Here is a 144179-nt window from a genome sequence, read left to right on the forward strand (position 1 = left end):
CCAAATATCAAATAATGTTTTGTCAAATGTTTTGTAATTGCAACAAGTATAGCTAATTGCCTTTGCTCTTGTTCTTGCCCCAGACTTCCTGCATTAGTAGAATATATTTATAGCAGCCATGTAATAAGTGCACTCCACCGATTGAAATGTTGGATGTGTTTCAGTTATTGTTTATACTTTACTATTTCTTCTTTATTTATAAATTAGAGACTCTGGAAAATGTTGGGGGTTCAGCTTGATGCAGTTATGATGACTTCCTAATGTTCATTTCTCTTGTTATTATATTTGCTGTTCAGGTTAAAAGACCTAGTAGCAGTGATAGGCCCTTTCCAAAACGATGGAGCCAAACACTTTCAAACTATGGAGAAATTTGGTCCAGAATCAAACCTCACATCTTGGACTTACCTCCTGATACAACTGAACCAACACCCAAGACACGAACAGCCTTGAACTCAGGTCCCAGATAAGGACATCGTGTGCAAATTCTTCCCTTAAAGCTCAGACTCATGATCTTTTCAGAAAGGGGTTTTCCTAATTTTAGATGTTACTGCCTGTCTCCTTTTTGCGAGTGCCTTTAGGTGGGAGGTTACCATGTCCTCAGCTGAGCCAAGCGAACAGACTTGGTGAGCTGATCAGCCTCAGTGCAAAGTCAGCAAAGTCACTTTGAGCTGCTGCAGAAGGTGAGTTGAGCCAAGCTGGTGGCTTTGCCTGAATGTGATTTCCATTTGCATGATCGGACCCTGCTGTGGAAACGGTAACCCCCAGTGCAGGGGCAGTGGATAATGGCTTGTTTCTTTAACTGCTTCAGCTAGACCTGCAAGAACGCCTCTGCCTCCATCCTTTCATGGTACTCAAAATTATACCATCGACTTACAGCAAAGCAGAATTTTGTCCCGTCTGTAACTGGCAGGGGACCGATTGACAAAGCCTAGTCTATTTGTATCCCGAAGTATATTAGCATGATTCCTTTGTGGATACTTTTTACATGAGTCAGCTTCTGCGAAAGGAAAAACACTGGTTTCACCAAGAAAATACAAAGGTTTGTTTTCAATACCATAAAATGTCTCTCCACGTAGTTATTTCTGAAGAGCTCAGACTTATGAATAAAGGGCCTAATAAGGAGCTGCCGGCACTGGTGTGTCCCTGGGACCACTCTTTATTTGCAATAAAGCCAGTAGGATCGGGATTCGACCTGATGGCATGATTGCTAGCATTGCTGTAAATTCCACTTGCAATTCCTCTTTCACATGTAACTTTGCTTTTCCCAAAGAAGCCTGTCTGGTGTTTTATTTTTGTGTTTGGGCAGACTGGCATGTTGTCTCTGGCTTTGCAAGGAATGCCGAGGTGGAACAGACAGAACATCAGCTCTAGGGGAAAAAGAAACGGCCATTGCTTTGGCATAAGCCTCCTGCCTTTCGTCAGCTAATGTCCTACCTCCGGTAGAGAGGCATTTTTTCCCACCCACTTTGGCCTTGATGGAAATGAAAGGAAAACAAAATAGATTGGTATATACCTGGTCTGTAGATCATTGTGTCCTTCCCCTGCTTAGTAAATGTTTCTTTAATTGGCTTAGTTAGCCCCCCTCACCTTTCAGCACTTCAGGAATGACTCTTTGAAGAGAGCCATGTACAGAGATTTAGTTGACATTTAGTGACACTAGGCTCTGCAGTCTCCAAAATATGACTGATGTCACTTGTTATGTTCCCTTGGGTCTCTGGGGACAAAGTCACTCTTACCCTGAAGCATGCATTGACAATCTCAAGATAACACTTCTTTGACAGAGTCAGGGGCCCTGTTCCAGTGTCTAATGTAATCTCTAGAAAGTTTCCAATCTGGGCATTGTTTGTTATTTATATTTCATATCTGGGGTTTGTGTTTGCCTTGCTGTGATTTTAGTATGAAAGCTGCTACGAAGAACAAAAATTCATACCTTTTTCTGCTGGACAGATGTGCTGGCAAGTCTACGCTCAGATGGAAGAACCTTGTTCAAGGTGAACAAATTCAAATGAACGTAGGGAAATAATCATGACCTGTATTCTTATTCTGCAAACAAAGCCACTGGCACTGAGAAGACTGGGGCTGAGGTGTGAATGAAACTGAATTTTACTCTGTTTTATTCTACTGAATTAATCTACTAAGCCCACCTTATCATGTAGATAGCCTTCACAGCACTGGGAGAGGAGTTCGTAAGCAGAACAAGATAGTCTTTGGCTTATTCCTTAGCCCCACAGAGACGGCTGTCTTTATTAATGCTTTATTTTGCCTTTATCCATGACTTAATTTTATTTTCTTGGCTCAGACAGAAAGCAATGGAGACAGGGGCGAGATGCTGACACCCCGCTCAGAGGGAAGCGGGCTTTGGTGCCAACCTCCTCACGTCGGAAGACCGCTCCGGTGCCTCCTTGCCCCGGGCCCTCCTCTTCGGGGGGCTCCCCGCCCACCCGAGGCGCGGAGGCGGCGGGGGCGCGGCGGGGCGCCCACCCGTGGCGAGGTGCGGCGGGGGGCGACCGGCACACGAGGGCGCTCGCCGCAGGGCTCAGCCCTGGCTCCGCCGGCATCGCCAGGCACCGCTCCTGCCCTGCCTTCTCCTCCCGACCCGCCGCTCATTTGGTTTTTTTCCTACCGGAGTATTACTTTTAAAGAGGAGCGAAATAATAGTTTGTCTCTCGCAGACCAAAGGCTAAAGCAACTGATAAAACTCAGCTGCTATCTGGAATAAATGCAGCTGAAACTGCCAAAACAAGCCTGACCTCCCTTCCTGCCTGTGCGCACCAGAGGGTTTCACCGGGAGCTCGGCAGCCGGCGAAGCAGGGCTGGCACGGCGGGGACAGGAGGGGACGTGCAGGGAGGAAACGGGACGCCGACAACCACCCCATCTTTGCTGCTTTAGTGCACTCTTTTAACTATTCGTTTAATCATTGAGGTTAATAACTTATTGGTGGCAGCGAGAACTTGAAGAGGGAACGCTAGAGCAGTTTTTCGTTCTTTTTCTCTCTTCTACCTTTGATGAACCTGCAGGTTTGTAACAGCCTCCCCTGTCGCTCTCTCCCCTGGGCAGTGTCACGGCCTGGGTGCTCCCCTGTGGAAGTAAGGCGTTGGGCTCTGGTTCAGAAGGATCAGTTAGTACCCTGTAACCACCCACCTCTCACCAAAACACGAGAGACCAGTTGGAGGTCACTCAGAGTCCTGAAATCAGGGCAGAAACCTGAAATCCCCTCACTCTGGATGAACTTTTTCAGACAAAGAAACTAATGGAGCAGCCTGGGATGGAGGGAGGAATGGAAAAGCAAGACATTGAACCAAGTGTCTCCCTGACTCTACCAGAAGACACAGTTAGGTTAAAATTGGTTCTGTGTTGTAAGATTCGAAATTACCCTGGTTTCTGTCTTTTGCACAGAAGCCCTGGGTCTGCCTAAGTCAGGTTCTCCACGTAATCTGAAGCAGCGCTGACAGCTGAGGGCAAAGGCGGTGTTAAAAATGGTTCTTGTGGATGCTGCCTGAGGTGTTCAGCTGGGCCACTGTAGGGCCAGGTGTTTAGGTCATTGCTGTGAAGGGACCACAGCATCGTCTTATCAGACATCCCTCCAGGTGAGTATCAGCCATACCTGGGCATGGTAATAAAGGCTTCCTATGTGAACGTGGACTGTTCACGCACACCTGCTCGTCACTCAGCCCCCAGGAGATTTTGGGAAAGACAGGAGCAGCTTGTTCCTGCCACCTTTCTTTCCTTGGGTACTCCTCAGATCCAGGCAGCAGCTTGGGCTGCAGGCAAGAAGGAGATGCCTGTGCCCTACCATGGGCGCAGGGTAAGGTGAATGTTTCCACAATATGTTGGGTCTACAGCATGTGGGCAGGCTATTATACTGTTCATGGGATGGAGGTCCAGGCAGGTAACCATGGAGGATCTCAACTCTCCCCTGCCACAGGAGATGGAAAAGTCTATCACCGTTGATTTAAAGTTGTCACATCATGTGTGAAAAGTAAGGTCTGTGCATTGGATGACATGAAAACAAATGGGAATTGGTGCAGACTCATGGGCACTAGTGTCTCTCCTGTTTACCCTTGAGTCATGAACCAGTGCCCAGTGTCCCTGTGTAATAAAAGGGGGCACACACGCATGCAATAAAGAGTTTCAGAACAGACTTGACTGTGGACCTAAACAAAGAGTGAAATGAAGCAAGAAGCAGGACTTGAGTGTATGATGTGGTTTATGTGGTCAGAGATGGCCACCTCCCCCATCTTGAATTCCCAAGGCAGAAAGCCTCCTGCAGACTAAGCCTGGTCAGCTGCTTGCATCGGACATCCCTGTTTTCCACAAACCAGAACTGGAGCAGGGAGAATGGCTAGTGTGAATGGATGCACTGGCTGAGAATACAGAAATCACCAGCAATTTCCTAGAGGTTTTTGTAGGGTGGCTTTTGCATGAAGGTGGTTTTGTGTCACTTGAAATGGACCAAGACAAGGGACATAAGGGACATGAAGGCGTCTAAGGGATCCGGACATCCACAAGGTTTGGCAGCACCTGGGATGCAACAGGGAGTCTGTCGAGGCACCAAGGTATTGCCCATAGGTACTGAAGAGGCAGGTAGGTGTCTCAATACCTTTGTAGCTCTAGGCCTTAACTTCCCAAGTAAGGACTCCAATAATAATTCTGACACAGAAGCAGCTCATATCCACTTATGACAAGTCTGTGTGCCTAGTATGACTTGCTTTTTGTGATTGTTCTGGCTGTCCATTCCCTGTCAGTTCAGAAGCATTAGGTTTGCATCTCCTTTCCTTCCAAAGCACCCAGGCTCGGCATCTGGAGCTGATACTGCACATGCATATAACTGGCCATGGGTAGGTGAAAGTTTCTCTATTCTCTGTGTATGTTAGACCTTCGGGTGCATAAGATGAGCGGAAAATCCAGGCAAAGAAAATTTAATAGTAGTTTGGAGAAAAAGGATTTCCCACTGCAAAAATAGACTTTTTTCACAAGAAATGTGGGGTTGCCTCTCCCAGAGATGAATACATAAGCTGTGAACATTCTTTCAGTTGCCTACTGCCACCTCAAAGAGGCAACGGGAATGAATTCCCAGTCTAGTTCAAGTTCAATTAAAGTACATTCCAGTAAGGTGTCTCTGTGTGTATTTTTTATTTTTAAGTCACAGTGTTCCCACTGTTACTGGAAAGACACTTCACTTGTAAATAAACAGATTCCCAGCCTTGCTCCATTGCTTTCTATGGACACAACTGCTAGGGGCTGCATTTCTGTCAGAAACACTCCTCTTATTACACTCTGTGGTTGTTTCCTAAGAAATTTATTACTCATAGGATGTTGATCTTAGAAGGATTCTTCGCATTTTCTGGTAAACACAGCACATCATTCCTGTATAATCCTGAAATTAATGTTTGTAAATTGTTTAGGAGATAAACCAAGCTGTCATTTTTAGGTGCTGTCACGATAACAATCCAAAATGCCAAAACACCATCAATCTCTCATCATGTACAAAGGGAAACTATGTATCGATGTAACGCTGTTTGCTGAGCAGGCCACCACCTACCTTGATAGTTCCTAAAGGGATGCTTGAAAAATGCTTTTTAATATTGTTTTTTAATGATGTGGCATGTGCCAGGAGGATTTATACCTACGGCTGAACCAACAGAGTGATCAGTTGTCCTCAGTTCCACATCTAGAACAAGACAGCAGGCTGCACTGCTTAATCTGGAAGCCATATATTTATTCAGGATATTAAGGCTTAGTGAGGTCATGATCAGTCACCACCAGTCATGCTGAAGGGAAGAAATGGGATGCTGAAGGGTCAGAATTCAGGAACAGAGAGCTGTTGGTTGCTGCTGAGGAGAAGCAGGACTCACTTCATACATGGGAGGTTCAGCTGAGACTCAAGCAGTCAGCACATCTGGGCTTAACAATTACTCTGAAGTTGAGCCTCTCCTGTTGGCCTAGTCTGAGATACTCAAGATCTGGTCCTACTGCAGGGAATGCCATCAGGAGTGGCATTACCCCTTACTCTAAAAAAAATGTTCTCCTTTCATGGTGCTTACCTCACGCATCTTTATATAAATGTCTCCCCTCTCAGACTTTCTCCTACTGGGCCAAGTAAGCTCTTTAAGTCTTCCATCAGAAGAATCATAGAATCATAGAATCATTAAGGTTGGAAAAGACCCTTAAGATCATCGAGTCCAACCATTAACCTATCACTGCCAAGTCCACGACTAAACCATGTCCTCAAGCACCACATCTACCCTTCTTTTAAATACCTCCAGGGATGAAGACTCAACCACTTCCCTGGCCAGCCTGTTCCAATGCCTGACTACCCTTTTGGTGAAGAAATTTTTCCTAATATCCAACCTAAACTTCCCCTGGTGCAGCTTGAGGCCGTTTCATCTCGTCCTATCGCTTGTTACTGGGGAGAAGAGACCAACACCCACCTCGCTACAGCCTCCTTTCAGGTAGTTGTAGAGAGCAATAAGGGCTCCCCTCAGCCTCCTCTTCTCCAAACTAAACAACCCCAGCTCCCTCAGCTGCTCCTCATAAGACTTGTGCTCTAGACCCTTCACCAACTTTGTTGCCCTTCTTTGGACATGCTCCAGCACCTCGATGTCCTTCTTGTAGTGAGGGGCCCAAAACTGAACACAGTACTCAAGGTGCAGCCTCACCAGTGCCGAGTACAGGGGCACTATCACCTGAGGTCCTGCTGGCCTCACTATTCCTGATACAAGCCAGGATGCCATTGGCCCTCTTGGCCACGTGAGCACACTGCTGGCTCATGTTCAGGCGGCTGTAAACCAACACCCCCAGGTCCTTTTCTGCCAGGCAGCTCTCCAGCCACTCCTCCCCCAGCCTGTAGCATTGCATGGGGTTGTTGTGACCCAAGTGCAGGACCCGGCACTAAGCCTTGTTGAACGTTATACAGTTGGCCTTGGCCCATCCATCCAGCCTGTCCAGGTCCCTCTGCAGGGCCTTCCTGCCCTCCAGCAGATCAACACTTCCACCCAACTTGGTGTCATCTGCAAACTTACTGAGGGTGCACTCAATCCCCTCATCCAGATCATCAGTGAAGATATTGAACAGGACCGGCTCCAACACTGAGCCCTGGGGAACACCACTCGTGACCGTCCGCCAACTGGATTTGACTCCGTTTACCACCACTCTCTGGGCTCGGCCGTCCAGCCAGTTTTTAACCCAGCGGAGAGTATGCTTATCCAAGCATGAGCAGCTAGCTTCTCCAGGAGAATGCTGTGGGAGACAGTGTCAAAGGCCTTACTAAAGTCCAGGTAGGCAACATCCACAGCCTTCCCCTCATCCACTAAGCGGGTCACCTTGTCATAGAAGACCACGTTAGTGAAGCAGGACCTCCCTTTCATGAACCCATGCTGGCTGAGCTTGATCCCCCGGTTGTCCCACACGTGCCACGTAATGGCACTCAAGATGATCTGCTCCATGAAGAAATGTCCTCTATTCCCCGATTGCCCTCCTTGCCTTTCTTTGCCTTCCTTATCTTGAGTTCATCTTTCTGGCCCAGGAGAGGCAAAACACGTAGAAAGGATTTTTCATTGAAGTCCTACAAATGCCTTGTTCAGTAGCATTAATACTTTACTATCTTGACTTGAAACATGTCCCCAGCTGCAATCTAGAGGGACAGTTGGTATTTTCACACCTCCATCACAATCTCAATGCACAGTCAGCCCAGAAAATCTACCAGTATGGGCACTACAGCTGCTCACATAACCTTTGTCTTGATGCATGGACTTTATGCAGACTTTTCAGAAATTCAGTTCAATCCTGGATGCAGCTTGGCATGATTCAAAAGTTAGTAGATGATAGGTGAATTTGGATCATTTTCCACCTTAAGTTGAAAATAAATAGAGCCATGATGCCTGCCAAGGATTCTGATACAAATTCTAGAGTCCTCTGAAAAGCCATCTTTGCCAGTAACTCTGTGGGTAGCATTTCTTCCCCTCACAGAAGTACCTGGGCAAGCCACCAGATCCTTCAAGCAGCAAATTGTAACATCCAGGATCAAAGCATTGGTGCATCACCCTGGAAAAGCTGGTGAGGTGGATTCCATGCCAGGACGCACCCATTCCCTGTGAGGTCTTTAGGGGCAAATGGTGGAGATACCATGTACAGACTGACTGAAAACTACTCATGGCTTCAGCACCCACCAGTACTGAAAGGTGAGGAGATGTGAAAGAGCATCTTAAACTGATTTAGGTTCTGTTAAGCAAAGCCTGCTTGGAACTGTTGACTACCTAGTGAAAAATTGCTTACGCAAGTTGTTAGCAGCTGAAACCACACTGAGGGTCCATAATCTGATGTCCAGAAGATTCTGTGGGACTAGAAGCATCATGCTACTGAACTTTTGAATATGTATAGAAGGATCTTTCATAGACTGGAGAACCAGAGATGATGCAGTGAGACTGGTGGAAGATAAAAACTGGTCATTTCTGACCTCTACAAGAGTAAGCCGCAGGAGCTGATTTCTGGGGCATATGCATACTTTGCTTTCTCACATCCATTCATTTTTAAACCATCATTTTCAGTCTTGAAAACTCTGAAGTAAAATTGCCTCATGAGACATCACTAAAACAGTCCCTTAGATGCTGCATTTGAAAGGCAGCACTTATATGAACCTTGAGGAAAATCATCAGTTCAGTGGACATCTGGTGCTGAAGATGTAGAAGTCCTGCTTCCCTTTCTGTCCTCTCGGAGGAGGAGAGGAGGAGCATGAGAGCATTGGAGGAGGGAAGAGAGGTGAGCAGAAGACCAGGAAGGCTTTAGAAAACTTCTGAAACTCCCATCTTACTGCAGGAAAATCACTGTTCATGGGGACAATGAAAATAGCAAAAATGTTGATATCTCACCTGTCTGCTTTGTTCTCCACATTGTGGAATTATGTATGAAGTTGCAGCCATGGATCCAGATAGCCAGTGCATGGCAAGAGGAAAAGGTGGTGAGTACTTCTGGGTACTGTCCCCTGCAGCAAGCAAATCCTTTCAGGTGTTAATTCTATATGGAATGGAGGACTGACCTGGATTTGTCCCACAGTCACTTTCTAAATATACAGTGTTGACAAGATTTTATTTTCAGTGTCTTATCTATGAGTAATTCATTTTCTGTGTCTTGGAAAAAGCATATTATTAATAGGCAACAATAGTGTGGGAGTGAATCATAGGGCACCAGACTAGAGCCAAGTTTGGTCTATCAGCAGTCTAGTCTCTGCTCTTAGTTTCTGTTCTACCCCAACATAGTCATGTAGGCAGGGGTATCACCGAAAGAGCAATGCTGACAGCTAGCTAAGGGACACTGAAAGGTGTCAGCTGTAGAAGTGGTGAGGGTAGACTTCAGCAGGAGCCAGAGCTTTGTGATATCCACTTGCTTTTCATTCTTGTTGGTGTCCGTAGCCTGGGTCCAGTCCATGTCACTGCATTTTGCTGGGCTTAGCAGCAGCTGAGGTCAGGCCATGGGCTGGAGGACTAGGCTGTCAAGCCTGGTGGAGCTAGGCTGTTTGAGAAAGGGGGAAGTCCAGCCCTAACACATCAAGCAGACTTGGGCTCTCTCTTTTTCAGACTTTGGAAGTTGGTGGTTTCTTAGCATAATCTTGAAGACTCCAAATGCTAAGGGTGGTTGAATCTGATGTCGAGGATGAGCTTAGAAATACACTGAGCTAACAAGATGGACATGTTCTCGCAGTTTATTTTGCCAGGGACCAAAATTATAGCTGGTGTGAATCCATAAAACTCTATCCTCCAGATAGGGAGGAGTTTCAAAATGATACAAGGATATTTAGTTCTCCTAATGCGTTTTTAATCGTTGGACATTAAAGCCTTGGCAAATGGAATTCTGTTTGCCTGACAAACTACCAGGTCTGTGACATCAGCAGGACCAAAGATATTGAATGAACTGGTCTATCAAAACACATTTATGGAGATATGAATAACATGCTATATATTACTTGGCAGACTGAGAAGTACTGAGTACAAAACCATGGGGGAGTGTCAGGTCTTGAGGAAAAGACACCAATGAGCAGGAGCCAGTAGAGACCTCCATATGTGAGATAAGATAAATTCAGTCTCGGGAGCAGAAGAAGCAGAGCCAATTGGGAACCCAAGCAAGAGTTTAGGACTCAGTGGGGAATGACTCCATTAGGAGCTCTGCATAAGAAATTTTAGATCCAGAAAACTTTGGAAGACCCCCAGCAAAGCAAGGGGGAGTCATCACATTTCAGATTCAAGATGGGAGCCTGAATCATGATATAGTTTTAAGCTTGAAGGGGAAGCAGCTGAACCAAGGAGGAATTTCAGATTTCCTGTTAACCAAGTGGTTAACAAAATGCTAAGCTCCAGGAGTCCTGAGAATTTTTCAGAATCTCTGATTTCTTTGGTTTGGGGTTTGTTTGTTTTTTTAAGGTCCTGGAAGCATAACTTCAGTTTATTCTAAGGCTCCAAAACCAAAAGACTTAAATGAAAAGTTCATGATATTCTTCAAGCAAGCGTCATGACTACCAAGTGGGACAGAGCTGGGAGAGTATGCCTCATGATATTTTTTGTCCTTTAGTGCTGGCAGTCCTGACATTGAGACAGGAGTTGCAGGTGAATGAAAATTATCAAAGCTTTTCAAATGCATGCTAAAAAAAGACTGGGTGCATTTGAGTCATCAGGGAACTAAACTTTTAGTTCAGAAAAAAGAAGAGCTTGAGCCATCTGGGAATTTCAGATTTGGGGTCAAAGCTGCATGAACCGTGGTGTGTTGTTGGGAATTTCTAGCTCAGCAAACTGGCTGGAGCCTGGAGGGAGTATCAGGGCCAGCAGCAGAGAGGGCGTGAGGAGAGCGTGAGTCATCTGGGAGTGCAGACAGGAGAGGGCAGCTGCCAAGTGAGTGGGTGCCCTTGGGGAGGTTTGCATTTTGCAGGTCTCCCACAGCTGAAGTCAGCGGTGCTTGGTACAAGCAAGAGCACTTTCCTGTGCCTGGATGTTAATATTTCCCAGACACACAATGGGAACTGCACAGAAAAGCTCCCCACCTTGCCAGCTATTAGGGCCTCATCCTGCAAATATTTATATGGAAGACACTATTTACTGAGGCCACGGGGATTAATAAAGCTACTCCCTTGTCCATAGGAGGTGAGGTCTCCCAGCAAACCACATTCATTCCTGGTGGACTCCACTGGCTTCATGGCTGTTTAAATCAGAGATAAACATTCCCCCGCTCTTCTGTGCTCAAAGATGCTTGTGATCATCCGGAACAACTGCATCCATTAAAGATGGCATAAGAAGCCTCAGCTTTGGCCCTTGTTTTCTATTTTAATACTTGATTATCTTTGCCTGGCCATCAGCATGATAACAGTACACCAGTTTATTCAATAAATATCTTTTAATCTTCCCGAAGAGCACTCATTATTTATGACTAGCAAGAAAACCTTTGCCTCCAATGGCAGAAGGAGAATGTCTCTTTGTTTAATTACCATGTATAGTTAGCTGCATGGTGATTGGGATAAAATAATCCACTTTCTATTCCCAGAAGAGTCTTTCTAAGTGCCTTGGGAGGAGAGGGGGAGGCTGGCAGATGAGTGTAATCTCAAGAAGCACACTGTAGTGGAATCCAGCACTAGGAGCCAGATGGCAAGTTTGCACTGAATAGCACATTTTTTTTAATAGCTGTGAAAGTTCTCTGTCTGCACATGGCTTTGCTGAATGACAGCAGAGAGCACTTTTAATTTATCTGGTGTTACACTTAGGTTATTCCTTCAGAAGGTTTCCCTTGTTTTTCACATAAGATCAGGGCCCAGTTTCAATACCAAAGCCAATGTTTAAATATCTGTGAGAGTTCAGAAAGCAAAGAGGGCAAAGGTGTGGGAGGAGAAATACTAAAAAAATGAAAAGAGAAAAATTAATTTAGGAGAGTGCTAACAGCAAGCAGCACCCTGGCCTTGCTCCGTACAACCCTCTGAAAAGTGGTCCCACTGTGTAGCTCTCGTGCAACGTCCATTGAATGTGTTGGGGTTTGCATACACATTTCCAAGGATGGGGATGAGAACCTGAGGTCGTTAATCATTTCCCATCTTGCTTTAACATATAGTCGTAGTCATAAGTGCTGTGTAAAGAATGCTGCCATAGCAGTATATACACACGGGCTTTATGTTAGCTTGGTTCTGAGAGCTTTTTTATAGTGTTAGCCTCCACTTGAGATCTAAAATGTATTTTCCATCCACGGAATGATGATTGGACCCCAGATTTTTGAGTTCTTCGGACTCCATTCAGACATACAAAGTCTCAAAAACCTCATGAATGAACATGGTCTGTGCAAGTCCAGTTCATCCACAAATGCCCCTTTGAGCATGTAGAATCACCTGAGGCAATAAATGGAAGACGAGACAAACCCTGCCCCTGTCTTCAGGCACCCACCTAACTGCTAATGTTCTTCTGGGCAAAGGTGATGGTAGAATTTGCAGAGGTCATGGAGAAAAGACACAATTTGAGAAGCGTGGGGCAGTCCTGTGGGCTTTCATAATGTGCTATAAAGCAGTGAAGAAGGCCTAGCCTGAGACTGTCTAAGAATCAACAGATAGATACATTAAATCTCCCCAGGAGTGGACATACATGCCACACACCCCTGGAAATTTGGCCTGCCGTGATAGTTGTGTATTGCTCTGAAGGCTTCTGGTGCATATGGTGAGTACCTCTGCCTGAAGTCAGACAGCCCATGCAGCGCCCGTGCTTTTGGCCACAAAAGCCTGGGCCGCTTCTTTCAGTGGGGCAGAGCCCTGGGTTCTGTCTTGCTCATGTAACCTGGTTGCACATGGCAAATGAAGAAATGAGTCCGCCTTTGACAGCTGATGTGCTTGGAGACCTGGTAACAGAGGTGTGACTCTAAATCACATAATTTACCGTGTGCCAAGCACATCTGTCAGCATGAACTACTACGTCTGGGAGAATTCAGAAACTTCTGAAACACAGTTTTGGAGTTACAGCAGCTAAAACAAAATCGCCTATTGTCTAACTCTGTGGCTTTTTATTCTGCCATTGAATACTGACTGCCCTGCTCTTACAGAAAAGGACACAAAAGACAAATGTCATTCTTCCATACTGTCCACATATTTAAAACATTCCCACTTTATAAACATAAGGGCCATTACAAACCTGCAAGCAAAGCTTTGCTTCATTGGTATGATTTGGACTATACCTAGCACAATGAGCCCCAAATCAAACCCGTGATAAGCACCCAAAAATAGGAAAGAGCGTCTTCAGCCGTAGCATTGCTGCTAAGATGGCACTATAATGTCTGTCTCATCTTAGAAAGGGCTGCCTGCATCTATTTAAACAGTGAAATTCATCCTTTGCAAAAGGCTGCCTTCAAAATAGGACTTACTGTGTCTTATCTGAGCCACAGACGTTGCTTTGGCTTTCTGCATGGGGGTCAATCCTACAAAGTCATCGCTAGAAGAGGCTGAAATGTTTTTGTATTGTTTTTGCAGAATAGTGCCTGGGGAGAATGGGAAGTAAAATATTTGTTTCTTCCAACATTTTAGGGTATTTTTCAATGACACACATCACTTCTGTTTTCTCTTTTCAGTTTTTTCAGTTTCTGTATTTTGTGCACATTTTTGCTTCTCATCTTTTGCACATTTCCCATGGGAATGTGGAGGAAGGAGTTAAATAAAAGGCAGAATTTACTTTCTCTGATGTTTCCAGCAGTCCTTTTCCTTATCTGAGTCAACATTTTCTTTTCCAGGATGATACTTAATTCTTCTAAGATGGGAGTCATTTTCCTTAAAAAAAAACTTTAACAACAGAAGAGATAACTGGATCAGCTCAGTGCAGCTACACGCAGTGATAGCCAGACTGATGATGATGTAAAATCATCTTTTTCCTCTTCTAACTGTTTGAAGACTGCCTATTCAAGTCATACTTCATTGACAATCAATAAACAAGTTTTTTACTGCTGTCAGCACTACGGAGCCGATGCAGCGCTGAGAGAGGGAGTTGATAGCTGTACTGACTCAGCCACTCTTCAGGCAACACTCAATTCATTTCTAAGCCCAGAATTGTTCTGACTGTTACACTGAAACATGAAATAGGGAACCCCACTATCCTGCTTTAACAGATTTTCATCACGTTTTCAGGTTCCTTGTCAGCCATTCCCACACTTCTGATGTACAAATAATCACAAGCTGAGCTCAGTAACTTCTCTCATCTGAGACACAACCTTCCTGAAATACGTCCAAGCCTTGATCTGATGACATCAAACTTCGGAGCATTCACCATTTCCCAGCGTAAAATGTTCCGGCGGCTAATCACCCATGCTCTTCATAATTTGTTTCACTTACTCAGGATGATTTTAAAGCACTTTTTTTTTTCTGATTCCCCAGCCTAGCACAAAACCAAGCCAGATCATACAAGAGCCCCGCTCTATCTGAAGGTGCATTTCTGAGGATCCTGACTTGAAAGGATCTTCTCTTGGACATCTGAAATTTTGCATTTGAGGCAGAATTTATCATTTATAAATTGTCAGCTGCTTAGCTAGCTGATTACACCTACAGTTCAGGTCTAATTCTTGCTCAGTGGCACAAAAAATTGCATCGGGATAAGTACCGTAGGAAATGTTTAAATGATCCTAATGCGTATGGTCAGATCTGCCCCACTGGCAGAGACGATCTAGCTGTCATGGACTAATGAACTGTAACCTGGAATTCTGGTTGATCCTGTCACCCTTGACCAAAATAATCCAAGGAGGGACGTGACGCATGTTGAAATCTTGTTTAGAGAACTGGACATTCGGATATCTTCCAGGACTGCTCTCAAGGTTGTATTGTACTCGTAATAAAATTGTTTGGGAGAATTTAGAAAAACTTAATGATGGAGGACTATTGCCTGGGCTCCACTGTGAACAAAAAAGACATCTTAACTGCAGAGGCATTTCATACCCCTTGCGAAGAATCCAGTTAGAGCTGAGCTTCACTGCTACACTGTGAGATACCCTGTTGTTTTACAGCTTACAGCCCTTCTACAGGGCTACTTTTTTGCTTAAAGTTAAGCGTATGCTTTTATTTCATTGCCTTTGCCATTGTCTTTGTAATTGAATGTGGCAGATTTTAGTGTTTGTTTGCCTGAAAGGACTGTTTGGTTTTTTAAAGCAACATTTTCCATTTATTTTAGTATTTCTTCCCCCGGGAAGCAACATTTGGAACCATCCAGGAAATAATATTTTAACAAGCATTAAGTTGCCATCTCTGAGAGCACAGAGAGAAGCTGATGCAGGAGGAAGAAAAAGTGGCTGCGATGCACCGTCCTCGAGTGCAGTTTGTACCAACACCTATCCTGTCCCATTGCTCCTCCCCTGAAAGATTAATTCTCATGTTTCTCTAAATGAAAACCCAGGGAACGATGAGTTCAAATCAAACAAACAGCCATTAAAAGCACTAGAAGTCACTGAAAATGAGTGAAAACTGAGTTTAAGTCTAAATTCCCACCTGTCAGTTCTGGCACATCACCCAGGGAGGCAGTGATGTGCCGCTCTTCCATCAGACATCACTTTTTTTCCAGCTTGCCTTATGCGCGAGGGAGTTTGTGACTTCAGAGCTATGCTGTGAAGCGGCGAGACGAACTCTCAGTTTGGTAGGAAATGGCCCCAGAGCCAATTTTCCTGCCTCCCAGAGCTGTAGGTTTGTTCTGCTGCCCAGACTACCTGCCATGTCAGGGAAGTTCAATAAGAGGAGACATCACCTCTGAGTGCGGCTGGCATATGACATTTACCTGCATTCCATGATAGAGTGAAAACACTTTAGCTAGTTAAAATGCTAAAACAGCTTTAGATGTGAGGGAAATCATTTTACAGGGAAAAAAAAAGGAGTTTGACGAGCTTGGGAGAGGAAGGGTGACCACTGAGCGGTGCTCCACATGCTGGCATCTGCAGCCAGCAGCACCTTGGAGAGAAATCTGGATAGGAGTAGTTTCAGTGAGTAATTTACCATCTCTGGCAGGGCAGTTAAATCAGAAGTCACACCTCCCCAAGCAGGGCTGTCTTTCAGATTGGAGCGGCTCTGGGTGCAGCGCTGCCTGGGGCTGTCGCAGGCATGTGCATCGCCCGCACACGAGGGACTCTGCCAGCAGCTGTTTTTCTAGGTGCTTGAGAGCTGCCTGCCCAAAAAAAGTGCCAACTGTCACCGTATCATGGGGAAATCTGGGATGTCGAACAACCGTTGCACCACTGATTGGGTCTTGCCAGACGTTTCAAAGTGGAATACCCAGGCCCAGGCCCAAAGGACTGACTTCAGACACCACTGTCACCAATCCCAAATAATGATTTCCCTGCCAGTTGATGCTAATGAAAATAGAAGTAGCCTGTTTGCCACCTCCAAAGTGCACAGGAATTTTGCCACCACCAACAATGACAACACCACCTTTTATTTCCATTCTGAGCCTGATGAGTCCAACACCAGAGCCGAGAGTCATTTAGGGGCAAGATGAAGCGTAAATGGTAGGAAGAAAACTGTAGTTAGCAATTCACCAAAAAGTCAAACTGAAGTTAATGTCTGAGCATGCTTCTTGGCATCTTTTGAAAGTAGGAGCAAGTAAGCAGGTCCGCCTTTGAGGAAAACACCCCCACGCGCCAGATATGCTCTCTGCAGAGAGCTCCTCAGCATGGACTACGTGGCTGTCATATCAAGGGATCCGCTTGCACCAGAGAGCTTTCCCACTTACAGCTGAGCACTCAGACTGGCTGCGTATATGCAGGTAAACACAAAGAAAGTCTCTCATCCGGATCTGCAAAGCGCACATTGGTATTACAGATGCTGCACTGTTTCCTCCTGCTTAAAACAGAACATACTTTATCTCAGATGCTGCTCTGAGATGTTGGTAGGCAGATAGGGAAAAGTGCAATTTTTCTCTTCCTGTTGTTTGCGTTTTTTTAACTTACAAATGAGATATGTCGCACCATATTCCTAAGGTTTGCATTTGATACCTGCTGAGTAAACACAATGCAATGATGCTATTTCAGCAATATGAAAGGCCATTATCACAAGTGCTGATTGCAGCTCATGATGTTATATATTGTACAGACTGGCAATGAGGTTTCTTCTGGCCTTAAATTCTATACATAGTTTGAACTGTTGTGTCCCCTTCCCTGTTAGGAAGGAATTGCATCTTGGAGTCTTCAAAGCGCACATTTCCTAACCACTTTTGGCTGCACCTCAGCAGTCCTTGAGTCAGGCCTTCAGTCCTTTTGTTCTTAGTGGCGTCCGTACCTCACATGGCACCCATCAGTCTGCGGTGCTGCCACAGCACCATGCAAGGAGAGCTCAGTCCTACCTTGGGCTCCTTCTGCCAGCTCTGCAGCTGCAAGATACGCAGCGCTGGGGACTCTGGCCCGGAGGCCCCCCACATCTGGATGCCAGGCGGTGCAGATGCAAGGGAACACAAAGGCTTGGACATCCTTAGGGAGCATGATGTTAGAGCACCCAGGGCCATGGGAAAGGCAGAGGTTTTCTGTCCATAAATGAATGCCCTCACTGATCTTGCCATGCCAAGCAAGCTGATAAACAGCGTAGGATTTGGCTTTCTACTACAGCACACATGCGTGTAAGATTGCCCCCACCTGAAACAACACAAAGGAAGAAGAGGGAGGTGGGATCACAGCTGGCAACGGTGGGGATGCTCAGCAATTCACCTTACCAAAGCTTAGTGAAGCCAGTGGGACTGCTTACATGGGTAAAACTGGGCTTTTTGTTGGGTCAGTAGGGAACACTCACAACAATGTGAAGAGCAGTTCAAAACCTATAGGTATACTGAATAACTTGGTGCCAGGAAGAAACATCCTGAAACTGAACAGTTTATATATCTGTAATCAGGAAATGTTAAAATAAAATATACATGCAACAAACCTCAAGATAACTGGTGATTTTGCAATTACCAAAGGTTTTCAAAGAATACAAAGGGAAACCGCTACTACAGTCCCTCTGCAGTTGACCTTGGTGTGAAGGAACGTGTCACTGGAAGGCAACTATCTAAATGAGAGTTTGTAGTTTTTCATATATCCATAGAAAAAATTATCATATTTCATATTTGACATATATTCATATAATATTTTTTAAAATGGATTTAAAATGTTCCGGTTTAGTTTTTGAATGTTCCATAATTATTGTGTTCCTTAAGCTATGTGCTGGTAGCTAGCCTTGGGAAAAGCCGCCTCAGTTCTTTACTATTTGCTTTGTGGCCAGCACAATAAGTCTGCCCACTAGACTTCCCTCTGCCTAAAGAGTTTGTACTGGTGACCCTTTCGGGAGAAACAGCCAGTGGTTACTAATTTAGGGACAGGAGCGGTAGATGCTCTGCATGATCAGCCCTGTTCAAGTCACAATTTAGAGCAGGCATGTTAGTGTTATATTGGAATTCACATTAATGTACAAAATGAAGGGGGGGAGGAGCACTCATTTTTGTGAACTCTTTTTCTTCCAAATCTCTGGAGCTGAAAATCCAAGTAATCCGTGACTGTTCACTTTAAAAATACTGCTTGAGGGTGAGGAGAACTAGATCCAAGCAAAGAATTCATTGCAAAGAACTTATCTAGAGTGCCTGTCTTATTCTGTTTGTGAGCTGTCAGCAAACAAGTTCTGAGATTTTTAAGAGCCTTTATTCAAAATTATTTTCTGTATGATTTTAAGAAACTTTGGTCTGAACAAAAGTTCACAAACTGTTGCTTATATGTGATGCTACTGCAGAGCCGAGATTAGATCTCATTAGTTCTGGCTAGAGATTTACAGCTCATTTCACTGAGCCCAGGTTAGGAAAAACTAAATATTATTGCCTTATTTTTATGTGATTGTCAGCATACGTGAATTAAAAATTGTCTTTCCATCATACAGTCTTAAAAAAATTACTGTTTCAGTATAGACTTCTACTAATTAACTATCTCTTAAGCTATTAACATGGAATGCAGAAGCCACAATAAAAGGTGAACACAGGTAACACACACACACCCCTTTTATTTACTCAAGATAATTTTTAGGTACTCAGGCAGCTCCGGTGATAAAAATGAGGGCACATTGTTTCTGTACGATGTCATTTGTGGATGCCCGGCACTGAAAAACTGACACCTCATCGTTGCTGTGAGAGCGAGCGATCAGCCTGTGGGATCCCTCAGTGGGCTGAACGCTCTGTGGCCAACAGTGGGATGTGCAATAGCCAGGTTAGTAAAGGCACTCTGCATGCCCGAGCAGGGAAGGAAACCACCTGGTCTTATAAACCAGATGTTTTAAAATCATACAACCTAGTAACTTCAGCATTATCTACATAATTAATATATTAGCGATGCTGGAATTACTACATTTATCCTTTGGGAAAATCTTACACCAAAGGAATCACAAGTTTGGCCGCATGAAGACAGATCCTCCAAACTTGGAAATGGGCATTTCCTCCTCTGCAGTTAGAGCACTACATTTTGAGGTCTCCTTTTTTACTTCTTTGGATAAAAAGAATAATAATAATAATAATTCAACAAATACCTTTGGATTCATAATTTCACTTTTTCTGCCTAGTTGATGAATTTTTTTCTTCATCTTTTTTTCTGTGAGGATTGAAAGGCTCCATTTTTTCACCTCTAGCTGAGAAATGTGGATTCCTAACTCCTTCACTATTTGGTCATGATTTGGGCTCCAGGCCTATCAGTCCCTTGACTGCAATCACATGGCATATAAATGTATTCAAAGAATGAGAGCTAGATTCTCAGACACTGGAAAAATGATAACTCCGTTTGACCTCTGACTTTTGACGCCTATTAAGCAAAATGCTGTCCTTAGTTACCCAGCTGCCTCTCTAAAACAGAGGGCTTGAAGGCCATGAAATAACTCCCAATACATAGATAGAATAGAAAGCAAAACTCCTTTGCAGTAGCAGCCTGCTATCTCTCAGCCACGGATTTTCCACTTCACACAACCATAAATGTGTGGAGACCTGTTAAAAAGCCCTCCAGACTTGCTCTTCATACAAATTACTTTAGTTTGCCTGGGAAAAGACAGCATCCTAGATGAACAAAGCTCCATGATTGAGCTCTTGGTGATTCATCACTGTAAGAGCTAAGAGCGAGTGGGAGGAAGGAGCCAAATGCTCTGACACAGCCCTACCGGGCTACTGAGCCGATGAACTGGGGGAACTGGCCGGTGAGCGAGGGGGTTTCTGCCCACACCCTCATCCTGGAGATTTATGGAAAGGAGGTTTGAGGTACAAAAAGAAAACGCTGAAGGACAAAAAGGAAAGATTACCCAATGCGGCCTGATTAATGGGTTTGCACTGCAGCACACGCCATGCATGCTCTTGGAAGGGGATCAGCCTCGCGGAGGGGAAGAGGCCGACGTTTGGTGTTTGCCAGCTTTGTGTTAGCAACTGAACCGGCACATCTCAGCACAGTGGCCCTGTGGCAGGGCTGCCTGCTCACGCCAGGGGTGACGGCTGGGAGCAAAAGGGTCTGCACCAGCATCCGCACGCTCAGCCTCCGTGAATGGCCTTAATTACATGGGCTCCAGTTTTTTGTGTGACTCGGTACAGAGACACCACTGGAAAGAGAAAAAAGCAAATGTTACTGAAAGCAAAAAGAGAGAGCCTGGGATCTGGGTGGGTCCCTGGACCAAAACTGCTTTTGGCATGTAAGGCTTATCAAAATTGGCTGAAGTCTCGCCGCAAAGGTTTGCGAGGACTCCTGCACGCCGTGTGGAGATTGCTGCCTTCTCCTGGTGAGCTGTACAAAGCACGAGCTGGAGATAGCACAAGAGCCTTGTTTTGAAAGGCCTGCCTCTCTCTCCCTTGCCCTTAACATTATCCCATTTTTATGTTTTTTTTTTGTAAAAAAATGACTATATCTCCAAACCTGTAATGCTAAAATCAATTGCAGGGACCTCACTGGTTTTATTGTTGCTACACAGAGAATACCCCCCCCCAATTTTCCTCCTCCCCCTTTAAAACGGCTAAGGAGAGGGAAGCAAGTAATACCTACCAAGGCATCAAGGCAAGCAAAATGAAGAGGGCTTTGGAAGAAGAAGGGTGCGGACATCTGTTGGTTACTAAAGTGCTGTCTTGCTGCCAGGGCAAACAGACAGAAGGGGGAAGTGGATGAGGGAAGTTTCTCTGCCGGAGCTCCCTCCGTGCCACGACTGCTCCCGGAGATAAGGAGTGGATCAAGGGAGATAGCACGCTTGGCTCAGCTCTGCTGGGCTCTGCGGGGCTCTGCTCTGCGGAGCCCGGCCAAGCAGAGCGCGTGCACAGCTCCCTGCGTGGAGTAACCCCACTGGCAGCCAGACACCCCAGAGACCAGAGAATTTAGGAAAAAAAAAAATTTGTAGCGTTTTTTCCCACATGTACTCTGGCGATGAGATTTTTCACAAACAAACAGTCTTGCCTCACTTGGACCCTCTGGGCTCTTCTGGAGAGCTCTGCTGAAGGCCAGGGCCTCTCGGCTGGCCTGGCAGGAGTGCGGGATGGTGCCCCGGGGCAGCGCTGCCGCCTCGCACCGCTGGCTCATCGCATCGTGCCTGCGGCAAGGCCACCGGACCTGCCCTCACGCCGCAGCCCACAGGCGTGCCCAGCCGCCCTCGGGGAGACCCTCACCCTCTCCTGTCTCCGGTGGTATTCTTCTGCCGAGACCATTTTTTGCTTTGCAAGAGATCAAAGGCAGCGAGAATAAACATCTCCATCTTCCCTCTGAACATATCCAGCCTAATATGCGTGGTATTTTTATTGTGGAAGGGAGCGATTTGTAAGAAGAAATGAAAATCTCCAGCGTGTCAGCTCATAGGAGCTAATGATGTTTACACAGACATACCACACTGATGGAATAGTCCCAACATCCCCTTCTCTGGGAGGGGGGGGGGGGCGAGGAAAAAAAAAGGGGGGGGGGGGGAAGGAAAAAAGAGAAAGGGAGAGACAGGGGAGAGAGGAGTGACCCAGGCTCCCCTCCCCCGGCTCTTTCCTGCGCAGCAACCTGTACTTGACCCTCCCGAGCCTGGCTCTGCTCAGCCTCCATCCCGCCCCGCCGGAGCCGCAGCGCTGATACCAGGCAGCTGATGCGCTGCCTCATCCAAAACACACACTTGGGGGAGGCGGGCGCCCACGCCGCGGCTCGGGGGGGCTCCGGGGGCCGGCACCCACCTTCCCCCCGCCCGGGACGGGATGTGCCGAGCCGCCGCTGCCGCCGCTGTTTGCCAAGCACTACAAGTGGCGGGAGAAACTGGTCCACTTCAGGGTGGAAATATTTCAAATGCTTCACGGGATGAGACGGGGGGGAGGGAGGGGAGGCTCCTCGGCCAAAATTTGCGGGAGGAAAGAGCGCCCGCCCCCGCCCGCCCCCCGCAGCCCCTCCCGGCCTGTCCCGTCCCGTCGTGTCCGTCCACCCCCCCCCGCACCCTTTTGAAGGCCAAATTCACGCGTATTTGGGTGGGGGACGTGGCTGCGGCACCCTGGGGACTGGGAGCCCTCAGTGCCGCTGGCCCCTTTGCTTTCCCATCCCTTCACCCCTCCGTGCACCCTATGGGCACAGTAGCCCACCCCGTGGGCTGCCGGCTTCCCGGGGGCAAGGAGCACTGGAAGGGGTCCCTAGAAGACCATACAAAAGGAAACAGAAGGTGAAAGGTCTCAGAGCTTAAAAAAAAGTCCTTTATGAGTCAAATTTTCACGTTGTCAGAGTCTTTCGGCCTTGCTAGTTCCAAGCTGTTGCGGTGTTGTCTAATCCCCGCTGCCCATGTTTCTGCTGCTGCTCAGGTCTGTCAGTAGCTGAAGTGGCCGAGTCCAGCGGCAGCCACTCTCTACCTGCCCCGGCACCGTGTTTTCCTCTGTCTGTGCTGGGGAAGAACTATGAAAATGCATTTCTATGAGTCACAAATTCCACTGTTAAATATTTCTTTTAAAATGCCTGCGATGTACACAGTTTCCTTGAGTTTTGCTATAGATTTCACAGAAAAGCCTAGAGCAAAGCCTTTTTTTTCCTCTTTCTTTCTTTTTTTTTTTTTTTTTTCTTTTCCTTTTTCCAGTCTGGTTGTTTCCTGAAGTACAGGCTTGCTTTTAGCAACAGACCAGGTTGCTCTGGACTGACCTATTTCCTACGGAGCGGATTCAAAGCCCCTGGCTGGGTCAGGGCACCAATGGAAATTTCAGACTGTGCACAAAACAGAAAGGCTGTGGAGAAGCCAAAGTGACAATTGGTTTATTTTTGAAATAACACTATGGGTAAAACTGCATGTAGTAGTCCCTCTACTGTAGAACTGATTAACGTTTATGCAACTAAGGTAGCATTGCCGCTCCAAGCAGCTCCATTTGGAAGCCTCCATTGCTGTTCACAGGCCCACCTTTTGAATGGCACTGCTGGCACAGAAATTGATCCCAGAGCAGTCGGGGATCAGAAGGAACATGTTTATACACAAACCTGTGATGATTTCATCCAGAAAGCCCCTTTTATCTGAGCCTGGTCGGAGGATGCATTGTAAGAGCATTGACTGCGTGGGTGGGAGATAGCTGCTTTTCCACACTGAGAGCTGAGATGGTTGCCAGTCTCCTGAGCTTTGGAGCTGGGCCTTATTTTATTTTTTTTTTCTCTCTTGGTTTCCATAGAAAAAACAGTTTTTCAACCCACTCTCTGTCTTGAGTTACTATTGTCTCAGTGCATCCCTAGAGACAGTACAAGTGAAATGCAATGCAACAAATGGCTGCAGAGACTCTTGCCGTGGTGTAACCAGTCAGTCGTCATGCGTGGCCACATGCACGTGGCTGTGAAAATAGCTATGGAGGGAAATAGGTATTGCCCAATTCACCTGGTTTTCAGGGTGAAGTGGAATGATATAATTTTCTCCCAAATCAAGAAGTTGTCTTCAGAATTCAAGCACGACTTACGTGTTTAAAACAGCATTGCTGAAGGCCAGTACCACGTAGGGTCACTCAGTTCTGAAACGCTGCCGAGTCACGGTATGCTGCATTTCAACCGCGTAGGGGATGCGACCGTGGTAGCTTTACCCAGTAGGTTGTCTGCTACTTTCCCTAATTTACCTGAGCCAGTGTCCCCACACTCATTTGCTATGGAAAAGCCTTTGGAGCATAGCTCAGGACAGAAGAGCAAACTCATCTGGCACTGCAAAAGAATGGTGCTGTTATTTTTCTGCTCAGGAAATGTAAGCAAATGTGTGCCAAATGCCTAATTGTAACCATTATGGTCATGAACGCTCTTGCAGAACTAATGCGGTTACTGGTGTCCAGACCTCTGTCTGTGATTTAGTGTCCCACAGCTGGGCTTTGCACCCCTCTACTGTTCCCCTTCCAATATTTCAGATTTCTAAACAAATACACTCCAGAGTAAAAATATGTAAAGTAGCCCTATTTTGAAGGCAGCCCCTCAGTAAAACCCACTCAACATCAGATAAATTGAAGTGCTCTGATTTAAATCAGTTCCCAAGGCTCCTGATTCTCCCATCCTTAGGCACACTGTAGGGCATCTACTCATGTGTGGTGTCCCAGTGTCGTTCAGCTCACTGGTGAATAGTCTTGATTTTCTGCTCCACCTGGAAGCAGGTAAAATCACTACACCTTTTCTCATGTAAGATGACATCATCCTGAACAAGGTATAAGGAAAAAGACAGACAAAAAGCTCCTTATTAGAGAAAAATACCCACATATCTAGTTTCTCTCCCGTAAGACCTTGTTTTCAGTGTGTAACCTGATGCTGGATGCTGCGTGGATTATTGTAAAGGCTGCACACACAGGTTGAAGAGGACCTTGTTTCTGGCCACCCTCTTCCCCAATTTTCCCCCATTTTTACCTTTGTCTTCTATTCCTTTTGCTGCAAGTTCAGAAGCTCAGTTGTAAGTTACGTTGTTGACATTACATGTTTGCCAAGTTTTGGTATTTCAGCCTTCGTGCAGCTCCAGTTTCATTCAGTTTCCCCTATGTGCTTTATCCCTTTTATCTTTGGCCTTATTAATGCGATTGCCCTGTGACAACAGTTGCTGGAAGACGTACAGGAGGGCTGGGGCAACCCGTGTTTCCCAGAGGCCGCTGAACGCTGCCTTCGCCGCAATGCCGTGCCGCAGCAGAAGAGCAGGAGAGCCCACGCTGCTGTCCTGCACTCCCCCCACAGTTACCCAGCTCAGCTCTGCTCCTGTCAGGGAGATGGGGGTCTTCCCTGGGGAGCTCAGCTAGCCCTGCTAAGAACACCCCAAAGCAGCCCAGAGAAGCAGACTTTTGCAGTTCATTAAATACCAAACGGGCAGGTTTGTCTTCTATTTATTTCTCCTTTTATCCTGCTAGCAAGGGATCATCAATATGCAGACAGTATCTAACACTCCCAGATAAACTGCATCTGTACAGACTCATTCAGACACAGGCTATAAATACCCGCCGCCTGTGCACAGACTGCCGCCACGCTCCCTGGGTGCCTCTTCCAGGGCAGACTTTCCAAAAGGCTTTTGCAAAGATCCCCCCTGGATCCTTGTGCGGTGCCCAGACTGTGCTGGGACGAGACCTGAGAGCTGCGATTAGCAGTGTGTGAATGCTGCTACAGCAGAGACACCATACACTTACCTTCCCCATTTTATACTTACACGGTTTCAGTGCCGTGATTTAAGTAGGTTCCCCATCAACCAGGACATAAATTACAGCCAGCACTCTGGCGTGGGACTCTGGGAGCCATTCAGGGCATTTCCCTTTCCAGAGATTTGTTTCCTCCAGAGCAACTTGCTAAAGTAATGCCTTCCTCCTTCCCACTGCCCTCGACTTCATGTTAAAGACACTGTTAACCTGGGGCTGCCCTTCTCTTAATCCTGACATAGAAAAACAGAGCACGATGAGAAGGAAGAGTTAAATAATTAATTTAGAGGTATCTAATTTTCAGAATCTTGCCTAATCCAGCTTTCCAGTTTAGCATTCATTTTCCCCACCCTTTGTATATACCAGTTTTAGTCCTTTATCTCTTCCACTTCTAAATATTTTACTGGGGTTTTGTTTTATACAGCTGAGAGGAATGCTGTTCTGATAAAACAGGGCTATAATCTCCTCAGGCTGCATTTCCTTAGTTCCCACTCTTCATCTGTAGCTTTTAAACAAAAAATCTTTACTACATGAAAATAAAGACGGTGAATTTCAGTGGTACATTTAATAATTCATAAATCAAATGAAGTTCAAACAGGTTCAAAGTTTAAAAGTTTAAAAGTTTTGCTGAAGCTTTAAAGTTTAAACTGTCAGAGACTTTGACAAAAAACTTTTCCTGTCTGGAATATTTAAGATTGTTAAACTATATTACATGCACGGCTATTGCTACATCTTTTCAACCAAAAAGTTGTCTTCTAAAAGAATATTGATTTTATGTTTTCTTTAAACAACTATTACATATGCAGTATAAAGAAGCATATTATTAGGGTAAAGAAGATTGCAGCTACATAACCTGCATATTATACAAAGTTTTTTTAGGCCAACTTACTTTGGCCAGCAAGAAATCACTTGATTTATTAATGCTGCTACATGCTAGAGGGGTAGAAAAGGTCTCCTTTTAATGGCTTGGCCATTATAAAAGAAGAATTCAGATGAGTGTATGCAACTACAAAGCCTGAAAAGCATTAAGTTTTATGCATTATATCCTTCCAAACTTTGGAAAACACCGAGGACCTGATTCTGTTCTTGTTCATACCAGTATCAATATCAAAGTCAGAAATAATGCCACCAAAACCAGTGAATTTCTATGTGATCTTGTTTATGCCAACTTAATTTCATTAATGGATTCAAGGATCCCTGTATTGTCATATTTTTATCATTCCCAAAGCATTTAAAGTATTTTCAGAAATATATTAATTTTGTTCATTGCATTTCTGAATGCAATTATAGCTCTACATGAGATTTTGTGAAATAAATGTTATAAATAGCACATTAGGCAGATGCTGGTACCTAAAAAGAGGGACAAATTTCCCTTGGGGAAAAACTGGCATGGCATCAGGGGAACCTCACCAGCATCCAGTGGCTGTGGCCCAGGCACGGCTCAGATGTAAGCACCACCAGTAAGCCTAGAATTAGATATCGTTCCTTCAGTAAAAATAACACACGCTGTATCTGTCACTATTAGCCTCTAAAATTAATTTCATTTTCATGAATGAGCTCACGAAGTAAGCTTTTGTTATGGTAAAAGCAGAAGCATTAATGGCTTTAAATGGGTTCAACTGATAATAGTCTGATAGATGGGGTAAATGGAAATAGGCATTATACGTGCCTTAGTTTCTCAGGGAAATCAGGATTGGAGAGAACAAAGTGAGGGAGAAAGGCAATCTGTGGTTCCTGATGTAGCATAAGGTGGCAGTAAGAAATATAAGTCTCACACCACTTCTGAAACAAAGTTATTTTTGACTCTCAAACACAGGCCGGTTGCAATGCTGAGAGTTCAGCAGAGAGCAGAGTCATGTTCTTCCATCAGTCAGGAATCCCTTACTCCTTCTAATAAGCGCAGATTTTTTCCAGTGAGCAGCAGGGAATGTTATGCACATGTCACAAGACTTTTCTCCAGCCTCTTGGACTGCCTCACCCTCGCTGAAGTTAACAGTGAATAAAGGACAGTTTCCCAGCATCCTGCTCTAGTGGATTTTTTTTTCCCCCTAGGGCCCATTGGAATAGCGTGTGAATTGTGGTGTGAATAATCTGCAATATATGCTTACAATGTGTCGTTTTGCCTGCCAGGGGATCATTTGTAAAAAGTCAATAAAGGAGAGGTACAAAACTGGCCAAATAAAGTTATTTAAAAACATGTATTGGTGGGATAGTGTTCACTCAATGCAATCAATAAACCTTAGGATACATCCAGCAAAGGACTAGGCGCCCACAAGTTAGGTACGTGTAAAGGGTAGTAGTGGCAGGACCCAGAATGGAGCATTAAGAGTGAAGGCTGATCCTCTCACGAAGGAAGAGGGCTAGGTACTTCCAAGGGACAGTCCAAAAATATCTCCATACTGAGCTGGAAAATATCTCTATACTGAGCAGAAAGCACTCGCACGAGGTAGATCTAAACCCTAATTCACCACCTCCCCCCCTACCCAGGGAGTTTAGATACCTGAATTAAGGTCAGTAATATTGTGCCGCTACCCCACAGGGACCTGTAGAAGTTGGGTGCCTGCAGATTTTCAGTTATGGGTCTCTAGGATTAGGCAGTTGAATCTGTGTTTTCCATCTCACAATTTTGGGCTTATAAGATTGAGGTCCCTCTGTGTTCATTTTGGAGCTGTCACTTAAGCATAATAACACGACTTGGCAGTGTCTTGCCCATAACATAGTTTTATCTCATTTCTGTGATAGTTTAGCATCTTCAGCTTAGAACTGACTGACTTTGCTATCCTAAATGCCAATGAATTGCTGAATGACTCCTTTATAACTTCCCGCCTGGGAAGAGGCAGTGGTCATCTTATGACAAAAGTATAAATAAATCACAATTAATGATTTCTGACAGCTAAAGCAGTCAAGGTAAATAGGTCCTATGGAGGTTTTTATTTCAGGGACTGCTAACTGGTATGGCCACTGCCCCAGTTGCCTCTTGCTGGTTGTGCTAAATGAAAAGCCTCCACAAGCCCTGCGGCAAAGGCCAATCCAGCAGCCATACAAAACAAACAATGCTACAAGAGATCTTCTGCCTAATTTCCAGGCCACAGCTCTTCAGGGACGGCTCTGCATTCTTCTGGTGGCTTGCCTCTTCGGTACCCTCCCTGCTCCACTCAACTGGGGAGAAAAAGGGCTCGTTCCTATACAAAAAAATGGGGAGGGCCACACCAGCAGGGGCCTTGTCACCAAGGGGGTCTATAGACATCTTTCCTTGGTGGAAGAGGGAGCCCTTAAATTCCTTTCCCATCTTACAGCTCATTTTATTCCTGGGTTTGAAAGTTGTAGGCAAATTGTGTTCCAGGCTGAACCAGGAAAGGGGCCAGATGGTCCTGTGACAGGTCCAGCGCCAGAAAGCATGAAATAGCTCTAACCACAGAGAAGTTCTGGTGACATCATCTGCAATGTCTAGGCCTTTCTTGTGTGCTTGTTACCAGCCCCGACGGGGATCTCAGACAGGTCAGGACACAGATCCAGCAAGGTCTGGGTTAACAGTTTAGGGATGCCAAGAACTGTTGCACAAATGACTTTCTTTCATCATGTTGGATGAGAAGACTAATCTCGTCGAGCTTGGAAGAACAAATAAGAAAAATAGCTTCTCATGTGCTAGCCAGCACCCTGGTACAAGGCTGCAGAAAAGAGAAAGCAAAAACCTGTCTGCTAGCCCTCAGAAGCACTTAGTTTCCTCTGGGAGGTGTTCTTCAGGAAGCCTGAAAGCTCCTTAATCACATACTCCCTGCTTTTAATGCTGGTAGCGTCCATCTAATGGAGCATGATGCTGCAGGGCACGCAGGAGGATAGGACCTAACAGTCCTTCTGGGCTACTGTTCCCCGCCTATCCCCAAGGTGACCTCCAAACCCGACAGCTTCCAGCAGAAACCTTGCCTACATGCGGCAATGGTTTCGCAATGCTCCTCAATCGCTGCAGTAGCAGGAGGGCAGGAGCAGCAGGAGACCGAGGAGCCGAAGTGGCCCTTGAGCGGGTGTTTTTGAGGAATTCTCCTCAGTGCTGCTCTACTCGCAGTCACTGCCGCTGGAGTGAGTCTGGGAATGTTCCCCGTGCCCAGGCAAGGAGCAGGAGGAGCTCGTCTTCATGCTTGCTGCCGGAAGACTTCACAACACCCAACTTTTAGCTGACTCCTGGCATTTAAAAGAGTTTAGGGATGGGACTGTTCAAAAGTAATGAGGCTACTTTGAATGTCCCATGAATGGGTCCCATTACTCTAATGCACTAGCAAAGGTTTGCAAGCTCACATTAACTAACTGGTTTAGGTGATGTTGCCTTTGGAGAGTTATTGTCTTTTTTGCACCGCATGTTGAGATAGAGCTGTGCCCTCTGACTAATTTTAATGAAGCAAATGTCTCAGGTCCGCGTCTGTTTTGCAAATGCTTAGCCTATTTTAATATATCATGGTAGTTGGAGCCTCGGGGTTTTGAAAACAAAAAGATAGGTTTCCTGGGAAGAATTTAGATTTTACTGGCCTTCTCAAAGGAAATAATTTCTGCATTTTGTAACAATCATCACCACTATACTTAGGTGAAAAAAACCAAATAAAAACAAAACCTGAAAATATTCAGAAAAATTCATCAAATCTGAGACAAAGAAGAATGCAGTGACAGAGATTTTTCTGGACCTGGCCTTCAATCAGAATAAGTCACAGAATGCCATATTATACCAGCTTACACCGTTGTATTTTAGCAAGGAAATTGTACTGTAATGGCATTAGGTGAGGGGTTTTTTTATACTGCATGACTTCTGCAGTGAAACCCTACACTTACCCAAAGACCCCTATGTCATAAGACATAGGATGAAGTTGAATTAAGGAAGAGAAAACTGCAGAAAAGGGAGTCATTCTTCTGATATAGTGAATTTCTGTGCATGCTTTGCTGGCCTGAGCCATCAGAGTGAAAAAGGAGAAGGTGCTGATGAGCAAGGTCGTGCCTGAGCTGTCCCACCCAGCAGTCCCCCAGCCTGTCACTAAAGGGACTGGGAGGTGGTACTCAGGGAAGAGTGGATCTTGTATGAAACTCTCCTTTCCCAGCACAACTTACCAGGTTTCAGAAGTCAGCTGGTGGATGCGTGCTCCCTGAATTTCTTTAACCTCTCCCCAGACCTGTGTAGCCTTCATCCCTTCATTACGTGCTGGGGGGAACAAGTGCCACCATTTCATTCTGCATTTCTGCAGGAGAAAAGGATCTCCTTTTGTTTGTTTGACCCTGGACTTTACACCAGGTTTGTTTGACAAGGGGTTTGCACTGCTGGCTGCCCGGGATTTTCACTGCCTGCCATGGAAGGGTGGGCAGGTCCCACCAGAGTCAAGGGGGGAGTCACCAGGGCTGCAGCACCCTGCCCTTCTGCCTGGTCCCAGCCTCAGCCACACATAAGCTCAGGAGGTGCTCATACAGCTCCACGCTCACTGTTCACTTGATTTGATTTCCAACCTAGTGGGAAAAGTCAGGGTGGCCAAGGCCTGGCTTAGATCAGTTTAGGCTGCTGTGGAAACGTAACTTCCATTCTAGAAATGTGATAGTCATTCCCTATTCATTTTTTTCACACCAGTCATTTTTCTGTAGATTAATATCATCTCTCTCACACTTGTCTGTATTCCCACTGAATGCAAATAGATTTCCAAGCAAAATTCTTCTGAAGGGACGTTGCTGGTTTAACCTCAGTGCAGTGCTGCCAATTTTAATGACCTTTAGTCCCACACGCTGAAAATAGCCTCCTGAAATCAACGGGATTCCCTTCAGAGCCGCGCTTTCTCCAGTGTTAATCAGGATCTTGCAAGCAAGTGCCACAAGCAACCCCAGACATCCAGCTGCGTGACCTCGCTGAAGCCAGTGACGCAAAACCAGGGGCAAGCCCTGGAGCTTGCTGCAGCCTTTTCTTCCATCGTTGGTGCTGTGCTGCAAGGCTGCATCGCTACTGCTCCAGGGCAAATTTGAAGACCACGGGGTGGCATGCATGTGCGTAAGAAGCCTGTGGGCAGCAGACTGCCCATTTCCAGGTGTAGGAGGCAGAAAGAGCCCAGACGGTTCTCAGTCTCATTTTGAGCCTGCAGCAACTTTCCTGTCCTCCCCTCCATCTTTTAAATTATGAAAGAAGAAAATCTGCTGTGGAGGTAACCCCTTTTCAAAATCACAGGGTGATCTCCCAGATCTCCCAATCTTTCTCTGCCGTAACTTTGTGCCCCAGCCCTCAGGGCAGCTGGATGGAGAAGAACTTCATGCACTTCAGGTATCAGAGACCCCCCCGAAGCCTGTGCATCCCCATAGTCTATCCCCTGTTTTTTCAGGAGAGATTTGCCAGATCTTGTGGGCCATGGCCTGTGGTTTTGGAAGAGGAAACAGTATTTGTCTCATAATAAAGACATCAAATACAAACAAGGGAGCTGCAGTTCCTGGCATGAAAGCTTTTTATAGCAATTTACTATCCAACATCCTCATAATTAATGAGGCTATAACCACTATTTTTAGTACAGCTAAAATGAGCTGCAAGTTATTAGAGAAAGACATGTTGTGTAATATGTGACTAATGTATCATTTTACCAAGAATTTGTATTAGATTTCTGAAAATTGCAGGGAAATGATTTCCAGAGTATTCCAACTGCTCTGAATGCTCTCTGATACATAAAGTAGAAAATAATCTACAGCTTAGCTGGCCTGGCTGGTTAATTATGTCAAAGCCTTCAGAAAACGAAATTACTATAATATAAATCCCATCTACATATTGCAAGAAACATGCGGCCAAATATATTTCAGGTGTGACAAGATTGAAGTCATTGAAATTAACTGGGGCAAGAGGTGGAAAATGGAAACGGGAGAAGATTGCTGATGGCAGAAGAGATGAAATAAGATGTTTCCTTCAATGGGGGGGATTAGTCTAGCTGTTAAATCATGTCTAGGGCATGGAGGGGCTGGGGGGCCAGCCGGAGGGGAGGCATCTGAACCCTGGGTAGGTACCGAGAGAAAGGCACTGTCTCAGCGTACATTTGATTTGTTCTGTGTAGGGTTTCATCCCTCTGCTGCTGCTGAAATGGCCGAGTATCTTGCAGGATTTGCCTCTTAATCTGCCTTTGCTCAACTGCATTGTCACACATTATTCAGAATCAAGTGCCCATCTTGGAAAACGGAGAGCCAGAATCCAGGTCTCCGGGTGTCTCTGACCCATTGTTTCGGCACCAGCAGCCCAGATACGTGCCAAAAAAACACCACCAAATAACACCGTTCTTTTAAAAGAAGTAGTGTACAACTTTTTTGCTCTTCTCTTGAGATGGGGCACATTCTTCCCTACATAATGATGTTGTTTTCTTGTCTGGCACTGTTATATACACTGTCACAGCTATTTGCTATGCAATTCAATTCATAAAAGTCAGCAACCTGTTGAAGTGATTAGCCATATTTGCTTAAGAGACGCCCAGTACTGGAATTGCTGGGTGAGTGCATTACAGGTCAGAGTTACAATATTGACCAGGATCTGGGGGGAAGCTTGTACAATCACAATAGCCATTTCTATTTATGAGTCCTAACCTAGTTAACCTAAATACAGCTACTCTTAAGAGATACCCGTGGGAAGTAATTCTGTATAAACTGTATACCGTATAAAGTTTATGTGCAGCCAAGTTGAAGATGGAAAGATGGGGGAGTGGATCCTTGAGACGCAGATTACTTCATCTGCTAGGCAAAAGTGCTGGCACTGCCTGGAGCATCAAGTGTCCCAGCCCAGACATCGACATGTTCTTGAGGGAGTGCTCCATCACGAGCGCTGGCTCGGTGCCTCACTGCCCAGAGGATTTCCGTCTGTGCCTGGAGAATTTTCATCTGTATCTTCCGGGTGCTTCCCAGCCAGGTGGCACAATGTGAGGCCAGAGCACGTTTGGCACAGGCGTAAGAGGCAAAACATACTGGAGCGAAGCAGGGAATCAGTGTGACTCTTTACCTTCACCAGAAAGAAAGGCAAAGGTAAAAAGAGCAGGTATTCATTATGAGAGAAAAAAAAAACAGGCTCTGTGATGGAGCACAGCCCTCAGAACACAAACTGGACAATGGAAACGGCAGTGGGATTTTTCAAAGCATGAAAGTAGCTTAGCAACACGTATTTATTTCCTGTTTTAGAAAAGGTGCTATGAAGGCATGAATTCCTAGGAGGTGAATCATATATAAAAGACATGCATTGTTTAGCTTTGAAATTGCACGCAGAATACCAGTGAGATAATTCAGCATATGCTGTCCTCCATTTATAAAGACCCAGCATATTGATCACCTAGCACGCGTGCATCCAAACGCAGTATGAAGTTGGAAAGTCCTTGTGAAAGAGCATTTAATGTCTTTCCCCTCACTTTTCTGTTAGCAGCACAATAAATAGCATGTATAGATGCATCTTACAGAAAAGTAAATCCTGTCTGAGAGGTTATATTGGTACATGAGAAAACTGAAGTTAGACATTTCCTCTGTGTTCCTAGTTTAGTAAATAACCATGTAATAACTCACTTCCAGGAGTCCAAAATCTAAAGAAGATGGTTGTTACAATGTTGTTTCTGTTCAGGAAAGTGTAAAACTCAATGATTCAGGAATTATGTTTCAGTGAAATCAAAAGAAAAGCAAACTTTACTATGACAATTGCCAGTTTTTTCTTTACACAAAAACCTTTCTGCTTTCATGGTCACCTTCAACTTTCAAAACTGGCAATGCTGTTTTTGAAAAAATCAAGTCCGAGTGGGCATAGTTTTAAAGGTTGCATTGATGACATTTATTGTTTGGCAATAAGCATGAGATCTTTAATGGTCTTGAGCAAGCTAAACTCTACAGCTCTGTCCATAACCATACAAATATTGTTCCACCTGTGTTGAAAGATATTTATTGATGCTTAGCAATTTATATGAGGTCATTGACCTTTCAAACAGGTCTCTTGCTTGAAAATTTTATTACCATGTTACATTGCTTGACTAAAAATAATTAACTTTCTACAACATTATTTAATGACACCGCCAAACTACCAATAATAAGGTGAGACAGAAATGTGAGACCCTAGAAAACTCTACCTCCTTCTCACTGAACTGTTTTTGAAAAAGAAAAGCGATTTAAAAAAAAAATCCATTAAGGTATAAAAATGTCCTAGTTCTATTCCTCAGGGATTTGTACAGTCCAGTAACTGCAGTATCCACACCGCCTCCTAGTCTTTCATATATTTGTCCTCACAACACCTTTGTGAGAGAGTGAAAGGACTTTTATTCTTTCAATAGATGGATATCTGAGAGATGGAATAAATAAAAATGGATATGGCATGGGCATGGACTGAGTCTTGAGATGCTGCAGGCACCATTAGTATAGATAAACAGGAAAATGTTCTAGAAAACAGTTCTTGCAGCAAAACACCCAGGTATGTAACTAGTTTTTCTCCCTATAAGCAATACTCAAAGGAACTCTTGGTAATTACTCATTGCTTAGTGGTTTGCTTTCCCTGTCATGCTGATTATTTAAAAAATGCATCTATCTATCTCTGCAGCTGTCTATACCTGGGTGTATCTGGGCACGCCTTTAGTCCTCTCACAATTTGCTGTCTGTGGCATCACGATGGGTAACTTCCCGGTGGCAAGCACTTGCTGGAGCTTTGCTGGAAGATCCAAATGCTGCTTATGGATAAATTATGAAGGAAGCAGACACAGACAGCAATAAGACTACACTCGGGAATTTTAGCAATTGATAAAGAATGATAATGGTACCTTACAGCTGAGTGAGGGTGTGGAGTAATGCTCTTTTCAAGATCTCCGAGATGGCTCAGCCTCATTAGCTGTCTTGAAACACAGGAGAAAATTAGATCTTTTCATGTTCTCCCATTCCTCATAGTTTTCTTTAATAAACCTCTGCTTAAAATGAAAATAGTGATTTAGCCTGTCTTTTATATTTACCTTCTCACTTGCAGAATTAATAGTCAACCCCCCCCAACACCTTCAGTTTCCCTGTGCCCGGTGGAAGGTGGGAGATGGTTCAGCCAGGGGCAAAGCCGCAAGCGAGGGCCTGGGAAAGAGGACTGACTGTTTTTCTTGTGTCTTTCCTTGCCCCAGGGCCCACGCCAGCTGTGTGTGAGTGTCGCTGGCTCTGTATCCAGTACAAGAGCTCAGCAGCCATTTAGAAAAATCAATTCCCAGGGTTTCTGGCTTGCTCAGTTCTCTGCAAGTTAATGTGCACACAATTTCACAGCCGATTTCAACCCAAGCCACTAATGATGGTAATAAATGTCTTCCAATTGTATTAAGTCAGATGTAATTGCGTATTTTGAAGAAACAAGATGAATGGGACAGATTAGATCTATGAAAATATGAGATTAAATTCTGCTTTCCCTTTTAGCAGCCCTATTTGAGTATCAGAATTAGTGTCCGTGTACTACTGATTTACATATATTGGTATTTACCTTTACCAATAAATCAAATATCTGTGCATGTGTATGGTAGACCTTATTTTTAAAAGCAGAGTTGGCCGTGTTCCTGAAGGAAGTGGGAGATCATCGCTCTGTTTGCATGCGTCCCAGAGGCAGCAGCAAGCACTTACCTGGGAGGTGTTCCTCACTCTGCCTGTGCCCATCACCTGGAGAGCACTTGCAAAGTGAAAGATGCTCTTTTTGCCTGAGTTTGAGGGGAAGGAAATCCAACTTCAGGCTTCGTACATGTTCACAGGAGGTGGACAGCATTGCTCTGCTTGTAAAGCATGCTCTGAATGAAGGAGAAGGCAGCATGTATGTGTTGGGGTGGGTATTAAAACCGACTTTTGGGTATTCTGGAGACACTCTGTGCCTCCTTAACCTGCCTGCCTATGCCAGGAGCCCCTTCCCAGTGACTAGGCTCTGTCTACTGAATAAGAACTGCAGACACCCCAAAGCCTGTATGTCTCCCAAGGAATAAAGCATTACTGACATGAGAAATGGAAACAAGAACGAATGCGTGTTAACTTCAGGGCTGGTGGGATTTTGCCTGAACGTTACAGAGAGAAGTCACTGATGTAAAAGCATGAAACCTTTATAATATGTTAATAGCAGTATTTCTCCACACGAGCCAAGTCAGGTGATGGGATTGCATTTTGAAGGGGATTGCTAATTTGACAGACTTCAAAACTATTGACAGCTGTGCAAATGGAGACAAGGACATACTCTGTAATCCCACTCAGGTGTCAGGAGAGCCCTGCATAGTGCCTAATTGTAAGAGAGTCACATCTTAGACTCACAGAGCCATCCAGGCTGGAAGGGAGCCTTGGAGGCTGCCTGGCCCAGCCTCCTGCCCAAAGCAGGGCCAGTGAAGCATGGGGCTGTAGGTAGCAATGAAGATTTGACAGACCAATAGCTTATTCCACTGAGGGTCCTAGAATTGATATAAATGGCAACTCCAGCATGATAATAAATTATATTATTTATTAGAATCATTTAAGTTATTCTAAATCAATGAAAGTTGGGAATTACTCAGCTTTATTAGGCTGAAAAATAAATGCTAGACTAGCTGCTGCTTGAACAGGGATGCTGTACAGCAAGGTTGCAGATATCTTACGCTCCTCCCCACCAGCATCCTGCCCAGGTCTGAGTCTCCACTGCCTCTGAAAAAAAACCCATGAAAGATGAAAATGCCCAAGCAAATGCCCAGTGTAACTGCTGCAGAAGTCTGCATGACAGCGAGTCGGAGCAATTGCTTCTTTAATGTTCAAGACTGTGAATTATTTGAAAGAGTGTCACAGAAGAAAGTGAAGCTCCTGCATTGGAGTCTGGACCATCCCCTGTCAAATCTGTTTTAGCATCCCAAGTGAGAAGGAGTTACCATCACCTATGTTTTCCTTCAAAAAAGACACAGGTAGAGGACTCCAGGTAGAGCCTGGCAAAAAATCTGCATGCTTCTAAAGGAAACTTGTCCGAGGGAATCTGGTAGCCAATCAATATCATATTCTGAATATCTGCCCTGCCCCTTTTAAGTTTTTATTAAGTCAAATGCATCGAACTTATAGGAAGAAAAGCTAGAAATCGTACAACTATCTTTTCTTTTCCCACCTTGCTTCATTTTGACAACTGATTTGATATGGCATATGCACAGATTTGTATTACTGAAGTCCGAGAGCGCATCGATTTGTTTCTGCCCAGGATACGAATCCTGCAAGGCCCTATGCTGAATGCAGACTAAGTAAAATTTTTGCAGTGCAAGAAAAAAAACAACTGTAAGGCTGATTGCTTAAAAGACTGAATGTTTTGTTCCTCTTCCTTCAGCCCGAGCAGCTCTAGCCAAGAATATTAACCGGAGCAACAAAAGGGATGGCTGAAGGGGAAGTGCAAGATGAGGCTTAACATCCTCCAGGCCTGAACCTAAAGTACTTTCTGCAGCTGAAGCTGCTATTGTTGCTAAAGAGCCTGTTGTCAGTTCAGGGACACAGGAACAAGCCTGCTTATATTGCTTGAAATTCAAGGAGAGTAAATTACTGGAGTTACAGTGTGAAAAGAGCATCTTGTCATCTGGGAAGACCCAGAAGATGGTCTCATATGCATCCTTATGAAGGTCCATATTTTCCTAGATGTTAAGGATCCACTCATAAAAGTAAGTGTCCTTTGAAAGCCCTGAAAATATCCAAAGCTCACCCAGTCAGGCCATTAGACAGCTGTGCTGTCCAGAGGAGTGGGAAGGAGAGGAGCAGCCAGCCTGGGAGACTGCAGAGCAGAGAAAGTGTCTCAGCTTGCACACACCTCCATCCCCATGGGACGAGTGCATCTTTCCATTTTCCATGGGTAAACTCAAAGCCTTTGCTCAGGCCCAGTTACAGCTTCATCAGTGTCAGACGAAGTACCAAGGCAGCAACTGTCCGAAGACCTGCCTGGTGTAATTGCCCTGGCTGTGATGCTGAGCACTTCTGGGGCTGCTCACGGACCTGCTGAAATAGGAAAAGTAATGATTCATGCAAGTCATAGCTGGCCCTCTGGTCAGAAAAGCACAGTGTTTACCAGGCACAAATAGGCAACCTAATGCATGCACTTTTTTTTTCTACCCCCATGCACCAGAGAAGCAATTTAAGGCTGAGAGCATTTCCCATGAAGGCAGAGGGCGGTGGGTTAGTGGCTTCCTTCCTTGCCAGGCTGCAGGGCTCCCTCGGCCGTGCCGTGGCAGGGGGTGATGAAGGAAGGAAGCGGATAACGCACGGCCCTCCTGCACACACCAGGGGGGCACGGAGGAAGAGTCAGTGGTTGTGAGCTGTGAATATCCGGGTTGGAGAATAAAAGCCAGGTGATACCGATCTCCAGATGGGGCCTGAGCTCCCCTCCAGCACCGCTGCCAGGTCTGTGAGAACCGCTCAGGAGCCGAGACCCTCCTGCTGTCCTGCCGTCCTGCCATCCTGCTGTCCTGCCTCTGACCCCAGTCACGGGGCCAGGCCATTTGGGCCAGGGAAAATCGCATGGCACGTCCAGCCCAGGCTTCGGCAGACCCCTGGAGGCAGCAGGGTGGTTGCTTCATTCAGTGTTTGTGATGGGAAAAACCCAAGCAGGAGACAGAGGGAGAAACGTCAAAATTAAGTTAATTAGATCCTCCCCCCCTCAAAAACCCCCTCAAGACAATAGTTGTATCCACACTGTTTTTCACTCTATCTATGGTTATATACCTATTATCTATCTTAAAAACAACTAATGTTGCCAGGTCAGTATATCATTTATTACCTTCTATACATAACCTTGCTTCTGTGTTCAGCCTTACTATTAAATGAGTAGGGAAGCAACGGTCACTGGTTTTGGCGGGAAGTGTATATATTCCCAATATTACAGTTCGTCTTATATTTTAAATAATACAGAGAATAGGAAAAACACAGTGCCCACACAAATTGCAGTGAAAATTACAACCTAAGTATTATTCCAGTATCTAATTACACTGAAATCTGAAAGAAATGAGATAACGTCTAGGTCAGGTGAATTAATCAATAAAACTCTCATTCACTCTTGTGGCATGTCTTTCCCAAAAAATATACCAGATTAACTAAAAGATTAAAAGCAAGGACAAGGAAGAAAAGAAAATGGGTAAAAGTGGCAGTAAGTGAACAAAAAAAGGAAAGATAGTAAGGTCTTGTGCTTAAACAGAGCCTTCCATTAGGCCACAGCTTGGTGTGAGAGAGACTGAGAATACTTTTTTTTTTATTATTCATGTGGCTCATGGTTCAAAGATGAAACACTGGAAACATCTGTGCTCTGCTCTGCCCTATTTAAATCACTTCAGGACAAATCCATCCCTTTTGTAAGTGGGTGTAACTCCGTTCAAGCCAGTGGAGTTGCACCTGCTTACATTAAGGCAAAATTTGGCTCAGTTTGGATCCAAATTAACTCAACATTTGGAAATAAAAATGAGAAGCTTGGCATATTCCAGCATTTCATCTGGAATCTCATAACGCCTGAGATTAGTTTATCTAATAGCTTTACAGCTTGAAAAATATTTTATTCTGCTATCAACTCAGTCCAAACATCTCCCTCTCCCTGATCCCTTCATCCTTCTTCCCTCCTCTCCCTAGGCAGGAGGATTGGTCCTGCCTTGGCCTATGTCGGCCTGCTGCAGCTTGTGGGGAGCACAGCTAATAACAGCACATCCTTTTTGATCTCCAAAGTGCTCCACAGGAGATGGATAGATTGTTCCTGCTGGTAAGGCCCTGCTGCACTCATCTGCCAGCTTCTCCTCGTACCATAAGGATGTGAGTGTCTGAGGATGAGGGACGCTTCCTGCACCGGCATTTGCCAAGGACCGGGCCAGCAACGTCTGGCATCACTGGGAAGGAGGAAGTCTGGTTTCCTCCCTTAATTACAAAAAAACTGGTACAGAGGCTTGTGTGGGGAGGAGACTAATTTCTCAATTTTTTTTTTTCTAATTACTTTTGCAGTTTTGTACATCTACCACGTTTCTTTAGCAGACATAAGGGACAAGTAGTTAAGTCTGGAAACTGGTAAGCATTTAAATGGGTATCTCTCAAAGAAATGAAAGCACAAGGAAATGTCAAAGATCCTCCACACCAAACCCACCCGCTCAGAAAAAGCCTGAGTAAATAGATAGCCTGTGCAGTGTGTTGGGAAAGTCAACAAACTCGGGCTCTCTCACACGAAGGGGGAAGTGAATTCCTGAATCAAGGATTCTCTCCTGAGGAGACCCTGCCCACAACCCTGGGAAGTACAGAGTTACAGGCTGTTAATGCAATTTCTTGCTTAGCCCTCCAGAAAGAGTAGTCCAAGAAAGCACCCTGGAGCCTAAGAGAATCTGGCTTAACAGAGCAGAGTCACTTGCGTTGCGCTTGGAAATGAGCTGCAAGACTGATTAGGTTTTGCATTACACATTTGTTATGTTTGAACATTTTTATATGTGCATAGATATGCGTATGATACCCCAGCCATTCAGGGACAACCAAGTGAGCACTCTGTCACGATCCAGGAAGGGCTGTAAAACCACCAATAACGTCTGCAAAATTGGTAGGTGGTAGGAAATGCTGCTTGGAGAAGAGGAAAAACACATATGGCTCAGCTGGGAAGGTAGTGGTCTCTTGGATTAAGTACTTGCAGAATCACAGAGTGGCTGAAGTTGGAAGGGACCTCTGCATGCCACCTGGTCCAACCCCCCTGCTCAAGCAGGGCCACCTCTAGAGCAGGCTGCCCAGGACCATGCCCAGACAGCTTTTGATATCTCCAAGGTGGGAGACTCCACAACCTCTTTGGACAACCTGTGCTAATGCTTAGTCAATACTGCCCTGGTAGAACCTCACAGCCCAGCATCCCTCCATCTTTCGATCACAGGATTGCCATTTCAGCCCCTTCTCAGCCTGGCAAGGGAACTGAGCTGCTGCCCTGCCTATGTGGGATAGGAGGTGGGTCACCTGAAGGGTCAGCAAGGTGCTGATGCCACTATAGGGCACGTTGTCCCATTGCTTTCCTTTTCAGCTTCATATTCACATGAATATGCAGCTTATATCCATCTGGAACACAGCACAAACCACACAATTGAAAAATTAATAATCCAGATTTTCTCCAAGTGGAAAGAAAGAAGCAACTCAAATGGAGCTTTATCTGGCATTCATTAATAGACATGCTGCTGTCTCCTCAGGCTTCAGAGCAGCGTCTCCTGGTAGATGTTTGAGAATCGGCATTCCCACCACACCTTCATTTCTTACGGGAGAGAAAGCAAGTGCATGCTACAGCAACACTCCTCATCTACCCCAGATCTCCAGCCAAATACGAGTTGGTCAAACGATCTACCTTGTCTTAGGTCGTATGCTGCTTTTGTCACTATATGTTTTTTACAAAGTCTGTTTTAGTAAGCCTTTTTTATCGAGCTGAAGACAGAAGCTTGTTGATATTATTGTCGATGTCATGATAAGACTGAACACATTATTTGTAAAATAATGAGGCTTGGCTTTTCTGAAGGAAACTGTCAACAGTTGCCATGAAAGCTGTTTGAAAGAAATTGCTATTTGCCTATAACGATTTCATCGGCAATAAAGAACCTACCTTCAAACAACAAATAGCAATCAGCTCACCTTCCAGTTCCTTCTTGAGTTTTCCTATTTAAAGCGCACTGGGTTATTTCCTAGCAGCATGCAAATAACAGAGCTTGGATCAACAACGAGCTAAAGAAGAGCACAAGGAAACAGGACTACACCACCCAGACAAGGGCAGCAAGAACCAAGAAATCTTTTATTAAAGCAGATGTAAATTCCTGTTTGGTGAAAATCAGTGGGAATTTTGCCATTCACTTTAAACAGCTACGGTCTGATCCATAAGAGTTTGAATCTAAACACAAAAAATATAGCACTGACACTTTGGACACTGAGGAGAACAAGATAAATTAGTCGGTCAGCAGAAATGAGATATTACATCTTTTTTGGCTCTGTTTGGGATCTTTTGGAGGTGAGAACTTTTATAAGTATACTTGCTGTTATATTTTACTTTATGCAGGAAACAAGCTAGTTTTTCATTTCTCCTTCAAATGTTCAGAAGTGATTTTTACACTCAGTAAGTCTGCATTAAGAAGGGATGAAAAGTCAAGTCCGTTGTGTGCCTTGGATGGAAGATTAGCAAGGATCAGCAAAAAAATTTTAAAGAACATTATCAAATTGTTAATTCTATGATAATTCATAACTGGGAGCTAACTCCTGCCATCAAGAAATCAAGAAGTACCTCTTATTATCAACAATTGTAGTATCTCTGATTTTTCTCCCTATCACATGGACTGGTGGCAACATCCAGCCAGCGTAACTCGTAACAGTGGCGACTTGTGTCACACTTCTTTACTGATATGTAAAATCTAGAAAAGAATTTGTTCATCTTGGCTTTTGATGACACTTGTGTCGGTCATGTCGTCTCACTTGAGTTTAGGGTTTTTTTAATATTTCACTAAGATGTGAAATAGAGCCACCGAGTTTCTCCTCTCATTGGAGTCCAGGTTCCATTGAAACCACGTATTTCCAAGTCTGGAATTTACCCAGAAAGCAGGAGTATTTCTGTCTTTCCTGCAGATGTCTGTGGGACAAGCTTATCAATCTGTACAGTTGCTTGTCATTCCACACGCTTGTAAAAATGAGCAGTTCTCATAGTTGCCTGTGGTAGTTAGTTGCTTTGTTTTGACTTGCTCTATTACTTCTTTTCTTTGGTCTCTCAGTCAGAGAAAAATAAAATTGCTGATAAACAATATTACTGTGTGGTATAAAGTATTCAGAATTGTGAATGAAAGAAGCTGGCAGGGAGGGGGAAATAATAGAGGGTAATTTTATCATATCTCTTTGACCTGAAGCAATAATAAATGTGAAGGCTGTATGATCATGGGTGATGTTTTTATATACGTATCATATTTTAGATTGGTTTGGGAGAAAAACACATAAAATTGATTGACTGGTGATATGGCAGTAATTATGCAAATAGAGCAACTTGACCATAAAACCCTTTAAAGGGGAGAAGGTAGCTCAGTAAAAACTAAGCATAAAAACTGTAGTTATTGTATGTGTCCTAATGCCCTGACATCTCTCCTGCCAAAACATGAAAGGAATGGATGTTGTGTAACAAAATTAAAACTTTATAAAATGTCAGATGAAGGTCATAAATAACTTATCCTTATAAAAAGCATGTCTTTAATTGTCGACTGTGTCATTCTTACAATTTTGTTCAGTCTTGGGCAAAGTTCAGTTTTATGAGACCAACCTTGTGCAGCAAACACACCTTTGCTCTGCTGCTTTACTGCAGCGTTAATGGTTCGTTTGCCTTTGGGGGTAGGGGAAGGTAAGCGCTGCTGTTCTAGCCTTTACCTTATGCTGCTCAAATGAGAACCATGAGGTAATATTAGTTCATTGAATCATTCCACAAATTATTCTCAGTTGCTGTGATAGCAAGTAACAGCAGAGTGTCCCCCCACTGCCCACTGCACAGTCCTTGTATTTTTGCAGCTGCATGAATCATAAGTGATGCAAAATGGTGGAGGCTTGAGAAGGGGAAAAGAAAATGAATGATGCACATTTTCATCTTGATCCCAAATGAAGCCTGAATAAAAGTACTGTCTGTTCATTTTTTTTCTTTCTTGCCACTTGCTTTCTTGTGTCCAAGATGTTTTGACCCTATGCCAGGCCATATGTGTCTCTATACGTCATCATGACCCCAAACAAACTCAAGCCTGCCCTGCAGTGCATGCACCAAATACCCGCGGCCCTTCCAGCCTTCCTCAGCATCAGCCATTTGCTAGTGGCATTCCCCTTCAGGAGGAAGGTTTAGCCAGCAGCCACCTCTCCAGCAAGTCCCTGGCTGATCCATACTGATACCTGCAGTCAAACCGTTACTGCATTTCTATGGGCTTACTATATTTGTATTTGCGTCAGTCCTACAGGTCAGGCAGCTGGTCAGAGCCTGAGGCAGCTCTACGCTTTAACAAAGAGCCTGGACCATCTTTGAGTGGAAACCAGGGGGCAGGTGTAGAAGAACGCTCCTCTGAGCACAGATTTGGTCTTGATTTGGTCTTAATTTGGCCTAGGTTTGGGATGTGGGTGAAGAACTCTCCAATATCTGGGAAATCAGAGATATTTGTCCAGAGGCAGCCATGGCATTAATTTTAGCAAAGCAGAAGTTGCCTGTGAGGACAGACTGGTGAGCAGTAAACCAAGGAGACCTACAAGCATGCCACACAAGGGAAGGTGGAGAGCATCTCCCAACACACACTTCTACCTAACCAGAACTACCAGGAGATAGCTAGGGATCCTGGAGAGATCCTCTTTTTTCAGCTGGCACTTTGTCCAGGCAGAGTTTGAACTTCTCCAGCAGCGAGTCCAGTGCCTTTGGGCAGGTTCAGCACGCAAGACAGTCTTGTTGTGCCTGTGCTCTTGGCCTGATGCTTTTGGATCTCCCTGAGAGACCTGCTGTGCACAAACAGGCCAGTTCTGCAACACAGGCTTCCTTCTGGACAAAACCACTTCTCTCCGTTTTCTGTCGACTAACTCTCCTGAGCTGAATGTGGCCTTTGTGTGTGCCCCTCTGGAGGATGACATAACACCGCATAAAGGCAACCATACTCCGCTCAAATATCAATAAGCAGAGTCAACATGATGTGGACAGCATGCTGTTGGGGGATCCAGGTTTTGAGATATTAGAGACAGTCATTTATCAGAAGCGGCTTGGCAGAGATCAGCTATCCACAGTATCTTCAAAAGCTGATCTCGGGACCATCAAATGAAGCTCATAGGAACTGGGTTCATGACAAGCCAAAGTGGGTGGTTCTTCTTGCAGCAGGTGCTAGATCTGTGCAGTTTCTTGTCAAAGGACCCTGTGGATGCAGATGGTTTACATGGGCTCGGGGGGGAACAGGACAAGCCCTGGACAAGAGATCCACTGCAAGCTACTACGTAAATAAACTGCAGTGGCTAGGAAAGTCCAAAATGTTCTGAGCTGGAAATGGTCAGAGTGTGCAAGGGAATTAAAGGAAAACATTACACATACTTGCCCGGTTCTCACACTCCCCAAGCGTGTAGCCAGTTTTTTTGTAACCAGTTTTAGAGACAAAGTATTGGGCTAGAAGGATCCTTGGTCTGAACCAGTACATTTGCATGGATGTTTTCGCTACAACTATACTGCTAAATGCTTTTTTGCCATCTAGGTAGCACATAATAATAAAAAAAAAAAAAAAAGAGGGATTAAATCTTGAAACTTTTACTCTGTTGAGCAGAAAGTCACTCCCACCCCCATTATTTCACAGATAGTTATGGAGACTAGCTGAAACCAAGACTGAAAAGGTGAAGGTGAGGAATCTGAGCTGCTCTCAGCAGTGTTATAAGGCAAGACCATAATCATGCTAGAAATTGTCACGATCATATAGTCCAATATTCAACATGAAATCAACAGATGTTGATTTCTACCATGTGTAGAAACAGTGATTTTCATACTGTATGACAGGATCAATAGGTCATCAAGCAGCAAACACCATGTCATGACGTGTGAAGGTCTGTCCACTCTGGGAAACCGGGAGCTCCTGCCCTGTACAGCTTGGTGACTGTGCACATACATATTTTTCTTTCTTATTTGGTTATTGTGCAGGTTTCTGGAGCCCTTGTCAGGCATGAAGTCTCACAGCCAGATAGACAGCCACAATGGTAACAACTTCCTTGGCTCCAGTAAAGGCAGTAGCTTAGTGTTACCAGGTGAGATGAACAGGACTTGGTAAGGCCATGCTTTTTAGCCCTAGTGTTGTCATCTGCATTTAGTCCAGTTTCCAGCTGGGCTAACATGGAATTAGCTAAAGATAGGAAAGATGTATTTATTCTCTAACACCAACAGCCGATATACCCGGGAGACGGTCCTTCAATACAGGACACATCAGACACCAAAGAAAAGGCAACATTTCAGCCCATGTCCTACAGCTAGTCCAAACACAGAAGCATAATTTCTGCTGGGGTCATTTAGCACTTAAAGGTAGCTGGCAGGCAAGTGAGAAAAAAAATGTCCATCTCTGATTTAAAAGCAATGCTTGAACGTGGCACAGCAGCAACAATAGGCTGTTTCCCAAGTGGAGATCAGGTATGTTTATTTTACTGAAATATATGGGTTTGTGACAATCAAAAGCAGATGTTCATTAACAGGCAGAGACATAGGTAGGTTTCCAAGGCATAAAGCATGAGGAGGGCAAAGAGGCAAAACATTCAATCTCCTGCCTTGCACCTGAATCTGCCCGGCCCCTTAAATCAGTTTTCAACAATGCTTTTTGATTTTTATGTTTTTAAGTAACAGCTATGGAGATTCTGCTCCTGCTAGCCTTGCAGAACAAGTACTTTGGAGACGATTTTGATAGCCTTGCAGAACAAGTACTTTGGAGATGATTTTGATTCCTATTTCAGGATATTTCCCCTTTGTTTGCCTTTAACTTGACCTGGTATCCAGAGCTAGATTTGAAATTTGATGTCTGAAGATGTGCAGAGCTGAGAGACTTCTTTTATAAACCCACTGCAACCTTCAGTCTGGAGCTGAGTTCCTTCAGAGCCTGTGTGTGCTCAGATTCCATGTTCGGTACCAAGGGATCCCTGTGGACATGTTACTCCTTATATAGCTCTTACATGTCTCCTAACAGTTTGAAACTCCCTTGCTGGAGGTAAGTGATGTTGCACCAGACCAGGGCAACCTTATTTCAAGCAGGAACTGTCAGCAGAATCAGTGCAAGGTCAGCCGCCTTCGTTGTTCCTTTCAGGAAACTACTCCTCCTACAGACACCCTTACACTAAACAAACCCCCTTAAATACATGTGCTGCAGCATTCCTCCATTCGCTGGCGTCACGAAGACTGGCAAAAAATGCCATGGCAGCAAATGTTAGCAGACTGCCAGACCAAATCAAGCCCCATTTTCCCTTGTACAAGGACAACTCCAAGATAACTTAGCAGTTGGCTGAGTTTCTCTTTCCAAACAGTGCGTCAGAATATCAGCAAAAGAAAGTCTTGGGAGTGTTTCTGCCAGGGAAACTGAGCACTGGGACCTGTAACTGGATTCAACACACCGGCAAAAGAATTGTTTTTATCAGCCGACCCTGAGCACGCCTATAAGATCATGGTTTTAAATTTTTGTCTACAAGTGCGTCTGAACCGCAGTTCCAAACCAAACTGAGGTCTACACGTTGCAGATCAGTCACTCGAGTGCTTTAAAAATGAAAACCAGACAAAAGAAACAGGGTTGGATTTTGACTTGTGAAAATTCCCCAAATGGCACTCTGCATTCATTTTCCTTCATCAAAAAGCCTGAGACACCTCTGTCCACCCACCCACGTGGTTCACGCTCCCAGAACATGTGCTCTCAGACCAAGACAGTTGGTTGCCCACTAGACTATGTGGCCTACAAGTTATCCTCAGGGGAAATGCTCATGAGCCCACCTTGCAAAACAGCTCTGAAGGGAAGGGGACTCAGCTCCTCAGCTGCTGCATTTCAGAGATAATGGTCACAGTAGCAGAATCCTAGTCCTACCTCCTGCAAAAACCTTCCAGCTATGCAATTGTACAACATATGATACCTCTGACATAAAAGGTAATAATATTGGCTATCTATCTGAACTTGTAATGACTAATTAGAGGTCCAAGGCTGAGTTCTGGTTCTCATCAGCAGAGGCTTCTGATTCCCTGCTACCCTGAGAAGGAGGTGGCAGAAAGGAGCTTGAGGGCAGCTTAGAGAGGGACTCCAGGGACTCTGATGAGCCAAGGAGCTCCTTGATGTCCCCCTACACATGGTGCAGAGAAGCGTTTTGGCAAGGTCAGGGAGCAATGGGCATGTAGGTTGTTTGTCCACACCTGGCACAGACCTCAAGGCCATATGAGTGGTAAGTAGGTCTATCGTCCACATCCACAAGGGATGCAGGAGCTGGAGTCTGAGCCACAGAAAGGTCTCTGCATCCCTGGCTCTGCTCTGCTTCCATTACCTAATCCCTGCACTGCAGACCATGGAACAGGGATAACAAAGTTAAAATAGGTATTTGACACCACAAACCTTATTTCACCGTGTTAGGAAAAGTCACACAGGGCAGTCTTTATTTCCCAGGCTCAGCATTCAGAGCAAACACGCTGCTGTAATCTTTAGCAAATACATTTTTGCTTGCACAATAAATCTGTTCAGAAATCACACATTTCCATTCAAACTAGCCACTAAAGAGTCACGTGTTGGGGCCTATCTCTGCTTTGTGCTGACACTGCATAGGCAGAGAATCACGTGCCTTCATGAAAAAATATCCCCGGTCTTAAGGCAGGACTTGGCTCAGGGTCACCTAAGACTCATCTACATTTCATATCGTGTTTCCTCTTCTTTCTTCACCAACCAGTCTTGAAATATGTCACTTCCATGCAAGCAGACCAACACACACCACAAATACACACCAAGTGGCTGTAACTATATTGGGAAATAAAATGGGCCAGGGAACAGTCAAAGGAGTAGTACTGCAAAGCACGGCCTATGTCCCTCCAGCTAAGCTCTCTTACCCTCCAAAAAAGGGGAGCAGCAGTCCATAACAGGAGCAGTCCCTGGTCCAGCTGCTGTTCCCTAACCATGGGCAGCAGCTGGGAAAGTGCTAGGTGGTCCCAACCAAAACCATGCCAAGAAGCCACCAATATGAGCTGTCACACACCATTGCCCATGTCCTGGCGCTGGTGAGATACTGCCAGAGTCCACCAGCTGGGACATCGCCTGGGACCTGGAAGACACTCAGGAAATGTCTTCTCTAGGAGTGACTCCTGTGAGATTTTGGGAAAACTACAGAGGCTTTCTCATCTCTGTTGATCCATAAAATGGGGATAATAAGCCCCACCATATAGCTCAGCGGTGGAGGGAGGACAGAGCATTTTCCAGCTTGAATAGTAATGGGAAAGCATGTGAGTACCCTGGCTGTACAACTGGGTTTATCCCATTGTGTTTGGTAATTCATTTGAACAGAGAGGATATAATGATTTAAGTGGGTCTAATTCATAATCAGAACAGAATTTTGGCCACTGCTGTAAATTGCAAAAGAAACTGGTCGTCTGCATTGGAAACAGGCATATTTGAGATAAACAGGAATACATACCTTTAAACTATATAGTTAAAAATATTTTGCCATATTCTAAAATGAAGTGTTTTGCATTTTATTTCCCATTGGTATATATCATTTTTTCTTCTTTCATTTGTGTGAGTGAAAGACGATTATCCATTCTATTCTTATGACCTACTTATTGCTATTATCTGGAATGATACCACTACCTGAACTTCAGTAAAGAGAGGCTACCACTTCCTTATATTGAGGAACCTAATAAATGGAGTGGAAAAAAAATCAGGAAGTGGTTTTATTCAGTGCTCTGGATTTACAGATTTTTCCAGTACCTCGATTGTCCAGAAATATATGGGAGACAGCCCTGTAGCTGGGAAGAAGCAAAACAAAATGCACAGGATGAAACAGAGGGAGAGAGGGAGAAAAAGAGAAAGAGAAAAAGGGGGAAAAAGAGGAAGAAGGAAGGAGGGAGAGCAAGCAAGAAGAAGGACCCACCCAGGCTGACGTTCCCTTGCTCGCTCATGCACCCACATGCCACTACGGCATTTACAAGCCTGCAGCTCTGCTGGATGCAAAGCACTCCTGATTTTCAGACTTCAGTGCTGAAGATCCTCCGAATTTTGTAGCCCATATGTAGAGCTACATAGAGACAGCATGCTTGAAATGCATAGTTTAGCTACAGTTCTTCCAACCTACCTGCCCTTCCCCTTATACCTACAGTAAAGCCCCATTTAAAACCTGAAAGGTATGTACCATCTATGTTGCCTAGCCAGGGGCTATATTTCCACCTTCACGGAAGGTATAAGTGCAAGGGAAGCATGGTGGAAAGGTGTTATTTTCTGAGGAGTTCACCATCCCCAGCAGAGCTTTACCTCTGGGTAATATAGGTTACACAGGTGCAGGGTCTCCTTTGAAACTCATGCAAGAGACTGTTCTGTGAAAAAGCTTCTGCACAGCAGTGAGGCTTTTTGCAAAGGCTGGTGTATGAAAGACTTTCAAATGCATATACTTCATGGTTGTGGGAAGCCCTAAATGCAAGACTACATCCTCCGGTGCCGTGGGTTCACAAAACTGCAATGATGCCAGGAGATGGAGAACGCTCAACACCAGGTGAGGGTCAGCTGCAAAATATCTGTTTTTCCACATGGAAGAGTTAACTGGAAAGACGGTTAAAGAACAATATTCCATGACGTCAGTGGTGTTTATGACATGCCCTTTAATTACCCTTACCAGTAAATCAGCGTGTGCACTTTAGTACTGCAGAGTAGGGCATACTTCAAAGAAAATAATAGCTTTGTTGATTAGCTAATGAATATGCTATCAGAGAACTCAAGGAGCCTTTTCACTATTACTCACTTTAAGTCATAATGCTAATTAAAAACATACTGCATGCCTCAGGTCCACTGCTCAGCTTTTGAAACAATGAAACTCTCATTTATTCTTTTCATTATCTGCTCTGTATTTATTAATAGAAGGATGCTGTCCTATCCCCTGGCCACATATTTAATTCATAGAAGCACAATAGTACACACAAAACAGAGGAGTGAATCTAATCATATATGTGGTTGGAAAATAAACCCCCCTTCTCCGCAGAGCTGGGGAAGCCCTCTCCGCACGCCCTCTGTCCCAGCCTGCTGGCTGAGACACAGCCTTGGTGTTCACGTATCGGGTGCCATCCTGCAGCTGAGGGTGACACCCCAGAAACACAGTGCCAGTGGCTTCCTCTTTGCCCCGTTCACCTGCTGATGAGGTTGAAGCCAGCATGGCTGATGAGGCTGAAGCCAGTGTGGCTAACGAGGTCAGGTGATTAAGAGAGCTCAGATAATCACTGCTGTCTCTCCCTGATGCTTTTACCTTGTCTGCTTCCGTAGCAAAGTCACCTCTCTGCTCAGAGTGATTTTACCTAAAAGACCCGTTTAATCTGGGCTCTTTTTCCTCTGCACATCTCTAAACTCATATAGACTTTATGGGCCAGGTTCTGCCTTTCTGGGAGACTCTCTCTTGCGGGCAGCTGTCTTCAGGACAGCATGCAGCCTCAGTGTTTGTGGGTGCTTATAAGTATTCTCTGAAACAAGCAGGGCAAGCACAGACCATGCCAAAATTACTGCAAAAAGCAGTTTGGCAAATTATAAATTTCCCTTAACTCCACTAAGAGGTTTGCCATCAGAAAATGTACAATGCAAGATATAACCAAAAATTCTAGAGCATTTTCTCAACCAAAGAGGTTCTGCAAAACGTTTGTATTCTGTCAAAGGAGCCTGGTTGTGATGAAAATTAAATTTTTTTGAAAACCAGATACTGTCAACCCATTAAATGAGAACAACAAATGGAATCTCTTCAAAAACCTTTGCTGAAAAGACTTGATCTTCTGATCACACTACAGCTTCTGGTTCATCCTGCTTTTCTGCTGAGCTGCAGCTGTCCTTAATCTTAAGTCTTCTCCCTAAAAAGGTATATTCCCACTGCCTTCTGCTGCGATGCCTTTTATTAGCAGAGCTCCATCTGACCGTTGCTACCTTGCTTCCCTCCCACCCTTGCTGAGTAGGTAGCACACACTCATTTTTTTAACCACAGGGAGTATTTGTTCTCCTTTAAACAAGCCATTTTTGCTCAAGACAGAATTTCTGGGCCCAAAGCGCAAGCTCCTTCAGCAGCATCCCAGGTGGGCACTGGTCTCGTGCACCACCACTTAGGTGGTGGAGGTGGGAGCTGATGCCTGGTGCCCCAACGGCAGGAGGTTGACGTACCCTCCCCCAGGTACAGGGGGTAGCCTGGGCTTTTGATGGCCAAGATTGCCTGATAGCTCCGGCACCTGGCAAGCCCCTGAACCACAGACTGCCCCGCTCAAACTGTCTGGGAAAGCTAGCTGAAGCCTGTCCTGAATTCCTGTCTTTTATGAGGCTCCTCCTAATGGCGGGGGCTTGGTCTAGGTGGCTGCCTTAGGTAGTCTCTTTAACTACAAAGGTGTCAAACAGATACTCCTTGCCTTTGTAATGAACATAACTTTTACATCGAACCAGACAGCTTGCTGCTTCCCGTGTGCTTGCCTGCTTTAGCCAGCCATAATTTAGGGCTGGGCTCATTTCTTTAAAAGGTCCTTATAAATCAGAGTTCACCTCTGCCACTGAGCTGCGAGGAGTTTCACTCCTGACTGCAAGAGGAACAAGAGCAGGCCTGGGGCTGGGAGAGATATGGAAGATCTCAGTATAAATCTGTGTGAACAGAGAGGCAAGGTTAAAATTTCTCAGAACCATGTATGGCTGAAACCTCAGAGTTAACATTTCACTCACATAGGTTTCCCCATCAGTGGAGTACATTAAATCACAACTGAAGCATCCTGGCCACCTTTTAGGTTTCCTGGAACAGGGAGAGCAGAGTGTACATCAATATCGTAGTGCCTCAGTACGTAACAGGTGTGAAATATGAGTTTCTTTCAGCTTTTCCCTGAGTTTTTGATATGTGGCTCATTTCAGAAGTGCTAATCCTTTGCTTTAGATAAGAAAGGGTTTCACAGTGTGACAGGTTTGACCCTGGCGCACAATCCTGAAGAAAGCGGTCCAGCTCACACCCCTAGCTACTTGCGCAAGGGAAAACCGCACACACCATTAAAGGCAGAGGGATCAGGACTGGTTTACACTGAAGAAGGGGTATGGCACACAGCTGTCAGTGCCTATCCATGTCTTCCCTGATGAACTCAACCACAGAGAAATGGTAAGATATCGGTGACTTGTTTACAAAGCCCAAGTTTGCTGGGATCTGTGCTTGAAGCTTCTTAATTTTGCTGAAAACTGATCATGGAAACTAAGAAAGACAAGCTGTTTTTCCTGAATTTCCTGCTTATACAAAGCTTTCATTTAGTCCCAGGAATTTTATCACTACTCTGTGCAAAGCATAAGACTGGGTAATAAAGTGGGAGCTCTAACTTTAAAGACACCACTGGTCTCCTTCTACCTAGTGCACAGTTAATCCTAACAATACTTTGGGAGAAGCTGCGTTTTTTAATTTTCTGAGTGTCACTAAATTGTACAGAACATAATTTCTCCATGCCTATTCTGAGTGTATATGCTTTTAAAAACCTTGAAGGAATCACTTGGTGGTTGCAATGAAGAATACACATTCTGTCGGTCAAACTTTTAAGCAATTCTTTTTTCCCGGTAGATAAAATAGTAATGTTATTTTCCAGTCTCCAGGTTCTCACCTTGATCTGAAAAAAAAAGGCAAGTCAAAGTTACTGGAAACTACAGGAGATCATCTTGTTATAAGGAAGGGAGTATTGCTGTCTTTGGGAGCCTGTTCCAGGCTGAAATGTTACTAATAGTTTAAAATGAAATAAAATTAAATGAACCTTGTGACAGACTTCATTGATTCCATGAAGAACAGAGGGTATGGCTCATTTCTTGTCCAAACTATGGAAACCCCAAGAGGTGTCCCTGCCCTGGTGCACCCAGTGCTGGGGCAGGTGGGTCTGCCCAGACCTCAGGGGCACTGCTCCTCACCTCTGCCACTGATCCGCAGAGGGCCCGTCATCCCAGCGCTTCTTTTTTTAATAAACTTCAATTCAGGCAAAACGGAACAACTACAGACCACTGTGGGTTATGGTAGAAGAAGGAGACAGGAGTAAAAGATCTAATTTTTAAAACTGAAGGCACGTGCACACACACATGGGGGGGGGGGGGGGGAGCCTGCCAGAGGTCCTGGCAGGCTCAATGAAGGCCAGTTTCAGCTCCTTGATCCTCAGGCACCTCGAGTCACAGCGAGCAGAGGCTGCCCACAAGCAGCTCGGCGTGATGCTGCTGTGGCCCCCTCGCTGAAGTTGAGGCACGGCAGGTCTGCCCTCCGCCAAGCCTCCTTCCCTCTCCCCTCCCCAGGCCACTCCTGCCTCTGGTGCAGGAGGCAGGGGAGCAATGTCTGCCAACCTTATGCAAAATCCCTTCAGAGTGTGAACGCTCACCAGGATCTACCTGGCTGGTTGGGGGCTCCGCTGTACTGCAAAGGGGTCAGACAAATGACCAGCCAAATACACAAGGCACATCTTCCCCTCTAGTGCCACAAGACTGGGTCCTCTGTAAGTAAGACACAAAAAGCAGCATTTTTTTTTAATGTTTTTTATTCCCATGAGAAGAAAAAAAGTAGGATTTGGATTGCAGTTAGGGTTTGGTGCACTATAGAAACCCACCATTGCCCTCTTTTTTTTTTTAAATCACCACATTTGCAAGATGCTCCACATGCCTCTGTTCATTTTTGGGCTTCACAGCATCAAAAGGTCATGGAGCAAAGGGCTGCAGACCACCGTCTTCAGAGAAGGTTTCCTTCCTCCTTCTCCAAGAAGCTGCTTAGCAGGCCCTGCCTGTGTGCCATGCCGTAAGAGGTGACAGATTTTCCAGTTTTGTTCGTTCAACTTTGAAACACGGCCTTTTCTTCTGTAGGACTCAGGATGTATTTAGCAGGAAACAATAAAGATGCAGGACAGTTTTGGAGAGGAAGTAGGACATTTTAGGTAGGCAAAAAATAATTACTTATGCTGAAACTGGGTCAAAACACCACAGTGTTTACCACGGTTCTCAGGAAGAGTGCCATGGGGTTTTTAATAACGACAAAAATTCAAGACCTCAGCATTGGGTCTCATCCCAAAAAGTAATATGGTTTCAGACCAAATGGAAACTAATCTGGCCCATAAATCACGATGCAGCAGATGTAACCCGCTCAGTCCTGAACCCAGTCACTTTTGGTCGGCTGAAGCTGATCCTCAAGCCAGCTTTGTTACAAAGGCATCAAGAGATTCAGCACTCATCTTCATCACTTGCTGTCACTCCCGTCACTAATTATGTTCATTGTTTCAGCTGAAGCTAATTTGTCTTTTGAATTAATCCAGCTTCACCTTCTGGCTGCTAGATCTTGTTATGTCTTTTTCTGCAAGGTCAAAGGCCAGTTAGCACCTACTGTTTTCTCCCCATGAAGGGACTTACTACACCAGTCACCTTTTAGTCTTCCTTTGGATATTCTAAGCAGACTGTGGTCTTTAAATTTGTCAAGGCCAAATGTTTTCCCCAGTCCTTAAATCATTTCTGCAGTTCTTTTCCCTACCCTCGCCAATTTTTCAACATCCTTTTCAAATGTGGATGCCAGGTCTGGATGCAGCATCCCAAAGTAAAATTACCTCCTTACTCCTACTCAGTATTTTCCTGATTATTTGTTCAAGAAGTACATTAGCACTTCTGGTTACTATGTTGCTCTGACAACTCTTGTTTGACTGCATGTCCACCTGGTCACCTAAATCTTACTCCCCTCTCCTGTATATTATACTAACTTTCATCAGATATCTTCAAGTGATTCCAAAACACATTGCAAACACATAACAAAGACCTCAAGCCTTTTGCAACATGTGAAGCAGAGACCACTTGAAACTGCTCCTCAAGCCCTCAGTTTCCTTCTCGCTGGCCCACTGCAATAACCCTTGCCCTATATTTTAATACTGAATTCAGTGTGTTTGACACAACTCTGGAATGTCCAGTGTATACAGATTTAGGAACTGGAGGATCTGTGAGGAATGAAGTTCAGGACAGCTGGATAAGTAAGATCTGGAGCTGTGAGCACAGAGGAAGAGTTGAAGTCCATTTGGGGTTTCTGCAGCCTGTGCTCAGCTAAGGCACGTGGTAACCAGGGCAGGGTGTAACTCCTAAATCCCTTCTTCTCTTGGAAAGGAGCAGAAGTGATATTATTTTTATGCAGGAACAGACAGTAAATTACCCAAGTTCTATACAGCAAATGTTACAGGGCTGGCGCATGGCTCTGTCTAGCTTTGCGGCACGAAAACCAAAACCAATCAGCTACTTTGGCTCCTCACTTCACGCCCGGGTCCTTGCCTTCTGATCATCCACATGTAACAAAGCCCACTTGTGGTTCTGGAAACAGCCAGGCACCTCTAACTCCCTTTGGGCAACCTGTCCAAGGCTGGTTCTCTCCGCTTTACCCAGGTCACCAACCCAAGGCTGTTGCACCTTCACATACCTCCACAGCACCCGTACCGCATCAGTATACACCCTCAATGCCATGCTGAAAAATACCACTCTGGACCACCGTAGGCATCTCAACTTATTTCAAGCACTTTGAACAGAAAAAATATGATTATAGATGAGCGTGACGGGAACACTACTAAGACAAAACCTGGGACCTAAGACTGGAGCCCAGGGTAGCACGTGTGGCCAGGAGCAGTCTGCTCTTAAGGGGCCACCCAAGCAAATGTGAGCCTTCTAGTACTGCTTGGTGGGGGAGCCTGAAGCAGATGCCTCGAGTCATTGGCTATTTAACTTCGTTGTTTCCAGAAAAAAAGGTGCTAAGGTGACATGTAACCGTATGGGGTTTTTTTCCCCCAAATGTCAACTCTGAAGCTTTATTCTGGTACTAGAGCACTGCTCGGGGGTCGGTCTGGCTTGTTCAACCTCACTAGTAACCGAGACCCATGGTCAAACTCTTTCTTTGTTCTTTCTCAGCCCATCCCAGGAGCTGTCACTGAAGAGAAACAGGGATAAGTGAGGAAAGCATCTGGCCAGGCCGTCCATCAGTATCAGTGCTATTGATGATGTACGAGCCAGAGCAAAGTCCAGCTCACACACCCAGAGCCGTGCTGGCTCAGCAGAACTAAAAGGCAAAATTAAAAAAAAAAAAAAAAAAAAAAAAAAGAGAAGCCTTTAATTTGTCAAGTAGTAGCCCCTCCAGCAATTGGTACACTTGGAGAACAGTTTTGATAAGTAGGGAGGTACTGTTCTTACAGTCTTTTTCTATGTAAAATCATAACACAGAACCTGGCTTTGAGCTCCTCAGAATCTATAGAGTAAAGCAACATGGTACTGCACCCCCCCACCTCTTGCAAAGGGATGAAAACCTGATTTAGCTCTGCTTCTGGTCCATGGTGGCAAAGTATTTCATTCTTGATGTTTTTGCTGATAAGAAATAATAGGAAACATCTTCCCTAGGAAAGACTGTTTCTTCTATTTTTTTTTTCCTGATATCTCCTAAAAAAAGCATTTTCAGCCTCAGATCCAAGAGGAGTCTTCTCACATAGGGCACCTTTTTATGCCCCCTGCAAGACTTGTTATCTGCAGGAACCACCCTAAGCCAGAGCCTGGGTTAAGGTGGTGCTGAGAAGGGAGCAGGGCCTCCCGGGAGCACTCTTACATTGTGCAGCAGGGTTTCAAAGCTGGGTGGCCTTTCACAGGCTGCCAGCAAGAGCGTCAGCAGCCAGCTGACTTTTTCTGCTGGGTCAGCAGCCCAAAACTGGGACACGCTGGTCTAAACCTCCTGTTTTGTGATAGCTTCGAGCAACACAGCTCTGACATACCTGGCAGGGAGTTTTGCACAAAGCTTTTCAGAAGCGGCACACCAAACTTCACACCTGGCAAGAAAAAAGGAAAAAAAGGATGCTGACCCCAGCTAAGGCTGAACACTCTTCACCAGTTAGCAACAGCTTTTTATCCATTTCAGGGTGAACACTGGAAAATCACAGAAAAGGACATTTTAGCCAACAAATGCTTCAAAAGGGAAGATATTCACCCACTTCTCCACAGCTTTTGCTTTTTAAACTCAATGTTTCTCTGTATGGCTCACTTTGCACTTAGATGATAGGGATTTATTTTTGTAAATCACGAGATCCAAGCCCACATGGCCCCAAGGCTAGCAGGGCTGGGGTAGCTGGCCACATCAACCCCCAGGGAGCAAGGACATGAGGTGTCCCAGCACCAAGGCTGGTGTCCCCACTCCTGGCTGGCTGGAGCAGCCCAAACCCCAGGTGAGGCTTGGCCTGCCCCCTTTTTGCTAGAAGCTGTTCCCCTCCGAGGGCTGTGGTGCAGCATTCATCCTGCGGTCCTCACGACACCCCCAGGGTAAGGAGATGGCCTCAACTCTCTGGGTTGGAAAAGCAAGGGGCAGATTCTCAGCTGGTGCAAATCAGCATAGCTTCACTGGAGGCCAAGGAGCTATCCCAATTCACCCCAAATGAAAGTCTGGCTCAGAGAGGCAAAGAGACGTGTTGCAGTCACTCCACAGGTTGACAGCAGCGCCAGGCACAGAGGTTGGGCATCCTGCCTTCCCAGGCCAACAGTACTGCTGATGTAGCTGGAAATCACATGCAGTGTTGTCTTGCTCTGATCAGCTGAGCAATGCAGAGGATCGGTCCTCAGAGCCAGCGAAAGGTTTTCCACTCCCCTCAGTAGCTAAAATTCACCATCTTCTCTTTTCAGCAGCGGCGCCTTCAGTTTTTGCTGCCCTTCACCTTTGGCCACCAGAGGATGCCAGCAGGCACACGATAGCTCTGCCACCCAGTTGGCTTTACCCAGTTACATCTGCAGTGGGTGACAAGCAGCTCTTTGCACACATAGAGGACCTGGGTGAGACCCTTTAGCTACGGTGTGAAGGCCAAGCAAAACCACGACAGTCCTCACAAGGCATGGGGATCAGCTCCCCAGACTTTCATCAGAAAAACCTCCCATGTGCCCATGAGGGATTTGTGTTGGTAGGAGTGGGGCCCTGGCTTTACGTATCATCGGAAGGCATAGAAAGTGGAGCTGCAGAAAAGCCGCACGCAATGCAGACTTAGCTAGCCAGAGCAGGCACTTCAGCTGGAGACCTTCCATCAGACACGCCGCCCATATCAGGTATATTTCCACAGCTTTTAATGTAGCTTAACAATTGCATTGGAGACAAAGGAGAAGGCACAGTGTACAGGAAAAAAAAAAATCCCAAAATGATACCCTTTTATTTGTAAAGCTCTGATGAAACAACTTTCCAAATGACATCCCACTTAAAAACCAATGGAAACCAACCTAACTATGCGTCAGTCACACTATACAGATTGCATCCTACATTTTCAAGATGCCTAAATATCTTGTGGAGTATTTACATATGTATCAGTTAGGTAGTAAAGTTTCATTGCGATTTGTTTCTTTCCAGCACATACTTATTCAATGGCAAAAAAAAACCTGGGGATGCATTTGCATTTTTGTACAATACTTCCGAGCAAACAGCTAGGGCAATTTTCCTGAGAGAAGTCTTGTTCTTTGAAACTCTTGCTTTAACAACTGGAAATACAGAAAATGGATGGGTTTTTGTTGCGCTAAAAAGCCTAAGGATGCCTAGTTAAGTTTTTCTTTTAAATTATTTACGTACCATTAAGTTAAAATGTTTACATTCATTCATTCGTATAAAAACCGTTGTTAAATCTTATGCAAATGATTTAACACTGATTGCTGCAACGCAAATTGCACTTCTTTAAAAAAATTATTGTATATATGGAAGAAAAATATCTGATTGTTACCCTGTTTACAAATTTCAACTGACTCTATACAGTTCAGCCAGAAAATACAAACTTTCATAAACCTCAGTCACAGTGTACTTTAAAAGTGATATTGCAGTCTTGCAAAGTGAGTAAATATTTTAAACCAAAAAAAACCAAAAACCAAAATCTCCTTAACAAGCTGGACCTTGTGAGACTTGTACCAAACGTTGTGATTTCTTCCAGGGGCATAGCTGGGCTCTGAAGAGCAGAACAAGGCACGCTGAAGATGGAGGGTGCAGGAGGAGAGGACCAATGGTGCGAAGACATCAAATGTTCGGTGCGAGACATCTGTGCCAACTCAAGCAGTACGCACTTCTGACACTCATTAAGAAGTGTCTCGCTGTCTCTAGTAATTAAAGCCTTTGGTACTCCCTCCCCAACACTGACAACTTCCGCCAAATTCTTGGGGGAGAAGGTGATGAGAGAGTGAAAACAACTATACAGTCAGAAAGCCAGCGCTGCTGGGTAAGTCGAGGATGTATTTCTGGAATCTATCAATAGGTCTAGGTTTATCTCTTCTTTTTTTTCTTTTTTTTTCCTTTTTTTTTTTTTTTGAGAGAGAGTGTAAGGCTGCATTAGCTATCCCCTGGTGGGCGTTTGCTTTCCCTATATTTTTCTTGCATAGATGAGGAACTGGATGCTTCGGCAGAGCCTCTTTCGGAGGCTGAAAAACACCTCTGCCGCCAAGGCACGGAAACAATTTCAGAGGAATGGTCTTTGCCAGCACTCTCGCTGCCGCTGCGACCGCTCCGCAGAAGAAACTGTGCGCGGACATCTAGGGGCTGCCGCGCAGTGCCAGGATCCAGCTTCCCTCGTGCCGGATCACGCCAGAGCCAGGGCACACCAGGGATCCTGTCTCACAGACGCCGTCACTTCAGCCGTGGAGGTCAGGCTGACTCCTGTGTACAGCCCGTCTTGACCTGAATACTTGAGGTTGCTGCTTTCGGGACTGGTGCTCTCTCCTGGGCCAGACATCACTGACGAGCTCGCCTGGAGGGGGGGGAAGAGCAAAGAGAGATTTCATTGAGCGTGTGAGCTTTGCACGCACCAGGGCGTGGGTGGGAGCGCAGCGGGCTCGAGGTAGAGCCGCTGTCCCAGGATTACTGTGGAAAGCCAGGGTTTGCCCTCAGCTTGCCCCTGTGCCTTGAAATCATGAAACTGAAAAAATGTCTCAGGGTCAGCCCACTCGTTCAGCCTTGCTGATGGGAGTGAGATCTGCTTTTGGAGATCAGCATGTGGTTATCTACACAGCAAGGTGGAAAAGAAAGCGTGTGATGTGCAGAAAAACCTGGAAATCAGACCATGATGAAAGAGGTAATGTGCGTGTGTCCCACTGCCCCCTACTGAAGGGACGCAGATGCCAACACCAAAAATGTGACCCGGGAGTGGTGGCACCTATAGTTTTGCTTCCCCGGTAGGAGAAACCCAATACATCTCAGTTCTCCAGCAGCGAGTGCAGAGCACCTCCTGGAAATCAGCCTTCTTTGGCTCCCTCAAACCTTGAAATGCCTAAAGTCATTCCTCACCCTTCAAAACGCTAGCCACAACCACTTCATCCCTGTAAGACTGGCCACTAAAGGACATGCTCCTTTCATCTCAAGTGAAGAAACACTATGCCTTTGAACCAGGAGCCTTTTTGTTCCACCACCTACATGCACAAGACAACGCACAGGGGAGCCCCAGTAGGCACGAAGATGAACGTCTGAGCTGCACTGGAACCAGCCCATTTATTTTAACAGAGAAATGGAGGGTTACAATGACAAAGAAACAATCATTTTTTCCATGAGGCTGACCAGATCCACTAAAGAGGAAAAATTCGCAGTGCCAGACAGAGAAGGGGCAACGTTTTCACCTGATAAAGGAAATGTTTAAGAGCTGACTTCATGCAAAATTAACTCTTGGATATGTCAACTTTAAAACCTTAATTTACTTGTTAATGGATAGTCTTCGGACAAGATTCCTTAAAAAGAAAAAAAAAGACTATCCTAAACTGTGATTGCAGAAGCTTCCTGCCTGCTGTTTAAGTGAAAAGTATACATATTTAATCATTTTACAAGAGTAGAGCTCTTGGCTCTCCTGGAGCCGTGCCAAGCTAGCAGTCCTGACATAGGAAAAGCAAGGCTTCATTTATTCAAAGGTAATTTCCAAACAGTGCTGTGCAGGGTTCTTGTTGCCGTGCTTAAGCCAGGGAAAACCTCACCTTCTGAAAGAGACACTCATTGCCAGCAGTCACTTTTGTCTGAAATAACCCGGACTCCAATATTTTCTTTAGCTTCTATTAAAATGGTTGATCACCGCTATCCTTCCACCCAGTCATCACCCAGGATCCTGCTCCGTCAGCCGCTACCCAGAAATGCAGAGATGGAAGGAACAACTGCTTGCCCCCCAAAAACAGCCAAAATAGCTCTAATCCTAAGAAATATGTTTTATCTCTCTCTCAATTACACAATTGCCAATCAGTGACAACAAATCTCCGTATCCTCTTTCCCTGTGACTATGCATGGGGAATTCAATGAGGCAGGTTTGACGCTAACCTTTGGGTCCAGTTTTGGTCTTGCATCAGCCTAGTTTTTCAAAAAGGCTTTTTTTATTTCTAATACATCAAATAGACTCCTGTTAGCACAAAAGACATCATTTTTAACAGCTTGGGTCTCCCCACAGTGGAAGAAGGGTTTAAATAGAGTTGAGCAGTGTTTGCTCAACCTGGGCTAAAAATACTAGGAGCTGTTTTGAAAAGTTCCCATTTGCCCATATTTGCCGCTGTTGTTCCGGTAGGCAAATATCTTATCACTACCTGTTTTTTCCGGGCTTGGAAAGTGTAATTCACCCTTTTCCTGATTCAGCCCTACAAAGGTGGGGTGCAGGGACCTGCAGTTTCCATGTGGGGTTATCAATCAGCTACCCCTCCCTCAGGCACCCCAGAAGGGAGGACACGGAGCCACGTCCTGTTTGAAGACTGCCCATCCCTGCCCAACCAAGGCCGGATCCTGGCTCCATTGAGCCGGGGCGGGCAGGACCTGGGCAGGACCGCCGGGCCTGGAAACCCCACCCCGGTAATGTCATGACAAATCCAGGCAGCTCGGGCAGCTCCCAAAGTGAGACATGGAAAACAAACTTTAGCTCATGAAAAGGACGTGGCTGAATCACGGCTCTACTCCCAAACCTGCCTACTTCTGCTCTTACTTCTCCAGCTTTAAGGGATGAAAGATGACAGAAGCTACAGTTAGTTATTAGAGCACATTTGTCAGCTGGAATAAATAAGCTGAATAATGCTGAAGTCAACAAGCTCTTCTAATTCACAACAGCTGGCTCTATCAATAAAAAGGCAATGGATTTATTTTTATTGCTGAAATCTGATAATAGGATAGATAATCAACTGAAGCTCAGCTTCCTGAGGAAAAAATGCATGAAGCCCATCGGGAAGAGCTTGCCTCCCAAACAAACAGAAGAAGGTTGCATTTATAACTGCAAAGGTGGTTTAAGGATCCCTTCTTTTTACCCAAACCAGCAGGAGCTGGTCATGGGGCAGCCCCCAGGCAGGTTGTCTGGATTGAAGGTGGCCTCTCTGTAGAGGACCTGCCCAGCACACTCAGCCAGAGCCACAGAGGGACTTAGACACCTACAGCCTAACCAACCCTGCCGGCAGCACCCGGAGCCAAATTCACCCCCACTAAAGCTGGCCCAGATCAAAACCAGGCTGCTCAGCCTGTGCTGGCCAGCACTTGGGGAACAGCATCGGCATCTCTGGCTGAAGGGCTCCTTCTTTCTTCCACCCACTCCTTCCTGCACCGTCTGCCCACCTTGGAGAGTGGGGAGAGGGGAAGGACACCCCTCCTCGGCCTCCTCCCACACCTCCGCAGCCAAGGGGCAAAAGCTCTGGGCAAGGAGTTGGGCTAGCAGCTGGAGGGGGTGGCGAGTGGCCTTGATCTAGACCTTTGCTCTATCAGATAGACCTTTGCTCCATCCGCTTCACAGGTTCAAAATGCGCCACGAATTTTGGACATTACCCTAGATCTGTAGTAAGCTGAGTCTCAGCTGATACTCTCTTCCTTTTCTGTTAGCCTAGTTTAGTTTCACCACACTTACATGATAACCATAGTCAGATGAAGCACACTTGCAAAAGCTTCTTTTGCACATAACGTGTTGTGGCAAACTGTGGTGGAGTCCTTAGTTTTCCCGCCTCAGCCTCCCTGTGATAACTGCCATCCCCAACACTACTGTCACTCCCTGCTTTCTGAAGAGCAAGTCTCAGCACCGCAAAACCACAGCTTCTTTCTCCGAATGAGTGACCCTCTTACTACCCAAAGTTGTCATCTCTTGCTAGTCCAATTGATCCTTTGTTTATACTGCAGATGTGTAAGTTTACATATCTTCTAATCTCTCCTTTGTAATATAGCAACATAAAACTGTGGTTAATACTTCATTAATTTCCTAAGGGAGGCAACTTCCAGCGTGGCTTGGGAAAGCTGATGACCCCTGTCTGCTGTCGAGGGCTGCATGAGTAATTGGCTTTATTGCTTTGGCAATAAAAAAAACCAAGCAAAATGTATGTGTTCCTATGCATATAGAAGTTTTGGGTAGAACCAAAAATACTCTTTTTCCTTGGTTTTCCCTGCAGAAACAAAAAAGCTGGATTGCTTTGTATCTGTTTGATACAAAATGAAATGCTTTCTTTTGGATACATGTACACAGAGCAAAGAAAATGAATGACTGATTTTATGAAACTGAGTGGGGAGAAGAAAAGAACACCCTATTTTATCCAGGAGTGAGGACTAACACAGAAGACATAGAGGACCAAGAGAAGATTTAAACTGGAGTATCAGATCTCCCGGCATAATACCCTGACTACCAGACTATTTGGTATTTCAGGTTGCCATGTTCCTCATGCCTCCCGTTGATCTTATTCCACCTGGTTTAGATAAATATTTACTCATACCAGGACTGAGGCACTGTGTTCCCATTTTCCAGGTGAAAGTCCTAGCAATCATGCTGGTGAGCCTTTCTCATGGAAACTCTGTCCCAGCGGCTAGGAAATTATTCTATACCAACTGAAATCTTATCATCAGACATCCTGAAGGACCCTCAGCCATTCAACTGTCCACCATCCAGGTTGTTAGGAGATTTTTTTTAAGAGGTTGAGTCTCTGGGTTCATCCAGACTCTGGGAGATAATGTACGGAGGCAGATTCCCTGTTGCCTGCATGAATGTCCTACCAATCTGCTGCCTAAAAAGGAGCGAAGAACAACACCTCTAACCATCTCATGAACCCTCTTCTGAAAACAAAACAAAACAAATGCAGGAGAAGCTATTCAGTGAATTCAGCTCAGGCTGTCGAGCATTTTGGGGACAGTGAAAACTGCATTTTCCTGCTAGTTCACCACCTGCTGAGGCTGTTTCAGTCAGCTCTCCCACTTTCCAGCCTACAACACTGAAGAGCCAGTCCTGAACCACTTCTCAAGGTAAACCTCCAAGGGAAGTAAGCGCGAGTTTTACCTGCAAGACAACTGTCCTGAATTATTCTATGGTGTGTGATTATGGTCCTTCTAAGAAAGCTCCAAACTGGAGGCAAAGGGCGCAGTAGAGTCTTCTGAAAGAAGAGCTCCCCTGGTGCTGCTGAACCTTTACTGACATCAGCCCTGGCTCTTGGAGCCTCCATGTCCTGCCATAAAAAGCAGATTTTACAGCAGTTTTCATACTCCCTTTTATCCTAATAAGGGAATAAAGTCCTTCTGGTAATCACACCAGTGGAGCCCCTGCATGGAAATGGATGGGTGTGTGCTACAGACCATGCCCTTCGTTCAGCAAATTATTCTGCGTCGCTTTTCTCTGTACAGCTTCAGCAGCATCAAAGGGAGAGCAGGTATAGATGCAGATACAGGCTGTCTGAAACCTTCAAATCTTCTTTTTATGGGGATGTAAGGCAACTTCATATATCATGCAGCTGGACCTTTTCCATATTAGTAACACAAGACACCCAGTACTTATACTGCTTAGGAAAACAGAAATAGGCCTAAATCCTAGATCCAGATGTGAATTTGGCAAATAGCCCCTTTACAATGGGACAACAAAATATCTCCGATCCAAACACTTCTACATTTCGGGAGGTTTGAAATCAACTTTGCACCCACAGCAATTCATTAATCATATCTTTTAAATGTTTAAACTTCAGCTAGAACATAAAATCAACATTTAAGGTTCTTGCTAATTTGTCTCAGAATTGGCATCATATAAGATTCCCTTCATGAAATGGATAGTCTCAAAGACATTTCCAAGAGTAATTGCTGCCCTTCTCTTTTTCTGCCCTCCCCTCTTTATTTTACTTTAAAAGAGATAAAGAAAGGTAGGGCAAAAAAGTGAATATTACTGACACAAATGAATTCTGCTGAATTTCATTTCCATTAGATTTCTACATAACTGGGAACTCTTTTGGCAGCCTCCCATAAAAGGCATAATAAATTGCTTTTGTACCAATAGAGGAATTCATTTTCTCGGTTTCATTTAGCAACAACATTGCTGTGAATTTCAGACAACAGTTTCTAAAACGTCATCCGATTTCTCTGCCTAATGTCAATTTGGCATTTTTCCCCTCTTCACAGAATAAGGGCTGGAGAAGTAAAAACAGAGCAAAACAAAAACAAGTTGCCATGCCGGTTGTGTAACGCGCGGGGAATGAGCCAGGTTCGCTCTTCCAGCAGGTGCCCTGCTTTCGGCAACGTCACCAGCGCCGCTGGCAGGAATCGGCACCGTTCTCATTAATGGGACCAAAGATTAGAGAGCCTGGATTCATCCAGCTGAGGGTTTTCTCCCTCCTGACACGGCCTGGAGAAGTTTATTCTCCTTGTGCAAAGCCGTTGCCTGTTCTAAGAATAAATACAAACCTTCAGGCTATTGATGGGTCAACTCAAATGAAAAAAAAAACATCAGGGAAAACAGAAGTCTAGTAAAAGTATCTTTGCTTCAGCATGTGATCAGATTGCAGGCTGCCTTGCTCTTAAATACTGACATCCCTTCACTCCCGACAACTTCAATGGCCCTTATGAGCGCTCAGCCCCTCCCGTGGGATTTAGGCCCATACGAAATTATTTCACTTCCTTCGCAGTTAGTGGTCATGTTCCCAAATGATATCTGGGGCAACGGGAGCCGGTCTTAACAGCCACCGCTTTCTGCTTTCAACCTCCAGTCTCCCCCATCCTCATCCCATTGAATTGCTGATGCTCAGGAAAAGCCAGGAGCCCAAGGGAAGGACGTGGCCATACCCACGATATGTGCTGACAACGGCTCCCCTGCAAGTCCTGTCCTCATTTACATACATTTGGGGCTGGGGTGCATGGGTAGGAGATCACTAGCGCCTCATGTAAGGTGGGGGAGAGGCAAGGGGATGCCCATATGTCTGGTCGCTGCTTCAGCGCATTTCACAGCCTCCCTCCATCGCTTCCTTTTATTGAAATTTTTCATGAGAAGTAATTTGCAAGTGCTTTGCATATGCAGTGCACATCTGATCGAATCACGGTGGGGAAAAGGCTGTGCAGATGTTACCATGCTGCCTGATGGATACAAGAGGATTGATTTCCCCGGTCCTCATGCACATATGCTCTCCCAGCCTGACCTACTACAGAAAAATCAGGGAGAACTGAAGTCCTGGCACTGGGGAAAGCCGTCGTGTAATTAAGAGCAGCCTCAGGGTCCCTGGGAGTTGCTCTTAGCTGCTAACAGCTCTCAACTAGCCTTTTGGCTTACAAATCATGCCCCCACCCTGCTCTCCTCTGGCACCCACACAACTCCACCTGGCAAAATTATATTACAAATGGTACTATTAAAATGATAACATAAAGATTATTAATAGCAGGTTTGATACACTCTCCTAGGGAGAAAGGCTACAGAAAGGAAGGCAGGCATTAGCCAGCCAGGAAAACAACAGCGTAGGGGAAACGGGATCTCATCCATATGGCCTCTCCTTCCCCGAGCAGCACGCGGCTGTGCTGCCCACAGCCTACACTGCTGCCTTGGCCTCAGCTGGGACTGTGCTTCGAATTCTGTCCGTTATATAAATCCCACAACATTCCTCAGATCGGGAGTCCTGCTTCAGGCAATTGAAGGAAAATTTAAGGAAAATTTGGCTGCATTTTTTTCCTTTGCAAATATTAGGGGAGAGCCTAAAACAGTGCCTAGTAGTTGACTGGGGGGAGCCTGAAATCCTGTAACAGTTCACTTTTTGGTTAGTGCTTCTCTCTTTTTGATGTGATCTGTTTATTTTATTGGACCGACAGGGTTTTCTCATGTCAAAGACAAGCCCTTTTAGTAATGTCCTTGTCTGGCAGCATCCGAACCCAAAACCCAATGCCTCTGAAACTGGGTGGCCCTGTCAGTCCACGAACAATCGCATTTGCTAAAAATGGGGTTTTTTCCTCCCCTTGTACAATGAAACTTTGTATGTCAGGAATTAAACTATTGAAAGGAATTCGGATGTGAGAACGCCGAGACATATTAAAAAATAGTTATTATAAGCAATATCTTCTTTTTATTAATAAAGAGGTAGAGAAAGCCACATTAGGAAAGCTTTTCAAAGAAACGATGTGGCAGATTAAAGGATACAGAAGGCTCAAGGAGTGAGTGCAGATACTAACACGTATAGCCAAGGGGTTAGAAATTAATCTACATTAAACTTCGCAACTGTAGCAGTAGCATTTGGTATCACACATGCTGAGTGAAAAAAGGAAGTTTGAGATGGTTTGAGTACATGATGTAAAATAAGGATCAAAACTAAAGCAGGGGATGATCAGCGCTTCTCTGGTGCTCCTCTGGAGCTCGGTGCTGCCAGACGCTGAGCATCTGGCCCTTGAAGAGCCCTGTGCGAGGAGAGGGCTGATCCCCTATGCACTGCAATCAGCGGGGCTCTCCAGCCTGGTTTCAGCTGCGTCTGGATCGGGGTTTAAGTGCACATCTTCGTTTAAAACAAAAGCCTTTATGTTTCCCTCCATACAGCAGGATAATGTTTTGCTGGGGTTTACCACTCAGTTGGGATAATGCATACAAATGCATAGATACATTAAACAGCTTTTGGAAAATGTGAGAGCATCAGTGCCTTGAATTATAAATTCAGATCATTTCAGAAAAAAAAGGGGTACATGCACAATTGTTTCTTGAAAGGATCAATTGGGCATGATTATTGTCTTTGCTCCGAAAGAAAGCCTTTGAAATGGAAGAATCTCAGCGTTTCAAAACAAAATGTCTGGGGTTAAGTCATGGTTAACTTAATCATAAAAATTATATAGATCTTAATTAAGAGGTTTGTAAAGTGCTTCAGCTTGCTGTTGTGTTTACAGCTACATGTAATATCCTTCGAAAATCTTGTTCCAGTATCAGCTAACAAAACTGGAAAGTTTGTTTAGATTATTGTTCTGCTAGATAAGATAAAAGCTGCGATAACACTGCGCAGTGACCAGCCTGCTTACAGACACGGACACCGGCTTATGGCTTACCCCGGAGGCTGCAGTCTGTGTGCTGGGAGAAGCGGTTTTGCTACAGTCATCTGAGTTAGTAGAAGACGTGGATGTTGGAGTCATAGGAACCGCAGTAGTACTGTTACCTGAAAGATCGGGAACTGGTATTAAAAACAAATATTTTCCAGCCGGGGAAGAAAAAACCTCTTGCAGCTCAACTGTCTTATCTTTTTATATTTACCAGAGCATGCCTTTGACTTATTTATGTTCTTAGGTTTTCGCTTCCTGGTCTGAATTCCTTCTTTTTTCATAGCAAGAGGTCGGGGAACCTGAAAAAATTAAATTTCCACACCAATCGTAGAGATGCATATATACTCTAATACCAAAAATCAAAATACACTACAAGATCAAGCGGTGATGTTGAAAACACCTGTTGAAGATATGTATAGCATGGCAATTTTTCCTGTGTCACGACAGTGATTCCAAAAAACCTTTGCATTTTATTTGGGCAAAGCAATGAATTATTTCAAGGGGAGTTTTATCCAAATAAAAAAAGCAGGGAAACTTTTTTCTTGATGTGGCCTAAACAGTTTTACCGACACTTCGGTCAGTCCATAGACAGCACGATTTTAGGGAAAAACAGCATCATTTGGCCATAGGTTGTATGAAATTAAATTGGACGGGGTGTATCCAATCCCTGACTCCTTATTCCAGTCGGTCAGTTAGGAATTATCTCCAGTGGCTGATTCTGGAAAGCAAGAATGCGTACAAGGGGAAAAAAATACTCCTCTTCCTGTGGACCAGCTACACAAACCAGATCGTTGTCGGTAAGTGTCTTAGGGCAGAAGCTTTAGGCCATAATCAGTTCAGCATTTGTTCTTATAAGCAGTTCTGCTCATGACACAGCTTTATAGTATCCAAATTTATATTTATAGGGAAAATGTGCTCAAAAATCAGCTTTATGTTCTGTGTCATCACAATGTAATCATTATACAGAAAACATTGGTTTAAAATACATTTTAACGTAATGAAAACACAAGCTTGGGGAAAGACAATTCAGGCATATGCTTATTATCATTATAATGTTTAAACCTGTGGTATAATGTACTTTTTCCTTGAGGACTAGACCAAGTCCCAGTCACTCCTAATGCCCTCGCTCTTCAAACACTTGTGCCTGACTGTAACTTAATCCACAGGCTCCAAGTCTCGCCCAAAACGTACTCCAGCACATTCAGGGTAGAGCTGTTTTCTTCCTCGATTATTGCCTGGCAAAGGCTGCAATGACATGTAAAGTTTTGCTGGCGTAGCTATGGCTTGAATTACATTTAAATTTTTGCTGCCATAGCTATGTCTGTCCATGAAAAACCGTCTTATTAAAGGTCTACTTTTTTTTTTTTCCCTACTGAAGAGCTGGTTTAAATCCCAGTGGCAAAAAGACCTCTGCCACTCAGCCAGAGATGGTTTCTTTGTACAAATCTGTCGGGAGAGCTACAAGGGCAAAAACGTAACTTGTCAAAAGCATAACTTGCTAAAGCGGTATAATCATTTTTTAATGCTGGGCATTTTTCAGTCACTTTATCCATTTTTTTTTAACTCCACGGTCCAAACCATGAGCTGAGACCATTAGCATCAACAGAAACCCGACTTGAGGTTACCCCCCAAAGCTGCCGGTCTCCCACCAGCAGGAGGACCGGCCCTTTCCCACCGGAGCATCGGAGCTGGCGGGGCATCTCCCCTGGCGAAGTGGCCGCTTACCCCGTGGAGCTTCATGTAGAGGCCGCAGGCGTTGCAGACGGGCTCGCCCTCCGCGTTCCTGCGCCACAGGGTGGTGGTCGTGGTGTGGCAGTTGGCACAGGACAAGCCCAGCCGCCGGGACGAGGGCTAGAGGCAAGCGGAGGCAAACACAGGCATAAACAGGCAGGCAGGAGCAAATAATTTATGTCTTCACAATTTATAAAAAGTGCTTTGACACACAGCGAGGACGGTAGGGATTTTTTATAGCATCTATCAGCGACATCCCAGAATTAAAACAAGATTATCCTCAGTTCAGAGCCTGGAAAGCTCACGTGAAGAGGTACTGCAACTCTGCAACTCTGGGCAGTTGCGGGAGAGGCAAAATTCACGTTTCGGGAGCTACTGACCCAGGGACGTCTGTTCAGACCACCGGGCACTGGCTTTTCCTCCAGCAGCACAGCTAGGAAACATCTCCACTCCAGCTCCATCCAGCTGAGGAGAAGGCACACCACTCCTGTGCCACCTCTCCAGCCGGTTCAACGCCCTCTCCCCTCTGCGGTGGTCAAAGAGGCAGCTCTGAACCTGCCACCGATACTCCCGACTCGTCGGAAAAATCAGCCGCTTTAATCACCTTCCCTCGGTGGCACCATGGCTGGGGAAAACAAACTTTACCGGGTGCGGAGAGGTAACACGTACAACAGCGGCATCTTTATAAAAAGATCTTTTTGTCATCGCCCATTTTATCCTTGCGTGAAAGGCAATGTGCCTGGGGAGCGTGTTTTACAGAACAGAGCTTCCTCTCGGCCAGCAGAAAAGCTGGTGGGTGACAACAAGGTCCCCACTGCAAACAAGCCATTTATGACACTCTTCCGTGGAGTTTGGAGCCAAGGTGAAGCAACCTTGTATCAGAAATAACCGTATAACCCGGAGCTTTATGGCTGCAGGCTGTATATCATAAGTGAAGGCAGTCCTCATAAACATGTGAAATGAAGGTGAATGGGTTATAAAAGTCCCTGTAACAAGTGATCTCTTTTACGTTCATCACAAGCAAAGAATTCCAGCTACATCATAAATCTAGTCTTTTTCAAAGTATCGCATTGTCAAAAAAAACAGAAAAAAATCTGTGCCTAGCTCTGTGTCTGGCAGCTGAACAAGTTTACACGGAGAAGTCAGTTTTAGAGGATTGCATTAATCTTATTCTGACTATAAAGCGCCCATAACCGAAATTACTAACTTAAGGGTACAATGCCCTTCCTCTTGAATCATTTACTGCTGGGTTGTTAGACGTAACTCGGTCACCTTTGATACCGCAGAGCTGCCTGCCACTTGGGAAACCAATAAAAATGTTTTGAGAATGAAGAATATTCCAGAGTAATAACCCAGTTTCTTGAATTTGATCCGTTTGAGTTTCTTTAGCAGTCGTCTTACACTGCAGCTCAGAAAGAACTCCAGACTAAATATGAATTTTCTAACTTTGAATCAGGACAGCAAAGAAAAAAAAACAGCCAAGTGTAATATAGGCTGAAGTACACGCATATACTTTTTAATCTTAAAAATCCAGGTCTCATGAAAGCAGAATTTTTGACCTTGTTATTAAATACATATGCACACAGCGTCCAAATTGTGTTCCTTGATTCAATACGAGTTTTACCTGGATCGGGTAAAAAAAAGCCGGTCTTAACACATATGCTTCGTTTTCTTTCTTTGCAAGTGAAATGCTGTCAGACGTTTCAGTCTGTTAAATCTTTCTTTCTTTTGTGTGCAGTCTGGTATAAATCTTCATATATTTTATTTCAATAGCTTTTGCTCATTCCCGTATCTAAACAAACGGGGTTTTTTTGGCATGTTTTGAAGGTAAAATGACTTTTCTGCTGCAGGAATTTTATCAGAAACTTCAGGGCAATCTAAACATGTTTAGAATTTTCAAAACATTTTCCCTCCTCACCTACATATTTCCAACTGTATGAACACACAGTCATGGTTGATTTATAGTTATGGCCAGGGTACTCGGTAGGGATTGTTACGCAGGGCTATTTCAGAGTTATTTTGCCGAGGTGTCAGGCTGAAATCGGGCTGCAGATTGACTCTGGTTTAGTCTCCTCACCCCCACCCCTCCTTCAAAAAAAAAAAACCACAAAAAAAAAGAAAAGAAACACAGAAATGCCAGAGCCGGGTATCAGCTACTTGCAATCTGCATTGGACCAGGGTGCCACGGCCAGCCGAACTCCGACACTTCAGACAAGCAGCAGATCTTGCCCGGCTGCTGCGTTTGTCCCCGGTAATGAGGTAACACCTTGTGTCGTGAAATTTAGTGGACGACCAGCTAGAAGAAACGGGCACCCAGCAGTAATTAACCGCTGGCTTAAAGTTAAATTAACTGTTCGGCTTAAAGAAAGGTCTTTAAGCGGAGGTGGGCTTGGTTCATGAGCGCTTACTGTCTGCTCCGATCATCACGCATTTGGTTTTTGGTTCCCCCCCTCCCCATTAAGGGCATTAAATTCAAACGGTTGTGAAATAAAGAACGGGACGTGTTTTAACGCTAGGAAAACAGGCACGGAGCGAAGCAGCTGGCGTGATTGAAAGGGGCTTGAAAGGCTGATGGGTTTGATACACTGTCTCCGTACACAAGGGTCCAAACATCAGCTTGGATTATACCGGCGTGATTTATTGTGGCTCGCTCGGTAACAGCCATTACTGAAGAGCGTATTCTTTCTCTCTGCTGACCTCCACCCAGATTTGCTAAACATAATGTGCAGTTCCCGCTTGTTAAAATTTCGCCTTGCCTATTCAGCGCCAGCCTGAGTTATAAACAGGGGTTCTGGGTTGTACTATTTATTTCCCCCCCTAGTTTTAGGAGTATATTTTTAGAAAAATTGCCGCTCATTTCTTAGGAGTAAAACAAAACAAAGGCTATTATCATTGTTTAAACAATTGGTTTTCTTTGAATTATATACAAAACTTGCTTACATTCCCAAGGATCGAGCTCTCAGCAAACAAAGCAGGTCTGGAGAAATTCCTAGCCCTCTGAACAAACACTTTCCAACCTTGATTTTTTTTTTTTCTGTTGGAAACATCCAACATCAGCAGCAGCACAAATTTCTTCCAAGCCACCGATGCCCCCTCACCGAGGGTCCATCAACTCAAAAAGTCAAGCCAGCCCGTGCCCGGCGTGCGGCTCGCTGGGGGCAGAGGGCGATTTCGCCAGCATGGGGCCCACCTTTTTTTGGGCCCCATGCCGGGACCGCTTTGGCCTGCCAACCTGGTCGGGAACCCCGCTTCGGTTCCACAGCCGGTGGGATCACCGGGCTAACACGCTCCGACTGCACTCCCCCATCCTTGCCCCCGCTTTCCCCCCGGCTAGCGCCGACTGGGGGTCCCTCGGGGCGCAGCTCCTCTCGGCCCCCTCCTCCCCTCCGTCCCCACTCACCACTCGCTTCTGGGGCTTGATGAGGGGCCGGCTGAGGCCGTTCATTTTGGTGTAGAGCCCGCAGGCGTTGCACAGGTAGTTGCCGGTGCCGTCCCTCCTCCACAGCGGGGTCTGGATGGAGCCGCAATTGACACACTCCCGGCTCTCGGACAGGTCCTCCAGCAGCTCTGGGGGGGCAGGAGCAGAGGGGAGAGGCGGTGGGGCACGGCCGCCGGCGGGCGCGGAGCCCCGCGGAGCCCCGCCGAGCGCTGCCCCGGCCCCGCCGCGCCGGGAGATGGGCCCCGGGCGAGCGAGCGACCGGCGCTCTTCAACCCTCGGAAAAGCAATTCCCCGGCAGCGATCGCGGCCATGCGGTGATTTTTTCTTTTTACAAAATCCTCTTTTTTTATTCTTTTAATTTCTCTAAATGTACCAGACTGGCTGCCGGCCCCGGCGCAACCTTCGCTTTGCAAAGCGGAGCCGGTGCTCCCCCTGAGCGGCGACCCCCGGGAGCCCTGTACTCACGCCGGGATTTGGCCCTTCGGTGAAACCCCCGTCGTGCTGCCCACCGGGCGGAGGGGAGGGGGGCTGTTCTTGGCTTTTCAGGGGGTCAGGGGGCGTTAGGTGCCTGCCAGAACAGCCCGCTCTCAAAGCCCACCCTGGGGGCCGGAGCGCAGGGACGGGGTACAAGAAGCGGGGTATTTTGCCCAATATTCCCCCCGGGGCGAGGCTGGGCAAGGAGTTTTTACCCCGACTCTCATTTTGAATGCCTCGCAACTAATAAAACTTCAAATGTAGAGAGAGCGTTTGGGACTCCGGTGCGCCAAGGCAGCGCCGGGGAGAGACCGCTTCGCCTCGGCTCTTTGGACAAATTCGAGCCGGTCGGTAGGAAACGGAGGAAACGGAAAAATATGCGGTGTTCTGCCTCCTGCTCCCATAGCCACTGAGCACTGGGGGGGAAAGGCTCGGCACGGCAAAAAAATAAAGAGAACCCACCTATAAAAGCAAACACCTTCCCTCCTGTGAATCCTTATATTCTTGTTCCGACTCCCCTCGCCATATTTCGGGGGAAAAAAAAAATAAATACGGATTTCACGTATACCGTGCCACGTAGTGCAGAAAGGATTTCAAGGGGGTGTTTGCGTTTCTGCAGCAGCTTTCGTGTTGAGGCTGGGAAAGCCAGTTTCAGCCTCACAGCTGATTTTTTTTTTTTTTTTTTTTTTGCTCCCTCCATCCCCTCCGCTACCTGCCTTAATTCATCCTTGGGTTATGCTTTTACGTTTACGCTTACTAGCTTTGCGCTGTAAAGCGAAGGGGAGCTTGTAAACGTCAGGCGGCTTTGGAGAGAGGGCTGCGATGGGGCGGCGGGCATTGAGCTGAGAAAGAAACGGCCTTTTGAGCCCGCACCCACCGAAATACATTTCTCTCCTCCCTTCGTTTGCAAATTATTAGGAGCTAAACAGGAACGGGCAGACGGCAGAGTCCAGAGAGCACAGTTCAGCTTACGTTGTCAGCTTGTAGCTCTTAGCACATCGCGAAGATTTATTAATCTTTGCGCTGAAAGCGCCATTGAAGACTGCAATCAGGAAAATGCTTAAGGCTTCAAGGACGCTGGAAGTTAAACAGTTATTTGTCTCAGCCGTTTACTTTATAACATTACCTTCGCGCCTGCAGAAAGAAATTCTGCCGTGGCAATATTTCTCGGGCATTTGAAAATATTTTTTCCCCTTAGTGCGTGAGAAATATATTTATCTCCAAGGGAAGCAAAACAAAGATTTAATTTTAGATATGGTTTCAGTAGGTCGAGGAGTGACGTTAAGAAAGCTGTATCGGACTGTCTAATATTCAGCTGCAAAAATATATTGCGGCTACAACGTTCCTGACGGCTGAGGCGATTATTTGGGAGGGGAGCACGCGTGGCTTCGGCTCTGCTGCCGCATTTTGTCCTGCAGGAGCAGAAAACTCGCGTGGCCCGGGAGCTCGGGGCCGCCTCTCCCGGCCTTACAGCCCCCGGCGCCCGCCCTTCCCCTCACCGGCGGCCCGAGCCCTGCCCCTCCTCGGCCGGCCGGGCACCCCTTCTCCCTTCTCCCCCACCCCTCTCCTCTCCCCTCCGTGAGAGTCTCCAACCCCGGGGGGGGGGGGGGGGGGGAGAGAAAGAAAAAAAAAAAAAAAAAGAAGCAGGAATTTTTCCCTCCGTCACCTAGTTTTACACTGTAACTTTGGGAAATTGAGTTTAAAAAGTCAACTTTCGCGTCGCCCTGAGAGGCGGCTTCTCGGCTTTGCTCTGCCCTTCTCCTACCGCCGCTACAACCGAGCCTTCTTCCCTCTGTCATGTTAGTAAACACCAAGTGGGAGGCTTAAAATGCCCAAATCTATCGGGTATCAGGAGGAGCACCCTGTATAGCCCTATAGAAGGATAAAAAGCCACCGAGTAATTTTCTGCAACGCTGTACTGAAAGAGAAAATCACCGTGTATACAAAATATACCTACCTGGCGGTAGTTTATGATTAAAGCAAACGCTGATCGAATGTGTGTGTGCGCGTGTGTATACATACACGTATACACATAAATAGATATAAATATCCATAAATAGATTAAAATATACATATGCGCACACACATACCCACACACCTCCCTATACATCTGTATTTATATATACATACGTATATTCTAGAGCTGAAGAGCCTGCAGTAATCGTTAATCTTTCTACACCTGACTAAATCATCGCAGCTCAGCCTCCACTTTTACGATCGATTTAATGACACCGAGAGTTTCTTCCTAAACTAAACTTAAAAAAAAAAAAAAAAAGGACGGGACACCTCGGAAGCGAAAGTAAAATCCCATCAGGAGGTGCACATTTTAACAGCTGTTTATAAACGGGGTCTCTCGTTCATATCAGAGGTTTTGCGTCGCTGCTTTTCTCTTTTAACGAAGCAGCGAAGTGGTTTGTAGTTGAAATAATCCGAAATGGCTTAAGCTAGCCCCCTGCAATTTTCCTCTACGCTACAAGTAAGGTTAATTCGCAGTGAATTTGTCACCGTTTCGTGGCCAGATGACCGCACTTAGGGAAAAGGGGAATGTACGGAGCTGGGAACACTAAAAGCGAGGCTTACCCTGGGCGATTCGTTTCGGGAACGGAGGGTTTGCACCCCCGACGGCCCTACTACTTTTTGCTGTCCCCCCCGAGCCAAGGCAAACGACGAGAGCCACCTCCGCTCCAGAAAAGCCCCGGCCCCTGGACCCCGTCCTGCCTCCGAGCCGCCCCGCACCTCCTCACGCCGGGGCGGCCCCGCCACCGCCTCCCCGCGGCCCCGGCGCCCCCCGGGGGCCCCGGCAGCCGGCAGCCCCCGCCGCCCCGCACCGCCCTGCCCTGCCCGCCCCCCGCAGCGGGTCCTACCTGCGCTAGGTGCCCGGACGGGGATGGGGGCGGCCCGGCCCTGGAGGCAGTGCAGCATGGAGTTCTCGAAGGGCGCCGTGGGCCAGGCGGGGGTGAGCTGCGGCCCCACGTAGGACGTGTAGGGCCCCGGGTAGGAGCCGTTGAGCGGCCGGGCCAGGGGGCTGTACTGGTCCCTGGCGCCCAGGCTGTTGCTGTAGGCGCCGGGCTCCCGGGAGGCCCCGTTGGCCACCGGCGGGCTGGGCGAGTAGGGGAAGCGGCCCGAGGGGTGGGAGCCGCCGCCGGTGCTGTACGAGGGGCTCTCGGCGGCCGGCTGGGACCAGACGGCGTGGCCGCCGCCCGGGTGGCTGGGCTGGGCCGCCCCGCTGCCCTGCAGGTACGGCAGCGTGGGCAGCATGGAGCCCACGCGGGTCGTGGGCACGTAGACGGGCGAGCTAGGCGTGGAGTGCATGAAGCCGCCCGGAGATCCGTCGTACGGCGTGGGGCCCTGGGCGGCCGAGATGGCCAGGGTCTGGTACATCTCCTCGGGCTGCTCGGCGCCGAGGGCGCTCAGCTTGGAGCCGCGGCTGGACCAGATCAGCTTGTTGGTTTGGTCTAAATCCGCGAAGAGCAGGATGTCCTCCCAGCTGGGCAGGCCGGAGGGGTGGGGGGCCCCGAAGTGCACGTAGGGGCCGAGCAGCGACCTGCCCTCGGCGGCGGGGGGCGGCGGCGGGGCCGGCCGGTGACTGCCGTCGGGCTCCGGTAGAGGAGTCCTGGAGGACCCGCGCTCGCCCTGGGAGCCGCCGCAGGAGGAGGAGGAGGAGGAGGAGGTGGGCGAAGGAGGAGACGGGCCCGGCTGCCTGGTCGCGAAGGGGCAGGAGGAACCGCCGGCGTCCGCAGCGCACCGCTTCACCGCGCACCAGCCGCCTTCAGCCACGGCCATCCAGGTCCCCTTCTAGCCGCTGGGTGGGGATGGGGAAGGGGGAGGAGGGGAGGAGGAGGAGGAGTGGAGGGGGGGTCCGCAGGGCAGGGCGGGGAAGGAGGACACAAAAGAGCGGGGGGGGGGGGGGAGAGAAATAATAATAACAAAGTTAGCAAACAGGACCGCCCGTCTCTCTCCCTTAATGAGATTCATCAGGGCTTATCTGGACCCTCCGAGCGCTTAATCAGTCATGTCGCCTCGGCGCTGTTGTCCCTCGCCCCGGCGGAACGGGATCGGGCAGCCCGGGTCAGCACGGGCCGGCAGCCGCCGGCCGCCCCGCGGAGCGCGGTCCCGCGGGGACGGAGCTGCGGGCTCCGGCCCCGCTCCCCTCCCCGCCCCGCCGCCGCCGGGCCGCCCCCCCGCGCCCCCCGCGCCCGGGGCTGCGGATTTGAACGTGAAGCACGGCGGGGGGAAGGTGGCAGGAGGGCGTGGGGAGAGAGGGGGGGAAGAGGGGCATTTTTCCCGGTCTGTGACAAAGCGCCTTCCTTGGCTGCTGCTGGTGTTGTTATTATTATGATTATTTCAATGAATGAGTCATTTGACTCGGTTCCACCGAGAAAACAATTAGTAAGGCGATCCCTTTAAGGTTACTTCTCCGGAGTGCGATGTTAGCTTTTCCGCGCATCGCCTCGCTTGTTTGCTTATTTCCAACCCAAGGTCACGGAAAGGAGGAGGAGGAGGAGGAGGAGGAGGAGGAGGAGGAGGAGGAGGAGGGAAAGGCACCCGGGAGATGCGCACGGGCCGGGCCCCGAGGTGTGCGCGGCGGCGCCGGCACCGGGGCCGGGACCGGGCGGGCTGTGCCTGCCGCAGGGGCCGGTGCCAGCCGGCAACCCCGGCTGGGGGCCTGCCCCGGGCCCGAGTACATCTCTGGGGAACGGCACCCATCCCGCAGCCAGCCGCGGTGCCGGGCCCCCCTTCCCCCCGAGATGGGTCGCATCCCGGTAGCCGTCAGCATGAGAGAGGACAGACAGACAGACACAGAGCCCCCGGTGCCCAGCCTCTGGGAGAAGGGGCAGAAAGCGAAAGGGGACGCAGAGAAGTGACAGCAAGAGAAGCGGGCGGCGAGGCTCTCGGCTCTCAGCCCACCTCGGGGCTCTCCAGATAACCGTAGGCACACGGATAGAGGACACACACACAGAGCCCCCTCGCAGATAGGCACCAAACACGTCTCTCCCTCCTGCGAGATAACTGGGAGATAAGGCTCCGGCAGATAAGGGCTCCAGGCACCGGCATCGGATGTTTGCCCACAAAGCCTCCCGCGGGCTCCCCCAGCCCGGCGCGGCCGCCGCCGCGCCGCTCCCCTCCCGGAGCGGCCGGGGGCAGAGCGGCCGGAGCCGAAGAAAAAGGGAAGAAAGAGGGGAAAAAAATCGCGGCGGGGGAGGGGGGATGGAAAGGAGAAGCGAGAGGCCAAACCTGCTGCCGGTGCCCCGCATGGGGCCGGGGCTCGGGGCCGCGGCGGGCGGTAAATCCAGTGCGGCGGGGGCGAGCGGCGGCGGCGAGTCCGGCGGCTGCTGCCGGCGGCTGATGTATAAAAAGGAGAGAGGAGGCGCCTCTCGCAGCCCTGCCGGAAAACTGCAGGCAGCCGGCCCTGATTGGGCTCGGAGAGCCCTAAACAAACAGGGAGCTCCGCAGGGGTGCCAGTCCCGGCTGCCAGCCGGCCCGCAGCGCGGCCGCCGCCGGGGATGGGGGGGGGGGGCACCTCGGGGTGTCCCCCCCTGCTCGAGCAGCGGGGAAGAGCAGAGGGGGACTCGCCCTCCCAGATGCCCGTGTCGGTTTTCTGTCTTTTTTTTTTTTTTTTTTTAACCCAGCAATAATACATACTTCCCTCCCTCCTCCCCCGATAATATCTTCTTTAGGGTGAATATTCACTTTTTACGAGTTTTTTTCCCCGCGCCCCCTGGCCTCGCAGCCCGGGAGGATGTGTGCCTGGCTCTCTCCCTAAGCAACCAGGTGAACTCCTCCCCCTCCCAAATCTCCTTATTTTTCCTCGTTAAAATCAGAACTATCCGAGGGGAAAAAAATGTGGCTCCTCCTTGAGTTGCCCCAACCGTCAGGTGAAGCCCAAGCCCGCCGTGGGCTGTGCCCACCCCAGCAGCAGGCGGTAGGCATTTTTCCTCTGTTTCTTTCTTATTCTACTCTTTTTATCGTGCCCCCCCACCCCACCCCCCGTCCTCTTATCTCAGCTGTGTACAAACTGATATGGTACTTAGCAGGAAAGTGACTGGAAATTAAAATAACTTCGTTCACTAGAGGTTATCAGCTGGATATCTGTCATCATCAGTTTGTACAGAAAGAGTCATCTGCGGCAAAGGGCTGGACTAGAGCAGAGCCCGGCTCTCGGCAGCCGGCGGACAGGAGCCCTCCCGACAGAAACCGAGCCCAAACCTGCTGTCGCTCCCGGGGTAGGCACGGCTTTTCTTTCCGTCTTTCCAAGCCGGGTGAAGAATTTGTAACGCTGGGGGTACGGTACAGCTCTGGCTGTAGCCAGCCGCTCTGCCGGCGTGGCTGAACCGATGGCGACCTCGAAGTTTTATTGTGCTCGTTAATTTTTGTGGTAGAGCGCGGCAGGGGTTTGATCGGAAAATAACCACTTTCCCGAGAAACCGTTTCTCTATTAAATTTTATGATTAAAGGCGATACTTCTTTCTTCTCGGTTCTCTCTAAATAATATTGTTCTTTTGGTCACCCTGCCAGGCTGAAGTGATTTTTTTTTTTTTTTTTTTTGCTTTTAGATGTATTTTAGTGGGTGCATTATTAAATAGAAAATAAGCTTTTGCAAGCGAGGGCAGCCGTTCGTTGCCTCTAAACGCCCGGCGTGCCTTCCGACCCCAACTTGCAACGGGAAACATTTTCCCATGTTTCCCACCTGCAAAAGCGCGACGAGAGAGGGGGAAGCCACGAGTGTCGATGCCCACGCCGCTTCTTCCCAGCCTGGGTGCTGCCACTGCGGATTTCTGCGCTGAAAAGCGCCGAGCTATCGGCTCTAAACCCCGCATTTCGTTTAAGTCTTTTGGATGCCCCTTACCGAGTTAAACCCGAGGGTGTTTCAAACACGTCTAAGGGGAGATTTGGGTGGATATAATGCGAGAAACGCCGTGTTGGTTTGATTTTGGGTTGGTTTGGGTTGGGTTTTGGTTTTTGTTTTGTGTTTTGTTGTTTTTTTTTTTTTTTTCCCCAAGGGACAGGCATTTCGAGGCAGGCTTCGCTCGCTGGGAAGGGGGGTGTGGATGGCCATGTGCCCCCGGGGCGGGCGGCAGAGCCCCTGCCCAGGCCGGGGGGCGCCTGCCCGGGAGGTGAGGATGGCTGGGAGGAAGAGCGGCCGCGCTGGCCTGGCAGGCGCCTCTTTCCCTGGCTCCGAAGTGACCTGTGTTTTACACTGCAGGCGCCTCGGGTTTTTTTCACCGCTGATTAGCCTGTTTACGTTATAGCCGGGCTACAAGTTTCATTTTATTTCCTTCGATAGACCCGATAAGAAAACCCGGCTTGAACTGGGACCAGCGTGGGAAACCATTCCCAATCGCCCCTTTCCTCTCCGCTCCTGTTCGTTTCAGGTTTGCTCTCGAACCGCTCAAATCATATCGCCTTCGCTTCCTAACTCTTCATGACGTCACTCCCTTCCCAAATCCCACTCTTCTGACGTAACTTTCACCCCGGGGGCTCCGGCAGCCTCTCGGGTGTCGCCTGCCCCGGGGCCGGGGTAGGCACCCGGGGGAGCATCTGCAGGGAGGGCGCGGAGGCGGTTTTGCCAAGAAAAGCCAGGCGGGGGATGCTCGGTGCGGCAAGGCACCGCCGGGGAGGGAGGTGGTGCCGGCGAGGTGGCCATCGCTCCTGCTCGCTGAGGCCAAAGAGGGAAGGAGGCAGATTGGGGGAAAAAAGGGTTTGTATCCAATTAAGGCAAATTCCCTCGTGGGCATTTCGGCCTCCCAAAAAAGGGTTGGGGGAAAGCCGTGTGCAGGCGCAGTGTGGTTGCTCCTTCCCCCACTCCCGGCTCTCTGCAAATCTGATCCCTTACCAGGGGTGCATTAGGGAGGAGGGGAAGGCTCCGGTCCGGCCGCATCCCCGCCGCCCCCCGCCCGGGCCCAGGCAGCCCCGGGAGCCGCGGGCATCTCCCGCCGGGCCGGGCCCCGGTGCCCCCGGGCGCTGCGGCCGCGGGGGCTCGGGTGCGAGGCGGTACGAGGGGTCACTTTGGTGGCTATCGCAGGATGGAGTGTATTCTTTTCCGAGCCGTGTTTATGTAACTTAATGTACTTTAGAAACTGCTGGGGAGTTTAGGCCAGGCTGATAAGCGTAGCGGTTATTACAGGCGACGTGCCGGCAGCTCTCCCCCTCTCTTCTCCCGTTCGCTTATCCGCCCTACTTAAAATACACTTTTATCAAGGCCACCCCACGATACGGAGTGTTTCCATTCCCCAGCGGCTGTGACATTGAAGCGGACTTATCGATCGGGGCATCGGCAGCTCAGGCGCACCCAGCCCAGCGGGGAGCTGCCGGCCGGGCGGCTCCGCGCTTCGCTGCCCGCCGCTGCCTGCGCTGCCCGCTGCTGCCTGCGCTGCCCGCCGCAGGCGCGGCGGCCGAAGCCAGCGGGGCAATCCGCAGCAGCCGGGGAAAGGGAGATTTCAGCAGCAGCCGAGGGAGAGGGGCCTTTGCCACCGCCCGTCACCTCCTTCTCGGTGGGACACGTGGTGGGGTGCCCTTTGCGAGAGACCAGATGTGTCCCATGGAGAGGGGGGAGCCCCCAATTCACAAGGAGGAGGAGGAGGAGAGATTTTTTCTTCTTTCCCCAGAACTCCCAGCGAAGGGCTGCCGGGCGCTCCGAGGCCGGGCTTGAGCTCCAGCCTTTCTTGCTGGTCGCAGACAGCAGGCTCCGGCCCCCTCCCCGGCTGCCCCCGCCCCGGGCAGGACACCCTGCCCCGGCCCCGGGGAGCCTTCCCCGCTCCCGCCCGGCGGCTGGGCTCCCCCAGCCGCCCCCCCCCGGCCTGCAGCCGTGCCCAGCGGCGGGGAACGGGGCAGGAGGTTGTTCCCCCCGCAGTAAGCGGTCTCCCCGTCACTGGTGACCTGCTGCCACCGTGCTTTTGGGTGATTTCCACGGTGACTTTCAACCCTTGACGCTCAAACAAGCAGCAGAGAGCCACACAGACCTTTATGCAATAGGTGGCTGAAAGAGTGGTTTTTGTGTTGGTTTTTTTTTTATAAAAATAATGATCTGCAGTTTCTTTTTATTTGCCCTCCCTCCATCTCCGAGGTCCACCTGGTTAATGATTTCAGCCTTAAAAAAAAAAAGGATTAAAATCAACAAAACGCGCGGAGGAGAGGCTCCTGTTGCCGCGTAACCTGACTCCCGGAGCCGGCGCTCCGCGGTACCCGCACGGTGAGCCCCGGCGGGGCGGGCAGGGCGAGGGCGGTGCCCTCCAGCTCTCGGGGTGACCGGCGGGCAGCCGGGACCCACGCAGCACCCTAAAAAACACGGTTACGATTTAGCTGCTTCTGTCCGACAGGCATATACGCACTTTGTCTCTTTCCAACTCACACCCAGAGGCTTCGAAAATGAGGAGCTAAGGTTTGGTTTTATTGCTGCTCCGCGTTTTTATGGATTTTTAAGGGCCGATGACGAAAATGGCCTAATTCTGATGCTTTTTCCACGAGTACCTTAATGCCCTTGCTACGAAGCGGTGGGGCTGGGTTTCACGTATTCCTTGCAGTAACGAATATTATATATTACTTTTAATTGCAGGGTCAGGCCAGAAGGAAACCCCCCCCCCGCCCCGCTCCGCGGGGTCCCTGCCCGCTCCTGCCTGGGGGCCGGGAAAGGCTTTCAGGGGTCCATTTGCTGGATCGGCCACGGAAAACCCGGGGGAAAGTTTCTCGGGCTTCTTGCTGCGAGAGCTCGTTGTGGGAGAGAGCTGGAAGCGGAGGGACGCGGGGCACGGCGGAGCCGCGCTTCTCCTCCTCACCGCTGCAGAGCAGGGCTTCTCCTCATCCTCCCCCCCCCGCCCCTTATCACCGCTCTTAGGCAATAGCAAATCCGAGCTGCAATTAGCTATCCCGCCTCCTCCCCCATCCCCACAGCGGAGGTTGCAGAGACTTAATTATTTTTCACTTAAAAAGAAACAAAACCCCCCAAAAAACAACCCCAAACCACACAGGCAAAATCCCCCATCACCAAATATTCCCTGGGCCGGTTGTGGGCACTACCGCACACGGCTAGGAAAATATCGTTTTCTGCATCGAAAACTGCTGGACAAACCCCCTGCGCATCGTTGCCTTCTTATTTCTCTACCCAGAAAATAAAATAAACCATCAGAACCGGTCAAAACCTTTCAGCGAAATGTTTTCCACAGGACAAAAATGAATCCGTCCTCCTGGAGGCATTCTGGGGGAGTAGCTCCGTTTCACGCGTGTCCGCGCCGAGCTCCGGCGGAGCCGCTCCGTTTCTGTTTGCCATCGTGGCAACCCCTCGCCTTCCCTTTTGAAACCGTTTTCCTTGCCATTGACCTGCCCTACCGAAATGTCTGAGACCGAGGGCCAAACAGAAAAAAAAGAACCAAACGAAATTCGCCATTTTAGCTAAGCAAAAGTCTTCCCTTGATCCTAACTAATCATTTTTTCCGTTGCTGCTTTCGTGAGAAATGTCAAAATTTGGGGACTTTGTTCCTGCTTGGAATGAAAGTTGATTTTAGAACGTTAAAATAATATCTTCCAGAGCGAGTCTGACCAGTTCTGTACATGCAAGTCCTACTGGATTGGAAAAACAAATCAAAACAACCACATCACAGAATTAGAGACTTCAGAGTTAACAGCTCGGAGTAATTAGATAGCCTATTAATAGCCTTGCTCCTCGCTGCTATAAAAAGTAGGTGGATGGCTCCTGCCTGGGAAGGATAAACGGGAGGTGGGATAGAGACCCAGGAGATGGGGGCAGGTTACCGACGAGACGTGTGGGGCCCCGCCGACAGGCAAAATGCGTGTACCCCCGCTTTGCTTTACCTGTGTGTGTGTGTGTGTGTGTGTGTGTCCCAGATGCCTTTTTTTCCCTTCATTTGCTCTGTCGAGGTGCGGGAGGGAGCGGCGGGGGCAGGTCCCGGCGGGCGGCTCCCATCCCCGCCGGCCCACAGATAAGGGATGCTGCTGATTCACCTCCGAGGAGGCGACGCCTTCCTTCCCTTTTTGATTTTCTTACCCTTTTTCTGTGTTTTTTTTGTTGTTTTTTTTTTTTTTCTTTCTTTTTTCCCCCTCGGTGTTAATGGCTTCGCGGACACAGCCCTCTATTTGCAGTTAAAAGTATAAATGCATGCGTTCGCCGTGCGAGCACCGCAATTTCCATTTCGTTCATGTAATCACTGGCGGTGTTTATCCATCTCGCTTAAGCCTCCGGGACCGAAGAGGCTGTGCAAATAATTCGCACTTTTCGATTACTTTAGGAAAAGGTTGGTTTTGTACAGCCGTTATTGCTGGTCACGTTGAATTTATAATTTATTACTAAAGAACATCATTATTTCCAAACGATAAAAAGAACAATTAAAAAGCCGATTGTCCCAAAAGGTGCTTATATCTAGGTGGCTATAATGTACTGTTCCACTGCTCTTATTGACTTATTTTAAAAGGTCACAGATGACTGAATTTTAAGGAGTCAGACGACTTTATTTTAATTCCGATTAGATGAATATGAGCAAGAAGTAGTATAGTCTGATATACATAAGGGTTTTTTTCATGCTGTAATAATTTCTTACATTGTTTCACATACACACATTTTACATACATAATTTCTTAATTCATCGCCCTTGATGGTTTTAGTATTTAAAGATGCAACACAGTAGTAGCAAAGTAGATGGGAGTAATCCCAATGTTACTGGTTGTTGGGGTTTTTTTTTCGGTATTCATAATATGGATAGAGTTAGCAGCCTTTTTCTGAAGTAACCAGTCCTCAGAGTAAATCAATGTGATGGCAAGCTGTACAGTGATTACTATTTCCAAGAAAACAAAGGACCTAGGAATTTTCAATAAACTCTGAACACAATTCCATGTGACAGTCTTACAGGATAACTTCAGGGCTTTGCTGCTAACATCCATCAGTAACCAGAATTGTACCTGGATCATATATTTAACATTTACTGATGACCATCAAACATAAGTTTAGCCACACACAACTGTAATATTCACCTATGAAATAATGCAAAAAAGGTTTTACTATAAATTTACACATATTATTTGCTTTGCAGTAGTGCATTTTCATTGTGACCCTGCTGTAGGTTGGTTTTTCTGATAGTGAATCATACACACACTGATTCGAGTGCATGCAAATCAGTGCTGCTTCTTTTTAGAAGCCCTGCTGCTGTGTCTCTGCTCGTTTATCCAGATCCCAAAAGGGTCTAAGGCTGCTCATTCAGCTGGAATTCATTCTCCTTCACGATGACCAAAGCATGAAGAGCCAGTTCTGCAGACCTCCGTGCAAATACCTGTTGAAGCAATAAACCTTGCTAAGGGATCAGTACTGAGGTTAGCAACAAGACTTGCCACTCGGCCCTTCAAGTCATGGTTGCAGCTTAACCAAGCTGGCTTGAAGCAAATCCTGTCCCCAAACCCAGATGAATATTTGGACAGCTAATGCAGAGCTTTCTGCGGTCACAGCTTGGAAGCCGTTGGTCCCAAACAAACGCAATCAGCACTAACTCAGCAACTACCATAGTTCCTGTAATGAACTTAACAACAGTAAAGATGCTCTCTGTGTTTTCTGTCAGGCTGTCAGGTTTAACAGCATCTGTTCGTGATGCAGATGCCATGCCGTTGCATGGACACTAAAGATGGCAGATCCCAGCTCCGTGGCCAGCACAGCCCTATAAACTTACATTGCCTTTACTTTTGGAGGCCAGTGACCCCGGCAGAAAGGAGGACAAGAGCAGTTACAGCAGTAGCATCTCATGGCGTCACGGCTAAATCCAACAGAGGTGGACTATCAGAGCCCTGGGAGTGCTGGGAGATGAAAATTCAGTAGTGCTCAGCTGGCTTGAGGACTTTTCTCCGGCTATTTTTGGCTTTCCCCCCAATGCCCCTGACATGACACCCTAGGCAGTCCCACTCCCCACAGACCACCAACCACAGCTTTGAGTAACATTACACGAATTAAAATGTTTCAGCTTCTATACTAAACCAAACTCTTTCTCTCCAAAAAAGCTCATATCAGTCAAACATTTCCTTTTATCCAAAATAAAGCTTTTCACACTGGTTTTGAATTATTTAACCCTTTAAGGAAAAAGATCAACTGGGATACAAATTGCCAATAAGGTTCACCTTGAGAGGGCAGACAAAGTGTTTTGCATTTTCCTCTCTCTTTCAGTTTGGTAACGGGGTCACATCTGGGGTGGTAAGAAAGATCTGTCATGCCTGGATCAGAAGCTAAGATCTCAGTACCCCCTGCCTGCTCAGCCACCAGAAACCGCAGCAAAACCTCTTGGTTTCTGCCTGGTCACCAGGGTACAGAGAAAGCAACAGCCCCTGAGCTGACTTAAACTGCTGCCTGTGCTTTGGGTTTAAAGTTTTAAACCGTTTTTTTACTGGAAAAGGTAGGGGCTAACAGGAATATGCTCCAAGATATTTCACTCATGGAACTGGAGGGGGGTGTAATTCAGCCTAAAACCAGAATTTAAGCTATACTCCTATTCTAGTTCTTACTACATACAAGAATAGTTACTACTCATCTCACAAACCCTGCCTGTGACCTGTGTTAAGTTTTCAAATCCATTTCGTTTTGTTTTTGATAGCTTCAACAAAATTGTTGAATGACATTTCCTTTAGCGGGAGTTTTCCAAAGAAATTAGCTTCATTTCTGCTTGCAAGAAATGGAAAAAAACATATTTTGCTTGTGCGTGCTTGGAACTACTTGTGCCTCTGAGGTCCAGAAGGTGACATATCTTCCACAAGTGTTTCCTCTAATAAGTGTAGGGAGGAGAAACTAATGGTTGTGAGCTGTAGATACTAGAAGGTTAAAAATATTCTGTACAGAAATACGCTAACCACAGCTCAGCATTTGGACTTGTGGAACATAGAGGTGAGTAGGATGAATGTACAGAGAGAATCGGAAAGCAAACAATTAAACCTGAGGTGGAAAAGAAGGCCCCCTGAATTTAACGGGATTACGTACTTGGACCAAATGAGCAGGACCGGCCTTGGAAGAGCTTGGTGAATGTTAAATGTGAGTATTTTGGCTGAATTCTTCACGTCGTCTGGGCGTTTTGGATACAGCCAGTGTTACTACAGTGAAAGCAGAATATGTTGGCCATTTTGTTATGATTGAGGGTAGAATTGCAGAGAAACGCTAAGTGGATGGGAAGGGGAGGCTGATGGGGGCAATCTCATTCAGGGCTCCATTGCTGTTTTTAAGCCAACATTAAAAATACAAGTTTGGAGTCAGCGAGTCAGTGCAGAAGGCCAGCGCTGCGGTAACAAGGAGGGGTGCTATTGCCCAGGTGCAATGCAAGGGGAGAAGGGCCTACCTCCCTCCTTGCTGCCTGGAAGATGGGGTGTGCACCCTGGCCCCTGCACCCCGGGATGGTAGCAGAGCCCAGGAGACAACAGGACCCCCAAATGTGTTCTTCCTCAGCACAAGGAAGAAGTGCCGCCCTGGGTCCATAGCCCCAAAGTGGGCACGGAGCTATGGCCAGCCACCCCATGGGGTTTCAGAGGCTGGGGTTGGCTCATGGGCTGCCCTGAACCCACCCAACTCTTTACATAAAAGCAGAATCCAGCACGCCTAGAATTACACTTCACTAAAAGGAATAACAACACATACCCTTTATGGTATTCAGCATTACAATGCTTCCCAGTATCTGTCAGTTGGAATGTCAAAAATACACCGTTTAATGGATTAAATTATCTTATCAGTCCTCTATTTGGAAAGTAGAAACCTGTTGTCTGAATCTCAAGCAGTAAATAAAGTCTAGTGATGAAGGACCAAACTGCAGTGGGAGTTTTGCTGGAGAAAGGCCTGCACAAGTTGACCTATTTAATTAAAATGTAATAAAATGCGATTTCCTTTACATCATTACACTCTAGTGTCAACCTTAGAATCACAAATTTGTTAAAAGTTAAGCAAAGTGGTTCATCTGTGGTTACCTCTTGGTAAAAAAAAAAAGGGCAAAAAGATGCCTTTAAGGAAATTCGTTAATAATTAAAAATAAATTTAATGGTCTAAATGAAAAGTACTGACAGTATTAAAAAGGGTAATGACTTAATTATTTTTTGTTGATGTCTGTTATTCATTTGTGGGCCATCAAGCTATAAACCAGGATAATTTATTGACTGCAATATAAACTGGATATGTGCCATATTATTCAAGAAAAACAATACACTGCAAAAACAATACAGAGAAGAGGTAATTTGTACAGAGTTCATGAGACAATTATATCATCTAATTACAAAACTGACTCACTATGTCCTTGGCTCTATTTATTAGAAGAGAATTGAAGGACATACTAAACATACTCAGAGTCTAGTAATTTAAATTTAAATCCTGCCTGTACACCCAAGCATCCAGGAACTGGTACAATCCAGCACATGCAGCAGGAGTCCCAAAAGAGGATGCCTTGATGCAGGACTCAGGATACTACTTCATTTTTCTGTGTGCTGGAAATTAAACTACTGCCCCATCTTGCTGAAAAGTGCTTTGAAACTCAGTCAATGTCACAGAAAACATTTAATAACATTAATAACACACAAAAAAATGTAATTAATTATTTATTTCAAAATGTGACAGCAGTTTGAAAGCTGTCTGTATTTCACATGCTTCACTGGCGCAGCGCGTCTCTGCAACAGAAGCATTTGGATGCAAGTGGATGTGTTTCGTGTTCAAACAGAAGCAAATCGTTGAGGTGCCTGAGCCGTAAGACAGAACGAAGGCTCTGCACACATAACTCACTCGCTCACAGCGAAGCTCATCAAAAGCACAGAAATGACCGAGACCAAAACAGAAGCAAGTTGCTTAGTTATTCTCCGAATTTCCAAATCATAACTGTGCTGCAACCTTTTGAACCCTTTTCAGATGTTTTTCCTTGAACTTTTAATGCTATTTAAGGAAAGTACAAATATTTTCTTTTTTGATCATGTAACAAACTTCATTAAATAAAGCTATTTTTTGCATCTCTTCTGATATTTTTTATTCTCAGTTTACTGCGCATTTTGTATTTGAATAGATTTTAACGGGTGACATCTAGCCATACTACAGTAAATCGTGGAGGAGGCTAATATTCTGAATGATTATTTGTTTATAAAACAGGAAAAAACCTCAGTGTCTCTTTATTTGTTTTTATTAATAATAATGCTGGCTTGCATACAATACTTTTTAAAATGAATGCTATGAGGATCTAGGAGACAGAATGGCAAATGGAGAGCCTGGGAGACCTGGGTCTGACTTTGACCCAGGTAGGGAAGGCATAATTCTGCATGTTGGAAGGTGCAATTCTGCAGCACATTGGCCTTGGTGCAATCCTGGCTTAAGACATCCTCTCCCTCTGCCAGGAGGGACTCTTCTGCCTGGAGGAGTCACCCTGGTGTCAGTGCAGCAACGCACTGCCTTCTCCCAGTCGTGTTAATGAAATTCCTTGTGGGACCACACTGGAAGAAAGACCATTGAAACAATTACAATTAAAAATAGCTCACTCTCTCCTCCTCCCGCAAACTGTTTATTTTTAACTTCCATCACTTCAGCGCTCTGATTTAAGCACTGCTCTACATGCAGTTTTTTTGGCGTGACTGAGGAGGTGACAAACTGCAGGCCAGAGGTGGGAACAAGCATCTGGGGCAGGAGCTGGTTGCAGCAGCTTAGCTGCCAAAGGCAGCGTATCATGGGACTATGGTGTGATAGTTCATTGTATGAACTTAAACTTTGCCTTTCCTGACTGTTTTCCACGTAGCCATGCAACCTCTCTTCTGCAGATCCCTAGTACAGAAGTGCTGGACGAGCATTGCTTTCCTACCCCAGCCTGGTTCATTTACATTAGAGATTTTCAGTTACATGAGTTATGGTGAAACACAGTGGAGGCAAAGCCTCAGTCGAATCACGAGGCCTATATCCTTAAATACATTTATTTACATGGCTAACTTTCAGTCAGTGGAAGGTTTAAATGAACAGGGTTAGGAGCAGGCATATAGTCAGGGACACAACCTTGGCCATAGGGCAACAGCCACCTACACGCCTCAGCTGTGTTCCCTTGCAGGTCTCTGATCGCAGCCTTATGTGTTTTGCTTACATGTTAAGGATCAAGCTGTATATGTGATTCAGGACTGAGTAAGAACTTCTGCCGGGTCATTTCGGCCAGGATTTGGGGTTCTTCCTTCTTTTCTTAAAGCACAGGCCATGAGTCACTTGCTGAAATTTGCTTTCTTATCTCTTCAACTTCCTGCCACTTCATGGACCTCAGGCGGTGGTGGCCCTTTGATTTCTTCTGTCCTCTGCCTGTGATTTTTCTCTCTTGAGGACTCAAAAGGTACAACCTAATTTGAATTTTTGGGTGCAGCTATGTAAGCACTTGGGCCAGCTTGCATAGCCTTTAGCGTACAGGAAGTCATAACATCTAATCTTCTCCCCATTAGGGTAAAAGTATGTCCCTAGCACATTATTAACCAATGCATTCTAGAGCAGACAACACAGTACATCATATAACCCATCCTACAGTTCCCTATATTAAAACCAATCATCTGACTTGTTCACGTGTGACAGCATCACAGTGTGACAGCACCCAGAACCCACTTAAGTCAATGGAAGAAATACCAGTTCAGGTGGGTTTGGACCTCTCCTTTAGGGCCTCAGGTAACTCACCTTGCACATCACAGTCTGGGGTTTGAGCCTCCATTGTGTTCATCAGCCATTGTTTTTCCTTCCAGTCTTGACCTAGACTAGGGACCTAAAAGATTTTGTTACGTATGACCAGTACTTTTGGCAGATTTAAGACTTCGGTGTCAAACTTTTCAATAAGAAGACCTTGTCTGCCTGCGCAAGCATATTGCTTCTCTTCTGCTCCATACATACTGTTCCAGTCCTCCCTGAGGTTAGTAGGTCTTCTTGTAATGCAAATAAATTTAAAATAAAGTAACATCACAATGGCTCTAAAGGAGTACTTCCATGGCACTCTACTGTATCTGGATGGCATAAACAAAATACCTAATGAAAGGTCACCCTTGAAAATCATCTGGCTCACAAAAGTGTGATTTTGTGATGGAATGGGGTGGCCCAAGCTTGGCTGGACCAGGTTGGACCATGAGGACCTGCAACCCTTCAAGAGCTCTATGGAGTCTTAGTCCTTCAGTGTCTGCAGATTTAGCCCTGGAACCTTTTCTTCAAACTATGGTGAGATATAAACTTCCTTATGTGTTCAGTTACTTCATGTTTATCTGCCATTTCTAAACTCCTTCCCATCACACAGCGAGGATAGGCTCTCACTGATTCCAGTGACTTTACCTGCACTGGAGTATTTTTCTCTTTGTCTGGGAACCTCACTCATGCCTTTTCTGCCCTCACCTCCCAAAGGTGAAGCATCAAACAGCTTATACAGAGTACATAGAATCTACACACTCACTCTGGAGACTACAATATATGGTATGTAAACATTTTTAAAAAAATATGCATTTTCCTAGTAACCCTTACATATCCATCAAGCTGGCAGTTATTTCGGAGAAGACTCATGCTACTCATAAAAAGCCCTTACCAAAGTCAGCCAAAATTCCAAGAAAAAAACCCAGAAAGGCAGGCAGGCAACTAATCCTTTTTGGAACTGTCAGGTTGTGACCTGAGATATGCTTTCAGAGGATAGGCAAAAATCAGATTCTTTCCCAAATGAGGAACAATACTATGGTTTAACTATGGAAAGCTAAATGATGAGCACACAGTTGCTGCCTGCACAGAAAACACTCCCAAGAAGAGCACTGATCCGATGTGGTTGTAGTGGATGGTTACAAACTGCCAGACAGGCGGTACTGACTCAGAGCTCCCACTCCTGCGCTGCCTTTCCTGGCTGTAGCTTATGTAAAAGAGTAGAAAGAAGGAAAATCCGTGGAATAATGAAGATGAATGCAATAAATATACCTAAGCCTGTCTACTTGTTTTAGTGGTTAATGCCACTAGAGAAACCCTGCAGAGCTTTAAGCAATTCTTAGTGATGAAGATTTATGAAGCCCTTTTAAAAACTTCATTAAGGGGTCAGAGGGATTTAAGTGGCCTCACAAGCTTTGCACTGAGCCAAGAGATTCACTTTGCAGAAACTCAGCCAAAGGCACCAAGGGGAGACCTGGCTTGCAAGGACTCTTCGCGTGCTCTGGCCTGGGAGGAATGATGCTGGGTACCCTATGGATCTGGGAGGTACAGTGTGCCGACAAAGTCCCAAGCAGGGGTGTAGCGCGTCAGACAGTTAAAGGAAGCTGCTTAGCAAAAGTAATCACTATGAATAGGGTTAAGGCCAGCATACTATGCAAAGCAAGCCAAGGCTGCATACACTGCTTGCATATCTCTCTTATTCTAGCTTCCCTCACTTTGTCCAAAATATGATAAAGTATTTTTGTAGTTTGGATTAGATGTGTTTTCCTCCTTCTGACAACAAGTGCTGCCTGAATCCCTTCAAATCATAGCCCAGAATCTTACCTTCCATGCTGATGCCTCCAAGCAGTCGTTTAGAACTGTAATTATTTAGATATAAATAGCAGTACTCATTAATCTAGCAATCACTTACTCCCAGCTATGAAAATGCAAATTGGGTTGTCTTGTTTGTGTTTGAGAGAGAGAGAGAAGCTGGTGGCGGTAGGTGGGAAGGGGAATGTTCCCGGGTGCTGCTGTTATCACCTTTTCGTCTCGCTGTGAGCCAGGGCACGTTTCATCTGTACCCTGCAGAGCTTTGCTGGGCCTTATGCCACCGCCGCTAATGTGGGTGTGACGGACTGGGTCAACCCCATAAAAAAACAGCTCCTGGACTTTTTTTTTTTTAATAGGTGTGCAGCAGAATAAGCTCTGGTAGCTGGCAAAGCCAGCAAACCCTGACAGAGCGAGAGATGAAGGCTGCTCTGGTAGTATCACAGGTAAAACCACCATTGCCTTTGGCTCGCTGAAGCTGCCCGGCCACCAGGAAGCAGCCACGATGGAGCAGATGTCATGAGTTATAAAATCCAGTATAAACCAAAGCAGCGGATCTCCTCCAGAAGTGTGTTTCAGCCTGACTGCCCACCTGAAGCAAACACCCTTCACTAGATGGCTTATGACCCAACACGTGGTGCTTCAGATGAAGTGCGCGAGGTGTTACACAGCCTCAGTGCCTAGCAAGCAGGTGAGGGCCTCCCCTGGAGCTAGAAGGAAGGAAGGTAAAAAGAGAAAGACAGTAGAGGATGGAGAATGGGGGAGACCTGAGAAATCTGTGGTAAGAAGAGAACTGCTGGTCTGAGCCATCGAAGACCTCCCTCACCTCACGTCCCATTCCAACAGCTGCCAGCAGTGGGCACTTACAGAAACGTCCCCAAAAAAGGCTGTATAAGGAAGTCCCTCTCCTGTTTTTTTCTCCCATCCCCATACCTTCAAATCTAAATGCCTTCAGCATGAATTGAAGTGGGCTCCTGAGTTTTAGCGGTGTGTTATTGGAAGGAGAATCTTACAATGGAGTTTAACAATTAATTTTCATTATTTTAGGGGAGCTCGTTCATACTAGCCCTCATTCAGGAATGCACTTTTTACATTTGCAGAGCTTAGAGCACATGCTTTACACTAATTGAGATGGATGGAGGGAACTACGTGCTTGTGAACGGGGTTCCTCAATAAGGTTTCATAGCAGAATGGCTCAAGCCTGGGGTAGCCTCCAGTAAGGGTTAAATTTATAAATGATGCAACAGACAACGCTCAGTCACCTCTCTGGGTGACAGCACTATCTGGCACTACTTTAGCATCTCTTTACATATATATTTATATATATAACTACTTTAGCATATAGAGTGCCCAAATCAAGCCATAGCAATACTTCCCAAACAGTTATTTGAGAAACAATTCAGTATTCATGAATAGCATAAGGAAGTTTATCTACCATTACCTCCATCCTGCAGAGTTTCCTAAAGGAGAAAAGGGCCTTAGCGTGCTACCTTCATTTGAATACAATCATTTCTGAAGCATTCCTGAAGCCAGCAACAAAGACAGGAGGTGTTGTCCCATCTGCAGGAGCAAGCAGAGATGGTATGGAGCCGATTATTAGGGCTGGCAGGAAGGAGAAGCCTCCCTCATGACAGTGAGTCATGAGATCTCTGCATTGACAAGGAGAACTACTACAGAAGAGCCAATTGCGTAATATCCCAAAGAAGAGCAATTCAGTGGCTTCATTGAGACAAGTTTTGCATGAGCTACACACTACAAATAGCAACTTCATTCAGGCCATTTCAATGACACATGCTAGAGATAGGAAGTGCCAAGATAATAATGTTTTGCGATGGCATTTGGGGAAACTGGGGATCAGGAATTTTTCCAGAGCAGGAAGCTCATTTTTCTCGCTGAAGACTTTGTTTTGATTTCAAGCACTGCTGACTATGCACCGTTGCCACATTTTTTAGATACCTTTTTTATTGCTCCCTGGATTGTAGGGCACAGGGAGATTTCTGCAGTAGGCAAAGACTCTTCCGAGGCATATGCTATAAGAGTGGAAGGAATCTGCTCCAGATCTTCCATAAATACAGGGTTAGCTCACTGTATGTAACTGCCTCTACAACAGGAGCGTTGCTCTTGCATACCCTATGGAGACTGGGGACATAGGGTGACAAAGAGAAGTGGTGGGTGGCTTGGGCACCCAGGCGAGTTCCCGGGTGCTGGTGTCAGCCCAGGGTGCTGGTGTCAGCCCAGGGTGCTGATAGTTCCCTCCACAGCCCTGAGGCGCGGCACGTTGCATCTCTGACTGCCACTGCTTGTGAGATGTTGCAATGGCTCAGGTAGGAGAGCAAAGCTGTCCTGGGGGCTGCTCTACGTAAGCCCACTACACTCCAGTAGGCAAAACCCTGACCTGTATAGTTTAAGGTAATAGCAACTGCAGAGAGTAAAAGCACTTGGAGAGCTTAATAACAGCTCCATAAAATAAATTAACAGTGAAGTGTACCCTGATCCTTCATCTGGAGCCACATTCATAGGCTCCTGAAGTAGGAAATGTTTGAGGTGACAGGACTCCATGAATCAGGGGCCCGTTTGCCATTGTTGGGGTTTTTTTTTCATTTTCCACATGCAAAATAATACAAGCGGTCATAAAATTATTCAGGGACTTGTGCTGATCCCCAGTTAGCACGTCTAAACCTTCTGCTCACTTCAGGTTTGTGAGCGAAAAAAAAGATAAACCAAAGCAGAACGCAGCCCTGCTTTTCCTTAATCCAGCAGGAACTTTGCCAGCATTTGATTTTTCAAATCCGGTTTCCTCAGCTGATTTAGTCATGCAAAATTAGCAGCCTGAAGAAGGAAAGTGTAAGTGTGAGTGTGTTATGCCTGTTATACCCAAAAGTGGGTTACGTTTCCCATCAGTTCCCTCAAGCAAAACCTGTACACCTGTGAAGCACCATAAATTTTTTTCTCTCTGTGGTGAGGCTTTAGCAACAATTGAGCAGCAGTGTTTGTTGCAAACTTTCTTTTTTTGGGCTTTGGGTGCCGTCATGGCTGTTGCGCTTACCTGGGGGCTGTCAACCCGGCTGCCACATCCTCTTTCTGCAGAGGGAAAGGAGAACATTACTCTTTCCTTTCCCCTCCATGTGGTAAAAAGCCACAGGGAACCACAGAGCTGCATCATTCTGAATTGCCGTGACCAGATTTGCCAGGGAGCTTTTCCTACTGGAAAGCAAAAGTGCGGCAACCGCTTGTCTGCCCGTGCACATACCCCGGGCTGTGTGTAGGAAACGGGGTGGGCAGGATGGCTCCTGCCCAGCACAACGCTGTGCGTGGCACCCCCGTACCACCCTGTCTCTGAGGGAGCACGAGGCACGAGCAAGATGGAGAGCATCTGGCATTGGCAGCGACCAGGCACCTCGAAACGGCTCCGCGGGCTCAGATCCCACCTGCTGCATTGTCTGGAATGAAACTGAGAATTTGGGGGCTGCCCAGTCTGATGAAGGAAAAAGTAAGTGGGTCTTCAGGTAACAGGCTTCAAATACATAAATTAAGCTGCTGCAAAGAGAAAAGGAATATTTTTTTCTGTGTTGGCAGACAGAAGTGGTGGGCTGCCCGTTGAGAAAGGCACAGGCAATGTTGAAGGTCCACCAGAGAAGACTGGAGAATTCCCACCACTTGTGCTTTTAAAAGCAGGTTAAACACCTTAGGGGGAGGAAAGACATAAGGAAAAAAAGGACTGGGTAGCCCTCTGAGATCCCTCCCAACAGAATACCTCTCTGGCTCTGCAAATGAGCGATGATCCACGTCTGCTGGTGGACAGTGTAGTTGCAGGGGAGAAAAGTTACATTCCTCAAATAAATGATTCATTGAAAAACAGCGAGCAGCTCCAGGAACAATTCACTATCAATGTTTTGCCTCAAACTTAGTCATGAAACCAAGAGGAGTTAAAAAAGGAACGGCTGTGGCTCAGCAATGAAACCCCTTCAGCAATTAAACCCCACCAATAAATACTGGCGAGTGCTGGAATGAACCTTTATTTCTAGAAATGATTTTAGCTGTGGAAAATATAAACTGTGTCTTCCCTGCAGACACAGCCAAAACTAATCAAAACACTCCTCGTAACACAAAGGAAATACCTCTGGGCTGCGATAAGGAATATGAATGTAGTTCTTTTACGTCTCCACTAGCTAATAACAATAAGATGGACTGGTGGCACCATTTTCAGCACAGAGATTAATAGCCAGGGAGAAACTGAGAAGGAGAAAGTACACTTTCAGTTTTCTTTCCGATGGCTAATTAAAAAGCCCATATCTGAGAGGAAACGTTGTGGAAATGAGAGCTATTTCGATGTGCCTTCCCCCATATACTATCATTCTGCTTTGTGAAGAATGCTTTATTAACGCTAATCTCATCCCTGTGCTTTGACAGAAGTTACGGTTTCCTTCCTTTGCAGCCGCTAAGGCTCAGTTCTATTACGGGGTTTGTTTAATGGCAGCATTATTATTTTACTAAATTACCTCATCTTCTGGGAACAAACTTAACCTTGAACTACGAAGCTAAATGGCTTTTTAATGATGCAAGTCTGTTTGGAAATTGTGTTTTGATGACTCTAAATTTCCTTCATTCTGCATGTTTAGTATGTGTAATGTACACAAAAAAAGCGACTCATTTCTGCAGATTTTCCTGATTCACTATTTTAAAATCAATTTGCTGCAATTATTAGGGTTAAGACAAATGGGAACAACTATTCTTAATGGTATTCAGGCATCGGTGATGAGCCCCTAGCAGCATTAGGGAACCCATCTTCAGTAAGGTGGGAAATTATGCCAACATTGATGTTTAAATATTCAATATTGAAATGTTTAAATTCTAAGATGATTTAAATATCACTCCTAGGTGCATTCTGGGATGGAGCCTTCTTGTGCTGCTGTGACAGTCAATGAGAAACTATGAGAAACAATGCAAAACTACCATTAACCCAAATGAGATGGTGATTGGGTCCAGAGTTTGTAGTCAAGCCAGATAAATGTGATTTTTCTAGGATGATCCATGGGATGGTGGATCTCCCTGATCCCAGAGAAATAAGGCTTTTGCTCACAAGGCGGTTTTCTGAGCACAGAGGGTGAAGCATATTATGGGGCTATTTTGTTACGATCTGATGTACACTAGAGGAATTACTGTCTTTGTTCCTGTTTGATTCCCTCCCAAATGCCTGTAAGTCACTGCAAGCCCACACAAAAGACTTCTTGACTCTAGAAAAATGTGTGTCTGTGTTTTGGGTGTGTGCAGTTTGGGTACTTCTGAGACTGTATTGCCCAGAGGTCACCTTTGGGCTAAGATGGGGGCAGTGGTTTTCGTTTGTGTCAGACTTCAGTGGGAAGACATACATGAAAATCAAGCAGAAATATGCTGTTTGCTAAGGGGGTAGCTACACTGTGATGACCTATCTATTAAGGAATATTGTTAAAGCTTGTGAGCTTCTCTCCCTGTCTCCATTCAGAAGAGCCCTGGATCTTCCTGCAGTAGAAGCAGAGGGCCGGGGGCTGCCTCCCCTTCCTCATCAAACCACCAGACCCACACAGCCAGGCACAGTCCACCACGTGCTTCCCAGAGACAGCAAGGTGCTCCAGACCTGCTGCATGTGTGCACACACGTGTTCCTTGCCTGTCGCCTGGGAAAGATGGTGCAGCCATCTGGGATGGTTAGGGAACCAGCATCGGGAGGGCTGAGTCTGTCGGAGGGGCAGCAACTCCTTCCCAGCCACTATCTCTCCAAAGGAAAGGGGCCCTTTTCTGGCCCTAGATGGATGTGTGGCTCCACACGATGTGGAAAAAGGTCCCCTGAAAGAAATGGCAACTGTCGGCAGGTTGCAACACCAGAATAGCTAATCCAGGCTGCCAAGAGGTTCCCAGGGCTAGTGGACAGGCTGGATAAATTGTCCCGAGGGCTCCAGGTAGCCCTTGCCCACGTCAGGCTTCCTAGTTTTGCCCCACACTGCTAAGGAATTAAAAGCAGGGTTATCATGAGCAGGTCACTTTCAGCACATTTTTCATTCTGCCTTTTTCACCCTACGAAACAGTCCTGGCACATCATGTGAAAACAAGTATCTCTAATGACAGCCTCAGAATTGGCACTAGTTATTTCATCTGTTGTTGGACATCCAAAATCAGCTAAAAATTTTCAGAAGAGAAACCAACAGTTCTGATACCTGTTTTCCCAGTCCACAGAAGTTATAAGCTGCTGTCTGAGCTTTGCACTCAAGAGCAGAGCCTCTTTCCCTGGATGCCCTCATCAGATGACCCACTTCTAACATATTGCATCCAGATCACTCTGGGCCTTCATCCTTTTTTGATGCCATCCCAGTAAGATCACCTCTCATTCTCTCATTGCAGCTTTTTATACAGAGACCTCTGCACTTGCCACAAGGAATGGTAGTTAGTTCATCTAAAGCGACCACAAACAGCCAAGCACCCCCTACCCACAAACTTTTATTCCCTCCAGCACCCCCATTCCTGTAGTAGTCCTGGACTCCCACGTTATTATGAGTCTCTGTGAAAACTCTTTCCCTGCAAAGCAGGATGGCAAACTTTCCCCCAGGCAAACCTTCATAGCTATGTGTCAAAATCTTTTCCAGGCGAGAGCTGTGGGACAACACAACACCGCTAGCATCAGAAAGCTGGGGGAGGAATTCTGGCAGAAGTTCATTACCTGGTGATAACAGTGATTCCCCACTGCTTTCCTATGGGGTGGGGGTGATCTGGATGTGGACTGGGTTATGAGGTGATTTAGCCATGTTAGTCCCAGTACACTCTGCCAGTTTTCTTCCCCCACCACCTGGGACTGCCCAGGAGCCCTGTGCCAGAGCAGCCCCAGTGTGTCTCCAATGAGACAGTTGATCATGGAAAGAGCACCTGCCTTGCACAAGGGCTCCTCGTGCCTTAAAAACCACAGCTTGACCACCTCTGCTTTATTCCATCTTAATTGCCTGTAGCCTGAAGACAAAAATACCCTGCAAAAAGCCACTGAAAGTAAAAAGTCTGTATTTACTGCAGATCCTTTACATGCAAAAGAATATATTTTCATATTTCCCTCCTCTGGCCTTCTAGTTAGGTGCAAGTTGTACCACCATAAATTTGTGACATTGCTTGGAAAGCCAGTTGACAGACAAGGTCCTGCTGTGCTACTAAACATAAACATTTCACCTTCTTGTTGTGTTAAGCCTTGGCTGGATTTTTTTTTCATCAATATTTTTTTTTCCAAATGGGAATGCAAGCAGCTGAAGCCCAGCAAGAAGACATGAAAATAGATTTCTAGGAAAGTAACCAAAAGAGCTTTACCAGCGGGGCAAGTTGCTTATCAAGAACTATTTTAAGAACGTGAGGAAATGAAACTTTGAAGAGAGAGTTCCAAGAGGGAAGATTTACTGAGGAGCTGAGGGTTCAAAGCAGGATGACAGCGCGGCTATCAGGAAACCTTCTCTGCACCTGTTTCTCCACCAGCTGCCTAACCATACTCCCCCTCCTTTCTGCTGGCAGCTGAACGGCCAAGATCTGCATCCTCTTTTGTACTAATCCGCTCCACCGTCTGTCTGGAAATGTTTGAAAGTCACCTCATCCCCTCCTCCTCCTGAGCAGAGACATAAGACACAGTTTCTGATTTTATTGCCCAGCTGTGCTCCAGAGACCTCATACAAATCCAAGTCACACTGTCAGAAAACAGGGTCGCAGCATGCCTCAGTTTCCCATCTGTAAAGGGAAATACGTCACAGCTTTCCTTCCGTCTTGTGTATATTATATAGTGAGGCTTTGGGCTCCTTCGGCTGGGAGCTGCTTCTTTCAGAGGTGATGTCCAGTGTTTAACGCCAAGGGAGCCACCTCAGTTTCAGCTTACAGGTGGTGGTGTGCTTTAACAGCACCTGAAGCATTTCTATTATGGCCCATTGGTGCAAATTTACTGTAAATCAAAGCCCTTTTACACATGGAGATGAAGTGTAGTCTTCCCCTGTGCCACTGCTTTACACATGGGCACTTTGCGCAGGTCTCCTCCAAGCTGCATGTCCGAAACATTGGTTTCACAAGCAGGAGTCTCGCCTTCCTCCTGCTCACTCCTCCCCTGCAGAAGCGCCCTGAAACTCTCGGCAGGCAGGTCCGGGAACATCTTCCGATGCTTTCCCTACAGCGGCGCAGCAGCGGCCCAGGCTGCAGTGTGGGGCGGACACGGTCGGCAAAGCCTCGGTTGGCAAAACCTCCTAAGCAAACACGGCCGCAGATCCCGCCCGCATCCCTCGTGGGGGAGCCGCCTCTCTGATCTCTCGCCGCTCGCACACACAGGGTGTGCGCTGGGCCAATGACAGGTGCGAGGCAATGTAAATAAGCCCAGCAGCTGGCTGCCATCTTGTCACGACTGGTGATGCGCAGGGGATGTGAATAGGTCCTTGGGCACCTGCTTCCACAAAGACCAGGCTGGCGGTTTGAACGCTCTTGTTTGAGCATTGCTCTTGCTCTCTCCTGGTGCATGCATCCACGTTCGAGAAGGCTGCCAGATCCCAGGCAGCACCGGAGAGGCTGAGCTCAGGACATGGCGCATGGGAAGAGACAAACCACCCCGAGCTGTGGCGAGGAAGAGTCACGGGCAGCTTGCGGAGAAGGAAAACCATCCTGGAGGCCCTGATGGGATGTCCCCTCCACAGCCACAAGGCAGGGTCGCCAGCACATTTCTGCTTTGGGTGACGAGGACCTTGCAGAGACCTTTCTTTGAGGCACGGACCTGTTGTTTTGATGCCACATATCGCAGTGGGTGGAGAGGGTGGATTCAGCTCCCAGCTGAGCATGGCCCGGGGAGTCAAGGAAAAGACCGAGGAGACTTCTCTCAGAAAAGTGCTATCCTCCCCAAACTTGAACTATACCCCTTAATGATGGATTTCAAATAAAGGACGGCCCATTTAACAGGTAGCTGAGGAGCCCATATCAAATTCCCAAGCTTCCCTTGGAATTTCTCCTCCCTAGCAATGAGAAAATTGGGTTTAATACATCTTATATGTCAAGTTCATGACCTCCTTAAAGAAAATTATTCTCATTTTAACATCATCTGTGGCTGAAATGCCTTTAACAGCATGTGACCAGTATTAAGAACAGAGCTGTCTCCATCCCATTTAAGCTCTACTCTACATCGTTTCTTTTGCTCTTTTCCACCTGCGTCCTCCCTTTGCTTGCAGGCCTTGCCCTGGTTGTCAGCTACTGTAGGGATGGCACAGGCAGGAGGAGCAACTGATTGCAGAAGAGTGGCAAGACATGGGCCATGCACTTGGAAACTTTGGTCAGATGTGTATTTTTTGGTGTATGAATGCCACTACAGTTTGCAGTAAACTGGCGAGTTTGTTGCTCCAGGCATTGTTATTGTTGTTATCTTACGAGCATCTGGAGGATTCATCCCAAGTCCCAGGCCTTTTGAATTAGAGAGAGAGGTACAGGGAGCGTGCTACAAGAGCTTCTAGTATGCGTTATATGCATAGTGCACAGAAATTTGTACCAGTTAGGTGTATATAGATATATATGCACACACATTTTTTTATGCATGTGTATTTTATGTATGAATGTGTGTGTGTGTATATATATGTGTATATACAAACACACATGTATGGATGTCTCCTACCACTGTACAGCCCTCTAGGAAGCAGCACTGTGTTCTCAGTGCTGGGCCACAGTGAACATGTTTTCAGTGTCCCCATTGCATTTACAGCCAGAAGCAAGTATCCTATGGACTCTCTAAACTTTGAGGCTCTCACAACCAGTCTTCTCATATCTGATTGCACATCCAAAGGCTGGCAGTGGCTGATCTCTGCTGCGTGCCTCTTTTTTGCCTGAGCAGGGAGCACGGCCTGGGCTACAGCCTGCCCCAGGCACCACAGTAATGTCTTTGATCACAGTGATGTCTTCAAGGCATCTCGTAAGCAGTGAGGCTGTGTTTGATGCTGAAGAGGCAGACAGTGCAGAGTAGATGTTATCTCATCCTCTGTAGAAAAATCCTGGGAGAGTGAGACCAAGCCTTAAAGCTTTCACCCAACAAGCTTTGACCCTTTTGGAAAAGGCTGCCTTTTCCCTCTTTCCTTCCACCTCTCTCAGCAAAACGGCTGAGCCTACGCCAGTCCTGTGGCATCAGGGCACCGCGCCATGCTGCCGCAGCCGCCCCGTGACGGCCTGGCGGCATCGGTAGGCGTTTGGGGCCGAGAGGAAACCCAGCACCTTTGCACATTGGAGCCGTTTACAATGACTTTTGTTGCTGATGGCGCATGTTTGGTTGTACTTGTTAAATCTTGTTAAACAGGAAACAGGTTTCGAGGCGAGAGGGTCCCTTAGAGTTCAAGCTCCTGCTTTCAAATGTTCTTACAAGATGCACAATTGGCACCGACTTACAGGAAATATTTAATTGGAGTCGGAAGGCGCTGGCTCCACCGACCTTGTATTGCATTCCTCTGCGTGCTCCTTTCACAATGATTTTCACCTATAGCTTAAATCAGTGATTTATTTATACCAGCCAATGATGAGTTCAGCAGCATCGAGGGGATGAGCGGACCACGGAGATGCAGTGACCAAAAGGGAGGAGCGAGCAGCAAGGAACAGTCCTACGAAGCAGAAGGGGCTGCCGCAAACCCGAGAGTGACATATTTATGAGTGCAGTATCGGTTGCCTGCACTGATAAGCCATGGTCATTAAAGGAAGGAAAAGTCACCTTTGTGTATATAAAATATACAAGATTCATAGTCTGAAAAGACTCGACAGGAAAGCATTAGGTAAATAAAGGATATCCCATAAAGCATAATGTGAAAATTAAATTACCTCATAAGGGAGGAAGGCTGTCTGTCCCAGCAGTGAAAGTGAGGAAAAATGAAATTCCTCTATTCCATCCCAAAGCTGATTTTGCTTTGGGGTTTTGGGTGGATCTAGACACATTGTTACTGATGTCTGTAAAACAAGCATTAAAGTCCATCACGTTAGACTGGAAATGCTGCAGCTTCCCATAAATTTTCAGTGTATGCTCACAAGGTGGTAAGAAGCATCCTATGCGTTGCTGCTCATGGTGGCCAAATAATAGAAGTGCCATTTCAGGGATGAGCTGGATTTTCAATGTTATTTCCAGTTTTCAGGTCTCACCAGATTTTCTTTTCAACTGATTTTACAAGCTGTACTTGTGAAACACTTGGAGAAGTTTTCTTCCCTTTTCCCCGGACTTTTCTTTCCTGGTGAGTGAAATATATCCAGGATCCACCTATTTTTGCTTTAACTGGTCAGTGTGCCTCCAAAGCTGAGGAAATGTCGAAACATCAGGGAGAGGCAAAAGGAGGGAAATTGAAAGAGTTCACTTATTGCGCTATCCAGCAAAAGAGATAATGGGAAAAAAAGAAAAAAGAAAGAGGAAAAGAAAAAGATAATCCTGTATTTCAAAGCTTTGTAATTAAAAAATCAATTTTTTTTTTAAATACTTTTTTTTTTTTTTTACAGAATGAACAATTCCACAAGTAAGTGGTCTGCTAGCGGTTGTCTGTGTGTGGTGCTTAGTTGCTGGCTGGGGTTAAACCACGACATTGTGGAAGGTATGCTTTGCATACAGGTGGCTAACCCATGAGCAGTGTATAGCGTTGCAGCCTCAGCAGCGAGTCCCTGTGGATACAGCCCTCAGACCCTCCAAAGCTGTTGACTGAAAGCCTCACTGATGCTCAGGGTCTTGGCACAGTGTTTATGTTGGGGAGGAGCTGATTTGACCTGAATCAAACCAATCTTCTTTTTTATTGCAAATTTTGATCCTGGAGACATGATCCACGCAGTGTTTACGTAGATCCAAATAGCACCTTGTAGTCACTATTAAGGTCAGATTTTTTTTTCCCCAGCAGAATTCATGGATCAACAGCTATTCAAAAATATGTCTGTCTACTTCAGTGCGCTCTCTGTATGCAAAAAGCCTGGGGGAAGCCACTTCCCCAACATGCTGTGGGATTTTGGAAGGATAACTTAAGCAAAGTGCTCAGCACCAGTTCCTTGGGTCTCCATTCCCAGGGACATGTGCCACAGCTGCTGATCCAACTGAAAAACACATTTGACTTATCTGGTGCATCACACAAGCAAATCAAGTCTCTCTGGTGCCCAGGAAAGAAAGAGGCACTTATTCAGCATAGCCTGCTTTTTGCCCTGGAGTTTTCATCCACACCTCTTCCCACCCACTCTTCTGCTCCAGATCTTTACAGGTCTGGGTCATGTTGCTGTTACATCTCATTCTGCCTGTGAAGCCCTTTGCTCCTCAGGAGCTGACAGTTTCCTCTCCAGAGCATCTCCAGCCCTTCAGGCCTCTATCAAGCAAACATACTGAGCGTTAATATGTGTGACTGCTAAGCAATGGAAGGGAAGAAAGCAAGCAAGCAAGAAACCTATTCGGGGCAAACTGAATTGAATCCATTAGGGTGAAACTTGCTGCAGGCCAGCAATCTAATGGCATCACTTTTGCACATCAATGCAACCATTAAAGGATCACCATAAACAGCTCTTCTCCCATTTTTGAAACCTCCACATTATAGACCCATGGTGTTAAACTTAGAAGTTTCTTTTTCAAGTCAAAACAAACGCAGGGCCTGGCTTTCTGCTCATGGCAATCAACGTTGCTCCAGTGGCCTCCATTGACCTGGCTTTTACCAGGCAGGGCCCGCACTCTTCTGGATCTGCCTTCTCCTTTCAAGTGCATGGGAGGAGGTCCCTTGTTTTTACTACACTTCTTCAAATTGAAAGGTGCCTCTGAGTGAGGCAATCAATATCACAGCCAGGTTTATGCCTAGGAAACTGTGAATAAAGAAACAATAAACCACTGATTTGCCACCTCTGGAAATGCAGTTTAGTCCAACCCTGTCATCTTTATCCACAGCCCTTGGGGACTTTTCTTTATTTGTAAGGGGTTTACTTTCAAAACTCTGCATGTGGTCCCTCATTAGATAAATAAGGTGTGATCCAGAAGCGAGAAATGGGAGATCAGTTTTGCGAGAAGCCTGGATGAGGCAGCTTCATTTCATTTGATTTGGGATTTTTCGTTTATTCCCTCTTTCACCCTTAGCTGGTGTCTCAGCTCCCTCTCTAATAAATAACTAGTCCACGTCACTAAACCGCTGCACATAACTCAGAGCAATTTGTTACTGTTGGCAATGTCTGTGCAGCGGGGGCCCAGGAACAGGCCAGCATGGAAGCAGTAATACCTCCCACTCTTCAGGAGCATGATTTCTGCCTGATTACAGAAGGGGTCATTGGTAGGACAATGCAGAGATGATCATATACAATTGCCTGCACACAAATCGTATATGCTGCGTGATCCTCCCATGAGCTACTTTACCCAGGAGTATGTGTCAGGAGAAATCGGTCCTGTGATATCAACACCGCAGATGTGGCAGGACATTAAGAAAATTAATACGTATTCGTAATCACCAGAACACAATGAAAATGTCTGAGCATTTTATATAGCCCTGGGCCCAGAGAATAGTTTAAAATACAGAAATTCTTCTAGAAACAATGATATAATAAATCCACTAGGCCTAAGGTCCTTCCAAAGGTAAGACTATAAACACAGTCTCCAAATACTTGGTGAGGCTGTAATATTAAGCGTCATGCATGGTTTTAAAAAGAAATGAGAAAGGACTACACATGTTTTTTCCCTTGACCCCCATCTGTCTGTCCTTCATGAACACTGAGCAGTGCAAACAGGGCGCCTTCTCACGGTGTGGTTATTTTGATGGTGCCTACCACAAAATAATTAGCTGGGAGTCAAGCCGCAGGGAAAGAGGGATTTTCAGGGTGCTGCCTGGAACAGGAGAGCTCAGCTGTCCTCTGCCTGCAAAAAGATTTGAAGGTTAGCTACGGGCATGTGGCACTACACAGATGGGGCACCTATTTTTCTTCTTCCCAGAAAGCTCATGAGGGCTGAGGGAGGAGGAACAGCAGCTCCTGGTCTTTGGGAAAAACCCCCTCATCCTAGTACATGCCAGTTGTTCCAGCTCAGTGGGGTCTTTCTCAGCTTTGTCTACACACTTATGAGCATGTAGTCTCTAATCCACCTTTCTTATTACAGCCACCTTCCTTGAGAGCCCTTTTAGACACCAAGACATGGAGAGAGGAAGCAGAGGGAACATGATTTCTATACACACTTCGATCTCTCGTTGCTAATTAGCTGGTCTCTGTGGATGTTGGTACTTGAGCCTGGAAACCTTGGGGCTCAATGGAAAAGCATCAAATAGAAGGTAAAAAATAAGTCGGGAGAGCAACTGAGGTTTACCAGGGCTGTAACATCTGGGCTCAGCGGCACCATGTGCCAGCGCTTTCCAGTTTCAAAGTCGTCTTATTTGTTTCTGTGGGGATTTGGGGGAAGTTTGTTATTCTCTGTTGGTTTTGCGCTTTTTAACAGAACACCTCTAGAAAGAGTATGCTTTCCAAAAAAGTATTGTTTAAGGTAATAATACAAGAGGGAAAATGGGAGATGTGGGGGAAGGCAAGGGAGAAACAAAGCAGAAAGAAAATCTCCTCAATTGCTCTCGGTAGAAAAATACTGGGTCTATAGGGCATGATGGGTTAAAAAAGAGAGGCCCTCCAGGAATTTTTCAGATACATTTCATGAAGACCATTTATTCTGGGAAAAAAAGAAACCCTCATTTTTTTCTTGAAGTATTATTTTGTCATTTAAGACCATGGGAGAGCCAAGTGAGGTGGAATACCAAACTCCCAGAACTCTCATGCATGAAGCAGAAAGAACTATGGCAAATTGGGTTTTGGCTACAGCCACTCTAATGACCAAAATAAAGGCCACAATGACCATTTTCCTAAGGGAGTAACAGGAACCTTGTATAAAAGCCCCAAATTGCCCAGGACCCTCACTTACAGCCTCTACCACTCACTCTTTGGCAGAACTGAGTTGCCCATTTCTGAGGAAGAAAAGTCAACCTGGAAGAGGAACACGATATAACTCGGACTTGGGGAAAGGAAGGTGATTTGAGCTGCTTGGCTCCAAATGCGACAGAAAGCAGCAAAGGGTAGATGAGGGAGCAAGGCCAGGGTATAGAAGAGCCAAACATCCTATGGCCCCACTCTGCGGGCACAAGAGCAGATTTTCTGCCCCATATGCCACCACTTGGTCAGATTTCAGGAGGGGCAAAAGCATCCCTGGAGGTATGTAAAAGATGGGTAGACATGGTGCTTAAGCACATGGTTTAGTGGTGGACTTGACAGTGTTAGGTTAAAGGTTGGACTCTATGATCTTAAGGGTCTTTTCCAACCTTAACAATTCTATGATTCTATGATCCTATGATAAAAGGTGGCTGTGCTGGTGATGGGCACTGCCTATGTCAGTCATCTGTGGGGGAGAAAAACAGAAAGTGAGTCTGTTATCTTTGGCATCAAGCAGAAAAACAAACTTAATAGCAGAAAAGACAGGCAGAAGATTCTATCTTTCCCTATCCCTTTTAAGATTTGCCTTGGTCAGTCAATGATTAATGCTAATATGCAGGTACCTCAAAAAATGCATAAGGTTCAGATAGCCCTACTGGTTACCAATTAATTGTTTGAAGGCAACAACAAATTATTCATGAGATCGATATCAAACTAAAATTGCTAGTTTTACTTGCATAATTCACATTAGTGGCACCTTATTGGGCAAAAGAGTGAACCCGGGCAGCTTGTGGTTATACAAACTTCACAAGATGGTGGCATTCACCTCATTTTGGATGTTTCACAGAAGCCTGGATGCCTAATAAGATCACGTGAAAGATGGATTTTGTGGGGTATCTCTCTACCTGTCTAATACTTGCTGTAACACTGAGCCCCTGCATAGTCCCACAAAAACAAAGGAGCCACTCACACACTTAAAAGTTAGACACAGCTACTTGTCTTGCTGGATGAAGACCAAATCTCTTGTGTCTCCAAAATGGAACTAAAAATCCACCACAAGTTCTCATGTGATTTCCAGTATTGCCCGTTTCAAGGCAGGCTACAAATCTTGCCTGAACACTTCACAGTGCTACACCTTGCAAGCCAATTCTGGTCAGACCCAGCAATGACAGCCCTTCCTTAAAATGGAAAATAGTTCATGTAAGATATCTGTGCACATTCAAACTTCAAGTTTCAGTGTGAGGTTGGTTCAAGTTTGGGCTTACTTACTTATTTTTAAGCTATATTCATTTGCCTTTCTTAACATGCTTTCTGTCATGCTTATCCTTCACTGCTCTTGCCCAGCATTTCCAGACCTGCTAAATCTGCACCTTTTACCTTACTTATTTCTCTGGTAAGAACGAGCCCCTCCTCCTGCCTCCCCCTTATCCCTGTGTAAGTAACATCCATCACTGTATCAGCACCTGCCTGAGCAGCACTAGGGAAGGGTCAAGGTATTATTTCCTACCCTTGACAGGTGTTATAACAACACTGAACCACCCCAACTTATATAAAGTTTCCATTCTGCAAACTGTTGCGTGTACTTTTCTTCCTGCTATTCATCCTCCCTGGAGGTTTCTCAGCTTTGCTCGTGCCAAGGCAAAAAGCCACTCACACTTCCACGAATGCAAAAGCAAAAGACAGACTTTTCCCATATTGCACAGTGTTGAGAAGAGCTAGCATGCATGCGCACAGCCTCAGGGGCCTTCTGCAATGGCCATGGCTGACATTGCCCCTACTGAGTCAGGCTCCATCTGAGGCACGGTGCTGGGAAACCTCCCACCAGGCAGGGTCACGCTCAGGCTGAAACAGGAGACCCAGAGGAGCAAAATAACCACACAGAGGCACAGAAATGCATCTCGGACACCAAATAGTTAGTCCTTGTCCATGGAGGGGGTTAAGCCATGCATGCACTTACATAGCTTACAGACACAAGCAACATTATAACCAGACCTAGGAAACCAAGGCAAGGATGAGTCCTGACTGTAATAGACACCGGGCAGATAACACAGAATTTGAACTCTTGGGATGCCAATTTGGTTGCAGCAGGCAAAAAAGCCGGAGGAGATAAAATGCCAGTGCTGAGTAGAAGCAGCAGTGCAGGCACACACAGCACAAGCACTCTTGAGTGCTCCTCAGAGAGATGCTGGAGCCTCTTCTTCTCTCTGCATTCCTCACTCTCCTTTCCTGCCCCCTGGGGAGGAGCACACACATGCACAGTCGCACCCGCTGTCCGGGCATAAGCCTTCTGCACTCTCCCTCCTGTAACATCCAGAGAGTGAGAACAGTTTAAGGAACAAATGAGCTATTAAAGCCATGCGATGTGTGAGAAATGTGAAATATTTGGAGGATGGATTCTTGGCCATGCAAAAGTTACACATCCAGGCAAGTTATCTGTCTTTTTTATGGGGAAATAGGCACCCCTGCAAGGTGACCTGTTACATCCTAGCATAAGGGCCCAGATTAAACTAGGCTAAATCACCCCTTGCCATTTAATCTCTCTGGCCATCAATTAATCTGGACAATTAGCTGAAATTAAACATCTAACTTTCAATTAAGCGGGATGAATCCCCTCCTTTGGGTCCCAGCTGCTTAGATGTGGTTCAAAATTTCTCATCTTCTACAGGACGCATTTCCTGTTAGCTTGAAGTTCAGAGAGACAACGCAGCAGGTCATTTGTCCAAGGAAAAGAGGAGCTCCTTGGAGAGGAGCTTTTCAGGACCCCCGACTCTCCACTTCGTGTACACCCTTTCCTTTAGCAATGACTTATTCCATCTTCATGCAAATCAAGCAATTACTGCTGAGCGCACCAGTGTCCAGGTATGAAGATTGTGCCTGGTGTTCTCTGAGTCACTCCAGGAAATGTGAGGAAATTTGTATATCCAGATAACAGTGCGGGGAGAGGGCATAAGAGAAGGCTACAGGGGAGGGGAGAAACTTTATTTTTATTTAAAAAGTTAATCCTATTATATTTTAGTCTACATCCTCTAGTTTGCATGGCTTTGGTTGTTTTGTTGTTTTGTTTTTCCCCACAAAGATGCACAGTACTTAAGGAGTAACTAACTACATCTTCTTGCATTCAGTTGCTGGTAACCGTTGTGGAAAAGCTGCAGACTTCCAGCCTCAGAAGCACCTGAATAGTTAAAGATTGACTGGACCTGTTCAGAGGTAGATAGACAATATATCTGGCATCCTGAGGCTGGCAAGCCAGTGGAGAGGACCACAGCACAGTGCCAAGCGTTAGTTATTTCTGCTCTCAACGTGGACTCCTGCAGACTGAGAGGTGGAATAAGAGACATTACAGCAGCCTTTGTCCATCAGAGGCATCCCCCAAGCAGAGGAATCCTTGCAAAGAATGCCTTTTTTTTAAATCTAATTCATTCCTTAATTATGATTAATTGTTTAACTTAGTTTGGCTATAAATCATAAAGCAAGCTCAGGGATTTATCCAGCAGAGGCATGCACAGCTTCTTTGACACACCACTGGCACGGAATCTCCTGATTCACTGGCAAAAGTGCTTTCAGTAAAACCCAGAAAAAGAAATTGCAAAAACAAACAAGAGCAATAAAATAATACCCTACGCAGAGGATAAAGAAAAGGCTAAAGTCAGCATTTTATCTGATAGTCTGTCTTCAGGAAATGCCTGTGAAAACAGTTTTGGAAAGTAATAGCTGATCTGGCTGCAGATATTCCCTGAAATAAGAAAGGTGCAAAATCCTGGTGTCATTTTTTTTGAAGAAAACAAAATAGTTCTCACCAGAAGAAAAGCATTCTGCCACCCCACGGGAGACGGAGTGCCTTGTTAAAGGTAAAGTATTAGAAGATACAAAGCTGCCAGGAGAAGGATTCATATACTTGTAAGAGCAAAAGGAAATAGCTCTGCACAAAAAATGAGTGAATGGAAAGGGATAGACAAACACAGAGGAGGCCGCTATGGTGATGAAGTGTTTACCTAGCTAGGCTCTCTCTGAATCTCTGAGTGCCATCATCACGGTTTTCCTCATTCTCGGAATTTTTTATGTGTTTTGTTTTGTTTTTTTTTTAATTGACAAGCAATTGTACCCATGAAAATCTGAACCCTGGTCTACTTTGCTGCATACCTTCTCTTCTTCACTCACACAATGGCATGTATTCTGCAGGAAAGAGAAAAAGACGGAGAGCTGGCAGGTTTCATACTCCCGTTAAAGACAAGAAATGTAGCCGCAAAGGTCTTTTTACTTACAGGTTATAACATCCTGCCTAACCACTCCAGTTAAGCAAGGCACTGCTTAAATGTTGCTCCTAAAAGCGAGCTCCCCTTCTTTCTTCACATTCACACTTATTCAAAATATACATGCCTCTTGCAACGGCAGTGGAATTGATCTCACTGTGTCAATACCTTTTTCCAGGGACGGAAGTTGAGTGCAATGCAGAGGAGCCACACATCTGCAATGCAAATGATATCCTACACATCACCAGAAAACAAATGCACAGCACATGGGAGCCCTGGCAGATGTACTGTCCCGAAACCTGGTAGCAGCATAAATAATGCTAACCTCGCTGTCATCACCCAAAGTCCTGGGGCAACACTGTTGTTGGGGCACATTTGATTGGGGGGGATGCTTCCCAGACTGACACATAAGTGGGCATCATCAACTTTAGTTTACGGTTTATTTTCCATTTCTCTAAAGACAGTGGGAGGCTCCTGAGGATGAGACGTGGAGAGGTGCCCCCGTGCCTCGAGCTGGAGGAGTGGTTCATAGCGGGGATGGCTGGAGGATGCTGCACCTCCTGGCCTGCTTGGCTGAAATGGCAGCTCAAATCTCCATGCTTCCCTCAGTTGTGGTTTATGGTTTCTTGCGAGGAGGGGCTCTTGAGGGGGAACGGGGGAGCTGATGCTATAAAACAGGCCGTAAGTCAGAAGTCAGCTTTTCTGGGCAACGTGAGTATTCCTAGAAGCAGCTTCCAGATTGCCTGGGCTGTCAGGCATTGGGACGGCTCTTACTGAGCTGGGCAATGCTGGGATTGGGCAAGCAGTGTGGTGAAGGCAGGATATCAGACACATGATGGACAATACCGGGGTTGGGATCAGAGGGGGCAAACTAAGGTGTTTGGGGGCTGTAGAAGCATGTGCATTTCAGCCAGCTGTGGTCAGCTGCCAGTCTCCAGTTGTAACAGCTGGGTTGCAGGTGAGGGAACCTGGAGCAGTGCTCAATAGCTTTGGGAAAAGCAAAGACAATCAATAGGATCCTTATACCTGTGTGTGTCCTTCCCAGAGCCCCTGAAAGTGTCTGGTATATTAAATAATAGTAAGCTCAGGTACTGGATGCAGCATGCCTGGAAATTGTACGATAGAAATGAAGTGGCAGCCTGCCATCCAAGCCAGCCACTCCAGTGTCCACGTCTTCCTCACATCTAGTGCCAGAATCAATCGGCTGATCCAGATCCTGATCTGATATAGCTGTTACTGGCATGGAAGTGGGAAGGGAACCATCCCAAATAACCGCAAAATGAATCTCTCTTTAGAAACTGCCTAAGCAAACCAACACAATAACCTAATCCAACCAAAAATAAAAAATGATGCCTCTGAACAGCAGCAAGTAGAAGATAAGAATTAGCCTTTTATCGAGTCCAGAGGCCTCCTGGACAGAAGGAAAAACAAGTGGAAGATCAAATGGATTGTGGGTCAAGTAAAGCACTAGGCAAAGAGGTTTGAAGCCAAACCACAGGACACATTTGTCAAGCTCTTAAAAAAATAGAAATGTAGGATCAAAGCAGAAGCACTTTGCAAATATTAACATTTGTCACCTACTTTTACTTTTGATGTACTTCATTTTGAAGACATTTCTCCCTTTTTCTTTTTTTTTTCAAACAGGATAATCTAATCTTTCAGTACACACACTTGCCTCCTTCAAAAGAAACACAATGACAATATTACTGAAACATGGAAGACTTTTTAATAAGAACAGATTAAAAGAACCAACATATGGAAAACAAATAATAAAAATATATTAAGCAGCAGTCCAGGGTAATGTTGTTGACACTGTTGTCAAATGTTCTAATATAAAGGTTTTGGTAGTTTTCCCAACAAAATATAAATGAAACAATAACTCTTTGTATTGCCTCACATTCAAGTGGAGGAAGAGCATTCCTGTAGCACTTGAGTCAGCAACAACATAATTAAAGAAAATCACATCAGCACCAAAAGGATCACATGCATTACTGATGCGTATGTACTGTTTTGGAGTGGCTACCCCATTGATTAACAGGATCAAAATATGGATTAAAAAAGAGAAATAAAAAAGAGCTTGAAAACTTTTTTCCTGGAACATTTTCAGCTCTGTGGTTGTCCTTGCTACACTAGCCGTGCAGCTCATGTCCTTCAGACAAAGACGGTGAGACGGGTCCTAACTCAACCGTGGGCTGATGTTCCTGCAAGACTGGGTGACAGTTTTGTTGTCTTCCTCCCTTCAGTCAGAAGGTTTTTGTGTCTCCACTGACACCCCGAGCCGCGGGACTGCAGAGGGAAGCAGCATTCGAGGACCTCCAGTGTGCGTCGAGAACGACCTTCTGCACGCTGGGAGATTTACAGCTCTGCGGCTGAGGTACTGCTTTGCACAGCGCAAGATACATAACAACAACAATACCTCAGGCTGAATTTAGGAAATTTGGTAATTGTCAAGTGTGGTAAATCATCTTTAAAGCAAACACTCTTAAAAGTGGAGAGATAAAGTTCATTCCCCCACGACGAGGCGGTAGCGAAGAATACGGCGAGGCTGTGGGCAGGGTTTCAAAGCAGCCCAGTCACGTTGAGCGAGATACTGCCGCCTGCTCCCGACGGGATTTCTGAGACTGCTGGCACCAGGGTGACAGGCCAGTAATCGTTAACAGGGGAAGTCTGTCTGGTGCCTGCTCTTTGTTCCAGCCCCACTTTCATATTTGAGAACCCTTATGGTATACTTTCTATTCACAGCAACGTTTTAGCCTGTCGCAAGTGTGGCCCCAGTGATTATAGTTAGGCAAATACAGCAAGAACCCACACATGCTTGAGCCCTTCAAAGTATCTTTTTTTTTTTCCTCAGTTTCCACTTGTTAATATTTGACTGAGTCTGTAGTTTGAACAAGTATTTCCCAAATATATGTCAGCTTTCAAAAAAAAAAAAAAAAAAGAAAAGCCACCGAACGTTTACAGTGCTCAGAGCATTTTATGGCTGAAACTCGTTCTGCAGGTTCAGCCATCTGTCCTGCCTGTCCTTGCACAACCATACTCTTGTAAAATGCAGTTGGTCATCTTACTGGGGAACTCACAACGCCCCTGGCACCACATTCGGTTCCTGGATATCTCACCAAGACAACTTCTTGGAAACAGTAAAAGCAAGGAAGATGCTAGGAAGATGTGGCTCAAAATGTTTACAGCTACAAGGGGGAAGTAGGCATTGAAATGCAGATAACAATCTCTCAAGGGATCCACCTGAAGGAAGGACATACCCACGCGATGATCATCTCCATAGAAAAAGGATGATGGGACACATGCTTCTGACTACATTGAAGTGAATTTCGGTACTAGTAGGCACATCAGAGCTGGGCCAACGTGATTATTATTCAGATTAACAAGTGGGGTGATTACCATTACTAACTACTATCCACATAAAAGAGCTTGTCAAGGGGATCCATTCTTGCTTTCACCATTGGAGAAAAGTACCTGCAATTTCACAGAAGGTGGAATAAACAGGGTCCCATCAACACCAGCAGCTGCTCTTCCAAGCACTTTGTGAAGGTCTACGCAGTCTTAGCACAGGTGACGTGATGTGAGTTTACACAAAGGCTTTTTCATTCTGCTTTTGGCAACATAAACCATTTTAAAGAGGTTATCAGCAATATCGTTCTGATGGAAGTTATAACAATTGTTCTTATGTGAACCTGTTCATCTATTTTAAATCTCCTTAATCCTATGCCAGGACAACTGTGAAATCGGAGAATTTTACATACCCAGCTTCTTTTTTCAACCATGCACATATATCAGTCCTGGATTTCACATTTCTGTACACAAGACTATTCCCTGCATAGTGATATTGTTTGTACGCCAAGATGGGGAAACAAGGACGCCGCAATAATAATAACAAGAAAGCCCATTTTCCCCTTGAAGAAAAGCTCTTTGTTTTTTTTAAAGCTTTATGATAGATATAAACAATTGTGTGTTCTTAGAAATTATAGGTATTTTTTAACATGCCAATCTATCATCACTGTAATAACCTTCAGCAAGCCTGAAAAGCTTTCACATGAGCAAAGAAGGAGGCTGTGGGGTTCATCTCAAAGCTTGTCTAATTATACAGACTTACAGGACTTGCAAAAATAGGGTAGAAACTGCACTGCATGACAGCAGTTCCACTTTCATATTGCCTTGCTTGTAATTGGAACAAAGTTACTTTAGGTGAAGCTCTGGCCCGCTACGGCAGTTAAAATATTCTGATCTCACCCAGTCACAGGAGGAAAAAAGTATTGGGAAGGCTGAAATAGGGAGAGAAAGTTTTTCTAACAGGTTGATTTCCAATAAATACATGGTTAAGGTTAATAACATCTATTAATGGTGCAGGACAAGTGTTTGAATCAAGTAAATTTTTTACCAGATCTGTCTCGCTTTACCATAGGAAACCTCAGAACCAAAGAAACCCCCAAACCCAAGAACAAAAACTAAAAACCATTGCTGGCCTCGCTGATGCCGTTTCAGTGCTGGTGAAACCACACCATCTCACACTGCCCCCCCCTTGCAGATTTCCTGGGGGAAGGCCCAGTTTTGTTGAGCTGGCTTTAATGTGGACACTTAACTACCAAACTTTCCATTGGTTTCTTCTCATTCTTCTCCCAGGCCATGGATGCTGCCTCTCCACCTCTGCCATTTCCCAGACTGTAGATGTTAATGCCACATCTCCATTACCTCTCCTCTGTTACCCCTTTTGCCAGGTGTCACTTTACCTTCGTAGATGCTTATTCCACTGTATGTTCTAACCTTTTTCTAATTTCCCTCTGGGAAATCACAGTTGGAGCTGTCTTGTCATTGTCTCCCTGGAAGACACCTCTTTTGCTGTAGCGCGTGGAAAGATCACAGCTTTTCTTTCAGTAATAATATCTCACCAGCTCAAGCAGGTAAGCAGAGGCAACCTGCAAGCTCTTGTCTATAGGGTCTATGGCTGCTGCCAAACAACCCCTCTTCGTAGCACTTTTTCCTCCTGGAAATGCAGCCATGGAGCAGTTCACATTTTCAAAGTGTAAATCAGGCTCATATCTTGGATGCAACTGGTACAGTCTGTTTAAATCAGCTCAGAAAGTGAAAACCAAATAATGAATGAGCACAGAAAATTAGCTTGGCAAAACTCCACCGTGATGATTTGTTTTCCAAAGTGCAGCTGATTTACAGATTTGAGGCCTCCATTGGTGCTCTCTAGGTTTAAAGCAAGACATTTCAACAAAAATTATAGCTGAAGAGCAGTTCTGCTGATCAAGGAAATGTTGTGAGGGTGACGGTAAATGCTCGAGGTATGTGCAAGAGGGGTATATCCCAGCTGGTACTGTTACATGTCCTCACAAAGCAGCCAAACAAGCAGAGTTCCTGAATTTATTGGCTTTCCAGACCCCTGCCCTGCCTGTGGCCCCACGGCTGCCCATGACCCCAACAGGCCAGGAGTGCGTTTAGCCAGATTCCTGCGAATTCCCACTGAAAGGGCACCCTCTGGCTGGAATGGGCACGCGGAGGCTTGGCTGCCTCTATGCAGCTCCCAGCTACCCACCGCCGAAACCATCCCTTCCCATTGGGGCAAGGTGATGCCCCAAATAGTTTGGGTGCTGGGGCTGCACTCGCTGCCCAGCCTGGCCCATAGACGGCCAAGGCCTCAAGCTGCACCAGGGGAAGTTTAGGTTGGATATTAGGAAAAACTTCTTCACTGAAAGGGTAGTCAGGCACTGGAACAGGCTGCCCAGGGAAGTGGTTGAGTCTCCATCCCTGGAGGTATTTAAAACAAGGGTAGACGTGGTGCTCAAGGGCATGGTTTAGTCGTGGACTTGGCAGTGATAGGTTAACGGTTGGACTCGATGATCTTAAGGGTCTTTTCCAACCTTAATGATTCTATGATTCCACGGTGAGGATCAGAGCATCCGATTTTAAAGTGGCCTTTTTTTTATCCAGCAGCTTTGCTTGTCTCCCTTATTGCTCGCTAGTGGGATGGCTGCAGGGACCCAGGGCACCAGCTGAGCATGGTGCAGACCCTGCAACAGGTCTCTCACCTCTGCCACACCACAGAGGGCAGAGGGAAGCCTTCAAGAGCTAAACTACACATAACAGCCCTTGGAGGAAACAAGCTGCTTCCTTGGGCCTGCTGCAGTTTTTCTTACACTAATAGTAAAGGGAGAACAAGATACCTGTGTGCTCACTCCTATCTTCTTTCCACCCCAAATGTTTCACGTCCATCAAATTCTTGAGTGAGGAACCAGCAGTTCTTGGAGAGATTGACCTACATGCTTCATCAATCGTAGTGGAAGTTTTATCCCTTAATAAACTAGAAAGTGACTCTTTTTGATGACAGAGGCACCGGTAGCTGACACCAAGTGGAATACCTGGCTGCATGCCTGCCAGCCATGGAAGGTGCCCACAGGCATTTAGGAGCTCTCCAGGATGGAGCAGCTTTTTTTTAGAGCAGCATGAAATTAGATGATGGAAATTTAAACTATCTTAAGACACAACAAAGTGCCAATCAGAGATAATGTAAGCAGTCCAACCCTATTCATTGCAGTGTTCTGAACATAAGGATTTATACCCACCGTGTCAATTTAAAAAACAAAACCAAAGCACGATGCAAACTCAAGAGGATGGACTGTGCCCTCATTCCAACTCCTATACCATAATTAAGTCATCTGGCTTATGGATGTGATTAAGGGGAACGATCTGTCTTTTAGATGATGTGACGAATTGGCTAGGAAAGCAATGTGGATGCTTAGTAACAGCTTCCTCACAAATAAAAATGGGAAAAAGGGTTCATTAAACTTTTAAGCTTTTAAAGTTAAGAAGACAGATGCAAACCATTATTCCACATATGATGTGAAGAATGAAAAGAGGGAGCTCCTTCCACCATGGGGGGAAAGATGGCTTTGTTTCTAGCAGACCTGAACTCTAGAAGTTATGAAGCAGCAGAATGGCAGGTGATATTTCAAACTATTAATTTACCTGGGTCTATGGAAAGAAAAGCTAAAAAGTTCTGCCACAATATCCTCATGACCAGAAATACCGACAGTTATCAAACCATCCTCAGGAAGCTGGGAGAGGCTTTAAGAAGAAGAGCTTTGACAGGACAGAAATTGGAAGGAGACAAACTCAAATTATCCAGAAACAACTTGGCTGCAAGAAGGGCTAGTCAGAAATGTAAATTCAGAGTTAAACACATAAGATTTTCAAAGTGGCATCACGATGCCTTGCATAACACCACCTGGACCTCTGTGTCATGTAGATTTTAGTGGTGTAAAACCTTCAGTGTATGGGGCATCTTCTCCAATGAAGCGATACAGAGATGTGGGTGTTGCAGAAAGCCCTGTCCTGATGCTGGGACGTCCCCGCTGAATGGGCAGGGGACAGTAACGCTCAGGGACAGCTGAGAAACACCGCCTGCACCAGTCCAGCTGGGCAAACAGGACTGGACCTGCACCCTCCACACCACCCAGCACCTGCCCAGCAAGGCGTTTGGGGGTCAGGAGCGTTTTTTCAGCTTTTTCTTAGGAAAAAAGACAATGTTTCACATTTTCGGGTTTTTTTCTTGCTTCACTTTCTAGCCCTGGCTTCTTTCATGCTACAGGTTCTTCTTCTTTATGCTATCTCCATGACTTTCTTTTTCTCACAAACAGAAGTAGAAAAAAAAAATAGAAGGGAGCAGGGAAAGGTGATAAAGCAAAAGGGCAAAAAACCCCAGCAAAACCCCTCTCTTTTTCAGTGTCAGATTTATTAACACAGAAAAATGTTGGGAGAATAACAGAAATTTCTCCAAGCAATTTCTTTTTCTGAAGATAAATTCTGAAATTTCTTCTTCTCTTTATTTTAATTTACAAATTTTCAACTTGGCTGTTTCCTATATCTGTAAAGTAGCCTTGGAAAGACTTAATAGCTCCTAAGGGCATGTGAAACCAAACTCACCGCCCTGAGACTTAAAATCCTCAGAAGGACAGCACTCAGCAATGCAAAGCATGAGACTATTACTTCTTATATTTGCACATCATCATTATCTAATTGAAACTGTAGCTGGAGGAGAGAGAGAGAAAACCACAGAGCTGACTTCATGTGGCTACCAGAGAAAATTTTTAATTGCTTTAATGTAGATAACATTGGTTTTTCATCAATGCTTCCAGGATACAGTAAGGGGACAGCTTGGCACTGTACATGCCATTCACAGAGTGGTGTGTTGGTGGCATGAGCAGAAATTTGGGTGGTTTTTTTTTTTGCAAGTTCTTCACTTTTTTTCCAATAGATGTGGGCAAAGTTTTGTGTAATTTTCCAGTGACCTTGATTATGCAATACTGTGTGACTGCTGCCCTAGACGACATCAAAGATGCCACTCTTGTTATCAGGTGGCGGGCAGCCCCAGCCAGGCAAGGGACAGCCCGAGGGCACCCAGCAGTGCCAGGGGCAGATGGCCCTCCAGCCTGCAGTGATTAATGAGCTTCTCCTGGGGAAGCTCTTATTGCTCCTGCTCCATTTTTTTTGAGAGGGGGGGAAGTTACAGGGCTGGCAGTCATAAAATGCAAAGAGGCATCATCTGGTAGATGATGATATACCGCAAATAAACTGAATCTATTTATTTCCCCTTACAAATAGAGAGAGGATGGTCCCAACCCAGCAACAGCAAGTGTGTAACTCCAACCAGGGGCTCAAACCCCACTGAAAGGGTTAAATTCAGCCCCCTTTGAAGTCGGCAAGGGCAAACCTTCATCTCAGTAGGGCCAGTTCCTCCTCCCAGCACTAAGTGCTTTGATGAATCAGCACTGTAACACCCAAACGAGGTGCAAAGCAACATCATCTTTTCCAGGGTCCCTCCCTGATGCAGGCATAACCCTTTCCAGCGAGACTGGAGCCGGGGCCAGGGCATGGCCCTTCCACCCTTTCTCCTATAAACCATCAGGAATATCAGTGGGAAACACCACCCACGTTAAGTCCCTGCTCCTCTGCAGCCTGGCCATGGGCAGGCAGTGAAGGGCAATGACCCTGCAGAGGCAATGGGGAGAAGGAAGCAGAACTAGCATTCCCTAAACCCCTCTTTGCCATGGGAGTCCCTGATCTTGCTCGGTAAACCTCCTTGCCAGCCTCACAGGTACAGAGGAAACCAACTACAGACCAGAACTGCAAAAATGTGGCTAACATTACCCAAAAAACCTCCCATCACAGCCAGATTCTCTTTCAATGTTACTGTAATTTAACCCTCCCCCCCAAAAAAGATGAAAGACACCTACACGCAGTGTTTCAGGTGAGTGTTAGTTATTTTTGTGGTAGGACCTGGAAAACTAACCTATGAGAGGTTTCTACCTACTCCTCTTTGAATACTGCTCTCTTTTTGGTCCCTTTTCCACAATTTCTTTTCCCTGCAAGCCTGGGATGGAGGTTTTAGCAACCAGGTGATCTCTCTCCCAAGTGCTCTTGACACGGTGAGGGAAAGAGGAATGAAAATTGCCCATTAATCTCCGGTTTTCAGAATCGTTTTGCATTACATTTCCTGCTATACTGGGTAAGAATTTTCTGATCAAAGCAAGTAAGTCCTTTCCAAAGCATTTAAAAAAAAAGAAAAAAGGCAGAAAACGGAGTGAAAAATAAGAAGGAAGAAAAAGAAAAGATAAGCTCTGGTCAATCAAGCTCCAGGTCTCTTGTCTCCAGTTTGTGATATGTTTTATGATCTCAGACACAACAGATTGTGAGCCTGCAATGTTTGGAAATAGTAGATGATTAAACCTTCTGGCCAGGTGTAAATGCAACCTTTGTCTTCTGATGACTGTGTGAGAATTACCTTCCTTCTCAAAGTGCCCGGCTGGCCCTGCTCTCTTCATTGCTACAAACGTCCCCTGTTTGAAGCTGCAACCACAAAGTGCTTCCACTTTATTTCTCATCTATCCAGGCACCAACACAATCCATATCACTCCAATTGTCTTGAGATACAGCAAAAAAAAAAAAAAAAAATGCTGAGCAAGCTACTAAAAATTTGAAAGAATGTGGCCTGTGAGTTTTTCTACTTCTTCTCCCGGGGGGATTTTGTACCAGGTAAATAATAAAAAATGTGTAATGATTGACTAGGCTTTTAAACCTGAGCTGAAGGTAAGTTTGCCTTGCTGTTCCAGTTAAATATTCTCACTAGCCCCCTTCTCTTTCTCCAGTTTATCATGCCACAAAGTCCCCTTCAGCCCGATTCATTCTTTATTCTTTAGAAATTTGGGCAACAGTCAAATCTGACCTTTAGAGTCATAAACAAATTAAATTGTTTCACAACCAAATAATATGAAACAATATTGAATAGCTAGGCTTCCGCCGAGTTTCCTCTTAAAGAGAAAGAAGCCCTGAAACAGCACAGACATGGGAGATAGAGGGAGAGAGATGGAAGAAGATGAGGCGTGCTGATACTCTGCACGGCAACGAGATGGCGAAGCACCGGGGTCTGGCTCTGCACTGACAGGTACCAGCACTTTGGAAGATGCTGTGAGAGGTGTTTATTAATTATTTACTCTTCTGGGAGCAGAGCGCTCCCCAAGAGGCATGCCCTGCTTCAAGCCTGTTGCTGCAGAGACACCAGGTGCTGGCAGCACCCCACACTCTGGCTACGGTTCAAGGTGAAACCCAAAAGTGGCCGAAGCAGCCTCAGTGCCACCAGGTCGGAAACCATTTCTCTGCTCCCCTCTGTTTGCCTGAACTTTGGCTGCGCGCGGTCCAGCCTCCCTGCACATGCGGTCCCGCTGACACGGGCGAGGGGCAGGGCTGTGTCACCCGCTGTCGGCTCTCCTGGGACATCCTTGGGCGCAGGGCTGTTCCCTTCCTTTTGGCTTGGGCGAGTGCCTGGAGGCTGCCAGGCCCCTGGGTGGCAAGCAGTGAGCCCTCTTTGGGGAGATGCTGTAGGGTTCAGCACATTTGTGGAGCATTGCTGGAATGTGAAGCATCTGGGGCAGATATGGAGACGTGATAAGGCTCCTTGCTGTCCTTAAAAACACTGTGAAGTGGCCAGGTAGGGATTCCCCTGGCAAAGGGGGATTCCCCACCTGGCACCGAGATGATCCCAGTTGCCAGTGAGGCTCTGGGACCATTACAGGCAGCCCAGCCTCGGGTGCCAGGGAGATCCTCTGTGGCCCCCCTCTGGTGTGGGTGTCAGGGTGGCATCTGGGTGCCTGCTCACCCCGTCCCCTTTGCAAGGGGACACCCCAGCCAGGGACAGGCCACCCCTCCTTCTCCCTTGCTTGCGCAGTTATGCAGTTTTTGCATAAAAGCACCAGACGGAGGAAGAAACAGAACAATAAAGGGTGCCCTGGGCCAATGCCAGCCATGTGGCACAGCAGCTGTATTGGGCTCACCAGACCCTTGCTCCTACACCATGGCCAGCACAGGTGTCCCTGCATGCCTGGCCGCCCATCAGCACGATGCTGGCCCATCCATGGGGCACCGCTCCACATTTGCGCTGGCACCAGGACCTCCCAGGGACAGCACATTTCTGTGCCAGGACAGTACATTTCTGTGCTGGGACAGCACCGAGCCTGGGGACATTCACTGTCCTCGTCCCAGCTGCACGGGGCAGCTCCGGGCAGAGAAGCGGCCACAGGCTGGGTATCAGGTACACGCACTGCGTTGGCATGACCTGCACTTAAACAGCATCACTCTGAGAACGGGGCGCTCATGTACACTTAACATAACGAGATCCTAAACCCTGATTAATTCTTCCCATACATGATGTCTGCACACACGACACAAGCAACGAACTGTTTATAAGAGACATACGAACAACATGCGTAGCTGCTGCTTTTCTGCTAGGCTGGACACTCAGCTACAGATGTGCTGTGGACAATCATCCACGGCCTAAACTGCTGTTACTGTCACTGATACGAAAAGCCTTTAATTATCCATGGGTTTCTACCATTTACAAAGTGGAGGCAGACAGACATGAAGCACATTCGGATGCCTTAATTAACCTCAAGAATTACGAAGCCATGGCTGTAACTGAAATATAGTTTTGGCTTTTGTAAACCATTTGACAGAAGAATGATGAAGCTAAGAATGAGATGTAGGAATACATCTAAATATTTATACTACGTTCATTACACTAGTATCTGAGCACATGTTTATGTTGTAGCCTCCACTTCTACATCCATTAATTTTGCTTTGCTGTATTACCCCGTGTTACCTATTGCACGGTGCCATGGGTGCCCTCCTGCAGGGACTGCCTGGGTCTGGGACGATTTAGGTAAAAGCCCTTTCTCTGGGCAATATATTTCCCATGCTCTTGGTGCAAGACTTGCTGAAGATTCAAAACCAGGACACTGGATTGTAGAGACTCCTGACCTAAACCAGGCTGGCAACCCCTACCTTGCATAGCCCCGACGAACTAAACCCCCCTCACGTTGTATTTCAAAGTCCTCTGACACACAGCTCCAGCCACCACATTTCATTATGGCAAGGAAATGCTGTGGCAGGGCTCCAGTAGCTGCTGTCATCAAAATGCTGACAGAAACGGAGGTTAAGGGTACTAAATGTTTCACTGTTAACAAAGCCAATGTAACGATGTTGCACTATTAACAAAGCCCATGTAATGTGGTTATTTGACGATTGGGGAAAGGAGGACGCTGCCGGCAATGATCCTGAGATACAGGTAAAGCTGTGAAAATAACTTTGAATAACATTTTAGAAGTCTTCTAACTAAATAAAATATATGTGTATTTCAGTCAAATGTTTTGCTCTATCTTTAATGATTTTTTTTCATTTAAAATATGTTAGCCAATAAAGCGAAGAAAACTAATTTTGAAAAAAAAAGTCAACATGCTTGATTTTGAAAAGTTCAAAACAAAACTTATTGTGCCTTGGAATTTTGCTCCTAAAATACATTTTCTAGTAAATAAATTGTTTATCCAGAATAATCCATCTAGTTCTACACTTACGACAGTGAAAAGCAATGTTAGTAATACAAACACACACACACACACACACACACTTGCACAGGAATTTACCTTTTTTTTGCCCGTGGAACAGAACCATGAGCCCTGCAGGCAGGGCATTTTGGAGCTTTTGCATTAGAAAGCTAAATAATTTGACAGGTTATTTCTAATTTTTCTTTCTAATTTTTCTTTCTATTTTTTTTTTTTTTTACTAGACTTCATGACACTTGCCCCTTGTCCTATTCCAGAAGATCTCTTTTGCAGTCAGCATCTTCAAGGAGGTGGTCCCAGCAGAGGCTTTCCCTTGGCATCCTCCATTCTGCCTTCCCAGCCTATCTCCTGCTGCTCCAAGCGCCAGACGTAGGCATCAGAGGTGTGATCACGGTCTCAACGCGTGACAGTTCTCAAACTGGACTGACACTAGTCATTTAACACCATCACTTTGTTTCTACTAAGCTAATTAAAAAAAGGTTTTGTCATTTCTGTGAACACGCTTCTTTTCGCTCCCCACACTAATTTCACCAGCCAGTGCCCTCAGCATGGCACTGGGCAGTAGCAGCTCTCTTGCCATTCTCCCTGAAGAATGAGTTTTGCTTTGCAAAGGACAATTAATATTTGCCGGCCGGAGGGAGAGGAGGAGCGCCATCCCACCCCTGGCAGCCGCATCCCCTGGGGAGGCGAGGGTGGGAGATGTCAGCCACCGCCCGGAGCAAACCCTGGGAGAGCCAGCTTAGGTGGGATGGGAATCTGCCCCCTCGACACGTGTTGGTAAGTAGCTGCTGGGGAGCCCAGCATGGGAAGCCCGGGCTCCTCACTCAGGGCAGTCTCACATTTGCACTGCGGGGACGTCTCTCACCTCCATCCCCTTATCTAACAGCAATTCTAGTTACTGGGACACAGCCCCAGACTGTTTCATGCTATTCCTGTTTCATCCACCTGCTATTATCTTCTGCTGTTCTTCAGAAATTAGTGCCAAATTATGCTGCTTCATTTTTTATTTTTTCTTTCCCTCCGTCATTAATTTCTTTTCTAGGGTGGAGAGCTTCCCAGATCACCCTCCACCCACTTACACACATGCATGCACACACACTTTATAGAAAGTGTTTACTTATGCGGGGGAAATAGTTTAAAAGGTAAATGAAATAGAGGACACAGCCTGGATTGGCTTAGCAACACAAACAGTGCCAGCAGGTAAAGGGCCCAGGCCTGTTCTTTCCCACCTCAGAATTGTTTTAAAATGACACCCCTTCATAATTAATTGTACAGCACCTGATTAGTCACTATTGACAGACCTAGGGCCAATTGACTCTTTTTTTTTTTTTCTTCTTTTTTTTTTATCTGGCTGGGGAGAAAATATGAAGTGCCTGTGGCCACACATATGATACACCTCCTGGTGATTACATCAGGCAGCTGAGCAATTAGAGCCAGTAGTATCAGCTCAGGAGCTGGAGGCTACAGCAGCAGGATCACAGCCCAGCCTTAGCCTTTAATATGAAAATGAAGAAGGGAAGCAACAAATCCAATAAACCCTAGAAGTCAAACAAAGCCAACTGGGAGTTCGTTTGTTGATAAACTGAAGGAAGAAATGCAGCTGATAAAGCCAGGCGCTTCTTCTGCTGCTGCAGTCTCTCTCGTGGGTGAGGAGGATTAAACTATTCAGGAGGCAGCCTGAATTCACCCAAGTGGGAAGGCGATCCCAGTGGAAGAAAACACGTGTGCACTTCACTAGCAATGGAGTTGGGTGGGTTTGTACCCCTTCCCACTTCCAGGCATCTGTGAGCACTTTGCAAAGCAAATGAGTTTGCTATGGGACAGGGCAAGGACACATGACACCAGGGGAAGGGACCGGCAGCTTTTGCTCACCTTGATCTAAAATAGCATTATCTTGCTGGAAGCTTTTAAAGAACAGAGTCAGTCTCCATTACCAAGACAGCAGTTGAAGTTCTCCAGTAGCCCGCTTCCCCAGACACACCGCTTTCATGCACCTCAGCGCTCTATCAGTTTAACTCAGCCATTGTACAACCCAGCAAAGCTGAGTCCTGCCACTGTGCAAACACTTTACTCTCAAAGAAGAGGATCCGTACAAGACCTTAGCCAACTTCAGAGTACTTCTGAGTAAGGTATTAAGCCAATATCAGTGCCTACATAGGCGCTTGATCCAGTGTGAGTTAATCAGTTTAAACCCATACCTTTAGATAAATACTTGTGTGCAGGCAGACAATCACTTGGGATTTGACCAAAGCTCAGTGAATACAATGTGAATGAATGTGCATGCTGAATAAATAAATAATTAAAGAGCCACTTAATTAAGGCTCCTCTGCGGCCATTCTTCTTGCAGAAGAGGCACTGTACGCAGAAAACCCCAGGGTCAGCTCTAAAGCAGATTGCATCAATATGGCAAAGGATCTGCTGCTCTGGAAGCTGAGGAGCTCATCAGGAATATGTTGCTCTGGAAAAACTCTCCTGCATGGAAGGGCCTCTACAGAGCCCATATTTAAACTTCTTTAACACAGATGATTTTACATCCCAGACGTAGTGACTCCCAAACTCAGGCCCAGAAGCACAGGAGACTGCAGAGCAGAGACCCCACAACTGACTGACGTGAACCATCTTGGCTCCAGCAGGAGTCCAAGCCACCTTGGGTCCAAGGTGACAATGCTTTCTAAACGTGCCTAGCCCTGGACTGGGCTGGTATGCATGGTCCAAACATGCCCTGAGTTACTTTCTCAGTTTAAACCAGTATAAAATGCAGTATATGGTTAATAGAAATTGAAGCAGTTAAGAAAGAACCAAACCACAGCTATTTATAGTTACACATGAGGGTGCAGTTCTCCTTGGAAGAATGTAAATACTGCACCAGTTGATGTCCACACAGCCCATAGACAAACCCTGGGATCAGGACCATATGTGTCCTTCTGCACTTGTTCACAGCTACTCCGTAGAGAATCAACATTTATGGCCCAAAAGAATGCTGCAAGGACTTTGGAAAAAAGAAACTGAGCCACACCTTCGCTTTTAACTGGAATCAAAATTGTTCTATTTCTGTAAAACCATTATTAGCCTCAACCATCGTTTGTTTACAGGAACCATGACACAGGCTCTGTCTGGAAATGCAGTTTTCTGAAGAAGCACTCTGGAAATGCGACTGAACTCACACCCTTAAATATTTGCAGAACAAGGGCCTATGCAGAGGCAAGGAATCACAGGAAGAATGGATTACAGAATAGCAAGCCTACAGGGTGAAGCAGCATATTGGGATTGCAGTGGCAAGACAACACAGCTTCAGAGAAGAGTGCACGAATCTCACTTCGGTTGCAAAATTTTTCTTCTTGTTCATTTTTAGGCCATAAATCATGTTTCAGTCTTGCTTTACCTCTCATATTTCAGGGAGGGATCTTACACCAATTCTTCATTCCTGTTTTTGCATTCCCTTCCAGAGTTTCTTCAAGGAGTAGGTTTTCTGCATTTTTCCGTTCCAGAAATGTCTTACAGGATGTGACCCTACAGTTGATGTAGCCAGCAGTCACATCTCATATTTTATTCTACGCCTGCTAAAACAAACCACGGAGCTCCTGCTTCGGTGAACGGTAGATATACTTGGATGACAGCTCAAAAGATGGGCATCCAAAACTACGTATGGAAACAATACCTGAACACATTTTCCATGGAGGAGAGGTACAGAAGTCGAAATGCTCTTTTGGTAACGCATACAGGTACTCACAGTGAAATTCAGACTCTCAGAGTCAACTCACAACCCATTTCATGTGGCACTATTTAAAAGTCAGAAGTCTACAAGTAGTTTCCTCTGACCCACCACTGAGCTATGCAGCTGATGCCTAACTCACAGCCTATACCTCCAGAAGGAACATTTATACTCTTTAGCCCAATCAACTCTTGCTCTCTAGATCCTTGCTTAACTTCTGCAGATGACTCCCTTTGCTCTTCAAAAGTGGCTTATATCTTCAGCAGCAAACCATGCTCACCACTGTCGTCCTGAACCCAGTAGCTACCTGGATTGCCTGGCCTTAGCAACAGATGACTTTTGATAACAAAATAGAGCCTGTTCCAGAAGAAGAAGAAGAGTAGGGTAGTCTTTGTGAGGTTTCGGTCCCCAGGTCTTGTTAAGAAAGCAATGCTCTTGCCTATACATCTCTATACATCACCTCAAGGTTTCCCTCCTGCACGTCTTCAGAGACATGTAACTTTACATGCAGGTTTTGTCCTCCTGGTTTGAAATAATTTCCCTGGCCTATTACTCAGCCAGAGCCAATCTTCTTTCCCTGCTCCTCTTCCACATGCAGAGACTTTCCTCGCTGACTCCCACAGCTGCTTCTCTTTTGCAAGACCTGTCTCCACACAGCTGTGCTAACAGGTCTCCACAGGATCCTGCCCGGTCCCCAGGGTCCCCTGCTGGCTCTCCAGCTGCCTGGTGTCAGGAGATTAGTCCTAGTGCACGCGGGCAGGCAGGTCCCACACGACCTGTTAGGGCAACACCTCATCACCTCTCCCTCCATCCCACCCTGTTTTGCTCCACTCTGGTCTCACTCAGCGCTAAAGCTCACACAAGGGTGACTTAGCAGGGATTCGGTTTGCTGGCTCGTGTTCTCCCAACCTTCCCGCAGGAGTCACCCACCGCTGAGACTGCTCCATCAGGACCCCCGGTGTTCCTTGTTTCCAGTCATGATGTCTCTCTTCTCACCTCTTCCATCTTCCTTGTGAAAATGAAAACCATACCTCATAGCTGCAGTTCCACTTTCCAGCACTCTGGTTGCAGAAGTAGGCAACGTCAGCAAGAAAAAGCCATGTTCTTGCAACCCGATACACCAGATCGGGGCTTGAGAGCCCAAGAGTCTGCTCTGCCTAGTTCTTCTCACTGCCTTAACCTTGAGCTCTCATTTCACCACCAGCTGTTAGGTTCTTGGTATAAAAATGTCTTTGGGATACTCAGTTCAGCTGAAAAGTGCACCCTGTAGTAACGGATTGGCTATTACCCTGGAAAGAGTGCTCTGGGCTTCTCCGTCTGAAAGGCACTGACATAGGCATTGAGGAAGGACAGGCACAAGGAGCTATATGGATGCTCTCAGATACAAACATAGGACACAGGGTCATCGGATAATGGAAATCCCTACTAACCATGATGGTGTCTCTGCCCTCAGTAATGCTTGAAGAAAATAAAGAAGTCATTAATTTCTGGAAGACATACTTGATCTTTCTGGCAGAGTTTGCACTCACTGACATGTCTTACAACCCATCAAAGCCACTCCACAACCGAGTCCTGAGCTCTCTGAGGATGAAACAATCCTTCTCCACAGCGCCCAGTTTAGATATCAATGCTGTGCAGGGAAGAATTACAAACGGACCATTGCATGAGGTTAGTCCTGCTCAGGCTGCAGGTTCCTGTAGCCCCCGGGTGACAACCAGGTGCACATCGCTACAGCTTCTGAACAAGGGGAAGAGCCTCCCCAGAAGCAAGCTACAGACTGCAAATCCTTGTTAAGAGTTCACAGGTGAGGTAGTCAGTAGTGGGCTATATGATGAATGTTATCTTCTGCAGGACAACCTTCTTGCTGCTTTGCTTTGCAGGAAGTACCTGGAGAAGGGCTGAAGTTGGAAGTGGGGGGAGACAGGAGGTGAGAGGACACTGAGGCAGAGGGTGAACATGAAATCTGCAGGCACAGAGTGTTTGATGCTACCTGAGAGGAGACTCCAGTTACAAGTATCTCAGGCGATGCCCAGAGGTGAAGATATGAACGCCACTGTCAGAGGAGGAAGCAACCAAGAGACAAGGTCTTCCAGGAGCGACGCCTGTTGCTCCCGACCATGTAGGTGCAGACTGAAGATGAGTGTTGGGAAAGCATTAAGGATGGGAAAGCTGGGCCCAATGGTCCAGGGGCTGGCATGGGTCTGGAAACTCAGGTCCTGTTGCTCACCTCTACATCCGACCTGCCATGAGGACTTCACATGAGCTCGTTTGCCTCTACCTACTTTGGTAAAAAAGCATCCTAGAGGTTATGATGTTGCCTTCGTGTGTATGAGTGTGACAGCAAGATTCAACAGATCCCCAGATCTCAAGGTGTTGCAGCAACATGAATGATCCTAATAAGAGGAGGAGCGAGAGGCTGTGGAGTCCTGCTTCCCCATGTCCTGGGCAGCTGTAATCCATTACAGATGACATTGTAATAAATGCTGATCATTATTTGTTAGTGGGGGAGAAGTGTCTGGGGGTGGGAGGGCAATGCATTCAGGCTGAGTGCTTCGAGCCAGACGCTGAGGAAATGCTGGCGAACCTGGATGGTCTGAGCACAGGAGACGCCTTTCAAATCCGCATGGGAGTCCCACCTTGCTCATCAGGAAAGACCTACCAGTGAGTTTGTACTCCTGGGGTTATCTATCCCTGACACTCTCATGCTTGCTCTGGTTGTATTTTTCCAGCTTGGAGGAATGTGAGGAGGAGAGAAGAGAGGGAGACTAAGAGTCCTGCACGTCAGGGCAGCTTTGCCTCCACAGGTTTGGAGCTATACATATGTAAAAGAGATATGCCTGTACCCATATCAGCAGATATGCATTAGCCATAGGTTCATCTAAGGGATATTCTGTGTGTAACAGCTCTGACAGACTTGAATTATTGTTCTTTCTCAGTAGTGGTTAGAAATGATTGTTTCTATTCTGCAGATTATTTTACCATTATAAAATTTTGCACCATTTTGACACTGAAGTATAAACCTGAATTGCTATCTTACTTTAAATTACAGAATGGATATTCTAGAGGGCTTTGTTGGGATAATTCCAGGAAGCTTCTCTTTGCCAAAGGTGATTCAGTAGTTGAATAGAACCTACAGCTACTTAGAACAAAATGCTGAAATAATAGATTTCAACTTCATCCTCCACACAAAATACAGAAAACTTAATGATCTGTTTCAATATATTCAGTGCCCTCAGAACTGGAAATTTTTGCATGAAATGCTTAGAAATTTCAAAAGGAATAATTTTTCCACCAAGGCTTTATTATATCCTGCAGTTATACCAAGCGTCACTCTTGCTAGTTTGCATACTTTTTATTCTTCTCTTTTTCCTTTGCATGTGGGCATTAGTCCACAGATACTAATATTCAAGAAGAAGGGCCCAGAGGGAGATCATTTAAAAGACTTAGTAATTTCTGAACAAACTATGTCTAAGAGAAGCCACAAGTTTTACCACAGTGGTCCAGCTCTGACTGGCGGAATGCTCCACAGTACTCCCACCAGTATACCGTTATTCCAGAGGAACATTCAATCCTGCCAACTTTTTCTCCTTTTTCAGTGTGTATTTGACGGAGGGTTTGTTCAAACTAGGGAATGATACCCAAACAATACCTGCACATTGGCAGTGTTTGCTGTTTACTGTTTGCAATGTTATCTTCTATTGTCTCCAAGCAATTGAGTAAAGAGGCAGGAACGGCACCATGGGACTGGGGCAATGTGTCACAAGTTGTCTCTGATAAATGTTTCATCAGATAAGCTGATCCAAGAACCTGTCACAAAGAGAAAATTTGCTAGATGATAGCTTATTTCCAAGGAAAACCTGATCAGCTTGAAACTTTGGCAATCTACTTCCAGCAGCAGTCAAGACTCAGTGTTTAAAGAAAGAGATGTTGAAAAAATAAAACCACAATGCACCTGGAGAACTGTACATTCTTGTTACAGGAAAAAGCTCTATCTCTGTCCCTACCGCTTCTGGTGGGTTGCTGAGGGTGTAATGGGGTCCCACCAAGTAGGGGCAGGGAAGTGGAGAGAGCACTGATGGGTTACTGGCTCTTGGTCTGGTGTCCACACTTCCAAAAACGCCAAAAAAAGTGGAGGATGTGCAGGAAAATACAGATCAAAGACACTACCTCTCAGTGTTCAGCTTTCTAAAAGAAGGCTGAGTTGACTTGCTTATGGTACAAATTCACTCAGAAGGAAATCGTGTCACATAGCAAAAGCCTCTTCTTCTTGGTAGACAAAGACACAATATAAATAGCTGGAAGTTGAAACCAGATTTTTTTTTAAAAAAAAAAAAAAAAGGTATGTGAGAACTAAGAACTATATTTTTACCAGCGAGGATGAACAGCATGCTAGCAAAGGGTGGCAGCCTTGCTGGTAGATGTGTTTCAGCCAAAGGCAAGCTGCCGGGCTCACCAACGGGATGAAATGCAGGGAGGAGCTGTAAGGCCGGCGTTAGGTGGGAGGCCCACAGAGCTGCACTGCCGGCGCCTTCCAGCCTTTCACAAATAATGTAGGAAGGAACAAAACTACTAACACTTGTGTTTAGCTGCTGCTGTCAGTAGCCACCTGTTACACAATTCTTCCTGATTTTCATCTTTCACAATCATTTCTATTCCTGTAGGAAAAGCTTTGGAACCTCATGAGCATCTTTATCCACTTACTTCAGTGCACATATAATTTTTCACAGCCCAGACCACCCCCATCCACTTTCCCAGATTGCTGCATTTCCAGATGCTAAACACTAATCATCAAGCAGGGAGGAGTGTACGACCACCGGAAATAGATCTTTTACATCCCACGTTATGTCATAACACATGATTTGCCATTAATGAATTTCACCAGGACTAGCAGGGTGGTGGTTGCAGGTGTGGTTTTCAGAAATCCCAGCAGCAGCTGTTTGAGGTACAGCAGCCACAGAGACACCAGCAAGGGTGTGTGCAATGGTCGGACCTGAGAAGCGACTGTCCAAAAGACAGAGATGTGAAGAGATGCAAGAGACGGAGGGGTCTGAGGTCAGCTTGGGCTGGCGTTGCTTAAAGAAATCCAAGCTGTATGAGAGACTTGTTGATTCAGGGTACTTTTCCCTCCTTTTCTGCTTTCTTTTTTTAATGCATTCTCACCCATAACATGCCTTATCCTTTGTTTTTCCACTGTTCTCCCAGTCCATATTTCCCCTTCCCATCCCTGGCCTATTATTTCTCCACTGCTAACGAAGTAAGCCTCAAGCAGAGGCAGCACTGGTGGGGTCATTACAAATCACCACTCCACAAAGTCAATTTGGAGCTGGCCCTGCATTTCCCGAGGATGGGATGGGGTCACATCCTGGTGCTTTCAGTAGCACCATCGACAGCACTACATTTCCCTGGCTGGATGTCCTGCAGCTTGTCAACCCAAGAGACGGTGGCAGAGGCAAGGCTTCCCACTGCGTTTTCACAGAGCTGCTTATTTCTTCAGCCCCTCCACCCAGCCTCGCGAAGAAACATCTTCCCTGGCCAGACATCCCATATTATGACTAAGGCAGAAGGCCACAGGTTTAGTCAGTCTGTGTACAGTTTGCAATTATTCAGCTGTTTTAATGAGAAGAAAGACCTTGAGGCCCGTGATGTCAGAGATAAGAAAGTGTGGAAAGCAGCAGATGTGTGACCTTGCCGCTCTCCTATTGCTTTCTCCTTTGTTCTGTGTGCTGCAGCTCTTCAAGGTTTTAATACCGGGAAGGGGTGAGGGGAAGACAAGATGCAGGTTTCACAATAACTCAAACTCCCGGCTTGTGGAACAACCCACTGGCTTTTAATACAAACAACTGATGGTAACCAAAATCCAGCAGCTGCTCAAGAGTTGGGATCTTGCAGGCTGCAGCCCTTTCCAGTATCTGGATATTTGTTCTCATGGGTAAGCTGGATAAAAGTTCTCCGTATTCAGTATTTTCCTGGACAGAGAAGTTTTCCAAAAGAAAAATTGCAGTTCATGGTCACTGAAAGCCTTTCTCATACAGAACAGCATCTCCAAATAGGTGAATACGGTTGACTGAAACATTTCAGTTTGATGGGCGTTTGTGCCCTTTGGCCTAACAGGGAGAGCTGCACTGCGAGAGCTGGAGCCAGCAAACAGGCATGGGTACCTAAACCAAACCTTGATGGTCCCAGAGGCACCCAAGTACAAAGGTTGGGTGCTCCACTTCTCCGCCCAGGTGCCACTAACACCCTTCAGATGCCTGGGATATACTTGGCTTCTTAAGGCATGGCCAAGCTGAGTTGCAAAACACCTAAACTCTACGGGTGTCTATGCCAAGGTGTCCTCCCATCTGTTTTGCCAGCAGCATCGTCTCTGCTCAGCACAGTCTGGAGGTGGGATTGGTTCTGGTCTCACATGCTTTCAAAGCTGCCTCGCATATCTTCAAGCAAAACAGAAAAATACAGTTTCGATGCAAAACTCGTTGGATAACCCAGGCCAAGAAGCAGCTGGTGGTGGTTCTTTGTCAAAAAGGGGAGAGACACGGAGGATACAGGGCTGGTGCCCGGCTCTACCTGGCATCATGTGTCACAGCATGAGGGAACACAGACTGCAACTGCAAAGCTGGCAGATACAGGTATTTGGGGGAGAGGATCAGAATTATAAATTTTAAAAAGGGGGGGGGGAGAAAGGAGAGACATTGTTTTGACAATTTAGAGAAATGGTGTGACAAAACTCAGTGGGGAAGAGTGCAAGGATCTACAATTAGGCAGGAATAATCAGCTGAACAAATATCGAATGGAAACAGCTGGTTAAGCAGCAGTTCTGTAGAAAGGACTCTAAGTCACACTATTACCAAAACCAAAACCAATAAAGAAAACATCATGTTGGAAGGAATAACAAGCAGCATTGCCCGTACAAAGAAATTACCCTTTTGTTCAGCGCAGTCCTGGTATGCTGCTGCTGTTATAGCGTGGGCAGTTTTGGGCAATGCATTTCAGGAAAGATGTGGACCCCTTGGAGAGAGTCCAGGGACAGCGAAGCTCTGGGAAACGTGACCTGCACGGGAGGGCTGAAAGAACTGGATGGCTTAGGTCAAAAAACAGACAACGGATGGGGATGCAGTAACAACCCTCAGCTACATAAAACAGCTCGTAGATGAAGAGGGGAACAACTCTGCACCCCTGTTCATAATGGATACGGCAAAAAACCTTTCTAAGGGTAAGTGGAGTCCTTAAGAGTAATGTAAGAACATCTTTCATAACAAGACACATGTACATTTGGTCACTTCTTGGGCAGAGAGATGCTTTTGGAGACCTCTTCCAATCCCTTTGTCCATTTCTGTGCTCTGGGCATAGGATCCCCCCTCACATGCATGCAGGCAGGCAGCCAGCCTTACGAACCCAGCGCCAAATAAACGCCCTCACCATGAGCCTTCAGGCACGGCTCCTTTTGAAATTATTCCACTTTGCACAGAAGGATGACGGAGCCATTTGTCAGGAGACAGAGATCACACTTGTCTGGCCCAGTCCTTGCAGGTCTGGTCGGAGTGGTGTGGATTGGAAAAGGTCGTCACAGCTGCCAGTCCCTGACTTGGCCGTGGCCGGCCAGCTACTCCCCCTGGGGCGCCGATAGGAAAGATAGGACTATTTGAAGAGTATTTAGAGCATCCGTGTTACCCCTGAAAATACTTCCTGAGGGAGTTTCTCTCCCTTCCTTGACTATAGAGGTAGCTAGGATGATCAGGAGGCGAGATAAACTAGGTGCATTGGCTTATATGATCTCCCCCTTCCCCAAAAGGCCCAGCTTAGAAAAAGCGACATTTTTGCATACATTTCCCAGGACATTTAATTACATTGTCGCCATTTCTCTAAGTAAGATGTAGACCCTTGAACTGTGAGGGGAAATTAGATATTAAAAAACATCAGCTAGATGTGATACTTACTTACTTTTCAAATTAAAATCCTGCAACAGCACCTTATTGATTGCAGCTGGAAATCACTACAGCAGGCCATCCCCACTCGCAAACATTTTGCCTGACACATCAGCGGACAACAGCTCCCAGCAAGCTGTGCCAGCCACGACACTGGGGCAAACCGTGCCAGCTCCCAGTGCTCTCCCCGTGCCTGCGAGGGGGCCACTGCCTCGCCCCCAGCCCCAGTGCTGCCAAAGGGATGAAGCAGAGGGAAAGGAGCCGGCCTCAGGCTGTGATATTGGGAGCTGCGCTTGTCCCAGTCTTTACTTGGTTGCTATGCTCATCAAGGCAACTTTTGGGGACAAGGTGCTGCGTTCACATCGCCTACACCGTTCACCTACACCTACACCATCACCTACACCTACATCGCTGGGCACCGTGACGCCCAGCAAATACCCCTATTCCAGCCGTGCAACAGCTTGCTCCCACTTAACTCCTATGGCTTCCCCAGGAACCCCTCCTGATATACCTTTAAGCATATCCAAGAGGCCAGGTTTGGGTGCATTAAGCCATCCAGCATGGCAGAGCGCAGGATGGGGGGCAAGCCTGGGCTGGGGACAGCCCCAAGGCCACCCTTCCTCGCCCCACGGAGCAGGTAGGCAGCCGGCAGAGAGCTCCCCGCTCACGGCCCCCAAGCACCCCATTGTAATTCTTATCGGCCGATACACATTTTTCGTTCAAGGTGGCAAAAAGCCCAGGGGCTGCCAGGCTGCCAAGCTTTCTGCTAAAAATACCATTAAGACACATTTCAGCCTGGGTCCATTAAAGAAAAGAAAGAGCGAGCATATTCTGGTTGCAATGGAAATGACGTGGCCTAAGGCAGGGAAAGAGAGAGAGGGAGAGGGAGACAGGGAATGAGATGGGACGGAGGTTGGAGAGCTGCCCATGGCAAGCCAAAGCCAAGCTGAGCCTGAGGGAGGTGTTGGCTATCCCGGGGGGTGATGAGCAATGCCGCTGGTGTGCCATCCAGCTCCCCCTTCTCACACTGTAGAAAATGCTTGTTCTTGCCACATTTGCTACACTTGGTGCCGCCGCCATGGGGGTGGAAGAGGGAGCACTCGCTGGGCTGTCCCCCAGCAGTGGCATGGACAGTCAGGGACCTGGTGTGAGGGAGAGGGGGACTGGGGTGAGGGCAGGAGAGAGCCCAAGAGACCACAGGGAGCCTGGACAGGGTCAGGATAGAGGCGGTCTGGCACGGAGACAGAGGAGGCTCAATAAAAGAAGTTGGGAGAGGGCCCGAAGCCCACGCACAACTGTGGGGACAGAACACAGAAAGCAGAGGAAGAGTGATGCTGAGCGGGTGGCAGGAGAAAGGGAGAAGGAAAAGATAAAAAAGAAAAAGAGGAAAAAAGGAACAAAGGATGGTAAAACTCTCAGCATGTAAAGCCTCTGGCCTCATTCTCTGTCAAGCAGGATGCCGTTAGCTTCGAGACCCCCGGGAAGATCCCTACTTAGATGGAGGTACGTTTGGGAGCCCTGCACCGTGGCAGGTTGTTCATTGACTTTCCTGGCCTTCATCAAAGCTAACCGCCATTAAACGCAGCTGATTATGTTTTATCATTATTGCAAATGGAAGGAGCAATTTCGGGGACCGAGTTAGGAAGGGGTTTAGGTTTGTGAGAGTCAGGACTGACTAACACATTTTGCTTTTCTTCTTATTTTTAGTGTACTCCTCTGTGTTTAAACTGCATGAGAACTGAAGAACCTTCACTAACACAGCCTGTACTTCTCTCTGACCTTGCAGATAACCACGAACCAAAACATGCGGCTCTCTAATTGCTGTTCCTGATGGCACTTTACAAGCTTGTGCTAAATTTAACAAGGCAGAGGAGGAGGAGGATCAGGCTGAAAACTTTTCCAAACGTTTCTTTCCTGCGGCAGGGGAAAGGATTGGAGGTGCAGGAGGAGTCACTGTGTGCCTCCTGTGGAGGGCAACAAAAGTGCAAGAGAGACAGAAATATCCAGAGAACCGGACTTTACTGTATGGAGCTAATCCAACCTGAGACTGGAGTCTGCATGCATGTATGTTGGCATTTATATGCCCGTACGCCCAGAACAAACATAATTCCAGGTTTCCATGTCACCAGTCAGAGTCCCCATGCTTCGGATCCTGCCACACATGCCCCTGAGGCTGGTACAACAGGGGAGGACCTGAGGCACGAGGAGCTGCTCCTTGGCCAGGGGTCCTGCTGCCCTGCCAGCCCCGGGGGGGCCCCTGCATGGTGGCAAGGACACGAGGCACCAACCGCGTCTGCAGGGACCACATGCGGCTCCCAGGGCCAAGTGCTGGCCAGCACGGTGTTCCTGGCACGCAGGCATGCACGCGCCCGTGCTGGGCCAGCCTTGGTGCCAGGACGTACCGCTGATGCTGCTGAAGCATTTTTTTTTTAATTTTAGAAGATTTTTTTTCCCAGTTCTGTCCCTTCTGGCCTGGTATGTTCCATGCTTGTGATATTTCAGAGGAAGCAGATGTTGCTCAGACCACAGCAATTGTCACAGTGTTTAATTTTATTAGGCTCTTAGGCCAACGACTCTCAGCACCTTTCCCAAGCTGCATATGCCAGCCTGAGAGTTTCAGACAATGCTGGAGCAAAGCCATCCCTCAGGTGGATCACAGCATGTCCAAAGAAAAACCTTACAGGAGACATCAGATCATCTTGAAATTACCTGCTTATTGAGTTGGTGCTGCAGCAAAAAAAAACAACCTTGCCAGAAATACACAGAATAAAATAAAAGCAGGAATGTCAAAATATTGTTTTAGATGTTCACTGATCAAGTAAAAGAGGCTATAAAAATCTATTTAGAGTCTGTGTCTGATTCTGTGGGCAACTTAGATCCCTGGACAGCCCTTCATGAGCAGGAACCTGGATTTAATTACTCCTCACTCTGGCCCCAACCTCCCCGTGCCTCCATCTGGCTTGTCTAACAGGACTGCAAGTTCCTCAGGCCAGGGACTGTTTCTCACTTGAGTTTTGCACATTCCCAGGGCAGCGAAGCTGTCTTGGTTGTTTCCCCCATCCGAGCAGTGGCAGCAGCAGCAGCAAACCAAACCTTTGGGCACACTCAATGTTGACAAGTACCGCCGCTGACTGTGTTGACGGAGCAGACTTTGTACTGCATCGGAGCCCAGGCTGTTGTGTCTTTTCCAATTGTATTGTATTGTTTGGCTTTGGAAAAGAGGAGAACACATGACTTACAAGGACATGAGAGATTCTCCCATGTCCCCACTGCATATTTCAGTCAAGCAAAATTAACCTCTTCACAGGAGGCAAAGATTTAGTGTGGGCAGGATTACGGTGAGCGTGGTGGATGCGGCATGGAGGAGCAGAGCAGAAACAAATCAATTCACAAACAGAGGAAACATAAAAAGCTGCTCCAGATAATCCAGTACAAAAAACCACAAACCAGCTGCAGAGAACTACCTGAGCGGGAAAAAAGACTCAACAGTCTGTGCAGTACCTACTGTGGCTCTCTAATCCTTCAGACCAGCTTTGATTGCCATCTGCATGCACGTACATACAGCCAAAGGTGACCGTGACAGAAGTCACTTCAGCCTCTCAGGAAATATTTAAAGGAGGCCAGTGTTTTCGAGGGACAAGGGCACGGAGGCCTTACCGAGGGAAAGGGCTATGGATGAGCTGCACATGGGAGAGAGGCATTTAATAATACTTGCTTGTGTTGCAAAGATCTTGTTATCCATTAATTTTTCCTGAAAGAGCATTCAGCCTTAAAATAGTGTAGGAAGCACCGATTAAGGCAAACGCCCACACTCCTGCAATGCAAGGAAACAGGCTGTTAGTAGTTAGAGTACCTGCGCTATGTTTTCTCCCAAAGGCTGTTGTGTTAAACCATCCAGCTAAAAACCCAAACTCCTGCCCAAGCGTGCCGGGTGTTTGCCCACCTTCCCCTCCTGCCCGAGCGTGCCTGGGTGCGCGGCTGCCATCCGGGTGCCGCAGCCCGGGGGTAGGATACCGGCAGGCAGCCCAGGATGGCGATGCCAGGGTGCTGCCCTAACGCACCCAGAATTCGGCAAAATATCTGAACTCATTGTCAGTACTTTAAGGAATGAGCAACACAAGGATTCAGGTCTAAAAGGTCCCATAGGTCTTTCCTGTCTCTAGCCATATGTGGATGTGCTGGTATGTAGTACCTGACAGAGCCTATGTGAACGTCTGGTTTCATTTCTGCGGGAATCCAGCTTGGAGCAACGATCCCAGCCACCTCAGGCGGCAGACAGGGAAACAATATCGGCAGAGTTTGACCAAAATTATGGCCTAAGAACCAAAAATACAGCTCTTTTTGCATCTGCTCTCATTCCCTCCCTTCCTTGCCAGCCCTGGCTCTGAAGTCAACTACCATGGAAAGCTGAAGAAACTCTAACTCTAATGCAAGCAGCGGTGGGAATTCATACCCTGAATTAACCAGTTAATAATAATCTTTACATTTTCCCTAACTGCCGTGTTCCAGGGCACTTGAATTAACAATTCACCAAGCATGTTCGCTTTGAATGACTGCATTGAAATCAGCACAAACTCAAACAGAAGCCCTATAAAAAGCCAAACCTTTATCGTGTGCTCGGTGGTGGCAGCAAGAAGGCCAGTGGGAAGGAAACAATACCCGTCTGAGCGGAGCAAGGGTTTATCTGCTTGCCATCAGAACAGGCCAGTCGTGTTGTTTTTCCGTCCGTTCACCATGTGAGCGGGCTCCGGTGTACAGTACCAGGCTGTGCAAAAGCCCGCGGCCGGGTCCTTCTGTTTGTAGGGCTTGCTGACATAAGGTGGAGTTGACGTTATTGTGGTGTGGGACGTTTCCTGCCCCAGCCACTGATAACCGCAAATCCCAGCAGCCTCAAGGCTCCCTTTGTCCGCCGGTCCAGGACCCGAGCTATGTATAGCCTATACCCGCGCAGCCCCAGGCGGATGCGCTCTCATCGCTGCGCCCAAGGATGCTTCACTGAACACCGACCCTTTCCCCAGCCAGTTGGGGATGCTGAAAACCCTTCCTCATGCAGAGTCCCGCTGAACTTTTTACCTCCAGGAGCAGAGGAGGCTGAGGATGGGTCTGTCTGGGGCAGTCCTGGCCAACGAGCACACATTCCTTCACACAAGAAGTAAAAGGATTAAATTGACTGCTAAAACCTGGTGTCATTTATACCAGCTGAGGTGTAAATGAAGGCCTTGCCATGAAAACAGCATTAAGCTCACTTTGCGTTGTCCGGCTCAGTGTCAGTGTGGATGGCGGTGGGGTGATGCCTCCGTGTTAGCGGGTGTCCCTTGCCTGTCCCCCTGCCTCAGCGGTCGGTGCGGCCATGCCAGGTGTGTCGATGTGGCTCTGTGTGTGGCTCTCGTGAGCAGAAAAGCAGTGCAGGGGATGTGTTTTCACAAAGAGGTGATACAAGAGTAGATGAGGAGAGTCAGGCAGGAGAAGGATGAAGTGTGGGGATGAGGGAGAGGGGAGCGCAGGCACGGGAAGGTTTAAGCACCTGCTCCTGGGACGTGGGCAGCACAGGGGTGTTTCAGCAGGCAGTGCAGAGGGAGAAGGACCACTCTGGGATGACGACAGAGCAGCAAAGGGGTAATATCCAACACAAGCTAAAAACAAAGGGTATGGAGCCTCAAAAGAGTTTCCCTTAAGCTGGGGCTCTCTTCTAAGCTGTGCTGCCTGCCTGCTGCAGGATCACCCCAGGGACCGAGCTCTGCCTAGCGCCAAGTGTTGCGCTGCAGCAGAGAAGTAAAGGATGGTTACATCTCTGTAAGTAAATAAAGTGCTCCAGGGCTGCCCCCTGGCCCTGAAGCCTGCTAGCCCAGCGCAGTTCACAGCCCTGCGACCAGTTCTCATGCCTCTCGATACAGACCGGCCACAACCGACGTGCTCAGTGGGCACAGCTGCTGCAAACACCTGAAACTCTCTCATCTAGGGGGGTGGTGACTGGCACAGGCCAAAACCATGCAGGTACAGTGCTAACAATTTAGTGATGTAGAACAGCTA

At 46.4% G+C, this 144179-nt stretch overlaps 1 protein-coding gene and 2 long non-coding RNA genes across 4 annotated transcripts; 1 reads left to right on the forward strand and 2 right to left on the reverse strand.

Annotated features, from left to right (window-relative positions):
- Positions 1–56677: 56677 nt before the first annotated feature.
- GATA6 (GATA binding protein 6) lies at positions 56678–80429 on the reverse strand. Of its 2 annotated transcripts, none has more exons than XM_087755116.1 (7): positions 80276–80429; positions 77905–78842; positions 74528–74694; positions 71122–71247; positions 69608–69695; positions 69406–69512; positions 56678–60916 (listed from the first exon to the last, which is right to left on the reverse strand). In XM_087755116.1, the coding sequence occupies exons 2-7, from the start codon at positions 78821–78823 to the stop codon at positions 60749–60751; spliced, it is 1575 nt and encodes a 524-aa protein (XP_087611242.1). In that variant the 5' UTR covers positions 78824–78842; positions 80276–80429; the 3' UTR covers positions 56678–60748. The 2 variants fall into 2 exon arrangements, with proteins under 2 accessions (XP_087611242.1, XP_087611232.1); XM_087755106.1 differs by having other exon boundaries at positions 69406–69527.
- A 249-nt stretch (positions 80430–80678) lies between these two features.
- LOC148057375 (uncharacterized) lies at positions 80679–85561 on the forward strand. The gene is made up of 4 exons (XR_015699621.1): positions 80679–80963; positions 81076–81264; positions 82326–82413; positions 84594–85561. It is a non-coding gene; the product is annotated as an uncharacterized LOC148057375 (long non-coding RNA).
- A 5579-nt stretch (positions 85562–91140) lies between these two features.
- Positions 91141–96049, reverse strand: LOC148057376 (uncharacterized). The gene is made up of 3 exons (XR_015702266.1): positions 95911–96049; positions 92670–92754; positions 91141–91465 (listed from the first exon to the last, which is right to left on the reverse strand). It is a non-coding gene; the product is annotated as an uncharacterized LOC148057376 (long non-coding RNA).
- Between the last annotated feature and the right edge of the window lie 48130 nt (positions 96050–144179).

Source organism: Nipponia nippon, unplaced genomic scaffold (genome assembly GCF_047370975.1).
Source record: "Nipponia nippon isolate SJK-2023a ecotype South Korea unplaced genomic scaffold, ASM4737097v1 scaffold_1, whole genome shotgun sequence".
Classification (NCBI taxonomy): Eukaryota; Metazoa; Chordata; class Aves; order Pelecaniformes; family Threskiornithidae; genus Nipponia; species Nipponia nippon.

Coding starts and splice junctions, on each gene's coding strand:
- GATA6 (XM_087755106.1), bottom strand. CDS start 78,823: ATGGCCGTGGCTGAAGGCGGCTGGTGCGCGGTGAAGCGGTGCGCTGCG. Junction 74,695..77,904: donor CGTCCGGGCACCTAGCGCAG/GTAGGACCCGCT, acceptor CTGCCCCCCCAG/AGCTGCTGGAGGACCTGTCC. Junction 69,696..71,121: donor TCTACATGAAGCTCCACGGG/GTAAGCGGCCAC, acceptor TAATTTTTTCAG/GTTCCCCGACCTCTTGCTAT.